General features: G+C 35.4%; 12 protein-coding genes, 1 long non-coding RNA gene and 1 other non-coding gene across 22 annotated transcripts; 10 read left to right on the top strand and 4 right to left on the bottom strand.

Moving 5' to 3' along the window:
- Positions 1-2,964: 2,964 nt before the first annotated feature.
- Positions 2,965-3,950, top strand: LOC113710947 (ATP synthase delta chain, chloroplastic-like). The gene has a single exon (XM_027234033.2). It carries the CDS (start codon positions 3,138-3,140, stop codon positions 3,897-3,899), a length of 762 nt encoding a protein of 253 aa, XP_027089834.1. The 5' UTR covers positions 2,965-3,137; the 3' UTR covers positions 3,900-3,950.
- A 4,785-nt stretch (positions 3,951-8,735) lies between these two features.
- LOC113712144 (uncharacterized) lies at positions 8,736-9,679 on the top strand. The gene is made up of 3 exons (XR_011821755.1): positions 8,736-8,850; positions 8,962-9,020; positions 9,166-9,679. It is a non-coding gene; the product is annotated as an uncharacterized lncRNA (long non-coding RNA).
- Positions 9,680-9,940: 261 nt separating this feature from the next.
- Positions 9,941-10,012, top strand: TRNAW-CCA (transfer RNA tryptophan (anticodon CCA)). Its single transcript has one exon. It is a non-coding gene; the product is annotated as a tRNA-Trp (tRNA).
- Positions 10,013-11,807: 1,795 nt separating this feature from the next.
- Positions 11,808-16,208, top strand: LOC113711116 (phosphopantothenate--cysteine ligase 2-like). 2 transcript variants are annotated; one of them, XM_027234279.2, is made up of 10 exons: positions 11,808-11,998; positions 12,816-12,981; positions 13,091-13,214; positions 13,300-13,344; positions 13,466-13,551; positions 14,060-14,112; positions 14,191-14,250; positions 14,411-14,512; positions 15,204-15,323; positions 15,717-16,208. In XM_027234279.2, the coding sequence occupies exons 2-10, from the start codon at positions 12,837-12,839 to the stop codon at positions 15,954-15,956; spliced, it is 975 nt and encodes a 324-aa protein (XP_027090080.1). In that variant the 5' UTR covers positions 11,808-11,998; positions 12,816-12,836; the 3' UTR covers positions 15,957-16,208. The 2 variants fall into 2 exon arrangements, with proteins under 2 accessions (XP_027090080.1, XP_071922746.1); XM_072066645.1 differs by lacking the exon at positions 11,808-11,998 and having other exon boundaries at positions 12,705-12,981; positions 15,717-16,129.
- Positions 16,209-16,356: 148 nt separating this feature from the next.
- On the bottom strand, positions 16,357-21,312 carry LOC113711117 (uncharacterized). 2 transcript variants are annotated; one of them, XM_027234281.2, is made up of 6 exons: positions 20,801-20,939; positions 20,356-20,389; positions 20,157-20,231; positions 18,996-19,135; positions 17,052-17,189; positions 16,357-16,713 (listed from the first exon to the last, which is right to left on the bottom strand). In XM_027234281.2, the coding sequence occupies exons 2-6, from the start codon at positions 20,384-20,386 to the stop codon at positions 16,504-16,506; spliced, it is 594 nt and encodes a 197-aa protein (XP_027090082.1). In that variant the 5' UTR covers positions 20,387-20,389; positions 20,801-20,939; the 3' UTR covers positions 16,357-16,503. The 2 variants fall into 2 exon arrangements, with proteins under 2 accessions (XP_027090082.1, XP_027090081.1); XM_027234280.2 differs by lacking the exon at positions 20,356-20,389 and having other exon boundaries at positions 20,801-21,312.
- Positions 21,313-22,417: 1,105 nt separating this feature from the next.
- Positions 22,418-27,387, bottom strand: LOC113711115 (transcription factor TGA7). Of its 2 annotated transcripts, none has more exons than XM_027234278.2 (9): positions 27,201-27,387; positions 26,250-26,422; positions 26,099-26,170; positions 25,834-25,893; positions 25,672-25,749; positions 25,527-25,584; positions 24,467-24,738; positions 23,910-24,137; positions 22,418-22,760 (listed from the first exon to the last, which is right to left on the bottom strand). In XM_027234278.2, the coding sequence occupies exons 2-9, from the start codon at positions 26,412-26,414 to the stop codon at positions 22,605-22,607; spliced, it is 1,089 nt and encodes a 362-aa protein (XP_027090079.1). In that variant the 5' UTR covers positions 26,415-26,422; positions 27,201-27,387; the 3' UTR covers positions 22,418-22,604. The 2 variants fall into 2 exon arrangements, with proteins under 2 accessions (XP_027090079.1, XP_027090078.1); XM_027234277.2 differs by having other exon boundaries at positions 26,250-26,432; positions 27,201-27,341.
- A 7,999-nt stretch (positions 27,388-35,386) lies between these two features.
- LOC113712624 (ABSCISIC ACID-INSENSITIVE 5-like protein 3) lies at positions 35,387-37,333 on the top strand. The gene is made up of 3 exons (XM_027236116.2): positions 35,387-36,201; positions 36,307-36,378; positions 37,177-37,333. The coding sequence occupies exons 1-3, from the start codon at positions 35,419-35,421 to the stop codon at positions 37,255-37,257; spliced, it is 936 nt and encodes a 311-aa protein (XP_027091917.2). The 5' UTR covers positions 35,387-35,418; the 3' UTR covers positions 37,258-37,333.
- Positions 37,334-40,979: 3,646 nt separating this feature from the next.
- On the top strand, positions 40,980-43,905 carry LOC140014949 (uncharacterized). 2 transcript variants are annotated; one of them, XM_072066664.1, is made up of 4 exons: positions 40,980-41,296; positions 41,464-41,580; positions 42,079-42,214; positions 43,221-43,905. In XM_072066664.1, exons 3-4 carry the CDS (start codon positions 42,095-42,097, stop codon positions 43,710-43,712), a joined length of 612 nt encoding a protein of 203 aa, XP_071922765.1. In that variant the 5' UTR covers positions 40,980-41,296; positions 41,464-41,580; positions 42,079-42,094; the 3' UTR covers positions 43,713-43,905. The 2 variants fall into 2 exon arrangements, with proteins under 2 accessions (XP_071922765.1, XP_071922764.1); XM_072066663.1 differs by lacking the exon at positions 41,464-41,580 and having other exon boundaries at positions 40,982-41,296.
- A 345-nt stretch (positions 43,906-44,250) lies between these two features.
- Positions 44,251-50,747, bottom strand: LOC113712057 (uncharacterized). Of its 3 annotated transcripts, none has more exons than XM_072066662.1 (13): positions 50,339-50,747; positions 50,141-50,228; positions 49,427-49,526; positions 49,251-49,324; positions 49,058-49,129; positions 48,848-48,925; positions 48,617-48,741; positions 47,927-47,999; positions 46,909-46,970; positions 46,437-46,814; positions 45,900-46,002; positions 45,090-45,370; positions 44,251-44,535 (listed from the first exon to the last, which is right to left on the bottom strand). In XM_072066662.1, the coding sequence occupies exons 1-12, from the start codon at positions 50,440-50,442 to the stop codon at positions 45,170-45,172; spliced, it is 1,458 nt and encodes a 485-aa protein (XP_071922763.1). In that variant the 5' UTR covers positions 50,443-50,747; the 3' UTR covers positions 44,251-44,535; positions 45,090-45,169. The 3 variants fall into 3 exon arrangements, with proteins under 3 accessions (XP_071922763.1, XP_071922762.1, XP_071922761.1); XM_072066661.1 differs by having other exon boundaries at positions 45,100-45,370; positions 46,437-46,817; positions 50,339-50,745; XM_072066660.1 differs by having other exon boundaries at positions 46,437-46,817; positions 50,339-50,744.
- A 2,864-nt stretch (positions 50,748-53,611) lies between these two features.
- On the top strand, positions 53,612-54,611 carry LOC113710891 (putative RING-H2 finger protein ATL12). The gene is made up of 2 exons (XM_027233954.2): positions 53,612-53,750; positions 53,856-54,611. The coding sequence occupies exons 1-2, from the start codon at positions 53,699-53,701 to the stop codon at positions 54,404-54,406; spliced, it is 603 nt and encodes a 200-aa protein (XP_027089755.2). The 5' UTR covers positions 53,612-53,698; the 3' UTR covers positions 54,407-54,611.
- A 2,788-nt stretch (positions 54,612-57,399) lies between these two features.
- Positions 57,400-64,476, bottom strand: LOC113712950 (uncharacterized protein At4g37920-like). The gene is made up of 6 exons (XM_027236605.2): positions 64,194-64,476; positions 62,807-63,195; positions 62,159-62,327; positions 58,789-59,033; positions 58,355-58,542; positions 57,400-58,090 (listed from the first exon to the last, which is right to left on the bottom strand). The coding sequence occupies exons 1-6, from the start codon at positions 64,342-64,344 to the stop codon at positions 57,931-57,933; spliced, it is 1,302 nt and encodes a 433-aa protein (XP_027092406.1). The 5' UTR covers positions 64,345-64,476; the 3' UTR covers positions 57,400-57,930.
- A 10,993-nt stretch (positions 64,477-75,469) lies between these two features.
- On the top strand, positions 75,470-81,150 carry LOC113712652 (uncharacterized). The gene is made up of 7 exons (XM_027236150.2): positions 75,470-75,688; positions 76,576-78,092; positions 79,213-79,268; positions 79,357-79,587; positions 79,689-79,980; positions 80,431-80,627; positions 80,832-81,150. The coding sequence occupies exons 2-7, from the start codon at positions 76,683-76,685 to the stop codon at positions 80,983-80,985; spliced, it is 2,340 nt and encodes a 779-aa protein (XP_027091951.1). The 5' UTR covers positions 75,470-75,688; positions 76,576-76,682; the 3' UTR covers positions 80,986-81,150.
- Positions 81,151-82,029: 879 nt separating this feature from the next.
- On the top strand, positions 82,030-84,904 carry LOC113713051 (tRNA (carboxymethyluridine(34)-5-O)-methyltransferase-like). Of its 3 annotated transcripts, none has more exons than XM_072067442.1 (3): positions 82,030-82,211; positions 82,479-83,617; positions 84,511-84,904. In XM_072067442.1, the coding sequence occupies exons 2-3, from the start codon at positions 82,527-82,529 to the stop codon at positions 84,596-84,598; spliced, it is 1,179 nt and encodes a 392-aa protein (XP_071923543.1). In that variant the 5' UTR covers positions 82,030-82,211; positions 82,479-82,526; the 3' UTR covers positions 84,599-84,904. The 3 variants fall into 3 exon arrangements, with proteins under 3 accessions (XP_071923543.1, XP_027092564.1, XP_027092562.1); XM_027236763.2 differs by having other exon boundaries at positions 82,034-82,211; positions 82,498-83,649; XM_027236761.2 differs by having other exon boundaries at positions 82,036-82,211; positions 82,498-83,617.
- A 144-nt stretch (positions 84,905-85,048) lies between these two features.
- Positions 85,049-88,335, top strand: LOC113711901 (pentatricopeptide repeat-containing protein At4g18520, chloroplastic). The gene has a single exon (XM_027235137.2). The coding sequence runs from the start codon at positions 86,004-86,006 to the stop codon at positions 87,873-87,875; it is 1,872 nt and encodes a 623-aa protein (XP_027090938.1). The 5' UTR covers positions 85,049-86,003; the 3' UTR covers positions 87,876-88,335.
- The last annotated feature ends 32,987 nt before the right edge of the window (positions 88,336-121,322 follow it).

Here is a 121,322-nt window from a genome sequence, read left to right as displayed (position 1 = left end):
AAAAATATTGTAGCATTTTTTTAATATGACGTATGTGAGATAAAAAAGTGATTGAAAAATGTACTAATGATGCATGCAAGTCAAGTCAGTGTGTAAATAAGGTGCAATCTAAACACATTCTGTATTTTTGTTAAATTGAGAAAAAGGAAAAAGAAAAACACACACACACATACACATACAAAAGAAGAAATTGTTAGCCCATTTATTTGCTTTGGTGATGGATTCCAAGTTTCCAACCATGGATTAGGTGCATTTTTTTTTATAAGACTAAAAGAAATCCATAGTGATAAAATGAACCCAAATCAAAACGCAGATACCGTAAAACATGATGAATCGAGAACTTTAATCTTGTGTACTGGACGAAGGTCGCATGGATGTGTTAATGTAGCTCAGCGGCGTAACTGAATTAACTCAATTGATGATCTATTCATGAATTTGATTGGTCAATGTTCGAATTCGAACTCAAAATTGAGCCATACGTACGAGGCTCGGAGGCGAGTTCAATCAAATTCATATGTTGATGTTAGATAATAAAAAAAATGTGAAATGTGTATCACATTCCTTGTTTTAATTATATACTGTATTAATTAATATAACTGAAGCTTGATTGAGTTTAGTTAATCTAGATTCGATCCAATTTTAGTAAGTTAAAACTTGATCTAGCTAAAAGTTATAAAAATTCAATGAGCTCTAGTTCAACTTTTAAGGATTCGACAAATTAGAACTCATACATCTTATTTCAAATCGACTCCAGGTAGTGCACTACTTAAGTTTGAATCAATACAATCGCAATCCTAAAATGTAGATTAGTTGCTTACAATGGGTGAGCAAAAAATTCGATTCGATCCGAAATCCGACTAAAAAACGAATCGAGCCGATCCGAAAATAGGATATCCGATCCGATTTTTCTTAGCGGGACAGATGCGGGTCAAGTACTTTCAAAAACGGATACGGATACGGATCAGCAAAATACGCGGGTACACGACCCGGGGGGTATATTATATAAATATTAAAAAAATAATGGTTCATTATATAATTTTATAATTTTTAATCCTAAGTGTAAGTAAAGTGGTTCACAACCTCATATTTTAATCTCATATGATCCGCCTCTCCCCATCTTGTCTAAAAAAAGTGAATATTCTTAGTGAATCCTGAACCAAATGAATAAAACAAAGAAAATTTTGTGAAACTATATTATAAAAATTGTTCATCCCTTTCATCCTTTTTCATTTTTATTCTACTTCCATTGATCTTTCCTGCAAAATTTTTCATCAATTCAATCAAAAATTTGTGTTTGGAGCTCCAATTTTCTGTTAGCTAGATAATTAGAACATTTGTGCCTTTCATTTATTTATTTATTTTATTGCAATTGTGTCTCTTAAATTTGTCTCCTTTATTTTAGTGCAAGAAATTTATTTTTCTTTTTCATCACCTTTAATGCAACAAGGTCTATTCCAAAGATGTAAGAAAGTTGAGAAAAATTTTTCAAGATTATTTTGGTTATACTTTCTTCAAAAATTATTAGTTCTGTTCAATTCTTTTCCGAACTTGATTCCACAATCAACTCATTTTGAATGCAATCTTGTACCATAATCTCCTTAAGAAAGTTGAAAAAGTTGTCATATACTTATTATCCTTGTGTTTGTTATGTTGTAAAAGGATAAAATGCGTAAGAATGGTGATGTACTCAAAATTTTTATAAAACTTCGTTTTATTCTTGTGTTTGTTATACTAGAAAAAGTTAGAAAAGTTGCCATATACTTATTATCCTTGTGTTTGTTATGTTATAGAAGGATGAAATGCGTGAGAATGGTGATGTACTCAAAATTATCACAAAAATTCGTTTTATCTATTAGATATTATAATTCTAATATGTACTAAATTTATGAAATTGGTTTTGATTATTTGATGAAATGTGTGAGAATGGTGATGTATGGATTTTGATTATAATATCTCTACCAATGTTAATTGGAAAGCATACTTTTTTTTTATTTGAAAACATGTTGATATTAAGTGAAAAATATTTTTTTATTGAAAAATATATTTTTTTAAGGGCGGGTACCCTATGACCCGTCCTTTTTTTTTCGAATACCCGAAAATATTAAGAGGGAATTAGGATCGTAAAATGGCTGATCTGATATTTTAGAGAATCATTTTAGGAGCAGGTACCCGACCCGTGCCCACCCTTAGCTTATATATGTTGAACTACAAAATTCTACTTTGAAGCACAAGTGAAGGATTTCGATTAATTTGAAGCAAAACATGAAGAATTTTCGTAGCATAACAATCAAAACTAGGTCTATTGAAATCAATCTAACCGACAATATGCAGTATATAGCAAAATTATTCACTTTGAATCACAAATTCTTGGCCATGACCGCCAATTCTCAGCCCCTCACCTGCACACACAAACAAAGGCAGTTCGAGACAAACCCAATGTTAAAGTGCCCACTCATCACACACTAATAAAGGGAACTAGGGAGCACATGCCAGAATTTCAAGCAAAAACATCGAGCAAGTAGACAGTGGTACGTTCAGGATAGACCCGACAATAATAATGCTTTGTTAATTAATTATCTTGTAGCTTAGCAACTCGTTTGCGATGTTTTTTCATATCATGGAACAAAGAAACAATAATAATCTCTATATGGAATCTGTTTTAGTAACAATCACTCTAAACTGCTAAAACAAACCTTTGCCTTTCAGCGTCGGACCATCAACTATTCTAGTTTAAACTTTTTTCACATTTGGGCCAATTCTTTTTTTTTTTTTTTTTTTTTTGAATTTGCCTGATCCCCATAGATTTATTTATTTATTTATTTGGAGCTTGGGACAAATTTTGATTTATTTTTTCTTTCTTGAGTTAGGGAATGCAGCACCATATCATATGCGACAGCTCGGACTTGAGGAACACACGTGTCACTCTCTTATCTCCAGTAGATAAGAGGCCTTCCCTCTCCTACCGTCGCCAGATAATCCATCCCTCTCCGACCGTTGATCTCCCCAGCCCCCTCAATCCGTACCGTCCATTCCCATAAAAAATAATCCAAACCCTCTCCCCAAAACACACACTCTCTCTCACAAATCTCACCCACACAAACTCACACTACACTCATAGGACGGGAAATCTGACTGAAATGGCAGCAAGTCTCCAACAAACTCCGATCACCTTCCGGTGCCGTTCACCGCCGTCGACTCAAATCCCTACCGCACCCACCGCCAAGCTCTCCCTTACATCCACCTTCACCACCGGCCTCAAAATCCCCAAACTCACCATAAAACCCCGCCCCTCCTCCAACACCAACCGCAGCCACGGCGCCGCCGGGGCACGAATGGCAGACACTGCAGCCGGAAGCTACGCCACCGCCTTAGCCGAGGTTGCCCAGTCCAACGGGACCCTAGAGCAAACCGCAGCCGACTTGGAGAAGATTGAGCAACTCTTCTCCGACCCGGAGGTCTCTGACTTCTTCGCAAACCCAACCGTCGACGAAGAGAAGAAGCGTAATGTCATCGACGAGATAGTGAAGTCATCGGAACTACAGCCCCACGTGGCGAACTTCCTCAACATCCTCGTGGACATGAAGAGAACGGACATCGTGAACGACATCGTAAAGGAGTTTGAGCTGGTGTATAATTCTCTGACGGATACTGAGATGGCGGTGGTGACGTCAGTGGTGCAATTGGACTCCCAGCATTTGGCCCAAATTGCGAAGGGGGTCCAGAGATTGACTGGGTCCAAGAATGTGAGGATTAAGACTGTAATCGACCCGTCTCTTGTGGCTGGGTTTACGATTAGGTATGGGCTCTCCGGGTCAAAATTGATCGATATGAGTGTGAAGAAGCAACTTGAGGATATTGCTGCTCAGCTTGATCTGGGGGATATTCAATTAGCTGTGTAACTTTTTTTTTTCTTTTCCTTAAAAAAAAGAAAGAAGAATTAGTTGTTTTTAGTTTTGGCTTCACGGATGATTTTTTTGTACTAGTAATATTATTATTATTGTTTTTGGTAAAGACAAGCCATGTAAAGATATAGTCTGAATTTTCTTTGGTAGCATTTGGGTGCGTAAAAGGTGAAATTGTGGTTGAATGGTATATGGGCTTTTAATGGAGGGGTTATCTACGCTAATTTTCTCTAACCTTGAACTCATAGTTTGTAATTAAAGGACCATACAGACATAATCATTGTTGGATCATTTTCAGCAATTGTTCTTTTATCAGTTGAAATTACAAAATTTTAATGACCAGAACTCAAGTTTCTTTGGTTAAAAACACAGGGCACCAATCGGTACACATCCCCAACTTAAGGACGAAATACGCAGGTCCCTCTTGCCAAGGATGGCAGTCATGTTCCAAACAATTATTTCTTATTCTTTTGTTGCTTTTTGTTTAGAAAGTTGAATGGCCGGATTGTGACGGTCCCACCTCCCCCTAAGGCGAATCAGAGGGTTCGGCGGGTCGCCTGCCCAACTCTTGCCAGGACTAACGGTTCGGTATAGAACAAGCTAATACATCTCGAAACTTACCAACACGGGTAAAAAATAAAAATAAAAATAAAATCGAAGTCGGCTATGAATAGTAACCGACCCGTCAGAATCCAACCAAATACCAAGCAAACATTCCCATCTTGAAACTTAGCATTTACAAGCCAAAGTGGCATACAAAAGTATTCAAAAGTGGATACATGTATGGTTTGCCAAATCAAAAGGAAAACAGTTCCCAAAAATACATTTAAGATTTTAATACATGAGTTATACAAAAGATATGTTCAACTAGCTCAATTTGGCAGCCATTTGTCAAATCCAGTCCAAAAGTATTTATTTTCCTGTAAGGAAAACAAAAGGAACAGAAAGGGGTGAGCTTGCGCTCAATGAGGTACCAAACATATAGCAGAAAATCATGGCATTTCACATTTAACAAATCAGATACACATGCCAGATGTAAAGTAAAGCAACTAATGATTCACATAGGAAGGATACAAGTGGCTCTCAGGAGCTAAATTTCCAGCGCAGTACTTGATCCAAACCGGTTGACTCTCCGTCAACGTATATAGAACCAACGCGTCCGTAGACCCACTTCGCACCGAATTCCGTCCATCAAACATCCCTTTACCGGGCCCGCTCACCTCAAATGAATAAAATGGTAATACTCGAGTATACCCGAAATCAAGGGTCTCAATACCCAAAATCTCCGAACAGACTACCGTGGTTCGTTATCTAATCGTCCAGACCCTTGCCGGCCCGACTCGAATAACTTAGCCACAGGACTGAGCTCATAGGTCATAGAAATCCGAACAGATGCAGACACAGATAACAGATTCAAATTTTGCATAGTAAATTGGCATATGAACAGACAAGAGAACGAGTGTGATAAAGTACACTCTCGTCTCAAACAAATAAACAGATTGCAGAGCAGAAATCAAGTTAAACAGCAATGGAAGGGAGTGGTACACTCACCGGCTCAATTTCAAAAGTTTTCATTTCAGATTGGCCTTAATCGCCAAGAAACCCTAAAATAATCAAAGTAAACTAATTGAAGGTTTCATATCCAAAATCGAGTAAACGGAATGCACAAGTGAGGCTCGACTACACGTCGTACGCCTTGCCAACTAAATACTAATGCAAGGGTAGAAAACATGATTTTCTTGGAAACGAAAAGATAACATGAAGACCTAGGCGCAAACAACCCAAAAGCCCTTTGCTCAAATCACAAGTAAATCCAACTAGCCTTCAAGTAAAATTTCGGCAGCATATCCCTTGTTTTTACCTATTTTCCAGCCATTATGGATTCATTATTTCCTCAAATCAGTCCCAATATCTCACACAAAATTCATCTCATTTCCCAAAAGCCGTTCACTAGGCTCAAAGTAGTACAAGTACAAAAGTTAGCTAGGAAATGACCGGAATAAGAGTAAGCCTTAAAACATGTAAACAAGTACAATGAGACTCGATAACGAATCATAAATCAATGCCAAATATGACCCCAATAGGGTTCCATAAATATATACAAACATTAGAGAAAACCAGAAAATTCGGAAATGCAATTAGCTTTGGCCTTGAAAAAACAGTTTTTGACCTCTTTTTGCGGTAATGGCACCAAATGCCCTAGAATTATCGGATGAAGGTATAAGACTCACAATTTCGAAGCTAAAAGACAGGGCTACAACATCACAGAAGGTCACTCAACCCAGTTTTGAGTGCAAACAGGTCAAAAATGCAAGATACCACATCAAAAACGTAAAACAGATTCACCAAAACGCATTCTAGCGGAAACATCATAACTCAGGCTTTACAAGTCCAAATCCAGAAATTCCAAAACCAACTGAAAGCTAAGAAACAGGGCTAAATTTCATCAGAAGACCTCAACAACAAATTCGGAAGCAATTCAGACCAAAACACCCAATTACAGTCGCAAATCTCAATTTAGGGTAAAACCAGAACAACAATAGTAATTTCGACTTATCTCATTCCACACTACTCCGATTGACCTGAAATTTTGTAGGCACCTCTAAAATGTCATTCCCTACAACTTTCATATTTTGAGTTAAGGCCAATTCGGCCTCTATCTATGACCTAAAATTTCGGACAGAATGAAGAACCAAGGAACCCTAATTTTCCAGATTTATTCCAAAACAGAAATTACTTGCAATCTTTCACTTTTTCCATCTTCTAGAATCATTATATACCATTTCCAATCATCATACATAACTACATAATAATAATCATATGAAAACAGAAAAATCCTAATTAAATAGAAAGTGTCATCAATCTCAACCAAAATCATGAAATAACACCAAAGATCATCACTTTAACTCACTTAGGTTACTAATTAAGCATTATTGGAAAGACAAAAGGAGTTCCTTCACTACTCACCTTGATAACCCAAGAAATGGAGCAACCTTGCACTTAAATCTTCCAAATTACTCCAATAAACACCTCACAACCACTCCCTTAAGTGTTTTTATGGAACAAAAACAAGATTAAACGGTTGGGTTAGTGGATTTGAGCAAGAATGAACCAAGAAGTTGAAGAGGTTTTTCTTTCCTTCTTCCTTAAGGTTGGCCGGCCACAAGCTTGGAAAATGAAGCTAATTTTGGTAAGTTTTTGGTTTAATTAGTCAAATGGTAAAACAAAAAAAAAATAGTCAAAAGGTAAACCCAATCTCCAAGTGACACTTGTCACTCCATTTAATGCACCTCTATCACTTTGTCCCCTCTCACATCAATCCAAATAGCAACCTCTACTTATCTCTTAACACCCGATTTATTAAATCCAATATCCAAAACTTAACCTAGTTGGCCGAATTTTTCCGAACTTTTCGCACTAGTGGGTCCCACGTCCGGTATACGCTCTTAATTTCTCAAAACCTATTCAATACTAGAAAAATCATCTAAAAACTATATTTACTCATAAAATTAGATTTTAAAATTTTCCAAATAAAGAAAATGCGGAAAAACGTGCAATTCAAAGAAAATAAATAAAACCTAGACATTAAGAAAATCACGGGTCCTCACACGGATGGCATGTATAATTGTGAGGATAGGCCAACAGCCAGCCATTTGATCTTTTGGTTGTTACCAAAACTCAAGTCTTGATTGGAGATGGAAGGTCAAGAATTCAAATTTTATTTGTTATCAGTCACTATTTATCGCTTGCCATTACTTCCTCCGATGGTGTTTTTTATTCGTTAGGTTTCTTCTAGAATAAAATAGAATAGGTTATACAGATGTTATCATTGGTCTTGTTTGGCAAGCAAGTTTTCGGTCAAGTTTCTCTGCTATAAGTTTTTTAACAATTTTAGCTACAATCATGTCAAAAAATTTTTCAAAATTTTTAAATTGTATATTTTAAAATATTCAAAATTTTTTTTTACAACTTCTACAATAAGTTATAGTAGACAAACATTGAAAAAAACTCATTTGATAAATGGAGCCATTGTTAGAAGAAAAAAAAGTATTCTTGTGAGCACAGTAGGTAGGTAGGTAGGGTCTGTTGGGGTTGCAGGCTTGCTTTTTCACTTGAACAGATAAAACCAATATGTAAGTCTAAAATTTCTTCTCATCCTTTGTCCACCAGTAACTTCATATATTCCCACCTATTAATGGAACTGCAAGGAGATATCCTAACCTACTGTAACGTCGTCAACTTGGTTTCTACCTCTAAAGCTGTAAACAAGAGAATAGCATAGAGACATCACCATCCATCGAGAATGGAAGAGGTGAGAGTAAATAGTAGAAACAAAGTTCATTTAATTTCATGCCTCAGACCTTCACGTTTATGGCAGGCATTCTTCAATTAAGTCTCTTTCCTTCCCTTCGCCACTTCTTTTGTCTATGACTGCAATTAAGTCTATGTCCGGATATAGTGCTTCATGTCTCAAAAGTCCATAATTTCCCTCGCTCGATCATTAATTTCTTCAGAAGCAACCTTTTTTTTGCTTACATGGCCGTACGTGCCAATAGTTCACATTGAATGCGGTTTTTTTGTCTCTGTTTCTGCTGAGGAGGAAATCTGAAGCTACGTATTCCACTATTGGTTTGCTACTTTGATTTATTTATTTCGAGTGAATCAGTCAAAGAAAGCATGTGAATCTTCAGAAGATGGCCATGTATCATGTGATGCACTGTAACAGATGTGCTTCCTACATTAAAAACCCTCCTCAAAAAATTTCATATATAAGGCAAGATTCCTATTCCCATATTACTGCAAATCTTCAGGTTTCTCTTCTGATCCGTTTAGCGTAATTTGACAAAAAAAAAAAAAAAAAGGGAAAGAAAGAAAATGAGGACTTGCCCCTCAGTTGGATTGCGCAGATTGGCACTTGTGACAGTTTGCTTCACGGTTCTTGCCATCAGTAAAGTCCTTTGACCTCAATATCTTTTAACTCATCAAATTTCTCTTTCATGAATAGATGTACAAGTATTGGTTACTTACAATATTGCCGCTTGATCATATATTTCATCAGTTGCATTCCATGGAAAGGGTGCTTACAGGAGCCATTCAAGTCACATTCTCCAAGAAGAGGTTCGTCCCATTTTCTCCCTCCCTCTCAAAACACACTCCTTGTATCTCGAATTTTCTTTTTTCACATACTTCTAATTGATACGATACTCTAGTCTCCACCCCTGGTGACCTTATATGCAACTAGTTAGTATTTGTCAATGTTCAGGTTCAGGATGGAGGAAAGGGTGAACTGGGGATGGAGCTATATCCTACAGGGTCCAGACTGCCAGACTGCTCCCATGCATGCGGACCCTGTTTTCCATGCAAGAGGGTTATGGTGAGCTTCAAATGCTCAAATTCGGAGTCTTGCCCAATTGTATACAGGTGCATGTGTAAAGGGAAATTCTACCATGTTCCCTCCAACTGAGCTAGAGAAAGGCATATACATATATAGGACTATTAGCTAGCTGGCCAAGATTTGAAGGGTTTTTTTTTTTTTTTTTTTCTTCTCTTTTTGTGGGTTGTTCTGCTTTTGCTCTATTCAGATGTTTACTAGGGAGTTGTAATTTCTTTTGGATGGTGCGGACATGATCAATTTGAAGCCAGTTGGACTTGGTTCTATATATATGTATATGTCTTGTGGAAATTGTGACCGGAAGAATTTTTGCTAGCTATTATTGTTCTCTCTTTTGACTTTGTTTATTTAATTTTAGATAACATTATTATTATTATTTTTCTAATGGCTTCTTGATTAATGAAATGACAACTCAGAGAATTCTTTCATGAGTTTGTTGAAATTGCGTGAAAGAATGGATGGGGTTTTAGAGAAATAAGAATGTGACTCTTTCCTTTCTCAGTCTGTTGCTAATTAAAAGTTGTCTGGAAAGCTTGGAACGAACCAGAGCCTGCAACTATCTTTGGAAACATAATAATGTTTGCAAGTACGTGAAGCTAAGGTAATTTATAGTGATATATGAAAGTTTACATAACTTGCACAAAGTGGATCCGTGGCGCAATGGTAGCGCGTCTGACTCCAGATCAGAAGGTTGCGTGTTCGATTCACGTCGGGTTCAAATCCCGCTTTTTGTTTTACTCCTTTTGGGCTGGTCTTTACTTTTCTTTTCTTTTTTCCAAAGGAAAAAAAAAAAAAAAATTAAAGAGAGCATTAGCCTTTTGGTCTGCTCTTAACATAAATGAAATTAAAGTTTAAAAGAATGAAAGCCTTTCTGTTTTTTCTACATGAGAAAATAAGTCAAAATTATAGAAACGTAAAATCTTGCGTTCTTCCTTTTTATTTATTTATTCTCTATTTTAGTTTTAAAATTTTCTGGTGTGCTATTACGGCAATTTATTAAAACCTCGTTGGCTGCTAATTTGCCACCAAATTGGATGGACTAATTCCTTAGATTATATGTGAAAAAACAAAATCAGTGAATTGTGCTTTGACAAAGTTGTTTTCCATATTATACCTACCGTGCTTTAGGGGAACCATTTTTTTTTTTTTTTTTTTTTTTTTTATAAAAAAAAGGGTAAAGGCTGCCGTGATTGCCAATAAATATTAGAAAAGATGGAAAAAAAAAAAAAACAAGTGGAAGGTGTCTATATCAATGAGAGAAGAGGCACTTGATGCTGCACTAAACAATAGCGCATGATGAATAACAATCCAATCACCACACTGATATAGTCGCATGTAAAAGAAGAAGAAGAAATTTAGATTAGTGAAGGAAGAAGAATTAACGTAAACCCGAAACAACTTAAAAGTTTTTGATAAATCAACTTTAGACTAGATTAAAAAGAAACAAAAAAAAAAAAGAAGAAAACTTTCGACTAGGGCCTTGTTTGGCAGTCAAGTTTGTTTGTTATAAGTTTTTTAAAAAACTTTAGCTACAATAACATCAAAAAACTTCTCAAAGTTTTTAAACTATACACTTCAAAATATTCAAAAAAAAAAAAACACATTTCAAAAATTTTTTAAAAAATTTCTACAGTAAGCTATAGTAAAGTTTTAGACAAACATCCAAAAAATTCACTTTTTCCAGTAAATCAACTTCCATAAATATTTATTTTCTCTTTCAATATATATTATGAAAATGTCGTTTGGATTGTAAGTTATTTGGGATTATTTGGAATATTTTTACTGTAGCACTTTTTGTGATGTGATGTATGTGAGATAAAAAGATAATTGGGAAGATAAAAAGGTATATTGGAAATTGTAATGATGATGTAAGCAAATAAAACTGGATAAATAATGCTCAATCCAAACAAACATATTATGATATCGTAAACAACCCAACCCTGATCAAAAGATTGTCTTTTTATCCATTCTTTTTGCCAAAATAAGGTAAATAAACATTTTACCAACATCTGAACAGGGTTTAAGTTTAGCAAAACGAAGCAAAAAATGCGGGAAACACATTTAAAATTCCATATGAGTGAATGCACCAAAAATTTATTCCTAAGTGCTATCAAAATAAATTCCCAAGACTTTTCATGCAGAAATCAACTAATTTGACAATAAAAAAAAATACAAGATCTAGTACAATTTAAATATTCACATTGACGAAAATAAAATTTTTCTTCTTTTCTAAATACAAGACATCTTCCACCTTTTTGTTTCTTCTTTTCTATTTTTTTTAATCTCAAGTACAACAATTTTATATCTTTCTAAATACAGACAATATAATTAATTATGTTAATAATTTTAATTATTTAAACCCTAAACCCTTATTAATGGATAAGACCCAAATCATTATTAATGGATAAGACCCAAATCATTGGCTGCCGCGTTGACTACCTTTGCCGTTTGAAAAAAAAAAAAAAAAAAAAAGGTTCCAATGCCATGTTTCACACTTTCACTAGCACGGTAGCTATAGCATGGAATTAAAACTTTGTCAGACCAACAATTCATCGACTTTTTCTTTTTTCAGCTGTAATATAAGAAATTAGCCAATTGGATGAGATAGAGAACCCCACAGCATCCTTAGTTCTATCCTCGACCAGTCTTCGGAGAAATTGAGGTTTTCTTGGGCCCTGCTGCTGCTGCTGCTGTATCAGACCAGGTGAAGCTCAGCTCCAGTGATATTCTCCTGTATTTTTTTTCTTTTTATCCTGATTTTTCTAATTTTGGAATAAAATTACTTGAATGCGTAAAATCTTTCATTTCGGTTTAGATTTGGTGGCATTTTAGTCTGGAAATCGTGTGGCTGTGATCCATATTAATACTGTGGTTAATGGATGCGGGTTCTTGTTTCTCTCGTCTAGGATCCAGAGTTCAATTCTCAGCCACCCTGATTCTCTAAATTCACTCTTCGTCCTCCCATTCTATTCTCAAAAAGGCGAAAAGTGAAAATAGTGTGGAGTTTTTACTACTGATTTGAGTTTCCATTAGGATAGGCAATTCTTGACTGAATCTTGGGAGATACCTTTTCCTTATCATGGCGAGTCTGTTTATTCTTTATTTTATTTTTTGGAGTCTTGACTGGGACTATATCTAGATATGGTAGTTGCCCGTCTGCACGCTTTAAGCTAGATGGTTTATCTTAACCAACCCCTGTGGATAGTTCGTCGGTTTGTGCCACTGAAAAGGGCAAGCATGGAATCGTGTATCATTGTGCATGACTAGCTGTTGATACTAATGGCTCTTTATCCTGTTGAAGCTGCACAATAACTCCCAAGATGCATAGCTCTTGATTCTTTTACCACAAGGAAGCCATGTAGCAGATGCAATTCTCTCAAGCAAATAACATTAAGAATATGGCTATTTCAACTTGGGTCGTGTCATTCTTTGTTTGTTGACATGTTTAGAGAGTTGATTGTATTTCTGAATCTGATGCATCGGACTTATTTTGGATTGTAAATGCTGGGAACTGTGCATAGAGGTTTTGATAAGTATCTTCTATGGATGCAACACATTCGGAAGTATTACAAGAAACTCCTTCAGTGGAAATCAAGTCCTTCTTTGATTCAGCTCCTCCTTTGAAGGATGCTGATGAAATCAGCAGAAAGTTGAAAGAATTTGTTGAAAGGAATTCTTCAACACCAGGCAAGCATTAGCATTCCAATCGACAATATGCATGCATGGTGTTATTAGGCTACTTTCTCTCTTTGTAGTTAACATGTCTTTGGTCTATTATTTTGATGATAATTTCCAGAGAATGGAAGAGTTACAAGGGTGGTGTGTGTGACATCTGGTGGTACTACAGTTCCTTTGGAGCAACGATGTGTTCGTTACATTGACAACTTTAGCTCTGGACATAGAGGAGCTGCATCCACAGAGTAAATCGCCTGGTTTAATTTACTTGCTTGATTTACACCCAATACAGTGGATATATTGCTGATAAATTGAATGGTGATTATGCAGATACTTTTTGAAGGCTGGTTATTCTGTCATCTTTCTGTATCGTAGGTGTGCTTCAATACCTCCTGTTTTTGTTTTTTGTGTAATTAATCCTGGTTTCTCCTTCACAACAATGTCTATGCTTCTTTTTTGTTTGAAAGTAATGATGATAACTGGATTCTATATGTAGAGGAAGCTGTCAGCCATACTGTTCATCTCTTCCTGATGATCCATTACTTGAATGTTTTGATATTACGGATGATTCTAAAATTCAAGGTTTGTGGTTTCTATGTTTAATTTAAGAGAAATCTACGTAGTTCAGTGCATTTAGTTGAATAAGCATGGTAGGCATAACATCTGGGGATGCTTTAAGATACTTTTCAGTGAATGACCTGCACTACTTACAGTGTGTTAATCATGCATAACTATTCTGATGTAGACTTTTTCTTTTGTACCAGCTACTCTTGTGCTACAGTCATATAATGTCACTAGAGGAGCATCTCATAGATGTAAAAGCATTTAGTCTGTTGCATTGCATGTTATTCACATACTTAAGAAGGAAATGAATCTTACTTTGTCCTTATACATACGAATTTATCTTCTGGGTTTTTTTTTTATTTTTATTTTAAAATGTCTTGGCTGTCTAAGATGTTTGTTGAGTGTATGCCACTGTTTTGCAGTTTCTTTTGTCTTGCAGATCTATTTCCATATTGAATATATGAAACAATTTTTTGGGTTTGTCTAACTTTGGATTTTGATGGATTAATATGCATCTATATGCCAGTGCACCCATCACATGCTGAAGTGGTGAAGAGAGCCATCAGTGAACATCGTGCGGTATGTATAAATGCTATTTCTGACTTATATCATTCATCTATATTCTCTATAATTTAGAGATGCCAATTGAATATGCAGGCAGTAGTGGGAGGCAACTTGTTGAAACTACCTTTCACAACAATTTTTGAGTATCTTCAGGTTAGTATGTAACATCTGGTTTCACATGTAATTAGTAATCCATGAGTATCTTCAGACTTCAGCTGCGAGTTATTCCATGGGATTCCTATAGCTCACATGATGACCAGGGAGGTTACATGTTTTGTCTGGTAAAGCTTATCATTCATCATGTCTTTGGCAGATCTTACAATTGATTGCAGATTCAGTCAGCAAACTTGGACGAAGTGCTATGTTTTATTTTGCTGCTGCAGTGTCTGACTTCTATGTCCCTTGGGAATTACTGGTATTTCCCTCACCATCCCTTGGGTGTGTCTATGCGCATTCACCATTCATCCCCCAATATTTGCAGTTGTCTTCATCCTGATGTCTCAATTGCTTTTGCATGTCCAATAGTATGTAATCTACTGCTAGGTTTAGTGATACAAAATGGTAATCCATGTTAATATTATTATTTTGCCTGTTAAACCTGTCCATAATGTCAATGAGATATTGAAATCCATGCTCTGTTTAATCAAATTCTTGAGTAATAAAAATGCTCAAATATGGGTAATCTAGGCAACAGCATAAGATTTGAGAAAGACAAGTTAGATTTTTCTGAGAACTAATTATATAGGTGATCTTGTTAGATTTAGATGTTTCTTTTATGGTTTATGGGAGTCTATTAGTCTGTTATATCATGCCTGTAAAAAGCATCCTGATTTAGAACATTTTTTAAGTTTTTCCAATGTTCCTTTGTAAATTTTTTGCTTCGCTTGCTCCATTGCTAATACTTCTTCTGTTATCCTTCACTCTTCGCCTGCTACGATTGACTAACACAGTGGGGAGGGAATCAATATTGTTTGGAAAATATATTTCATGTTAATTTGAACCATTTTACCATCATATAAATATTTTATGTTAATTCTTAGTCCTCTCCTAAAACGTGAAGGAGTTTGTTTATCCGGTAAGTTGTTTTTTTCGGTTTCATTTTGCAGACAGAACATAAACTTCAGTCAGCATCTGGTCCTCTAGACATACGACTTGCTCAGGTCCCTAAAATGATTTCAGTGCTGAGGAAAGCTTGGGCACCAATGGCTTTTTGCATATCCTTCAAGGTTGATATTCGGTCCTAGCTTGTCTTTGCTTCTAGCTTATGTTCAACAACACCTATTAGATTATGAAATAAATTACAACATTTGGCACAAAAGTTTTAGGTAACAGGAAAAGGGAACTTGGGAGGAGTTACTGTTCTCTCACAAACGTTCAGCTCTATGAGATAATTTAAAATAATTCTGAACCTCAGTTAATTTGGAAGTGGGATGATCTCTAGAGTTATGCTTTTGTTTCCAGTTAGTATCTCATTTCTACATTATAGATGCACAGATATAAGAGTAAATGTAGTCATGATTCATCTAAAACATGCAATTGTCAAAGATGTTTCAGTACATGGATTTTCTTGTTTTGCTGATATACGAAACCAAATGATGGTGTTTTTTTTTTTTTGACAGCTGGAGACAGATTCAAATATCCTTTTAGCAAAGGCTGCCATGGCTCTCGAAAAGAACAAGGTACATATGGTGGTAGCTAATGAGCTTTCAACCCGTAAAGATGAAGTGATCGTAGTTGCAAAGAGTGGAAATATAGTAGTTCGCAGAGACAAGGCTCAGCCAGGGGCTGAGGTGGAGAGCCCCCTTGTTGAACTTCTGGTGGATAGACATTCAGCTTATATAAAGGAAGCTGGTGTATAGTCTCTGCGCCAACAACAGTTGGTGGCTTAATCCTCCTCGTACTTAGAGAAGCATTTATAAGAGGAGGAGAAGAAGAGAGGGGGGGGGGGGGGGGGGGCTTCATAGTATATTTGGGAGAACATTCATTTGTTGGATAAATCTAGAAAACAATAAAGACAATGGTCGTTGCCTAACTTCTTGCACTAACATTCTACAAGGTCTAATTTTTTTTGCATTCATCAATGATGAATATCAACCCAGCAAGTTGTCAAATGCTTTGACCAGGCATGGCCGGGTAGACAGCATTCGTTTTTTCCATGGAAGTGTATTTTGTCTTTGGCCAGGCATGGCTAGGTAATCCTCCTGAAAATGGAACGATTGCAAGGGATGCAGAGATTGAAACAATCTCAAGGGTGCTGTATTCACTAATCTTCTTTATATCAACCGAAAATCCGTATGTACAATGTCCTTTTCTTTATATACAATACAACAGATTTCTTTGCCTGAAAAGCCCTCTGATAACATTGTATGGTTTTAAGTACCAGAATTCAGACACAAGGATCAACCTTTACAAATCTTCATTCTCATCTTTTTCAAGCTCTAGGCCTTCAGCAGCCAAAAGCCTGCTGATGGCTTTTTTCTTCTCTTCTTCGGCTTTTTTTCGCATTAAATCTCTCTTCTTTAATACCAGTGTATGACGCCTCAGAGTATTATTGAAATTCTCCAAAGATGCCTTCTTCTCTTTAGCGAGTATTTTCCTTTCTTCTTCAGGATCAATCTGGAAATCCCATTCAAAGATACATCCTCAGATAACAATTACAGTCTAAACAAGCATTTAATGAAATTGAGACGAAATGGTAAACAGAAAAAGAAACAAACATAAAGAGAATGACAGTGCCAAGTCAGACAGATTATCCTTTACTCCTCACGTCTAAAAGACATAATGACTGAGCATGTTACCAACAAATTTCATGCAGCTGTCCTGAGCATACTTTAGTGAAGCAGTCATCCATATTTAGCGAGAAACAGAAAAATGGTCTCTCTCTCTCTCTCTCTAAAACCATCGTGTACGCATTCAAGAATTAAAATAGATATACCAGGGGCGATATATCACACCTTTGATCGGGCAAGACGCCGTGCACGGAGATTTAATTCACGGTGCTGCTGTTCAGCCCAGGCTGCAATTGCCATGTCACCCCGCTGATCAAATGCTTTTCGTTTTTTCATGATCCACTCCATCCATGCTTGAGATGCCTAATGCCAAAATGGATCAAGAACATATTCAGATCATGCTATGAAAGCTAGGGGTGAATTCTTATTTTATGATGGAAAAAAAAAAGAATTCTACAACGAGGGCGATTGTTGGAGTTGTTTCTACAGATGAGGGTCTTCGCATTCTGGGAATGCGAGCTCATTGAGCTCGCATTTCACGAATGCGAGCTCCAATGTGAGCTCGCATTCCACGAATGCGAGCTGTGTTTGGAAAAAAAAAAAAAGGCTTGAGACTTGGGGCTACTAACTATCTTGTGAAGCCATTACACACAAAGGAGCTCTCAGAATTGTGGATGCATATGAAGAACAGGTGCATTATTTGTGTTATATGTTATCATACTTAATTGGTATAGAAGCGTTCTTTTCAAGAATATAAGTTTGAAATCTTTCTTTTTTTTTTTGGGTTTTATTTCTTCTTTGCAAGAATCAAGATCCTAAAGGTGTCTAAAATATGCTGCAATATTTGCACTCTGACAGGAGTGAAGTTCTACAGGGATGCTGTTCAAAGATTAAGCAGATCAACATATAATCACAGGATGAAAAACATGCCGAAGTTACTTTTTCACAGCTCTATTACTTGTGAAATAATCGTCATCTTAATTATTGCAACAAATATAAAGATCTATCCACAATAACTTTAACTTATGTAGTAATGATTGTATTGATTACTTCAGCCTCCAGAATACAAAAACTTTCACTGCCATGCGGACTTTGATGTTTTAGTCCTGGTGATGTTTTGGCCTTAGGTTGAATACAACAATCATTTAGGCGTTTCGAGTCAATTTGTAATATAAAGCATTCTGTAAGCAACTTCTGGGCTCAGAAGAGCTCGCATTCCAGAAATGCGAGCTCTACTGAGAGAGCTCGCATTCGTGAAATGCGAAGACCCTCCGACGGATTCTCTCGCCAAAATCACCCCTTTTGTAGAATTTTTTTAAAATTCATCACAAAGTTAGAAATTTCTCTGAAAGCTAGAGGGTGGAGAATTATATATCCCATTTGAAGAATTAAAGCCAAAATGAATACAAGTTATTTGTCCATAAACCAGTACTATTCTCTACATTTTAAACTCCTTTTCAAACCAACTGGTTTTCCCAAATGTGTAGAAAAGCCAAAAGTACCATAAAGAAAACTGAGAGACAATTCCTGTTCAAATAGTTCTATTTTTCTGTGCAAGTGAATCTTTGATTTTCCAATCTCTGTTCAACTTATACCAGTTCATATTTTGCATTTTTGTAAATCTATTAAAATTTATTTTTTCCTGGGAAAGGAGGACTTAGCAACAAGACGATTGTTGACATGCTCCAAACTAGCTAAGTCAGCAAATGGATGTCTTAAGGGAGTACGTAAATCATTTTAGAAATTTGTATCAGATGGCAGATAGAATTGCAAACCTTTTATACAAATATTTTGGCTTTCAAGTATCATTAACATCCAGAAAAAGCTATGTTTAGTTGATATATGCATCATTAGGGCTCTCAATGAAATGTGAATGATGCCACTTCCTAGAGTTCTATCTAGCTTCACAAGGTAAAGTAGAAAATATAACTATAAGATTGGATGTTTATTTATTTTAGGTCTGCCAAAGCCTTCAAGTGTGGTATGCCAAAGGACTAAAAGTGAAGAACGGCTGTATAACTGCACCCACTAGCTCTATGGTTTATGGAAAGCCTACCTATTTCCTCTGTGAGCCATAACATTATAAATTGGATAATTGTGTGTTTAATATTTCCTAACAACAGTATACCTAACCATTCAACCCTGAATTGATAATGAAATAAATTTCACCTTCATTGGATTAACACGATTATCATTGTCATACTGCCTTCGCTTCTCCTGATCTATAAGCAACTCGTATGCAGCCTGAATCTTGATAAATCGAGCTTCAGCTGTTTCCCCTTCCTCAAGAGTCCCTTTACCATCATAAACTGGCATGGATAACACGAAAGGGATTAGTTACATCATTAACAATTATGTCAAAGTTTGAAAGCTTTCGGGAAATTAATTTACTTGTTGCATTCAAAACTTCAGAAAGAAATTAAAGATGCAACATACCTTAAGTAAAAATATCTCTGTCTTTTTTTTAGTGAACAGTTAATAGACTAAGCTTTATACAGACTAAAGTACATTTCATGTCAATACATAACCATGATACATACAACTCTTGAGAAATATTCAATAGGGTTTTGTTCCCACATTCACCAAATTCTTTTTAAATCGCGTAAAGAGAACAGGAATTGAAATCATTCAAGATAAAACCTATGGACAAATAACCAAATACACATTGATTCACACTATATATACACAAAAAGTTAATAGAACAGGATGATTCTATATCCAGAATCTTCCAACAGCAGCTTTTACAATACATATGAGAGCACCCTATACTTCAATGACCCGAGAAACCAAGTATATGGACAAACATGAAACACTTCTTCAGTTATAAATTCAAAATACATGAATCATACCCAGCAACAGCAAGCCTTGAACATTTACATAGCATGCAGGTTATTGTACATACTTTAACATTGACAACTCACAAATCCAAACCCTATGCCATCTAAATAACAGTAGCATTAAGCATAGAATTACCACTAACGGAGAAAGGAACTAATAGCAGGTATGCATAGCAAGAAACACAAACAGGCCAACAGCCAGTTTTCTACTCAAGTGACATCAACACTAAGTTAAACCATAAATTAGAATATAAAAAAAGAACCAATGGAAGTGAAAACAAATTGAAATATATCTATGCAAGAGTAATGACTTATCAACTGAGATGACTATTAAAAAAAAATCAATGGTACTCATACACATCCTTAAATTCGAACATATTGAATGCAAATAATATAGTCATATATATATATATATACATATATATATACATATATATGAAGTAACAGAAAAATTAGATGAGGCACAACAACATTATACAGGTTAGGTACTAACCATCCGGATGATAGAACTTTGCTAAACGTCTGTATGCTACCTTTATTTGCTCCTCATCTGCATCTCTTTCCAACTCTGAGGTAACAGAATCCACTCATCACTTTCAGAATGCTACAAAGACTAAGAAAATGGAAGGGAAAGAAGAAGAACAGAGAGAGGAAAAAAGGGAAAAAAGAAAGAAGAAGAAGAAGAAAGAAACCATCTTCCTCTCTAATCAAACAAATGCCCATTTTCTAGGCATTTGGAAAAACAGAACAAAAGCAAGCTTGATTAGCTACTATATCATATAAGTAACAACTCATATATTACAAAAGATGTATGATTATCAAAATTTTGCGAAATCTCTATCCTAAGCCGTCTCTAGAACACTAAGAGAGTCATAAAGTAGTCCCCCCCTGTTCTAAGAATCCCTCCGAAATATATTTTCTCGATGTCCTAGTATAGAAATTACCCCACATTTCAACCAAAGAAAATAAAAACATTTCTTTGATTTACTTTACTGGATAACAATTCACCTTCATTTCTTTTACCTAACAACCTAAATATAAACAACAATATATTTATCAAGGTTTTTACGACAATTATATATATATATATATATATATATGCAAAAAGGTAAAGCAATATGAATAAGGAAAAATTACCTAGGGTGTCATAGGGAGATTTAGAGTCTGTCCAATTTGAGGAAGCCTTAACCCCCATTCTTCTCTGCTGATTCAATCTCCATCTGGTGGCCCAAGGTTCCATTTTTATGGCAGAATCCAACCCTAACAACGGCGGAGGAGATAAAAATACGGAAACAGAAGATTTCGGTGATAATGATGGAGACCCCAAATTAAAAGGGCTCCCAATTGAAACCCTAACCCTAACCACTGATCGGCAACAAGAGAACACTGCGTACGGCCTACAAATTGCTCTCAAATTACTCATTTTTCCCGTTTCTCTAACAGAAAACTGATGCAGATCACTTGAATTGCTTCAAACAAGGCTCAATTGGCAAATTAGGGCTTCTGAACTCTGCTTTTTCCTTTTTTTTTTCTTCTTTTTTTATTTGATTAAATAGTTTCAGATGGTTGAAGGCGTGAAGGAAGTGAAGAGCTGAAGAATTATTGAAATCTTTGTGAATCTGTGCGGACTTTTTGTTTGTCTCTTTTCTATTTTTTTTGGTGGGAAAATATTTACGTTTTATTTTGTGGATAGTTTGGCTCCAAAATTAGTTGACAGTTGGGAAATATAGTCGTATTACAAGTATACCCACCATTCAATACCACCATTACCAAAATAGAAACAGTGAACTCTTTTTTTTTTTTCTTTCTTTTTCTTTAAAAAGGTTTTGAGACAATTTCCTGAAACGTAGAAGTTGAGTTGAAAACATCTCGATCTAGTAAAACTTCTTGGACTCAAAAAATTCAAAAAATGAAGAGAAGATTGTCTCCTGTAGTGGGGCAAATCTGCACGTGACACGTATCAGCTCGGCAGGTTGTACGCGCTAGGTCGGCGGTGGAGACTTCACAACTCACGGGTACCAGCTCGGCGTGCGGATGCCAGCTCGGCCTCACCTGTTGCTCCCTAAGATGGGCCTATGGGCCGCCGCCTCCGAACTTGTAGGAGCCGCCGCACGAAACCCTAAGAAGACTCCGAATCCTAAGGGACACTGACTCCAACAAGGAAACTACAACCCATTCTGCTCTATATATAGCTAGCGTAAGGACAATACAAGGTACGCAAGCACAAGTATTCTAGACTATTGCCCCGTGTACAAGCTCACTGACTTGATCGTCGGAGATATTTCGGGGACACCAGTCCCGCACTTGATCTTTCTTTGTAGATACGCTAGCTCGGCTTCCTCTCTCAGGTCGATCGCGCCTGCTCAGCTCGGCTCGCCACAGCCCAGCTCGGATCTGGTTTTTGGCAGTCGCATCATCTCCTATTAGACCTTTTCAACCTTTCTGATCTATTGGCCATAATAGTCATGCTAGAGAGCTGGGCTGTTAAAGTACCATAAAATGGCATTCAGCATCATCATCCCTGTTGATGTTCTTAATTGTTTGTTGATAACACAGAGTTAATGAAAACAAGAACGATCCATTTTGGTGGCTACAATTGAACAGATCTTTCCGCAGCAGAGTTGGTTCCATGTTGGTATCTTTCTTCTATGTATGCTGATCTTATAAATGTAGATGCATTCAATTGTTAGTTTCCCTGATAAAGGGTTCTGAAGAAAACTCTGCATTTTGCGTTTAGGATAGTCGAGACAGGAATTGAGCATTCTGAAGATCAAACTGAGGAACTATAGAAATATGATTGTATCATCTTAATACATGTATACACATTCTGAACATATAAGTACGACAAGGTGGCTATAATACAAATAGGTTTACATGGTAGTGTTGCTAAGCAAAATTCTGGTTACATATTCTGCTCGAATATGGTTCCTGTTGTAGATGGCTAGGCTGCTGCATCGTGAGGTCGAGCAGCCCAAAGTGAGCTAAGAGCACGGAGACGTTGGAAATACTCCCCAAAAGCAAGCAATCCCCTTGCTGCCTGGCGAGTTGTTAAGAGGCTAGACATTCGCTGCAGAGTTTGCTGCCGAAGGTGATCTGCCTGTTTAATGACAAGCAAGTCATAAGCAACAATGGTCGAAACTGCTGAGGAGTAAACTGGTATATTCTCTTAACCTATTTTCCACATAATGATATTATTTTCGTTGACAGCAGAATCCACTCCAGTGGATCAATTCTAGACTAGCAATCTGATGTTGAGTCTGTGGCATCAAAGAGAATCATTAAAAGAAAAGAAGTTCACCTAGCAGGAAAAACCTGTGATTTGTAGCTAAAACCACAAGCTAGCTTGATCAAGTGCAGACATTTACTTCTTTGGCCCTAGCTATTTTATACATGCTGGGCATACCTTTCACTAAGTGTGATTGTTGTTTATCAAAAAATATGCATTTATAGAGGACTTGGACTTCCAGTCGAGAAGTCAATAAATCTGGCAATGGACAAAGCTTTTAAGGATACAGCCAAATGACTAATTCAACCTACAATATATGGTGTCAGTTCAATGCAGTTTAGTAATTTTTTTTTTCATCTTTTCTAGTATATGCATTGCAAGGGATTTGCTCCTATCTCCAAATTCTGGACAAAAGTCTAGGAACAAGTATTCTGCTACGAGAAAAAATTAGTCCTCTTCTTGACCAAAAAGTTCCTCTAAGCATTTGTTGCTACAAGAAGAAGTGGTGCTTGAACAAGCGTATACTATTTTTTTTTTTTTTAGTAAAAAACCACATCTGTTCAAACTAAGAAACTTCTGTGACAGGCTATATACTGCCAAGGGACCTTGGACCTATTCTGATACATGAGATTGTGGAAGTGAAAAAATATGAGTTTATCCTGATCTCAGCCATGCCTAATAGATGTACATATCCAGTTTTGCATATTCCACACTTACACATCCACTTGTTTTAGTGAGACGTCAGGAGATGGTTAAAGGCCCAGAACTAATGCTTTGGATAAATAACCTAACTCCTTATTAAGGCATGCTCCCAAGTTCTCTCCCTTTCTTGGTTACCCAAACGAAATCGACAAAAGCAGTTTCTTCTGGATGTTCATTGCATGTCAGACATATGAAACAATGGTGGCAGGTCTTATTTTTGTTACTGAACTGATCTCCCACAAACTAGACCGAATTGGAAGATAAACAGACTGGGAATATTCATAGATTCTTTTGTGGTGTAAACTAAGATCATATTACCTGGTTAACAAAGGTCTCCAGTGCTTCCAAGTCCTCTATAGAAGAAGCCATCTGGGAACCATAATTCCCCACTACCATTGGATCAGCTGCAATGCTTTGAGCCAGATTCTGCTGTAGCTTGTCAATTCCTTGTGAGAGAGCATCCTCAGCTTGCTGACATGAGTGACGCAGATTACAAACATCAACAAGCTGTTGATCAGTCAAGGGTTCCAGTGCTGGCATTAAAATCTGTTACAAACACGAATTCTATCAAGCTGTTTCGCAAGGACTCATAACTTGGAAGTAATTTCATAAAATTAAAATCTTCCCTGTATGTGTGGAAGTAGAATGAGGCTTATGTGTTATGAACAATACGTTATCGCTTGTTAGATATATCCCTAAATTGGAGCTCCTCCAATTTAGAAGACATCTGATAAGATATTGACTTATGCTTCCTTATGTTGTCTGAAGTCTAAGAAATTATATACATAAGCTCTATGTGTGGTAGAAAGACCAACTAATCAGATGATGTTAAAAAGAGATGAAAAATTATGCAGATGGAATGAACCGTGAGTTACATTTACAAGCTCTGATGGACGAAACCCTCCAATCCACTGGAAAAAGCGCTCCACTGAAGTTCTCCAGACACCAGACACCAAGTAAAAGACATCAGCTTTGGCTGCATCTGCTTTCATCCGGAAGAGATCATGATAGTGGTTTAATAAATTGTCTACAACCATTACTAGCTCCAAGTCACTTATTGGAGACTGCAAAAGATTCCTGAGTTCTGAAGTTTTTTTCTGTTGCTCATCTACCCAATGACCATACTCCATCTCAAAAGCAGCAATTCCTAGAAAAATAAAGTAAGAATCTCCAAATCAACCCAAGTTGGATTGAATGCATCTGGACAGCAAGCTAAATACTGTGCTTTGGCAATCTCTCAGAAATCTCTATTAGCAAAAAGTAGGACTAACAGAACACAGACAAAATAAGAAATCCATTTCCTCAAGAAGTGACAAATCATGGGAAGTTTAAATCACGACTCATATGTTTATCTAGTCATAATTGGTATGCATAGAGAAATTAATATGCTTCATCACTTGCTAATACTAAACAACTGAAAAATGATCTCATGTCATGCCTAAAATGATGTCAAACTTCATAAAACTTTCTGCTGTCCAACTTTTCCTCGGGGAAAAAAATTGTAGAGTGTGAATGGTTAATTGATTTAGACTATTAGCTCACATGGCTACTAACTCAGATAAGTTGATCAGAGACTCTGCGAAAGATTCTCAATCACGATAATATCCTTTGCAATCTCAGTGGATTATCTGAGGGAACTCTGTTATCTTCTCTTTCCCTGTTGATTTTCTATACCTGAGAGCTTTATGCAGAATCAACAACCAACAAAAAGCAATGCTAAGCCACAAGCAAGTGAATGAGCCGCTCCATAGATTCTCATGTTACTGGTTGCCTTGATTATCATTTTGTAAGTACATAAAAATCATATTCTGAGTAAAAATTCCAAGATTATGGCTTGCATATGGATTGAAGTAGATAACCAAATGAAGTTTATGAAATTAGAAGAGTGATATGCCTGAGTGATAGGACCAATGACACAAAATTAAATTCATGTACCTGGATTTATACTTCCAGTAAATCCCACATTAGCAACTGCACCTCCAATACAGGCACCCTATATGTCATCCCTTGAAATGTTAGGGAATAGGGAGTAAGTAGAATGACTACTGGTCATTTGTTAAAATGATCATAATATATATACCTGCTGTCTAGCTCTGTCAATTTCCAATTCCAATTGGGCCAATTTCAAACGGCTGGTTTCCAGTTGCCGAACATAAGCCTGTGAAAAGAGTTCAACCATGTTTCAAATGAAGTTCTCCAAATATTGCTCGAGTAGATATCGTATGAGCATGCAGTTGCATACCTTTTTCCTTAAACGGCTTTTACGGGCAGCTTCACGATTCTGTGCGAGACGTCTTAGTACCTGTCAGCAGATATTGATCCTTATTTAGTGACTTCATGATTTGCTTTCTACCATTCCAAGTTGTTTAGCTATACTGCTGCATTGTCATGATTATTCATAAACTAATGTGGATTAAACCAATACATATTGCAGTTTATTGGTCTGCATAGACATCCCTGAATAATGGCACTAGAAAGAAAGGGGGGGAGGTAATCTTTGAAATCACCTTATCGGAAATACTTCTTGTTGCTTGACTCTCTATGGGAGGTATCAATGGTTCCTTGGATGTACATTCAGACTACGGAATTCCAATAGAAGTCAGCCATATAGTAATAGTCTAAATTTGGCAATTTCATTAAGAAGTAATAAGGCTTCACCTTGCTACTTAGACTTGGATCCGCTTTTGTGAATATGGAGACACCTGTGTCTGGTGTCATGTGAGCCCTGAATGTGTCTTCCCACATGCTCATCTGCTGCACGGCATCATATATACCCATCCTTCTCGAGGGAGCAAATTGAGTTGAAGAAGCCATATTCATCATCTAATTAACTACAGAATCCTTTAAGTTACATCAGATAAATTTGGATTAGCTGCAGGAAAAAGTACTTCATCTTACCATACCTAAAGGAATTTCAGATACACGTCGATTAACATATTGCAACACCAGGAATATTTAAGTTCTATCAAGTACACACATTGGAAAATAGTACTTTTTGCTATTCAATTGGCCTAATAACAAATACTAAAGGAGAAGCAATATGTGTGCAGCAAGAACAGAGAAGGTAAAGTAATTCTCATGAGTAAATAGTTCGTTCAAGTCATGTCCAAGTGCTCGAGGAACTGTCAAGTTACTATTTATGAGGGTGCCATGTTCCAAATAAGAAACTCACAATCATCAATTCATTCAGAAAAGGCTTTAAATGCGCTTGATCCACCCTCAATCTGTCACAACAATTCTAATTCCTATGCTCAAATCTCTATGTACCAGCAATTTTAGTCAAGTTTCGAGATAAGACACTAGAAACACAGACCTACAATAAAGACAATCTTAAAGTTAAAACAAAAATTAAATTTATAATTAGTCTATCCCAATAAGCTCAAGTTCTAATGTAGCATTAGAAAGTTTTAGTGATAAAAGCTGTTTCAGCTACGTTTCTGTGTTCAAAAGGTTTACACACACATGAAAAACACACCAGAAAATATGCACAACGCTTATGATACAGGAACTGAATCATACCAAAAGTGAAGGAGAAGTTGAAGCAGATGAAAAGAGCTAAAATAGTCGAAGCAAAAAGATACTGAATATGCCTGAAGAGACCGACTGTACCTTTTCATTACTTCACTGCTCTGAAAATTTTGTAGCGATGAAAGGTGACAATTTGCAAAGAGAGCGGCTACACCATCTGTTATGATGAACCCCCAGAACTGAATTGAAAGTTTGAACCCTTAAAGAATCTTGATAATGGGTACTTATAATGGGGTGCAGAAGATACAACACCATTTATGGCTGTGTTGCAATTATGAGCTGCAGCGTAAGGGGAAACTTAATTCAGTTTGACTCGCTAACATGGTTCAAAGTCGCTGGTCGGGCCGTTTCGCGTCGATCTCAATATATTAGTCGCGGTTTCGGAGAGATGCAAATTTTGAAATGTTTAATATTCTAAAAATTATAAGAAATGTGATAAACAAAATAATTAAAAAATTAGTAAAAATAATAAAAATTTGAGTCAACTCTGGATGATTCGGAGTGATTCGACGTGACTCAGCCGTTTCAACCCTTCACAGTGACGTCTCGACGAGTCAAGTATCTCGAAATCGTACCGTCCCGATATCGTATCGGAAGAGTCCGAGACGGTGACGACTCGCCCGAGTTGTCTCGGACTCGGCCGAGTCTTTGAACCATGCTCGCTAAAGCAAGAGAAGAGACGTCTAAAATACTATCTAAACTGACAAACTGAATTATGATCACAGGCTTTGAAAATGCACAACAACTCTTCCTATCCAACCTTAACTAACATACCCTCAAAGTGTACCACTTTCACTGTTCTAATTTGGCTCAATCGGTAAAAATCGATCAAAAGTCATGTTATCAATGTAAATATTTTATTAATAAGCAGTATGTACGCAATATCATGAGAGACTTATGGTTTCGAAAACACACAATCTAACTGACACCACCTAAAAACCTCCACTATCACGACCATTACAGAGGCTATAATTTATATTAAATTGGGCCATGACACATTTTCACTAAGTTGCTTTAATTGAGACAAATGAAGCTGTTCAATTGGAAACACTTCCTACCTCGTATCCTACCTCGTATCCTACACATTCAAAATGTAATTTCTTGAATGCAAGATTATTAATTGAAGTGAAACTTGATGAATCCCATTGCTCTCGAACAGGTCTTTCTATTTAATTCTAATGGATAGGGATCAGACTTGCGAGTACGAGGCTGGCAGCATCTTGTCACGTGCGATTTGGCTGTGATAGAATGTCCTTTTCATTTTCCTTTTGGGGAAACTTCCAATCTTTACAGGTGCAATGCAACAGCTAATGTTCCAGCCGAATTGGAAGAAATGGCAGGGCTTGTCCTGTCTATCTCGTAAGGCATTATGGTGGCAAGCTCCCAATACTTTAGGCTTTTACCAAGTTTTAGATACATTATTGCGTCCTGCCGGGGGAGTCGTGGGAGAGGTACCAATAATTACTGAATCCCAGGTACAAAATTTTCTTTTTCTGTACTTTTTCTCTGGCTGGAAGCTAGCTAGCCTAGTTGCATGGGCAGTCCAAAAGTACATCTCTCTGGATTCTTATCATAAGTCACTACAATTTAAAGACTCTAGAAACACAATCGAATTTTGCAGTTGAAGACAATTTGGACGTTGCTGATTACATTTGTGATGACTCTTGCTGTACTAGAAGGTCAGGGACATAGGGCCCCCTCCTATCAGCCAGGCCTTTAGAAAAAGAGAAATGCACAAAGCAAGCATCATCTAACCACCAAAAATGAGAAAATAATGAAAATATAATCAGTTCCAATTTTTTTTTTGGTATATTATCGTTTATTTATTCTGGTCACTTTAATGATTTTATTTTTTAAACAAGGATAATCTCGACGCATTCATGAATTTCGTTACAGAAGATCGTTTTCAACATTTTGATACTTTAATCCAAATTATGAAAAAGTTATATATATATATATATATATATATATATATATATAGTTTTTGAAATCACAGAATGTTATATAAAAAATCAGTAAACCAGATAAGAGAGGCAAAGTGTATATCACCCATAAAAGATAGTTATTTGCAAAAGCAAAGGTTTGCGAACGTGTTCTGCATGCAATAGTTGATGTATACTCCGGGCGTCATGAGAGGGCTAAAGATGAGTAGAATGCCACCCTACCCCAGTGAGTGACTACTTTAATGGTGTTGCTTTGTCACAAGATGCAAAAAAGAGAGAAAAAGGTTTTGAATCAGATTAGCATGATACATGGAAGGAGAAAGGGCAAGAAAACAAAGATAAGGGAGAAAAAAAGGTAGCAAAAATATGCCAAGTTGTCACATTCAAAATCATGTACGCCAATTATCAAGGATGCTTTTGTAACATGATCTCCACTGAAAATATTAGCTAGTTCATGCTATTTAGGGGAAACTAATTACTAGTATTTAACTTGAATATCTTGGTGCTAATGGCCCTTCCTCTAACGCCAAGACCAATTATTGTTAAACCCTCCAGATGAGAGGGTTGACGTCCCACGACTCTGATAAGTTATTAATGCTAAGTAATATGGAGTTAATTGGTGAGCACAATGTTAATTTATTTGACAACGTTACATATCTGTTGTCATGGTTTGTGCACACTATATAAATTGTAAAAAGTGCTACATCACATCACAAAAAGTGCTACAGTAAAAATATCTCAAATAATTTACAACCCAAACAGAGCCATTGATACCTATTAGGCGACTTTTAAAAAGGAAAAGCAAAATAATTAAGCTTTTTTTTTTCTTGGTAAGTGTGGAATATCATGTCCATACTCACATTTATTGACCTTTTAGTATTAAGCACCAGCTCAATTTAATTATCCTTTTGCAGAAAGTTGACCCTCGAAACTTAATAAATATCTATTTCACAGGACACATGTTACAGAAAAAGTAATGATTGAAAGTTTATGTTGCGACAACATTAATTGGAGTCTTGAATTCGAAATTTTTCACTTAGAAAGAAAATTTGAAAAAAAAAAAAAAAGAGAGCACCTTAATTGATTCCAGAACCTAAAATATTGAATCCTTGTTGTGTCTGCATGTATTTGCTTGCGTAAAGCTATTGACTTAAAGAACTCCAATGGATGAAGGAAACCCTTGTCCACTATTTACACTTTTTGGCTTTAAAACACCTTTAGGATTGGGGATTACTCATCCTCTTTCCTTTTTATCCTTCATCTACTGGCCTCCCCTTCCCAAAGCCCCATCATTCACGCAACGCAAGTTGAAGCAGCTTTTAATTGTATACTTAAAGATGAAAACCTCAAAAAGCAGGATAATGGGATAAATATTCAATTCAATCTTCTTTTTAGAACAAACATGGGAAAGCGACGTTTTTATTTGAGAAAAATGAGAGAAAGGTACTTTAGTAGGCCAAACAGGGGTGTTTCTTTTATGTATAAATTAGTTAGGTACCTACTTTATACTGCTGCATTCACAGCCTAATCATATTATTGTTTTACACTGATTTGATATTGCAGATAGATTTGTAAGGAAATTTTGGTCTAACTATAGAAGAAATTAGAATGGAGGGTCTGACTGAGAATGAATTTTTGGGAGTTTAATAAGTTCTTCCTGTATTATGTAAATTATATTCTAAAATTATACAGTCATGCATGTACAAGTTAATTTACATGACAAAGAAACGCAGTCCAATAATTTGTAAGACGCTTCACCTGCAATCGACGGGTCATGGTTCGAATCATCAAAGAGATCCTCTTTTTTTTTTTTTTTTTAAAAAAAACAGTTAATTCACATGAACAAGAACTTACAATCCTTGCTGTCACGAGAAAGAGAAAAGGAAGAAGAAAAAACTAGTAGGTGATTTATCTTTTGATGATGGGAACTTCAGTTAAAAAAAAAAACTAGTAGGTGATTATGTCCCAGTGGAGGGAGAGGTGTCAAATGCTGGTGTTTGCATTCCTTTAACGAACAAAGAAAAATCAAGAAAATTGAGATTGATTGGTCAAGTGGCAAATATAGAAATCTCGAGTAGCATGTCACTAGCAAATTATAATGCAAAAAGCTTGGTATTTATATATGGGTCAAGATTCAACAAATAGTTCCAAGCCTCCAAGGCAACTACCGAAGAAGACCGGCCTGGAGCCAAATACAGCAGACCAATATTCTGGGAGAAGGCGAACTGATCATGATAAGTGGAGATAAAAGGACCGACAAATGCTTCATTATTGATTCTAATCTGACTTGATTAGGACAGCAATTTTATCATATTTCATGTTTCTATTCTACGCTTTTAAGGTATTTTCTAACCTGTGTTGCTGCAACACTTGTATGAAGTCGATTGCTCTGAAAATCCAGCTTGAAACTAGCCAAATTAAACAGACATTTTATTTGAATTTTTCATTATTGCAGCAGCCGATCGAGTACTTTATATTACGATATTATTTTGATCTGAAAAAAAAAAGGGTTCTGTGGACTATTGTCTGGCATAACTAACCAAATTAAACTCGAAGTGACCAACATATTAATTGATTGAAGCATTTGCCCGTCAGTGTTTAAATTCTGTGTCTGACAGTTGAGGGTGAAAAGGGATGAAATACATAATTCTTCCAAATAAGTTCACGTTCAAGGATTAACAAATATTACGTGCGTCCGCAAATTTTGGTCAAACTGTGCATTGATCACACCATCACTTTATTCTGGGCTTGTCCTCAATGTCACCGGCAATCCTAACCACTTCTACGGTGATTTTGGCGGTTGGAGAGCACAAATCAACCTGAGCCACTCGACTTGCTTTGCCTAATTCATTGGGTTGGATTGATTCTAAAGTGGGAATTGCACTACCATTATATAGGGTCCCAATTCTCCAAAGCTGAGGATACTATGCTTCACAAGTCATAGCCATCGCCAGCTGAATGTGAATAGATTCTGAATTATGCAACCCCCCATGAAGTCATCAACAAGAACTTTCATGCTTTGCTTCTTTTCATTGATTTTCTTTTTCACACACACCAAAAAGAAAAAAGGGTTAACTCTAGGACAAGTCATTGGCCATGGTGGAACCAGTGAGACACAATTGGCCTCTAATGCTTATGCTTCTTCAATTATTTAAGATATAGCAAGTAAATGAGAACTATGGATATGTTCATCTTGGGAATTGTAGCCATAATTTTTTCTTTCTTTCTTTGTTTTTTTGTTACAGAATTGTTATCACAATCTTTGTGCTTGAGTCATTTGTAAGCTTATGTAACTTATAGGTGAAGATATTATTCTAGAGAAGAGCTTTAGAGGAAAAGAAGAAATAAGAACAAAAAAAAAAAAATTAAAGTGAAGTATCCTCATAAAGGGTACCTTTTCCTCGTCGTAATCAAGAATCCGGTATCTACATAAAGGTTTCATGACGCAACCTAAATTGAAAAATAGTACAAATCAAGGGCTAATTCCAAACTTTATATTTTCTTCTGTTAATTGATTGATTGGGGATAGGATTTATTATGCTACTTGATCTGGAGATTGGCTTTAAAAATTAACTTGGAATCTTATGTAGTGTTGATACAACAATTCATGGCTAAAAGGAAGAATTATGAGTGTAAGATTTAACGCACGAAAATCAATCTTCTATGACTGTTGATTCAGAATTAGATCACAATTATAAGTGCTGCTACGCATTTCAAATATCATTTATCCAATTCTCTACTATTAACACCTAAATAGTTGCACCACTTTTATGAAGCAAACAAACCACATTTACACGGAAAAAAATGGCGAAAGGAATAGGCTATTCTTTTTTCTGAAGTTTCAATTATACAACAAGGAGAGCAGAAAAGTGACGAATGTGCTTTTGCGCAGGGGAACTACTGATGGATCTGTTTAGATGGTGTGTTTTTTAGGAGTTTTTATAAAATTTTACTCTAATTTACTGTAAAATTTTTAGTCGGTCCCATCTCTCCTATATAATGATTATGATCCCAAACCGACAGGTTAATATTTCTGTACTACCGTTTGTTGAACCTGAGGGATGAAGGAGATTAGGTTAGTCGAAAGATAATTATCGATTCAAGAACGTAAGGCACCCCTACTTTTTCAGGGTAAGAAGGGGTAGAGAAAATGCTTTCTTAGAGAAAATGTCTCGAGCCAATGTTCGAGTACCAAGCGCTGCGACGCTGAAATAACCCATGCTATACTCCTAGGAAAAGCTCGAAATGAAGAAAAGTAAAATATGTGATGTAAAAGTATGGAAACCTTTCGAGATAAGTACAATTTTTTTTTTTTAAAAGGAAGTTAGTACAAAGTTAGTAGTCCTAATTCACAAATTTTAAGGAGTCTGGTGTCTAACATTGTACTTCAATTTAAATGACCACAGATTCACCCAATCGAAAACATAGGGCTTCATTTTTGCATTAGAAAGAAAAAAAATGAAAATTGTCTAATTTGTGAATAAAAACTTTTCCAAAAACCTTAAAGAATGGTCTTATGGACATATGGGCTGGTATCATATGGCTGACAGATCAGCCTTACACTTGGTGGCCGAACAGAAGCTGTACAAAACTTCTACTGTGTGCAAACCTCTGAACAAATAGTCAGCCCACACAAACCAACTGATTGTATGTTGCCATGTTGAAATGCCTTTAGCAAACTTCAATCTAATTATAGATTTTTATTTTAGATAATTATTTTTTGTGATATTATATTACCATTTGCTTTTGCGTTCAGATTATGAATTCTTTAATAGCCAAAAAAGTTAATACCTAGAATCAATTAAAGATTGGTTTTTGCTGATCTTGATTGTTTTTAATAATCACAGTTTTGTAAAATCTGAAGTAAACGAGAATGAGGCCGAGTGCTTGGCTTGTTGTACTGTTCAGAGTTTTGACACTGTGAAAAGATTCTTTAAGACTTGTTGGTTTTTGTGTAATTTCCATAATTTGGGTTGGTGGCTACCATCTACCTTGGTTGCCTCCACCAAAATGCCACGTGTAGGTTTGCTTCAAAAAATTCAGGAGGGTGTGTTGTGCACGCATTTGATCCGGTGGTGGTTCACTCCCCTCCGGATTATTCCTGAGCCTCCTTAGGTCCGCCCCCTCCCCTTTAGTGTAGACTAGATTAAGTTATACAACAATTGTCGTCTCCGGAAAAAAAAAAAGTAATTTCCATAATCTGTAGCCAAAATGTCTTGGATGGCAACATTCTTTATTATACTGCCTTGGCTGGAGTTTGGAGGAAAGATACAGTTGAAGGCAGTAATTTTAAAATTTTTTTTTTTGGGTTAATATTGAAATTGCCCCAATATCGTCTCTTGAAATGAGAAAGTAATCATAATTATGCGTGAAATTGGCTCGTTAGGCGGGAAATTCAACAAACCAAGGACGTTAATTTTTTTTTTTTTCTATCGAACTTAATACACTAACTCGAGGAATTAAATTGGCTAGAGCATAACAAAAGATTATCTCGTTGATACCATCATTATACGAATGTTGTTCTTTGCTCTCAGAAGAAGAATGTTAGCTAAAAATCTAAAGTAAAAGTACAAAGAAAAAGGGAAAACAAAACCTATATAGCCCAAGTATACAAACATTTGTATTTTTGCTGTAGTAATTTCTTCACAAAGTAAACTACCTTTACGCGGCGATTATGCTTTTCAAGAACCAAGAAGTGTTTATTGCAAAAATAACTAAAATCATCCCTGGTTTCCCACTCGAATGTGTGGAATTGGTTACACCCCATGCAGCCCACTTATTAGTTTTCACAGAGGATCCCAAGAAAATAAAAAATCAATTGAGGCACAAATTTCTAGTCGATCGGGTCCATGACTCCGTTTTTGATCCCTTATATATCTCAACAGCCACACCGGATTTCCACCCTATATTGCTGGGATATAGAGTTGGAAGTTCTAAATATACACCAAAAGTTATATAAACAGGTTCTCAAATGTCATGCATCTTTTCTTCCTGAACTCAATACTTTTCAATTTTCACTATTCACTTGATCAAGGCACTATCACTAAATGTTATGTCATTTCACAATATAAACTTCCTACTCATTTCTACAAATTTCTTCAGACTAGTACTCTTTCTCGAGTAGATCTGAAATTTGAGTTATATAACCCCCTTTCAGATCATTAGATCACCAGCTGATCGAAAATAAATTGATATTTCACTGCATTGTTTGAGATAATTGTGAAATTTAGAACATAAATTTTGTTGGAGTGTTCATATATATATATATATATATATAGACAGAAGCCATGATGTTACCAAATAAAGTTGATCATGAGGGATTAGCTCCTTTTCCAATATTACTTAGACAAGGCTCTATGTACAACCTCAGTGCGGATGAGGTAAACAGCCAATTTGGAGACATGTCCAAACCTTCGAACACTATGAATTTAGATGAATTAGTCAAGAATGTCATCTCAACTGAAGAGGGTCATGATCATTTGATCCACGACCATTCTTCAGCAGTATCATCATCATCATCGTCATCCTCGTCTTCCTTAGCTTCTGTTGACGCTAAAAAGTTGGACCGTCCATTGAGTAAGAAAACAATAGAAGAAGTTTGGAACGAGATTGTGGATCGAGAATGCGGCGATCTCAACGGCAATATTGATTACTCAGCTAGACGACAACTGACAGTTGGAGAAACGAATTTAGAAGAATTCTTCATTCGGGCAGGTGTCCTCAGCCTGGGAAATCAACAAAGCATTACAAATCCACCACCATTATCAGTATTGGATCCACTGGTGTTAGTGAAGCAACAGTCATCTGATTGGATTAAGTTCGACATGGAGCACGGTCAGGAACAGGAACAGCAGCATCAGGTGATTTTTCCAACGCCAATCCAGGCCCGGATGGATGCTTCATATTTTCCGGTGTCAGATACTGGTTTTGAAAATCATCCTCAGGTTGGGGATGTCTCCTGTGACTTGGAAAAGCAGATGGGACTACCTATGGAGGCAGCATGTTCATCAAATCCTCATTTGGAGACTGAGAGGAAAAGGCGACACTCTGACGAAATGATGGAGAGGAGCTACCAAAGGAGGCAAAGAAGGATGATCAAGAACCGAGAATCTGCTGCAAGGTCAAGGGCAAGGAAACAGGTTCATATATATCAGGGATTTCGTGAATTGTCTTTTTGTAGCATTTTGGATCATATACGATTTCTGAATGCTCTGAAAGTTTTTTTTTTTTTTTGGTGGCTATAGGCATATACAAAACAGTTGGAGCAGAATGTGTTGGAATTAAAGAGAACAAACTTAAGGCTGAAGAAGCGAAAGGTACTAATTGCTATTGTTGGAAACCCTAATTGATTTCATTGTTGATCTTATTCACTCAACTAAGAAAAGATTGTGTTAATTCATCACACACGAAAATCATTGAAGTTCATTGTATGTATATTTGATTGCTTAAATAATTATGATGTCACCCTATGAATCATTTTTTATCCTCAAAACCGGAAAATCATCTACCATGAGTAAACTTGTTTTCTATGTACAACAACTGTGTCTTTTGTTTCCAATGTCAAAACATAGTTACCTTTAACTGAGAGAACTGGTTATGAAGTGAGAATAGACATCCTGACTAGTCGTCCAAGATTCATCCCGCTTACAGGATCAAACTGAAAAAAGGGGTTCCAGAAATGTGTGGCTAGTTCCTTGAATTTCTCAATTTCACACAAAAGCTTCCTGTGACACATAATTCAGGGACGTGATCAGAAGTAGGCAAAACAAATGAAGATGCTCGTGCAAATCGTGTGGCAAATTTCTTGAATAACCTATATATAGAGGTGACGCAGCTAAAAAATTCTAACGGAAAGAAGCAAATTAATTCATGCAAATATTGCACAGACATACCTTTGTGTTCCAATGAGTTAACATATTAGACGCGTCACTTATGCATCATCTATCTCCAAAATGGTTCTTCTTCATTTTCGTTTGCTTCTAAACACGCATTTCCCTGTTGCGAAATGCCTCAATTGCAATATGGGCGGAAGCAAGCCTATAATACATGCATGTTCAACAAGCTTATTGATTATTGGCCTAATTGTTTTGATACCTATTATTACTTGTTCGCAGGAAATGGGAATGGTGTTAGATTCCAATCCTACTTCAGGATCTCGATACCAGCTGCGAAGAACCAGCTCAGCTCCATTTTAGCATCGCTTTGATACAAGAACCTTTCTGTGTTTCGAACTAGATTTGACTTTTATTTTAATAATAATAAGCTGGAGAAGAATTTTGACTGCTTAGTTGTTCTTTTTTTGGTTCGCGGAGATATAATACAAGGGTCGTCTGGTCTCGAGTAATTATCTTCAGAACACAGGACAATCCCTTTAAGCAATGAGGTTCTTACTATTCCGTTGGGTACCTTATTTTACCTGAAACAAGCTTAAAAGACCTTTCATGTTGAGGCTTTGCACGGGTCTAAGCTCCTCTTAAGAAAACCTCAATTATAGTCAAGCATGATCCAAGAATAGCATGCACAACATCGATACATTTATTACCTTTTTTTTGGGGGGGGGGGGGGGGGGGGGGGAAGACTGAGAGCATAGGGCAACCAAATTGTTCAAGTACACGAACTATTTTTGTTTTGCCTTTGGACTTTGGTATAACACACGATAGAGGTTTTCTAAAAAGGATGCAATAATCAGGAGATTTTGTAATTGAAATGAGGTTAATTGGATGGGGGTGCAATGGAAATACGTGATTTCTTCACAGTATCTAGTAGGAAATTAGTTTAGAAATATAGGTGGGAGAATCCGAAGGAGGCAAAGAAGAATATTGATCAAGAATTGAAAATCTGCTGCAAGCTATATATACATGTCGGCAAATTTTTTTTTTCTTTCCTTTTTTAATGTAGAATTTCCGAACACATTTGTTAAAAACAAACAACAGTGCAAATGAAACAATTGCACTTAAAAATAATTGTTAAAAAACAGTGTGTATAATTAATGAAATACGTAGATTGCACACAATATATATGGACAGAATGTAAATTTGAATACTATTTTTTTGAACCTTGCGCATCAAAGGTCATCGTAATCATAACCATATTATTATACTTAATTTGCAAATTTATCAATGTGATAGTAAAATAAATTCCACAAAATTAACGTGACTAATTATTAATGTTAATCCCACTTGAAAAAAAGAAGGTTCAGTATTAGTACCACCGATTTTTTTGTTTTAGTAGAAGAAGATTAAAATTGAAAAAGCAATGGGTAATGGACAATTTGAACGCGGAACCTTTAATTCCAAAAACCTTAACCATAGTCTCTAGACACGTCTTCTTGACATTTTAACCGCAACACTTTCTTTTCTAATGCTACTTAATTTTCTACTGCTATTTATTGCATGAGTCAGCACTTCGCCAATACCTTAGTTAGGATATTTCAGGTCTTTCTCCTTCTAAGCTCAAGTTTTTTGCCCCAAAAAAAAAAACAAACCTCATGTTACATTTTTTTTTTTTTTTTTTGTCAATCGTCATCTCTAGTCTTACTCTATCATAATCTAACTAGAGGAAGATCAAACTGGACCTACAGGGAACCGATGGAGACAGAACTACCATCGGATCATGCAATAAATAGCCATTACTTAGTGCACCCGTCTGAATTTTTTTGAAAAGTCACATAATGTGACACCTTAAAGGCTCGGCGGTGACCACCAGCCTAGTTTTGACAAGAAAAATTCGCTCTAGTTTAAAAAGAAAAAGAAAAAGGTCCTAAATCCTTAATCCTTGAAAATATATATATATATATATATATATATATAGGACAAGGTGTGTAACCATTGACAAGCCACCGGTTGAATGGGTTGGTATAGTTTTGATCAATAGGATTTGGACCCGTAGATTTTTCTCCCTTTGCGTGGTGGACTAATCTTCTGTGAAATATGTCTCGGACTGTAAGCCCAGTGCCACTCAATACCTCATCTAGAAGCCCTGAACCTGATTATATAATGTTATAAAGTCCACTACTTGGAACCCCAGCCCATCCTCCATCCCAAAAAGGAGAAAAAATGGAGCTGTAGATGGGAGAATCAAAATCATTGTGAGATAAATTCTAAAAGTATCAAAACCAAAATTGTACCCCATTAATAAAAGAGTAAGTGTCATTTTTTTTTTATATATTGTTAGTGTGTACATATAGGTTGTACAGGAATTGAACAGGATCTGTTCTATAGGTTGTACGTCCGAGGAGAGGGATGGGTTGGGTGGTACGAGGGAAGGGAGTATAAACAAGAGGTCTCGAGTTCGAATCTTCTTACTTACGTTAGCAGGTTTAGATCATGCCACCTAATATGAATTTAAATTTGAAATTCAAATCATGCGCATATTCCATACATCCATAGTTACTAGTATAAAAAAAAAAAAATCACTACACAATCAGTGCATAAAATATTTTTCTTAATAAAATGATATGAGATTGCGTAGTTCTTGTTGGAAATGAAAAAAATTGTGCGTAAAATATATATGACAGCGGTGTTGGTAATGGAGAACCTTGTCATTAATTATGCTTCATTTGTCAAGTGCATGCTTCTAGTGAAAAAGTTTAACCTTCATCGACCCTAGCGGTGTACTTTAAACTCCAACATCTTCCAAATGAAGCTGTGGCATGGTGTGGAAGAGGCACTAACTATCTCATCCTGATTCCTGAGGGTGGTAGGACCAAAAAAGGAATCATGTTTTGCAGATATTGTGGCTATGGAACAAATGCCCTTCTTCACAAAATTCATGATCATCTTAATTACCTACTCCCCAACCCTTCACAAAAGCCGTTGCCTGCTTTAAATGAACAAAATTATTTGAGAATATGACTACATTGTTTGAGAGAATGTTATGATTTACATCTCACTCCACTGCTAAATGAGACGGTATACCATTCTCACTTCCAAAGTCTAGTTCCATTTTTCGAAGATTTGGAGTTAATTAAGTTGCAACGATGCAAGTCAGGGCAGGCGAGAGAGAATGAATGTGCCAACATGGGTAATTATCTCAGCACAAGTAGCCAAATTACAGTTAAGGATTTCGATATTTTTGAGAAAACGACTTGCTTGCAACTCTGTGGATCCATCACCCAACCTAAAGATATTTAAAAGAAGAAACTCGAACATTGACCAACTGTTTCTAGACACACGACTGATTGTCAATAACCAAGAAAAAGATCGACAACACTTTTCATCTAATTTGCAGTTTCCCCCTCTTTTTTTTTTTTTTTTTCTCACAATTATATCATAACCTAGTAGACTACGAACTATTAATCACCTCAAATGATCCATCCATGACACTAGTTCGACCAACTTAAAGGAGGATTTGTTCAGCGTAAAAATTTTATGAAAAAAAAAAAAGATTCATATATCTTTATAAAATTACATACATGGGTCATGCTACAAAAATGTTACGTACGTGTAAGTGTAACAACCAGAACAAAAAGGGAAACAAGAGAGGAAAAAATTGAATGGATGATGGAGCCATGTTTATTGGATCAAAAAAAAAAAAGTGGGGCGGGGGGGGGGGGGGGGGGGGGGAGGTGGGAGCAGCGAGTATTAGATTCTATTCTCCTTCCTTTCTTCGATTCCAAAAGTCTCTCAACTCTCAACCACTCTCCTAACAACAACACATCTCTTTCTCTCTCTCTCTCTCTCTCTTCTATTTTTATTTTTATTTTTATTTTTTGTCAAAACTCTCTCTCTTCTATTGACTGCCTGAACGTAGCAAAGTGCTTGCTACAATCATCCCATCCATCATAAAGTTCATCAATGATCAATCTGCTCTCATCTCATGTCCTAATACCGCGGTCACGGTCACGGTCAGGGTCACCGTTATCTCTCCGTTCTTGACGTCCCAGTGAGGGAGGGAGGGAGGGAGTCGGCCTGCCCATTCTGCCCCACCCATGACCTCACTTCCCTGCTCCTTAGTCATTCACTGCTGCCCCTACTTAGTTTCTCTCTTTCTTGTATCTAATGACTCTTGGGTCGGCCCTCCCGAGTCCCAAGTCTTTCTCTTCAAACCCTCTGATTAAAGATCATTTCATCCGACGGTCAAAACCCAAACAAAGTCTTCACACTCACTCAACCCTGTCTTGCATTGCAAATTTGCAATTACTCCACAACAACACAACCCTTTTCTGCAGCTTCAGCTAGCTAGGCTTAGATCTTCCCCTGAAGAGAAAATCAATTTTCTCCCTAGATTTTGCAGGTATGTACTCAGCTTCTTTTTCTTTCTCCCCCAGCTCCCTCCTCCTTTCTTTCAAAGCTTTTTCCCAGCCAAAATTCTCTTTTTCATGAACAAGTTTTCTGCCTGCAGCTTATTATTCTCGGGCAAAAAAACTCCTAGCTCTCATTTTTCCTTTCGTTTCTTTCCAGTTAAAAAACTACCCTTTGCAGGGTAAAACAATCCCAAGAAGAAACTAGATTTGGTTGTCGTTAGTTTACTGCTGTACATTGTTCTTCTTCGTACTGCACCTTTCGCCATTATTCAGTGTAATCTTCTCTTTTAGATCTCCATTAGTCCGTCTCCATCATTATCTGAACGCATATATATGAATTTTGTAAATATGTCTTCCCTACTTATGAAGTTGCTGTCTTTCCTATTCATAAATTCTTGTCTCATGCTCAATATTTTTGTCTACGTGAAACTATTCAATTTTATGCTACCTGAAAAAGATTTTTTTTTTTTTTTTAAAAGTTTCTTACTGCTAGCTAGCAGTAACGAGAAATGAAATCTTGTCCTGTTTCAGTAATTAGTAGTGGTACTAAGAGAAAAAAATCTACTACTTTTGGCTCTTTCTTTTCTTTTCTTTTTTTTTTTCCCCTTTTTTGTGGGGAAAAATCTTAACGTGACGGTTTTTTTTTTTTTTTTTTTGGTTGGTTTGTGGTTAGAAATTGTCGGAAGATACTAGGAAAAACGGTTTGTTTTGTCCGAGGGACTCGGAGGAGAGATCTAACGGTGATACGAGGTTTGATGTTTTCTGATGTCAGGTTGCTAGCCGTACAGATGGAGGTGATTGTTAAGAAGCCCTTGCTAACGTGCGCCGAGGGTGCTCTGTCCTCGATTTTCACTACGGCTACTCCTCCTGCTTCTTTGGTCAACGTTCAACTGCTTTCCTTGGCTCGAGTAAGATTTCATCACTCCCCTCTTTCCATTTCTTTCCCTTTTTCATTAATTAATTCTGTCACTTTTTAATTTCAATTTTTTTTTTTACAAAGTCGGTCCATTATCAATTCAATTTTTCACTTTGTCATGATTGGACGGGATTTTCTTCCTCTCTCTCTCTCTCTCTTTTTTTTTTTTTTTAACTTTCATTTATTTTAAAGTGTCTTTCAAGGTTGTTAAGATTTTAATCTTTATCTAGTATTTTTTTTCTTGAATTAATTTTTTATACACTCGTCACGAAGAGTGTAATAAAAATTATGAAAAATTTGAATCTAAAATTTAATTTTTACATATTTATCATGGATCTAGTAAAGGTAAAGATAATATATGCCTTAACCGTATATAAGATTTACTTTTTTTTTTTTTTTCAAGTTTAGTGAATAATGCTAGTATTGCTTATTTTGTCCTTTAGTACTATGCTAATTGCACTATTTTCCTCATACCGGACGTCAAAGGGAACATGAATTTGGCTTTTATACGCCTTTTAGAGTTCCGGGTTAGTTGTTGATGGGTCCCGATCTGAATACTACAATAGTCTGCCACCAATCCCATGCGCCATTATTATTCTGCTATTCCTTAATTCTGGACTGAATTTTAAAACAGAAATGGTGAAACCTCAAAAGCAAATCATTTCAAACTACCGTGCTTTTGAGTTCATATTTTATTCCGGGCGTTGAGCATATATTCGAATATTCTTTTGAAATTATGAGAATTTTTTTTTAACACCTTTTTTTTTCCAAGCATTTTACTTTTCGTACACAGGGGAATAAGGATCTGTGGCTTTATTACATTGGCAACTAGTATGCTTTAGTATGAGTGTTAACTTAAGTGCAGAGTTAATCATTAAGTTGCATGGGTAAAGGAAATTATTGAACAAGTTCTTCTTCACCTCTCACTTCACTTGTTGTTGTTGTTGTTGTACACTTGCTAATGGTACACTTTGTCGTGAACGGCAAGCAAATTACAGGATCTTTTTGGGTGGTTGGCGGCAACTGAAGTGAAGGGTAAAGGAAACTCTGATGACCAGTTGAAAGTGGTGGGTGCAGAGCAAGGGGATGGAGACGAGCAAAACGACGGTGGCAGTGATAATGGGGAAGGTGACTTCCCGGATGGTGAAGAAGAGGTAGCCCCTGAAGATGGAGGCGGTCCTGGAAGCAATCCCAACAGCAGCAATGGCAACGCCAAGAAGGGCCCTGCAGGAGCTGGTGGTGCGGGAGACGAGAATGGGGAGGAAGAAGATGGAGAAGATGGTGACGGACACAATGACCGTGATGACGACGACGATGACGAAAACCAGGATGATGATGATGATGATGACGAGGAGGAGGAGGAGGATGATGATCGTGAGGATGAAGGAGATGAGGAAGAAGTGGCAGAAGAGGACGCAGAAGACGAAGAGGAGCCAGAAGATGAGGAAGAGGAGGAGGCCCTCCAGCCTCCAAAGAAGAGGAAGAAGTAGATGGCTCGAAAATGAAAATGTTACAACTCCCCCTCCCCGTTTGGAGCAGCCCCCCTTCTCTTTTAACCTGATGAAAAACTAGGTCTCTGACCTTCTGATCGTACTGTAGCTGATGAGTATAATTATGAACGTCTTTCATTCGAATGTTTTAGACAACTTCCCAACTTTATAGATTGGCCAATTGAGCAGACAACTGATTTTTGGTTACTTGATTAAAAACATGATTTTCTCCGTCGTTCACCTTCATTCTCACTGAATTTCAGTCATTAGCCATTGATTCATCCTGCATACCAATCTGCTATGATGTCTCTCCTTGTTCGTCTTAACTCTCCTGCCGTTTATTGAGTTTCCAGGTTTAGCATGATTACTTTCGCCGTGCAAGGACAAGAACATGATTGTTTTCCAGGATGTCAGGACGTAACATACCACTGTTTTAATTTTTTAACTGCTTTCAATACTAAAAACCTTACCAAGAACATGGGCTAAGGGGGAAAATTCGACAAGACACTGCTACAGATTTTGCCAAGGGCGCCGTACATCACTAAAATCAGGTCGTCATTGCTCCCTAATGTTGGAAGGGTTCTCGCATGAGTATACCATATAGTAGTAGTAACATAGCAAGACAGTAACTATAACTACCTTTTCCTACATTTTACGACTTAAAACAATTGGGAACCGTCAATATACATAGCTTTAATGCTACGGGCAAGCAGAAATTACCATGTATAGAGTTCCATATACAGAGAGAGTCTATTTACATATGCCAGGCAGACACTTGAGGAGTTATTCTAGTTTTGCCGTCAAGTGCCCTGCAACGCTGAACCTACACACGAAATCAGCACAAAATGAATTGACAAATAGTTCTGAGGAAAAAACAAACGCAAAACACGTTGGAGTACAGACGTCAGAAGTTTGAGTAATAAAACAAAGCAAAGGAACTTGATCTTTTTGACCTTTAATGACAATATAATGCACCAGAAGACCAACCAACAAGAAGAGAAACAGCATTTGGGGCAAATACAGAAATGAGTAATACGTTCTATCTGCCCATTTCACTAGAAGAAAAACTTGCAGCGGTTAATTTGTATAAAAGATTGGAGGAGTAATAATCAAAGACAGTCTATTGGTATTTAAGACAGCAATTTCAGTATAACCAAATTATCAATTATGTTAGAACATTGCTAGCATTGAGTTCAAGACGAACACTGTCAAACAATTTTCTGCACTAGTTCAGACTTCAGGTTGCTTGGCATAAGCAAAGTACTGTTAAGTTCTCTTGTACTGTTTGAAATTTACTCCCAGGAACCAAGTATATTGACCAGCAGTGTTCCAAGTCGTTCATAAATATAAAAGAGAATGTGATGATCTAGAATTGACCTCTTCTTGCCTTCTTTAGAGCTTATGAGGGGCGAGAAAGCTTATAATTGTAGTATTCCACTATCCTCTTGAACAACTAATCATTTCTTTGTGGCATCAATAAACATCGCTCGTGTCCAGTGCTCTACATCTTCAGTTTGTGAAGGTGGAGGAGGATAAGTTGGATGCTCAACAAGATCCCATCCTTCAATGAAGTTTTCATTCTTTCCAATATCAGAAAATTCAGTGGGGAATAGGAAACTGGAAGCAGAACTCGGAACATGGCTGTCAAAAACATTTCTCTGCATGGTGAAAAGATAGAGAAATTCAGGTTACAGGACGAACTCATCATAAAGGTGTCTGCTATTTGTCTGTTTATTAACTATTCTAAGATAAACCCAAAAAAAAATTGTTTCCCAGCTGAAAGCAGCCCACAGGTATCATAGACACTTGATCTGTACATCCTACTCCTACTTTCTTGATAATCAAGAGCGACAGAGCCAATCTTACATTATCTAATTCTAATCTGAGTGTCAAATCACATCCCATTGCTCTTATTTGTTACCACCTCATGATCAGAATATGATTTCATCATATTTTCATCATGGTACTGTGACTGAAGGAACCAAACTAAAGTCAGACGAAAAGTTATATCCGAAACCATCATTGCCTTTCTGCATGAATCAAAAAATAAATTTGATCTTCCAATGAATTCAAGAAAATGTTGATACAGTGCCCGCAAATACTGATAGTACTAAGAAACAAGAAGATACTGATGCTGCAACAATGGAGCCAGACAGAATATGTATAAATTCATTATAAAGTAATTACCTTCATAGGGAAGGCATGTGCACTTTCCACCAAAGTGCTTGATGAAATAGCTGAATCTACCTTCCATACAGACTTGTTCAACTGCTGGGCTTGCTTGGATGACCTAAAAACCACGTCAACATAGATAGTCCAAAAGGACAAAGCAAAGTCTAGTCTGTTAACATATAGGATAAATTTCTGGTGAGCAAAAAACCTCGAGGCATTGCTAGCAACATTAAGTAATTTACCTCATGTATCAATTCTTCACACAATCAAGTAAACCTGGTAAAGACATCTTAATTGGTTTTTGTATTTCCAGGGCATTTCTCAACCTTAGAGGGATGAACTAAATAGCCCACAGGTCATTTAATCCAAGTTGTAAAGCATATAAGTCAACTTCAGCTACTGCAGCTGAGGTTGGTATAGATTTAAGATGGACTGAAATCAAGCAGAGTTTGCCATTTTAGAACTTTCAACTCAAATAGAACATAAAATTGTTGCGCCAAGAATGGTGCAAGTTATTCAAAGTATGGCCAATGGAAGAAAAGAATAAGGTACCTTGAAGAAGCCATTTTCGAGGAAACAAAAGACCGCACTTGCTTGGAAGAAGAAAGGATGGACAACAACCTCGAAAATGCTTCAAACGTAGAAGCCTCGGCAGGAACTTCCAAACACAATGAATTATAGCAGTATGCAGTTGCACATGCCACGCTTTTCTTGAGAAGGGATATTCCTTTCTGCAAATCATTGTGTGTTTCAATAGAATGAGGAGAGGCAGACGAGTAGTTGAGACTGCTACTACGAGAAGAATCCAAATGAGGTTTCCTATCTGATTCCATCGAAGCAACACCAAAGTTACTTGAGCTTCTATCAGACCATGAGGTTTCCCCACTAGTGGAGCAAAAATTTTGGCGAGGAATGAAAAGAGGATATTCGCTGCTGCATTGCATAAACAACAACAACTAATTAGTAGCAAGACTAAGTAATTCACAGTCTAAAAGGGGCCAGTAATCTGAGGCCACCAGAATACCTTCTTGAAGATGGACGAGCGTCCCAATAAGAATCTCGTTGCCATATCCTAGAGCATGAACCCTGATAATAGAAAATAGCAAAAGATGAAGAGAATATTAACTCCTACAGTGACGAGCAAACTCCCCATCTTACTGCAGTTTCACAAACACAACACAGAAACATGTGAATAGGAACACGGACATGGAATCACAACATTAATAAGCTTTTAAACTGTTTAGGCTTTAAAAACCATCATCACAACAATTCTCTTCCTATGTAACTAACAAAGTAGATATCATGAGGAAAAGTCCACCTATACAACACAACTATAGCGATTTCTGATTGTCTAGGAGTCAAAAAGTACCTTCAACAAGAACACTGATCTTCTTCTAACAGAGGGGACAAAAGCAATAGGTGAACTTGTTCATTAATAACCAACTGAGATTCAGTTATCAAGGCCAACTATGACGTATGTAAGTAAGAGAAATGATAATTTATTTTCTTAAATACCATAGCTGAAGGAACATTGAATTCCAACATGTTTAGAGCATGCACAAGGACTTTTGCATGCAATTGCTGAAAACAAGATTCCACATTTCTGTCTTTCTCTGTACATGCATGATATCTGATATTTTGACCTTTCAAAAGCATATCAATAAAAAATCCACTCCAGCAGAAAAGCATGTGTACAAAACATACACAGAAAACTAGACTTTTGCATGCTATAATCTCTATAAATGATTTTCACCAGTTCTATCTTTTCCTGTAGATGCATGAGACTTGACAAATATGGATGTGAAGAGTGTATAACAAAACTTTACCGCTTTATCTAAGTTTATATAGTAAATTCACTATGAGCTGCAAGGTTGATCTAAAATCAGATAATATAGCTACTAAATCCAAACACCAAAGATACCTCTCCTCTAAAAAATCCTTGCAAGTTACTGGTATATACATGGTATAAAATTATACTTAGTAAACATATAAATGCAGCCACAAGTATTAAATTATTAAAAAGAGATGACTAATGAGCATACCGCAAATCCTGAGTTATGAAGTGCAGGGGCACAGACATGATGAACGACAAGATTCAGAAGCTGCACCATGTATCTGATTTCAACAGTTGATTACTATCCAATAGAGAGAGGTAATATATAATATGCAAAACAGAAAATCTTTTGTTTCTCAGATTTTTAGAATAATGATAACTGAGAGAAGATAAACATGATTGGATAATATACATACATGTATATATGTCCTGAAAGTGTCCCTTACATTCTTCAGTGCAGGACTGGAATAAAAATGATCGACTTGGACAAGCTAAAACTATTAAAAATATGGCAGATATTCTCACTTCAAATATGTGATCAAGTGGTCAAAATTACATAACATTGCATCAGATGAAACTTAAAGAAGAGAAAAATGACTAAAATTCAGTAACAACTGACTCAAGACTTCCTTCCTAATTATTATTTTCTTTTTCAAGATTACCTAACACTTTGTTCATGTTCACTTTAACCAAAGAACCCTTGTTTCAGCAGCAACTAATTCTTCTACCAACATTATGTTCATACAGACTGAAAGGAGGAGAGATTTCACCATCTACTCATGAAGAAAAAGGAAATAATGTATTTTGAATGACTGCCACGGGATAAATTATATGATATATACATTAAACTCGCATCATCCAAAGTAGCAAGTATAGATGTATACAGTATAACAATTACCCCAAAGAGGCGGCAAGCTCATCACGTGGAACAGAATGTGGATCAAGTCCTCTCGGTAAGCGTGCATTACAAATGGTGTCATATTGACCAGTGAAACCATCTTTTCTATCACCATCAACATTCAGCTGCACAGCAACAAGAAAATTTAGTCTTATTGAATCTCCCCTGGTCAGAGCATGGCAACAAGGAAAAAAAAAGACAAATAACACTAAAATAACATCTGAATCTGACCCGACGTAATGGGAATAACTTGCATATCTGTTTCACAATGACAGACTGTCTGTGTAGGAGTTCAGAGGTAATTGCCATCTGCAATTGACATATGCTGTAGTATTAAATGAAGTTCACCAAAAGTTCTCAAGATAACGATAAACAATATGTAGAATCATGTCTCCAACTCAAGTTGAAAGCCTGAATGTATAGGGTAGAGAAACATCTTACATGTCCAAGACTCTGTGTGCAAATAAGATTAGGATAGAACTTTTCTAGTTGTTCCACTTGATTCTTTTGCAGCTGCAATGAGATAATCATCAATAGAAATTAAATTATGCAGATCCCAGAATCTCAATTATCACTTTCCATAATGTATATGCATCTGACTGAAAAAACAAATTCCAGAGCTAAAATATGATACCACACTCATGGCCGACTCAAGCAATTCATACTTGGCATCTAAATCATGAGACATCGCCTCGATCATTGACTTTCCTGCACAAACATCTATTAGTCTAGCAGCTGGGGCCAAAAAAAAAAAAAAGATACTAATTAGCCTCGTTTTGCATGTAAAAAGTAACTCAATAAGTTTTCAACCTTGCAAAACTTCTTGTTGTCGAAGATGGAGCTTCTCCTTCATTTTTATAAGTTTCTCTTTTTGAAGCAGCAACCAACTTTTCTGATCATCTGCCTTTCGCTGTAGAGTGCAGGAAGATATATGAAAATCATTCAAAAATGAGTGATGGTATGAATAGGTCAGGTCATCCATCAGAAAGTTCGTATTTTACATCTGCCAAGGCAAAATCGAGAATTGAAATTCACAATTTTAGTTTTTTCTTTTTTGGGTAGGACAAATTTTAGGTGACATTCGAGTATTCCCAATCCCACCACTGCTCAGTCAGCGCATCATGTTCTATGCCATTTTCTTAGTCCATAACATCTTATGAGCACAAGTAACAGCTGTTCTCATTCTCTGCCTCTCTTTCTCTACGCTCTTTCACTATTGTAAATAACCCAATTCCTTCTCCCTCTCTCTCTCTGTTCCCACAGCTAAAGGTTTGAAAACCATGCTCCCTAACAAAATAACATTCTTAATACTTCTTTGCCAATAGATAGAGCTACATATATCCTAAGTTTTCAACATCACACGTAACCATATAAACAAGCGCGATTCCACCAACATTGTCAGCTAAGTTGAGAATCAAAAAGCTCCCATATTTATGTTAGCATATAACTTACAAAAATAACCAAGTGCAAGCCAAGTAAAACACAAGCTAGCAAAGACCAAAAGAATGCTGCAGGCACTCAAACCTTTGCAAGAAGGGCTTCGCTTAATTTTGAATATAAGGCATCCTTCTTGCTCTTCAGAGACTTTAAATTAGTACTGTACTCATTCAATCTGCACATGCAAAAACAGATAACAAGCCATGAAGTCTAATTAAAATTCCAAAAAAAAAAGAAAGAAAGAAAGAAACATTTGGGAACATATTAGTCTCTGAATTGAAATACCTGTAATTGACGCAGACAGGGCAGATTGAGGCAAGATTGGAGCTGTCGCAAATAGCACAGCTAGTATTGGTTCTTCTGGTCATCGGCATCAGCTGAGAATTCATCAGCCAACTGAATATTTATCTAGAATTTGCTCCACACTGAACCCCTAGATTCACAAACGACGCCGTTCCCGATGAATTGCAAAGGGGAAAAAGTTGCAGCTCATCGGAATCAATAATACTGGAAAATAATCAATCTTGTTAATTTGGGAGAAGAAAGAGCTCTGAGGCTAAAAGTAACTTGAGCTGCACGTACACAGTGAATTATACGCGTATACGTACGGAATAGTATACGTAGATGGAATGTAGAATTGCTGGGGGCGGTGGTGTTATAAGAGGCACTGGTTTATGTTTGCCATCAGTAGTGCATTCTTGACCTTTATTAACTACTACTAAAACAAATCTTAATATAAATAATTCAAAGCCCTTTTTTTAATGTGCCGTAATTACAAAATTTTGATGTATAATTATCCATTTAGTTGAAAACAAAAAACAGGCAAAATCGGTGACAAGGTAATATTTCAATGAGTGTAACAAAAAAATATATATATGACAAAAGAATAGAAAACATGTAAATAGGAGCAGTGAAAATTATTTTTTCTCTATATACATATTATAAAAAAAAAATATTATGTTTAAGATTTTTATATTCCTTAAACTTCTTATTTAACTAAATAAGAAACTTTTGTATAAAAGTTGTTTAGAAATGATCACCTTCTTATATATTTGGCCTTAAATTTAGATACAATTTAATAAACTCAATCAAATTACTAGCACTTTTTTTTGTGCAAAATAAGATTATAAAAGTCGAAAATAGGGGATTTGAGATCTCTTGATTAATTTGACTAATATCACTACTAATTAAACTCAAATTACGTACCTTGGGATGATGGGTCAACGGTAACTGCTCATCCACTGGGTCAAGGGTGATTTTAATCTTGGGTTGATGAGGCCCAATATGCAAAGCCCATATATAGAAGCCCAAACATAGTGCATTATCTGATGGCATACCTTCTATTTTTTTTTTTTTAAAAGGGAAACCGGCTTAGTATTTAAGGGAAGTCCATGATTTGTGAGGCGCGCATTAGGTCTACAATTGGACGTAGAAATGGGCACGGTATGAGAGGACGTTTCAGTCCATATCACAAAAGTAGGGTTATTTTGCCATTTGCTCATCTCGCTGGTCTAGTCCAAAGTTTTAAGGGCTCCGGATCTTTTATTGCACTTTCATGTGTTGTATCCCTATTACACTATCAAATCTTGCAATATTATGCGTATCTTTCTTGTGCATTAGGTCTATGTTTTCAGAACCGGACCGGATAGCGATTCGGCCAAGGTCAGGGGTCAATGGGTTCGACCGGGGGTCGATAGGGGTCAAACCGGATGACGTCATAAATAAAAATTATTTAAAAATTAAAATATTATATATATCATATCTAATAATATATTGATATTAATAAATATATATTCATATATATTTGATGTTTCAAATATATTTAACAAGAAAATACAAAGAAATTAGAATAATCAAGTAGCAATTTATATTATTTAATAAATATTAACAAGTTTAGAATTAAAATTATGAATTTAATTGAAAAATAACATCAAATTGTAGGACAATATTTATAAAGTATCAAATATTTGAGGTATACGAATAAGTTTTAACAATTTAGGGGGCCAAAACATAATATTATAAAGTTTGAATTTTTTTTTTAAAAATTACTGTTGAATCGGAAAACCGGTTTTTTTCCGGTCAAACCCGGTCAAACCCGAATTTTGACCGGCTTTGACCGAGTTTTAAAATTTCCGGTTTTCTAAGTTGACTCGGACCGGCTACCTGGCCGGTTCCCGGTTCGACCGGCCGGTCCGGTCCGAGTTTGAAAACAGAGCATTAGGTTAAATTCATACGTACTTGGTGTACCGGTTACATCAACCCAATGAACATATTCACCAAATAGTGCAAGAGTTACGGCATTAAATTAAGTTGTGTAATTGAGATGTAACACCCACCTATGTAATAAAAAACCCATTGTCAAGATTAAAGTCCTGTTTAATAAATCAATTCAACAGTTAAAATTAACGAATTCAGATCTTAACATGTTCAAACTCGTTTAATAACCAAAAATTGAATATTTGAATTAATTGAGTGGCACTGAATTTTTTGGACAAAATTTGTTCCAAAAATAAGTGATGAACTATTCACTTATCACTTAATATGGTATACGTTCAAATGTACCCGATTTAGTACTTAATAATTTAAGAAATTCAGATTTCAGTTTTCAGACATCGATAAGTTCTACCAGAGTCAATCTTCGCTATTTGGTTAATCCCCTCCCTCGGTATGTCCGCACTCACCACAGAGTATTGGCTTGCCAATATTCAAGTTCTCTCCGGTAGTTAAAACCTCCAAAGACCAGACTTAGAGTGGAGCTCATGCAAAATATGTATAATACGTAGTATAAAAAGAGTAATTAATGAGGTTTTGGCATACATTTGGGTTATCTAACCAGCAAAACTGGTCAAACATTATTGACGGATTCAATTCAATTACGTCACTCGCTCACATCTGCCAAGTAAATATGTAATATTATATTTTTCAGCATTATTTCTAGAAATTTACCATTTTGGTTATGAAAGCTTTAGTTATTTGTCTCTAACTCTCTCTCTCTCTCTCTCTGGATAATGGATTTATTGGTAATTATCCTGATTAAATTTTTCTCTAATCTATATAATTGGTCCAACGCCTAATTGCTAACGTTATCAACCAATTAATCAAATATGTACATACATTCTCAAATGGTCTTCCATCTTATACATTAATTACCATCGTTAAGAAATGGTCAAAAGGCCGCTTTTTGCAGTATCATAAGCAAAGACTTAAAATAATTGACCAAATTGTCTTCTCAATTTGGCATAATATGCATATCAAACATTATTATAAATGGATGTTTCTTACGGGGGCCAATTCTGACTTTTAAGGTTGATGAACTTTCAGTAGTACCTAAATTAAGATGGAAATTTTGCAAGGATGAGCTGCAGATGAATGACAAAAGCATCTAGACAGGAAGACATTCTCGAACTCAGGACTGCAAGCTTAAAAAAACACAAGAATATCAGTCTTTGGAGTTACTTGAACTAGATTCCAAGCCGGCCATCTCAGTTGGTCAGTACCCACTTGGAGCAAACTTTTGCACTGATACAGTACAGAACAGTAGAATACCTTCATTTCTGGGAAGCTATAAGAAAGAAAATTCCAAATTTTTTTTGCATGAAAATAATGAGCAACTTGAGTCTAGATGATGAGGAGCAGATATAGATTATGAATCTAGAAGAAACGAGTCAACAGACAATCAACAACTGTCCAAGACCAGGTACGTGATATCCATTAAACTACAAAAAGTGGCCCTCACCAACCTTTCTATATATATATATAGTATTTTCCTGGCCTGCTAATTTGCTCACACGTACAATTACAGATTCCGGAGTGCGGACGACCCTTTGGTCTTTCTTGCAAGAAAAAATGGGTGCTCTGTCTAAATTCTTCTTGTCTCCAATTTACAAAGCCACATCAATTTGCTTCTCTAAAGTTCTTCCTGAAGCTTTGAAGTTCTTGATTTTATCTGCGGTTATTTTATGGAGTTCTTACAGGCGTCAAAGCTCTAGGCACGAGTACATGGCACAGATCGACAAGCAGAGCTGCAAATTTGTATTCAGAAAGAAGTTGAGGCCATCTTTGGAGGCAATGGAATGTTCCATCTGCTTGTGCGAAATTGAAGAAGGTGATGAAGCAAGAGAGCTGCATTGCAATCATGTGTTCCACAAGAATTGCCTGGAGAAATGGTTGCAGCGCTGTCATGCTACTTGCCCGCTTTGCCGGAGCTTGGTGGTGCCTGAGGAAGTTGCCTCCGAGCATAAACGATCACAGGCTGAACATCAGCTGCTGAAGAATAGTGTGGAGGAGGAATTGGCTCTTATGTTGTTGTCTACCATGACCATGAGTGGTTGGAGCTGTCATTCTGGGTTCTAATTGCTCAACAAGATTGGGGTTTCTTCTCTCTTTTCTGGGATTGGCAAGAAGGGCAGTTGAATCAAACACCGCACCAGTTAATGCATTATGAGCAACATATAGTTGGTATAGATGAGATATTCTTTGGTTTGGTAGGAAAGCATTTGTACAAAATGGTGACTCGCAATTGTTTCTAGGATGAATTACCAAAATTATTTTAACCTTATCTTACCTTTTTATGCTGCTGATCATTTTATCATCGGGAGTACACAAAACTGGGCAAGAATCAAATAGGCTCTAGCATATGTGGCCATATACAAATTTAGACTTTAAGCACTTGATCAAATTCTCTCTCTCTTTTTTTTTTTCTTTTAATTATGAAGAAGGAGTTAATGGATTCAAGATCCAAACATTTGACCAGCTGTTAAATTGTTCTAAGACCGTCTTGTCTGTCTCCATCGTGGACTGCATTGCATGTGCAGTGCGAAACGCACGCCGGATGGTTGCTACCAATTATATTCTTCCACCGCCAGCGTACGGGAGTGGTTGGCACGGGAGAAACCTAAACTTTTTTTTTTTTTTTCCCCGGAACGATAAGTGGGAAGAAACCTAACATAGTGAGCCGAAAAATGAATCAAATTACTCGATAGTAAAATCAAATTCAATTTGATAAGAATTTATTCGAATTTGGTTCACGAATTGGTCATATCAATCTTGAACAGCGATTTATATTCAATAACATTTAAAATCGATAAAAAAAAAAAATCGTTCAAACTCGATTTAGTAAATAAACAAGTCAATTTTAAGTAAAATTTCAAACTCGTCAAAATTATCAAACAAATTTAAACATTAGAGTGTTTGACTTAATTAAACTCGTTTACGTCCCTACTTTGAAAGGGTTGAATTATAGTACAACATTTTGCTAAAACATTAAAAGGCCCTTAAGTTCCTAGGCTAGCCAGAAATCATTCTTGCACCTTATGTCAAGGATCTTAGTGACAATTGTACCTATAATTATACATATATTATAGACACTAGTAAAAAAAAAAAATGTATATACTGACGTGCAAAAGCATAAAAAAATTTCTCACCTGTTGAAAATTATACCCAACAATTATTTTACTAGTATTTATATTTGTGGTTTTATGTAACATCTAATATTGCATGGTACAATTGGCATTAACAATTGTAAAGGCCCTTAATCCAATGTAAAGGTTGGCAATTGTCAGATCAAAATCAGGACCAGCTCTACGTTAGTTACTTTCATCGTCGGTTGTTGCCATAATTTTTAGGGTTAATCACATTTTATCCCCTTAAAGAATACCCCATTTCTCAGTTTACCCCCTAACCTTTAATTTTGCTCACTTAACCCCCTTTAGGACAAAATTGCCCTTGCATTATTTTGACTTTTCATTTACCTTATTTTCCTTTCTTTTATTTTTTTTTTCTCTTTCTTCTTTATTTAATTCTTCCTCTTTCCCACAAAAATCTTCACCTTAATGATTGAAATTAAAAAAGATGAATTACAAAGATCTATCTTCTTCTTAAATGATCAAAAAAAATTCAAACCACTTTTCTAAAATACAATTTTTTTAGCCTTTCAATTCTTTTAATTTTGGGTTTTCCTCTTTCCTTTCTAGTTTCTCATTTTATTCTCAAGAAAATATCATAAGATGAAATTGTTTTCCTTTCTTTTATTTCTTTTTCTCTTTCTTCTCTCTATCATCCTTCCCAATAGAAAATTCGATTTCCACAAAAATTTTTGTTTTGAGTTTGTAATCGCATATTTTTGGGCGAAAGTTTAAAAGACATCAAAAACTAATTTTGATTTTCTGTATGATGTCACGTGTCACAAATTTCAATTGATAATTATTAATCAGGTCACAATTTCATCTTAAGATATTTTCTTGGGAATAAAATGAGAAACTAGAAAGGAAAGAGGAAAACCCAAAATTAAAAGAATTGAAAGGCTAAAAAAAATTGTATTTTAGGAAAGTGATTTGAATTTTTTTTAATCATTTAAGGAAAAGATAGATCTCTACAATTCCTCTTTTTTAATTTCAATCATTAAGGTGAAGATTTTTGTGGGAAAAAGGAAGAATTAAATAAAGAAGAAAGAGAAAAAGAAATAAAAGAAAGGAAAATAAGGTAAATGAAAAGTCAAAATAATGCAAGGGCAATTTTGTCCTAAAGGGGGTTAAGTGAACAAAATTAAAGGTTAGGGGGTAAACTGAGAAATGGGGTATTCTTTAAGGGGATAAAATGTTATTAACCCTAATTTTTAATCCCTTTCATAACTCACAGTTTTTTGTATGAGTGTTTCGATAAATGGACTCTGCGAAGACACTTCAAAAGCCGGCAACTTTTTCCACGCTTTTGTACGTGGTTATGCGTGTGGGCTACCAGGGAGGGTGAAGTTACGTGTGAGTTGATAACCTGCACAGATGCATCAGAACCGGACAAACAAGCAAAGGCGAAAACTGCAATCACCTGACCACATTGGAAACATTATTGTACATGTAAAACGTGGAGAGATACAACGTTCCTGGAATTTGGGGAAACAAAAAAAACATTACGAACATGAATAATATGATGATAAAGACACAGCATGAATAATATTATCGATTCATTACTCAATTCGCAGCCAAAGGTTCTGCTCTCTGAGCAAAAGCATTCAACCCTTTCTTTTGCTTGTTCAATATTTTTGTAACAAGTACCAAATTGTTTTGCTCCTCAAGCGTACAAGCAAGCTGTCAATAGAATTCTGAAGTTTTTGGTCTGGTCTTCCACTCTTATCCCCCTAACCGGCAGCTCAATCTTAGTCTTAATTCCCCACTAATTATAGCCGCCAGGGTCTCAGCTCAGCACACCGTCCAAGACCATGGAATTCAATAATGGTTTCTAAGGAATCCAAGAGAGAATCATTTTTCCTTTTTCCCATTGCAAAACACTACTCTTAGAATGCTCCGTACTCCGGACTGGACAAATACATGCAAGAAATTTCTCAGAAGATATGAACGCAAGCCCGTATTATTCTGCTATTAAAGATGGCAGAAAAAAACGTAGGACAGCCAAAGGGAAGGAGCCGTCAACTGTATATTTTGGAGCAAATGATGCCTATGCGATCTATTGACTCTATAAACAACGTTCAAACATGGAAAAATTGGAGCTATTCTACATATAATTTGTATACAACTGCAGAAAGAGCATACGAAGTACCACCTTTCAGACATAATCCTGCTTCTTGCTTTGAAACCCGAAATAGCTGAAGCAAAATGCCATCCTGACTGTATCATGCAAATGAGGTTCATAAGCTGCAGTCAAAAACATGAAGCTATGCCCAACTTCATGGAGAAGTGGTATCATTGACCATCGCGGCCACATTTCTTAAGTTGTGGACGGACCACTGATAGTTGACTAAGCAGGTCGGTAACATAACAAAGGATTGACATCTTGGCTCTCATTCTCATAGATCTCAAAGCTCCTATTAGACATATTGATCCCCATTCAAACCATAGAGACAACTCTTTATAAGCGAGTGATTCTTACAAGAATTTGTCCTGGACTAGCTTCTTCAACTCTTCTAGCTTTTGGATTATTTTTGGGCTCATCAGGTCTCTAGCTTCCCTTATAAGCGTGCCTTCTCTGCTGAAATGATATGCATCTACCACAGTCCTAATCCAGGTGTGGAGCTGCTCTGGTGTCCTGTAAGACAAGTAATAGAAATTTGCATAAGTTACGGAATGACAAAATGAGAAGGAAAAAGAAAACCAGCTAAGGAACTGTACACCCTAATAATCTAGTCATGCATGCAACACCAGCCAAACGAATACCAGAACATATGTGCATATTTTAAAATTTTAAAAAGTAATGAAAGGGCAGTAAATCTGCCATGCCCATTGGCTTTAGTAGTTAACGCATGCTTGCACCTTATATGACCACTTCAAGGGTTAAGCTTATTAGACTCACGTATAAAGGCAGTCAACATCCTTTCCTTCAAGTTCTTCTCCCGGAGTAAAAGCATCTTTTAAAGCACTCATGCGCTCCTCAGGATCTTCAATTGTAAGAAGATACTTCAGTATCCTGATTTCTTTCGGCACAAGCCTCTGAAGATTGCCCCGTGCTGTCATATACAAATGATACAGTACATCTTTCACCTGAAGAAAATTGAGAACTTGAAATCATCAACTAACAGATCTGGCCTACAGCAAGCAACCTGGTAGAAGATAGAAACTAAGGAGAAAAATAAACTTATATTCTTGAAAATTCAGATGCACCAAAAAGTCAAAACAACGTCATAACCAAGCTCTGAGCAATTTAAAAGCACTTTTTTTCCTCTCCAATCAACAGGAAATGGATAAATAAAAAGAGACAGACACCTAAGACAATCAATAGATTCCAACCTCATCTTTTGTCATGGTTGATTCTTTTGCAGCGGACCAAGCTTTTGTGATCATCAGAACCAAAGCAGAATCAAGTTGATTTTTCTCAGCCAAACTATCAATCTTCCTGCAAGCAGCATCTACTGAGGGAGAATTGATTATATCTTGAAATTTCAGCTCTGCAGCATTTAGAGCCTCTATACTTTCTGTAGCAGTATCATAAGTTTGCACAGCAGCCAAGCACATATTCCCAAGCTTAGCCACAGCTAAACATACACCAAAACGGACATGTTATTGAGACAACTATACTATCTAAATAAAACAACTTGTCCGATGGTCTCTGACACCATCACAAGATTTAAATGTGGGGCAAAATATCAATGAGTTTGAACAACCAACAGCAACTTTGGTGCAAAGATCTAGGTAATAGAACATGACTGCTGCAAATGCAGCACCAGTACTTTGGATTTCAGACTGCAAAGTTACTCTTAACCTAAGTTGGAAAAAAGTGAAAACGACTTTAGGCAAGAGTGGCATTTGTTACCACGTTGTCAATGCAAATTGTTGAAGATATGTGATCTAATATTAGAAAAGATATGATTATAGTATCATGTATGTGGCATTTGTTACCACGTTGTCAATGCAAATTGTTGAAGATATGTGATCTAATATTAGGAAAGATATGATTATAGTATCATGTATTAATTAGGTATCATATGATTATAGTATTATGTATTAATTAGGTAGTAGATTGATTTAGATTAGCATGATTTTAGGATCTAAATTAGGTTACACTTGTGTATATATATATGTATATTGTGTAGTCCTAATAAGATGAAAAAAAGTATTTTCTCTCAATTTTTCTTAGTTTTCATGATATCAGAGCCCTACCATCAAGGTTAGAGTCTCTGTCCGCTGCCAGAAAATTCAGTAATCATCATTCGGTTCATCTGGTTCTGTATAGGACACATCTCTGTTCTATTCTTCACTCTTGTTTTAAAGAGTTCAGATCTGTTCTTTTTTTTGTTTTTATTCTATTAATTCTGAACCCATAGCAGAAACGAAATCTGTCGTTATGTCTGATGTGGTTCCTGTGATGTCTAAAATCACAGACCACAAACTCAACAATTCTAACTATCTTGATTGGAGCAAAACGGTTCGTCTTTATCTGCGAAGCATTGATAAAGACAATCATCTGACTGATGATCCTCCAAAAGATGGTTCAAGATAGACATGGCTAAGGGAAGATGCTAGATTGTTCCTTTATTACATCTATTGATTCTATCTCCCTTCCTAAAACTGTTCATGAAGCCCTATCCCATCCCGGATGGCGCAATGCTATGATAAAGGAGATGAATGCTCTAGATGGTAATGATACTTGGAACTTAGTAAATTTACCTGCAGGGAAGAAGGCCATTGGGAGTTAGTGGGTTTTTGCAGTTAAATTCAATCCTGATGGGTCGGTTGCTCAGTTAAAAGCTCGCCTTGTTGCCAAAGGCTATGCTCAAATCTATGGAGAGGATTATTCTGACACTTTTTCCCCTGTTGCCAAGTTAACATCTGTCAGGTTATTCATTTCTATGGCAGCCACTCATAATTGGCCTTTGCATCAACTAGATATCAAGAATGCCTTTCTTCATGGAGACCTCCAAGAGGAAGTTTATATGGAGCAACCACCAGGGTTTGTTGCTCAGGGGGAGTCTGGGAAGGTTTGTCATCTTCGGAAGTCCTTGTATGGACTGAAACAAAGTCCTCGTGCTTGGTTTGAAAAATTTAGTCTAGCAGTTGAAAGGTTTGGGATGCAGAAAAGCAAATCTGATCACTCTGTTTTCTACAAACAGTCTGAAGATGGTATTATTTTGTTGGTAGTATATGTGGATGATATTGTTATCACTGGGAATGATGCTGCAGGTATTTCATCTCTTAAAACTTTTCTCCATAGTCAATTTCAGACAAAGGATTTGGGACTATTAAAGTATTTTTTGGGTATTGAGGTAGCAAAGAGTAGGAAGGGGATATTCCTGTCCCAAAGAAAATATGTTCTTGACTTACTATCTGAAACAGGAAAATTAGGGGCTAAACCAGCTAGTACCCCAATGATCCCTAACTTGCAGCTCACAAAAGAAGGTGAATTGTTAGAAAATCCTGGAGGTATAGAAGATTGGTTGGAAAGTTGAATTATCTTACAGTGACTCGTCCAGATATCGCGTATTCAGTTAGTGTTGTTAGTCAATATATGTCTAATCCTACTGTTACTCATTGGGCAGCTGTAGAACAAATTTTGTGTTATTTAAAAGGAGCTCCTGGACGTGGTATTCTGTATAAAAATCATGGTCATACTAGGATTGAGTGTTTTTCATATGCTGATTGGGCAGGATCCAAGGCAGATCGAAGATCCACAACTGGATTTTGTGTCTTTGTTGGAGGAAACCTGATCTCATGGAAGAGTAAGAAGCAGAATGTTGTCTCGCGATCAAATACAGAGTCAGAATATAGAGCTATGGCACAGTCGACATGTGAAATCATGTGGATAAATCAACTTCTAACTGAAGTAGGTCTCAAAACCTCAATGCCTGCAAAATTGTGGTGTGATAATCAAGCGGCTCTTCATATTGCATCCAATCCCGTATTTCATGAGCGAACAAAACACATCGAAATAGATTGTTATTTTGTTCGTGAGAAAATACAGCAGGGCTTGATTTCTACAGGATTTGTAAGGACTGGAGAATAATTGGGAGATCTCTTTACGAAGGCTCTACATGGAGTTCGAGTAGATTACCTTTGTAACAAGCTGGGCATGAGCAACATCTATGCTCCAGCTTGAGGGGGAGTGTTGAAGATATGTGATCTAATATTAAGAAATATATGATTATAGTATCATGTATTAATTAGGTATCATATGATTATAGTATCATGTATTAATTAGGTAGTAGATTGATTTAGATTAACATGATTTTAGGATCTAAATTAGGTTACACTTGTGTATATATATATGTATATTGTGTAGTCCTAATAAGATGAAGAAAAGTATTTTCTCTCCATTTTTCTTAGTTTTCACAAATATTGAAAGTTTCAGCTTTAGCCACAAGCCTGGTTTCTTCAACAATCATAAGCAAGAACAACACTTATTAGCACTCCATGACCAAGATCAATGCAGCAATACTAATCTCAACAAGGATTAATTTCTAATTTGACAGTTTCGCAAGAATTCACTCAATTTCACTTAATATTCTGATTAAATATATGCTTAGAAGAGGAAGCCAACGTGTTTTTATTCAAAATGAGCACCAACATTACAATGTTCCTTTGAAAATGATTATAACTAATGCCATATGACAGAATAAAGTGGAAGTGAAGGTTCAAGATGGAAATAAAGGGGCATCAATCTAACCATTTTGTTCAGTCGGATTGTCATAATAAGATTCCGCCACAGCATGAAGATGAACGAAGAATTCCTGTGTAAAATCTTTACGACGCTTTGCAACTATTTCACTGATCTCAGATGGTGATTTTCTGATCACTTTGAGTAGTTCCTCATGCCTTTGAACATCTTCATCAACCTAGGCAGCAGAATTCCCCAGTCAATTTCCATACTAGCGAAAACATCATATGCTCCAAAAGCTTTATATAGCATAAGATAGAAAACCATTAACAATAAAAACAGGTCCATGATATCTAAGACCATAAAAATCACCTATCCACTAAATCCTCTCAGTACTTACAGAAGTGTTCCAACCAAAGAGAAGATATGAGCGAAATTCACTCATGCAGAAAGGTCAATCTGAGCAGAAACTAAAACCAGGCTCATGAAAGAGCTTAAACAATATCCTCTGAAAAATTTTGAACTTAAACAGAACCTTCAGAGTAGTTTCATAGAATTCGAGCAGCAAATAAGACTATAAGAGTATCTACATTGTTCCAGAAGCCACTGATCGGAATATCTTCCTACTGGAGACAATCCATTTTGATACACAGAAATCGAATGAAACAAGCATTATGAGCCTTCTATACCAACTTCATGTAAAAGGAAAAGCACTACCTCTTTGAGCTTTCTCGCAAGTCTGAGTAGCTTGTGCTTCATGCCAGGATCATTTTCAGTGTCAGCTCTATCCTGACATCGCTGATAGAAATGAGGTCGGATACTGTCCCATTCTCTGCTAAAAGCTAGTAGCCTTCGCCAGTCAGTTGGAGTGGGCTTGTCAACCATGAAAACTTCAATCAGCTTGTCACAAACTCTGGTCATTTTTTGATCATCCAAACTTTTTGCAGCATCCTTCTTGTCAGTCTCTTCTTCTTTGCTTGTGGTAATCCCATTACTAGCTTTAAGGCCAGAGTGTTTAGCAGTTGTCATATGCTCTTCCACAGAATCATATGGTACTCTAGATGTATTGCCAACAGCGGCTGCATGAAAAAACTCGTGTAGTCTGACTGTACCAAGTGGCAAGTAAGAAACTATTAGCCAAAGGGGGAGGATTCATATTGAAAAACATGGATTCAATGGTCTCTCATCAAAGACAGCCATAAAAATGAACTTTCTAATCAACATGCAACTATTTGACCAGAGCAAAATATTGAAGTCTGCCACCAGGACGAAGATTTGAAATTTCTTGCTATATAAACATAAAGACAGAAATTTGACTTTTTCTTTAAATTTTGAACAATATTTCGTGAGTAAAGTAATCATTTTCGTTTTTTGTGGTGGTTTTTTTTTGTTGTTTGTGGGGGGGGGGGGGGGGGGAGAGCAACTCGGGTTACCTTTAAGTAATCATTTCAAAGCTCAAACTTGATTGTTTTCTAAATGAGTTAAGGAAATAAAAAACCATCACAGCTCATGGTATAGAATAAAGTAACTTGAAAATCTGAATAAGCACATAAAAGCTCCACTAGTAAAGTTCATCAATAAAAAATCATGACAAAAATATCAAATTCGAGATTAGTCCTTGTGATAACAAGAAAATGGTTTTACTGAACATGTCAATGTATAGTTACAAAGCCAGTCATCAAACCCATATCCTAGTCGGGATAACTAACAGTTGACCATGAGGGCCAATTATCACCACATAATCTATTAAAAATTTGCAGAGCGCTAACAAAAATGTAGCATTTCACATTCCAACCAAAACCCAGCTCTCAAAAAATCAAACCACATTTATACCAAAAAAAAATAGAACAGAAGTCCCGACTATTCAAGCTTTAAGCAGTAACATATGCTTATTAAGAGAAATAGAAGATATTTTTAGCTTGACCAAAACAAAATACTATCTACAATGGGGAGAAAAGGGCGGAAAAAGCTAAACTTGCAATAACTAGCACTAAACTATGTCATTCTTTTTTAATTATTTTGGATAATTTGTGGGAGAATCAAAAGAGAGTTAAAGACATAAAAGAAAAGGAAAACTAAAGTTAAAGTTCCGTTTTTTAATTACCCTGGGATTTTGAAGCCAAATATAGTGACTTTGAGAATGAATTTCTGACGGAAAATAAAGATGGGTAGAGGGTTCTTGAAGTGAAAGAGAGTTGTGGCTTCGGGAAGACGATATAAGTTCCCAGAGATGCAGATGTTGATGCCAACTCCATGGCTGAGTGTTATCTCCCACTTCAGGATTTCAGTAGGACTTCGCTTCTTTTTCTTGTATTACTTCTGGGAATTTCTTCTAGTAGCTTTGCTCTTCGGTTTGATGCAGAAGTGGAAACAGGGGATACGACGCTGTTTTGATGATGAGGATGTCGTTTTGCTTCTAGATACTTTTCCTCACAACTCACCCTCGCAACTCCCTTTGAAGGTCTCTTACTTGGGATATGTATAGCCATACAAAACTAGAAGACCTGAAGTGAATTGGATTCACTTAAACCAGAGACCTAATGACCTAAGTAACTTCGACCAGAGAAACTATAGAAATTACTAATGAAACTACTAATCGTTTGACTCAATAAGCTTGAGCAAAGTGATCAATGTGAGTTGGGCAGAATGCGATGTGAGTAAAAATTCCATCGAAAATGACCAATGAAAATCGTCACATATTGTGACAAATTTTTTGATGGAAGGTAGGATTCGAACTCTTGACCTCCCGATCCACCAAACCTAAGAAGGCTTGGGAGTGACCACTGGGCGGCTTGCTTCTAGATACTTGAGTTTCTCTTTTCTTCTTCTTCCTTTTCTTCCTTTTTTTTTTATTTTGTTCCCTTCTTAATTTTTTGTTTGTTATTTTTTTTTTCTGTACAAAACCCTCAGATAAAAATCATTTCGTCTATGGCTTTCCAAGATAGCCAAAAATTTCAATTAGCCCCAAACTGGAAATGTCTCAATTTAGCCCCATAGTTAACTCTTCAAAGAAAGGCTTTCCCCAACTTTAATCCTCGGTGACATTTCAGTTTGCATTGTATTGTGCATGTGCCACCACTTCCAACATTATAATAAGAAATTTAAGAGAAAATGCCAAAGGAGATATGATTTGGATGGTTGATTCTAATTTGATTGATACAGTCAGTTTGGTGGTCACTGCTGGTTAAATTTTATAATCCTACATATACACTCTAAACTAATTCACCTCTTGATCTCGTGAAATTTGTCCTCAAGATAAACAAGCTATTGTAAATCTATTTTAACGTATACAATTACTGGTTATTATTCATTTTGCTTTCAACTTTAACAAGAAGCAAGAACGATTTAAATAGATAACCGAAAGGAATTACAGGCTGTAAATACTATATATGTATAGCTAAAAATAGGATAAAGAAGAGCAATCCGAACTCACGAAGGAGCTTGCTCATTCGCATCTTCATTCTAATTTCATTGACAAAGATTGCGATTGGAAATGAAATGCTGCATGCAGGTAGTTGTTTTTAATTTTAGTTATTTTTCTTAAATTAAGCCTTTTTTGAACTTTAGTAACTATAGGATCATATTTTTCATTTGGTAATAAGTTAGAAAATAGAGTTGGCTTCCTGGATATATGGAACCTGTTTAGAATTTCGTTTTCTTGGTCTACTCAAGGGCTTGATCCCGTGCTTTCCTCTGATCAGCCGTGTGGATTTACTCTCCAAGAAGTTTGCCTCCTACTGTTCGTCTATGTCCACGGCCGTTCTCTTGTTCTATGATGGTTAATTGGTTTGGGAAACAGTCGTCACATCTTCCGCTGCGCTGTTAAACGATCATGGAGATATTTGAAGAAGTTCTAGGCAGGAAAGTCTTTTTCCCATATAGATACTTTGAAATGAACTAAACTCAGAGTCAACAATTTTCTCAAGAATTTGATTATCCCTGCTACTTGATTATTCATGAATGGTTGCTTCTGTGGATCAGCTTTGACATTTAATTCAACTTGCTTGTCAACTGAAAGAAGATGGAGCGGTTAATTATTTTGATTTCAACTTTCAAGATGTCACCTTATGGCATTATCAGTCAACAACACACATTTAAGTTGCACTTTTCAACTGTTCCATAATGTTGATATTAAACTTTCCTTCATTTCCTTTGGATTCAGGAGAGATCAGCTTCAAGAAGTCAACTACTAGTAGTAAGTAGTTGTTGACAAGTTTGTCATCTGATGGGATAGACTTGTAAGGTTGCCAATTGCAAAAGATGGTGTTATGATAGAGCAAGAATTCTGAACAATGATATGTTAATGAGAATTTAAATATTTATTGGCACGCATAATTACAAGGGAAAAATAGTTGTCATGGAATCTGGTTGAGTTCAAATGTTGGATTCTATCTGTGAGTTAAAACAAACAAATGATAAGCATCTTGCGTCTGTTCAAGACGGTGCTATGGATAAGTGAGTTTTTTGGGTATTTGTCTAAAACTTTACTGTAAAAATTGTATGAAAATTTTTTGAATATTTTGAAATGTATAGTTTAAAAACTTTGAAATTTTTTTTGAGATTATTGTAGTTAAAGTTGTTAAAAAACTTATAGCAGACAAATTTGGCCAAAAACTTACTTGCCAAACATGGCCATGTTTTTCGTTCTCTGTGACATAGAACTTCAAGAACCAGCAATTAATTAAACCCAACTCATCCACCTCTCCTACATGTATAATAGGGCTATTTACCTCTAAAATTTTCTGCAGGTATTGAGTTTTAATTGAAATGTGAAGTAAAAACGTGCAAAAGATTTAGGTTGTGTTTGGATTGCATTTTCCGTCATTTTTCATGGAAAAATTACTGTAGCGATTTGATGTATGTGAGGGAAAAAGGTGATAGGGAAATGTGATCACGGAAAACAACGTAATTTTCCGACGGAAAGTTGCAATCCAAGCAAGGCCTTAGTTTTCAGGACTCTACCCGCTTGGAGAAATGGATCCCTCTTAGTGCCCACAAGCAAAGGAAAAGGGACCACGGACAGGTGCAACCGTTATTGGTGGTTTTGTGCATTTTGCACGCCATGTAACTTTGTTTACATACGGTGTAATTTTGTTTACATAACGTGTAATTTCAAAATAAAATTTTGTGAACTCCACATATATTGTGAAAATCGAGATACAATACGTGATTTAGATTATACAATTTTTTATGACCAAATCCTGACCATGAACTGTGCAGGGACATGACCGTCCCTGCCCCTTATCCGGGTTAAAAGAGATAGGTTACTGCCTTTAGACCAAAAGACTGTATTGCTGCACATGATTTAAATTTTATTGTAATTATAAAATTTAAACCTGTGACCTGCACCATATGTAGTATTTCACTCGGTGGCTAACTCTTCAAAGGCACAGTTAGTTTCGGGATGAGCATCCTGATACAGCAAGACTGTAGTCTTGTCAGCTGCCGATTGACTATTTGAGACAAGTATTTAAAGACTCCAGAGTCCAAACCAAGACATCTTTTCAAGACTCGAGTGTGAATTTCTCATGGTATATTATTGGCGTTGCCTATGATAATAAGGGACATACATGCATATATGAACATGTATGTTAATGTGATAAAGACCTCGTATGCATCTTTGTACTTACGTCTGATGATGAGAGGTATGTGTGTATATTTGTAGTCTGTTATAAAAAAATGGTGCAAGAATTTCGTCTATGTTCATTATTGATCAAATTGGTCAGGAGTCCAATAGCTAATTTAGGCCATTTCCTTGATTGATTGATTGATTGATGTGTATATATATATACATATATTTTTTGTCAAAAAAAAAGACCTGATCCCACTTCAAATCCCAACCCTTATTCGAGTTGTTGGGTTATTCCCTGTTTTTGTGACAAGGCTCGATCACTGGGTCTCGGGTGTACTAACTCTTAGTGAGACCAGTTCGGCTGCCTTGGAAGGGCGGTTGATTGATATATATGTGTACCAAAGTTTTATGATTTTCACGTCTGAGATGTTTTATTTCCAAAAAAGTGTGTGTGTGTATATATATATATATAGAGAGAGAGAGAGAGAGAGCGATGGTAGATGCTATAATCCAGAGAGTTGCAAATTACTCTTAGACCCTGTTTAATAATCTAATTTAACATTTAAATTTAATGGATTCAGATTTTAGTATATTCAAATCGGTTGATAACAAAAAATTGAACATCTAAATTAATTAAGTGGCACTGAATTTCCTAGGTAAAACTTGCTCCCAAAATTAAGTGCTAAACTATTTACTTATCATTGAATGTGATATGTACTCAAATGTATTAGATTTAATACTTAACAATTCAATAAGTTAATGGATTCAGAATTCAGATTTCAGACTTCAATTTCATTGCTTATTTTTATGTCTTACCATTTTCCTCTATCTTTATCCCTAAAATATATACAATTTCTACACCCTAATTTGTGGATCCTTTTGTGTATTTCTCTTCCCTAAAAGTTATCGCGTTGGTCACCTAACTCCTATTCAGTTCTTAATTTGGGTTTATATTTGGAAAATCCTGTCCGGTTGTATGACAATTAAACTGACCACAAAGAAAACTTTCTTGTTCTTTTTTTTTTTTAATCGATACAATAATTTTCTATACTACGGGGAAGGGGGAGAACCTGAAAAGATCCAAGAGTAACACGGATAGGACTGAACCACTATCAGACCAGACGAATGCACTATGTATCCGTCTGAATTTTTTAAGTAAAACAACATTTAATTGTGACAAATTGATGGAAAGCAAGATTTGAATCATTGGCTCTCATTCCATTAAGTTTTAAGTTTTAATGCTTCGATGGTAGCCACCGGACGGAAAGCCCAATTACAGGACTATTCTCTTCCACTGATATAGATAGGTCTGGAAACAGTAGTATGTTTTCGGCTTATCCTATTTCAGACATACTGAGCTGTACTAGGGTGGAACTGAGTGAAAGCCTGAAATTCAGAGATTCGTATTGTTAATGCTATGAGATTCTTAAAATTTCTCATGCTCTTATCTCTCACTGTTTATATATTTAATTTACTGGAGAGATCATGTCCTAAATAACATGCACCTTCTCGTATTCAACCATGAAGAAAAAAATACACCACTAAACTAAGCATGCGAAAAATCAATGCCACCTCATGGGCTCCTCCAATACAACACAACCATGGCAACGTTGATGCAGATTAAAATCATATTGGATCCAGAAGCTATCATATTTTTCAGATTTAGAAGCTAAAATCAGTTGAAAACTGGTGGTCTCTAACTAAAGAGCATTACACTTAGTCCAACATATATAAATATATAATCAGCAAGAAGCAGCAGAACCACAATTTTTGGGTCTAGTGCTTTATATGTATCCATTCGACTTGAATATTAAATAATTCCCTGTTCTTGGATTGAGTGCGTGGAATAAATATCTGATTCAGATGTGTATCAATTATTCATTGCTCTGATTTCGTTGTCGGTGGAATCAAAGTAGGACGATCAACCATCCACATAGATAAAAATGAGCAAGAATCGTCCGATCTTCCTTGTCGGTGGAATTAAAAGTTCGACTAAAATCAAGCATGCACGCAATGAATTTGATGTCTGTCTGGTTCTGGTACCGTTTCCATAAGTACTGCTAGGAAATCGATGCATACATATTTCGCAAGTTCGAAGCCCTCTCTAGTGAGTATTCATCATGTACTGGTGAGTAGTGACACTTACGCACCTCACATTTCAAAAGAGAAAAGAAAAAGGGATCAAATGGGGGACATAGGTCCAAACGATCGTCTGGAAAATAGTTCGATCCATTTTGTGCATTTTGCACAAAGATATAACTTGCATTACATACGATGTAATTCAATTTCAATAACGTGTAACTATACAATAAAATTTTTTGAATCCTACACACACGATATATAAAAAAATGTACAAAATACAATCTAAACCTTATATATATATATTTTTTGTCCGATCTTGATCATAAACTTTCTTGCAACCATTCCTGCCCCTCCTCTTAAAGTGGGTGCGTAAAATGCTACTCTCGTGAGAGTGATAGTGACAGAAGTCTTGGCAGCGTCCCCTCTCTGGAGCCGAAACTATTCATTTTTCACATTGTCTTAGCATAAGGCCGATAACTCTGGAAAAGTGACTAATTTCTCTTTGATACATTGAGGATTAAAGAGGAACAGAATACACTTCATAACCCCAGTGCACAATACACTTCATATCCCCCAGTGCATAAATTCCTAAGCAGGTGCTTTTACCATTTATGCTCTAACCCTTGTCTGGGGAATCCTTTGGTACAAAATTCGAATACTGAATCAAATCCTAAACTTGATAGTAGAAAAAAATTCTAAAAGTCTTTCGCTGAACCACTGGAGCAACTCTTGCGTGTGGTTGTTTGTGTTTAATGCATCAACTTCACTAGAAAATCCCATGATGATGCCTGCCATGCAGGTGCAGGGGAGACAAGAAAACAAGAGCTAATTCCTCCTCACTGCTGTTATTTTCTTCCACAATCTGTGATATCTGATATTCTGCAACAATCTCATTAGGTATCACCAAGTGCCTGCAAAGTGGGCATGTAGCTTGCCAGCCCTGAAGCCATTTCTCTATGCAATTTCTGTGAAATCTATGCTTGCATTGTAGAAGCTCTCTGCCCTCTTCTCCTTCCACAAAATCTGATAAGCAGATGGAGCAAATAAGTGGCTCTGTCCTCAATCTTCTCAACTCCTTTGTGTAAACAAACTTGGAGCTTTTCTTGTTGATTGCTGCCATGTACTTGTACTTGGAGCTTGTACGTCTGTACCAGCTCCAGGAAGCACGTATAATCAAGATTGTTAATCTTATGGATTGAGGAAGTATTATGGAGAAGATAATGGCTGCCACTTTGTAAAAATGTGAGCATAGTTTTTCCAAAGCCTTCATTCTTCTACACAACAAGAGGGAGATGATGAGGAAAAAAGAATGGTTCGGGGCACAACTAAAGCAATGAACCAAAATAGAAACTAGTATTTCAGACTAGTTTCTTGAAGTTTCTTTGGTTGGTCAGATTGTAGTTGTTAGTAGTTGTTGTTTGACTTGTGCTCTTCTTCTATAGTGCAGGTGCGTTGGCCGTCTGCGCAGAGATTCGTCCAAATATTGAAAGAGATTCTGGGGCATAAATTTGAGGAATAGTGATTATTATTCTGTTGGATGTGCTAGATTAAGCAAAAATTGGGTCATGGAATCTGATTCAGTTTGATCCTTGTGCAAGTTAAAACAAGAAAAAGAAATGATGCCTTATTTGCACAGGAGTTAGTTGAAACTTGACATTATATTGTTTCCTTCAAAAAAAAAAATTTGACATTTTTGCACTACCACAATTAAAATAGATTTGCTAAATCCAGTAGTTAAGTAGGTTTACATGTCTTGACTTGGAATCTAATTTCACTTTTTCATTTTCAATTGCTTACTTTTGCGTTTTACTTGGGCACTTTACTTCAGCTATTCAACCACTAGCCTTGGAAAACGTTGGAGAAAGTGTTAAAAGGTTAGGTATCAATTCGAAGATTAGTACTATTTAATGATTGGATACCAATGACTACGAATATAGATTTTGTAAAGTTCTTGCCTTCCATCTTTGTATTCTTAGCATTTGTCACATGTTCCTATCATTAACATGGTGAAAGCCCTTCAATACTTCGTACCATTTGTCGTGTTATAATAATCAACTGGTGATGGCTCAGTTACAGCAGAAGTAGCAGAAGCAATCGCAGGTCACGAAGCAGTAGACTTTGGCTAAGATTTCTAACTGTGTCCTTGAGGGTGATGCACCGTCGGTTATTTATTATTTTATATCCTGCAAGATGAGGAAGATGTGCTGCTGCTATCTAAGAACTGTTCCATTAATTTTTCAAAAAAAAAAAAAAAGGAACATTCCATCATGGAGAAAGCTTGAGTACCTCTGATGGAAAGTCAATGTATAAATTGGATTCCTAGGGTGCACGCATAAATTAGCTTTGAGCAAATTATTCGGTTGGCGTTGAGTTTTGATCACTCAACTATTAAAAGTTTAGTTTTAACCATTAAAATGTATAAAATTAAGACTTGAGATCATCCTGTTAGATTTAGTCGTTAAGTTCTCTAATGCGTCTATCGGCGTGATTTTCAAGACAAAAAAAAAAGGATCAATTTGAGAAGTTCAACATGCATCTTCTGGATGACAGAGAGGGGCAACAACCCGTTCCCAAAAACTCCCAACCTCCTTGCCCCAAATTACACTGCCTCAATCGATGGAATCTCCCCGTGGCTCAAAGACCCAGCAAGTGGGTGGCAGAGATTCAAGAGAAGGAAAAAATAAAAAGGCCAAAGAAGACGAGAAGGCTTTCATGTCATATGCAACGGGTGGTGGTGCTGAAATTTGGAGAGGAGAGGAGAGGGAGGTAACCAGAATGAAAGGCAGACTCGAGGGAGGAGATGGCTATGGATGGTCGAAGTTAAGCACAGGTCCTTCGGTTGCTTTGATCAGATATTCCCGATCTGCTATTGAAGCTGTACAGAGTAGTATCGAAAGATAAAAGGGATAATTTCAAAAACCTCAAGAGGTGTACAGGGTTGTTTGTTTGCATTGAAATGAAATCATCAACAGCAGCGTAATTGCAGAGAGGGGCAACAACCCATTCCCAAGAACTCCCAACCTCCATGCCCCAAATTACACTGGCCTCAATCCAAGGATCTTCACTACTCCCCCAGGGGATTAGCAATTTAGGGTTCATTCTAGAAAACCCCCTATGGGGAAATGAAATTTGCTGGCATGACTCTTGGTGGCATTAAGTTTGGTCCTACTACTTCCTCTAATCCAAGTTGGGCTTCTTCCATTTTCTTCTCTCTTGTAGTTTCTCTAGTACTCTACCTTTTTTAGGTTTATACAATAAGAAGAAGAACATGCATATTGAACTTCCTAAATTAACCTTTTCTTTTGTCTTGGAAATTGCGCTGACAGACAGACCGACAAACTTAACGACTAAAGCTAACAGAATGGCCTCGAGTCTTAAGTTTATACATTTTAGTGACCAAAATCAAACTTTTAATAGTTGAGTGACCAAAACTCGACGATTAAAAAAATTTAATGGTCAACCGAATAATTTGCTCATTAGCTTTTCATGCTAAAACGTTTAACCTTATGGATTTCCTATAGAATTCTCCATCGGATTTTGTAAAGTAAGTTGTGCTCGACGATTTTCAACAATCTAATTAATAATAGTCATTTTTTTCATGGGAAAAAAAAACTGGTGATGATTGCAAAGGCTACTAAGTAATAAAAAAAAAAAGGGGCTCACTCGTTCCGACATGCAATTAAGATGTAGAATATTTTGGTTCCTGGGCTGTCCAGATCAATTTGTATTAGCTAAATTTTCTGTTATTGTTGCAACCAGTACGTGTTATTACTACATAATTGGTAAATTAATTAGTAACTATCAAATGTGCTGGTTCCCTTGTCGATAGAATTTAAAATTGGACAATCAAATATATCTATAGGGTACAAGTAAATTATGGACCTTATTTGAATTATCAATTTTTTTAAAAAAAAATTATATTTTTTTGAACACATTTATCAATCATCTTTTTACATTATCTACATCAAAATTCCTACACTGTATTTTTCTACAAAAACTTTATAAAGTAGCAACTCAAACGGGTTCACATTTTTTTTAAATACTTGCAAATTACAGTAACAATCAGAACAGTTTCGGAAATACTAGAGTAGTATCCCATTTCTACTGGTGGAGGATAAACCTGGCCCTGCAAGTCCTCGAGGCTATTTTTTTTTTTTTTTTTTGGGGGATAACTTCGAGCCTTCTATTCAAGATTACTTATAGGCTAATGTCTACCACCTTGATGCGTGTACATTTCTCGAAAGAAAAGAAAAAAAAAAGTGTAAAAATGGTTGATGTAGAAATTTTGTCCGATCTTGACAATTTGTTTGTCAGATTGTAAATCTAGTGTTCACGAATCAAGGGCTAGTGATGACTACAAAACATTGAAAACAACTCCTATAGCCAAAGACCAATGAAGTTGTTACAGATACACAGGATCACGCAAAAGACATTTCGTGTATGAAATGTATTGCCTTCGTTAATCATCCATAGTCTCATAATGAATCGCCGTTGGAATTTGGAAACCTGTTTTAAGTCAAGCACGGGGAATTGGACCTGTATTTTGTGCTTACCTGTCATAGTTACATAAGTCTATAAATGAATTATTTTTTAATTTTTTATAGTGTCAGTGATAGGTTTCGAATTCAGAACTTCTTGTTTTACTCCCTCACTCGTACTAGTTAATTTTATTCCTCTTTCAAATCTAAAGCGAACTCTGAATATTCATGAAGATTGCAAAGTCGTTCTAAAGAGTTAGTGATAATAATGGTTAATTACTCTCTTGTATTGACTGTGATTGAAGCAAAATTTGGTATTTGGAATTGAAAATTCCACAAATTTGTTAGAAGAGATGAATTTGAAGATGGCAAATTAAAACCATAAAAGAAATCAAGAGTAAGTTGAAAAGTAAGGGGAAGCTAATCGAACCCACTCAAATCTTTCGTACCTTTTATTTTTGTTTGCCCTTTTGGAAGTTATTGCATTATTATTTCTCGTCCAGCTGAGTTTGAAAGTCAAATTGACTGGTCCACAGGGAAGGTAACATAGCACTCACAATGTATAGTACTGGCAACTGGCAACATGCAAATCCAAATCGAAAAAGGATATGGGCTCAAACGAAAAGTGTAATAAGTTTGGGACCTCATAAGTTAATTCAATTTGGACTCAACTACGACCAAGCTCAACATCTTCTAAAGTTTGCACTACTTATTGAGTTTGATTATAAGCTTCATGTCTTTCTTGATTTAGTACTTGATAACACATCTCAAAACAATTTCATGAGTGTTCTTGATTTATGTAATAACAAAAATGTTGTAGAAAACGTTATAAAAATATTTTGAAAGTACTTAACAGAAGATGCGACATACGTTTGAATTTGATTAACAAAGAAAGAATAAAAAAACGGGTGAAAATGCCCTTAGATCAATAAGAAAGTGTTAATCAAATTTAAAAAAAACATATAATTTCATTCAAAAATGATTTAAAAATATTAAGAATAAATATATTCTTAAATTGAGTTCGACCACTCGTCTTTTATATCCATTAACATAACATAGTATAGTCATCATTGTGTCACTCTAACCCTTGTTTACCATTTTCCATATCACGCAAGGATCAAAACGAGAAAACACTTAGAAGAGACTTAAAAGAAAATCTTACTAAAAGAACCAAAAAAAAAAAAAAAGATGCAGGGCTTTTTCTGAAATTCTTGACTAAAAGGAAGGGGGTGGATTGCAAAAGATGCCTAGAAGCCAGTTCCCGCTTCTGGCGTGGGTGTGTTCTGTTTTCTCCTCGTCTTCTGTCAAAGAAGACCCCCTAAAACACACTCCAACCAGACAACAACGAATAGGGACAGTTTTCACTTTCGTCAAATTGACATTTATTACCACCCTAATATTTTCTCTCAATTTCTCTCTATTCTCAATCTCCTCTGCTCTCTTTTCAAGCTATCCTTTCTCAGATCTGTAAGTCCCCCCCCCCACTTTCATTTCTCGTCATTCCATAATTCACGGCATGTTGCGTTTTCCTGAATTTATTTCAGTTAAATTTTTATTTCGCATTTTTTTTTGGGTTTAGCATTGCGTTTGATAAGAATATATGACGAAATTTCTGTCATTTCATTTTTTTTTTAGCTAATATGAATTGTTCTGCAAGTATGCTTGGTTTTTATCTTCCTTTTTTTGGGTTGGCAAAGTCTTTAGCATTAGTTGGTGATAGTTTTTTGTCTTATTGTTATGTTTTTTGGGGGTTCAAAATTGCTTAAATTTGATATTCTTAGTTCCTTTCAGCTTCTATATTTTTATTTTGTTTTTTCTCATGATATTGTACATGTTCCTGGGGTATAGCTATGAGTTTCCGTGTTGGATTAGTCTTCTTTGCGGATTTTGTGGCCCTAATTTGAAGGTTTAATCCGTTGTTCTGGCTTGAGACCACAGCCATTATCAACAATTTGCTGTTAAAATTTTGTCAGACTTTCATAAGATTCAAGCCTTCTGTGATTTAGAGTGTTAATCTTAGCTTTTGAAAGCTTGTTTGCTGAGTATTTGTTTAATTTGAACCTTTCACATTCGTTTTGTCAGATTTTCATTTATGTCCACTTTTTTCAGAAGTTTTGAAATAGATGACTGAAATCTCATACTTTTTCTACAGACGAATCACTAGCTCAGTGCTAATAACTTTCAAGTAGGAATGTGATTTATTTGATACTGTTTGTAAGAGTTCCTTTGTTGTTATTACATTGAAATGAACTGTTTGTGGTGCGTGAAAACTGTATTCTGGTTGGTTTAGCCGATGCATTGAAGTAAAATCTTGATAGTACTTATTTTGGTTTGCTTTTGTGATATTTTGACAGGCTGCTTTTTGTTGCTACCTTTGTCTTGCTGGCCAGTGAACCTCTTGATAAGTAAATTGAAAGCATTAGCTTAGCAGGAGTTGGTGGAGTTTATATATAGCTTGGTCATGGAAAAGGAAGAATCAGTTGAGAAAAAGGCAGCTAATTCTTCAAATCCAGGAAAGGAAGGTGATACATCTGATTCTCCTAAAGAACACAATGAAAATGGACTTCATATGGAGCCACATTTAGATACTAACTTGGCATCTCAAGTGCTGGAGGAAAATGCACCTGACACACGAATAGATGAACATGAAAAAGAAAGTCCTACCAAGAAAGATGTCATAGAATCTCCAACTAACAAGAGTGAGAAAGGCCCATCTGACTTAGCGAAAGGTGAAGATGGAAAAGAAATCTCTTCAGAGGACGGGAATGTAGATTCTGTACGTTGTAAAAAGTCAGAGGAGGAAATAGTTGAACTGCAGAAAGAACCACTAGGATTGCGGAATGTTAGTGAAGAAGCCACTGAAGCAGGTAGTCAAAAGACACACAGTAATTTGGGTGAAAAGGAGGCTGGATATTCAGAAGGAACAACCAAGAATCTTGAGGATATTCTTTATGAAGAGGAAGAAGAGCCCGTCTTCGATGGAACTGAGCATCCTGGTATGGACCCGAATAGGAGTTCATCTGGTAGTTCCATGGAGAATGAGTCAGAGACACAAGGATATGCCTGGCCTGAGAAAGCAGTGGCTGTCAAGAACTTTGTGAAGGAGAAAAGTGTAGTTGCTGTCTCCAGGCTTCTGCGTCGCCTTTCTGGGAAAAGTAATGATGGACAGGATGATCCTGATGAGGAACATGAGAATAATACTAGCAACAGAGAAAAAAAGGAGGTTGCAGGTTCTTCAAGAGAAAGTGCAGCCCAAGAGTGTTCTCCAAAAACTGTAGAACGATATGGATGGAATCCCTTGAGCTTAATTGGGATTTCACGTGAGGCTGATGCAGATAATAAGGATGAACAAGTGGGGAATGCAACAGTCATAACAGAACCACTGCCCATGAAAGGACGTATCATATTGTACACAAGGTTAGGATGCCAGGATTGCAAAGAGGCAAGGCAATTTCTTCATAGGAAAAGACTCAGATACGTTGAGATAAACATCGATGTATACCCTGGAAGAAAGTTAGAGCTTGAAAAGATTGCAGGATCATCTGCTGTTCCTAAAATTTTCTTTAATGAAGTACTTGTTGGTGGTTTGAGTGAGCTAAAGAGTTTGGATGAGTCTGGAAAGCTTGAGGAGAAGATTGAATATGTCATATCTGAAGTACCATCATTTGAAGCTCCTCTGCCACCACTTTCCGGTGAAGATGATCTGTCTAGCAGCGGTTCTATCGATGAGCTTGCTCTCATTGCTCGAAAAATGAAAGAAAATATTGTTGTTAAGGATCGATTTTATAAGATGCGCCGCTTCACTAACTGTTTTCTTGGTTTGGAAGCTGTGGATTTTTTGTCAGAAGATCAATACTTGGAAAGGGAGGAGGTAAGTTACTTTTTCATTTTAGCTTTGCCAAGCATATCCACTGGTTGAGCATGCTATAAACTTTGTATTGACTTTGTGGTTTCTTGCACTTAATGCTTTATGATACTATCTTCTGCTGCAAACATTAATCGATTTAATGGTTCCATCATCATTTTAGAGAAAATATTGTGTTCATTTGGATAGTGGATTATTCGCACAAATTTATTTGCTTGCATCATAAATACATTTTTCACCCACGTTTTATCTCACATACATCACATCAAAAAAATGCTACACTATTTTTAAAAAAACTTATCACAAATAATCTACCATCCAAACACACTCATTGTTTCTAAATTTTGGCCTTGTTCTGAAGAGTGCATGGCCTTATTAAGTTCTCAATCCTGGAAACTGTATCATGCTTTTAATGTCTGTCATATGGCTTTGACATAAATCCTTAGGCTTAAGTTTTTCTTATATAGAAAATTTTAGTTCTATTCTTGTTTCTGTTGTTGCAACGTTTTCAATTTCATGCCTATAACTATCAATGGCTTTCTCAATGAGCCAAGCTCAAGTGTTTTGCAGATTAAGTTTTCTACATTAAAATTCTTGTCCACATATCTGCAACACCAAGGCACTGTTTTTCCTTCTTCAAAGATAATGTGATCAGTGGAACTAACATTCTGGAGATTTTATAAATGGTTGGTCAAATAGCCTCCACAGTTGCAAATACACCATACAGGGTAGGAGACAGATGTTCGGAATAAGGCTATTTCATATCTATCACTACTTAGCTCTTGCAATAATTTGAATACAAGCTTTGACTTACTTTTGGATTTTCTTTTTACTTCTCATTAGATTTAACAGCAAGCTTTACTTTTCACCATGTAATTTACTCATTTTTTTGGCTTTAAGTTTTAGCTAGTAAGTGTTAGGTCATAAAAGATTCGGCTGTAATTTTATTGAATTTGCATTTCTAGTTTTCATCTCTTTTTTGTAGATTGTGCGAAAAAAGAAAAAGAAAAAGGGCTGAGGAACTTAGATAAGGATAAAAAAAGGAAGTATAATTGTGTATTTTCTTGCACTTTCCAATTTAAATCTTGTTACCCACTAATTTTCCATTTTCTGGTGCTATAAGTAGGCTGTTGAATTTGGTCGGAAGCTTGCAAGCAAACTCTTCTTTCAGCATGTTCTCGAGTGAGTTATCTAAACTGTTTTGATGTTTTCTGTATTTGAGCTTCCTCCCCATGGCATATTATAGATTTGTTATAATGTGCTTGCCCAGTGAGAACGTGTTTGAAGATGGCAGTCACTTGTACCGTTTCCTTGATGATGACCCCCTTGTATCCCAATGCCAGAATATACCAAGGGGTGTAATTGAAGCCAAGCCAAAGCCCATAATTGAAATTTCATCAAGGTTGCGATTTTTGTTTTATGCTATCTTAGAAGCTTACACTTCAGAAGATCGGAAGCATGTTGATTATAGGAGCATCCATGGGAGTGAGGAATTTGCAAGGTTTGTTGGCACCCTTGGATTTGCTGCATAATTTGAATATTTATCTTCTATTGGCCTGAAGTCAACCTTGGCCTTGACTGCTAAAAGCACACACCTGCTAGGTACTTGAGGATAATTGAGGAGCTTCAAAGAGTGGAATTACATGATATGCCAAGGGAGGAGAAGCTTTCGTTTTTTATTAACCTCTATAATATGATGGCCATTCATGCAATACTGGTGTGGGGTCATCCTTCTGGGCCACTTGAGAGAAGAAAATTGTTTGGAGATTTCAAATATGTCATTGGGGGCTGTACATATTCACTCTCAGCTATCTATAATGGCATTTTAAGGTCCAATCAGAGGCCACCTTATAATCTGACCAAGCCATTTGGAATCAAAGATAAGCGTATTAAGGTAAGTTACTCTCTATTTTTGACATTCTTTTCTATTGTCAAGAACTTACTGTTGAAGATCGTGATCATTAAGGCATTAGCTGTTTGGTCTCTTAACAGGAAGAGACTTTTGTTGTTTGATGGAGCTTTAAGTCAAGCAACAACCATGTCTGTTCCTGAAAATTTCATTCTAAACTAGTTCTTCTGAGTATCAATCTCTGTCCATTTTTTGGAAGTTTGAGTCTAGGCAAATTAGAACTGGTTATATATGGCAAATCGACTTTGCCTAACAAAATTTCTGTAGCTTTAAGACTGAATTTAGGAGATTTAACATGCTAGTCATGCTTGTTAATTGTCCTTTGCATCCTCAACTTATTTTATTTCTTATGAACTCTATGCACATAACTTCATTCCAGTCATGGATTTTATAGACTTGTCAATTTGAGTAATCATTTTTTTTTTCTTTTATCAGATGATTCTGCCTTACCCAGAGCCTCTTGTCCATTTTGCTTTGGTTTATGGTACTCGATCTGGGCCAGCTCTTCGCTGCTATTCACCTGGGGACATTGATAAACAGTTGATGGAAGCTGCCCATAATTTTATAAGGAGTGGAGGACTCATTGTTGACTTAGATGCCAAGACTCTGTATATAAGCAAGATATTTAGATGGTATGTAGTTGTTTTTCTGTTTCAGTACTACAATTTGTTTCTTTTCTTTTTTTTTTTTCTTGCTTTGACCACAACTATCCGAGTACATGCATGATGTAGTGATTAATTGGCTTGTTCAGTTGACTAGTTTAAAAGTTTATCTGGTGCTGCCATGCTTTCTACTTAAGAGTCTAGAATAAAGTTATCTCATATGGCAACATGCAGGTATAGTTCTGATTTTGGGAAGACTGAAGTTGAGGTGCTGAAGCATGGTGCAAACTATTTGGAGCCGGAGCAGTCTCAGACGTTGTTGGAGTTGCTTTCCAGTACTCAACTGAAATTAGTTTACCAGCCGTATGACTGGGGTCTGAACCATTAGTTTATCTTAGCATCAATGCCAATTAAATGTATACTAGTCTAGTACTCTAGTCCTTGTAACTTTGGTTGCTTTGAGTCGCCATTTGTTTTTGACTGGCTCATGGATTTGGTTACTGATACTAGGCCATGAGGAACGCAATATATACATGACTTTCATTTGTGGAAACACCACATACAATAGTTCTGATAAGAGGATCAGGTACCAAAATTAGCTTCCCATTTTCTTATTTCTTCTGCACTTAAAAAAATTCTAATTCCTATTTCTTCTGAGTTGATAACCAATCTCTCGATTTATGTGGGCTTGAAAACTCAAAACGGTATGTTTCTTTTTGGCAAAGACATTAAATTCCTAAGTGATTAAAAATGGTTTGATCGTCCGTCTGTTTCTCCAGAACAAAGTAATGCATATCAGTAGTCTATCTTGAGTGTTTGTTGGCCGGAACTTGCATTAGGAAAAAGGCAAGTTTGAACCTTAGTGTGGATACATACATGTAACCATTCTCATGAGTCATGACGCTGAACGATGAAAATATGAACGTGAAGTTGATAATGATGATCATCATCTAGAAAACTTTCTTGTCCTCTTTCCGGTCTAAAAAAATGTTGCCGTCCTTTGTGCTTTACCAAAGGACGAAAAGAAAGTAAAAAAATAAAAACGGGTGGATGTTTCATGTTTGGGATCACGACATAGAACTTTCGGTAGCCGACATTCTCCATTTGATTAAGAATGTGAATGGAACTATAATAAAAGAAAGGTAAATGCCACCAAAACAAAAGCTTGCAACAGAATAAACTTTGAATCGTGCATATCAAAAAAAAAAAATTTTAAATCCCACTTAAATTATTAGTTTTTAAAATTTGTGTGAAAGAATATTCCATATATATATATGAGATAAAAATAATTAAAAAATATATTTACGATAATAGTAAAAATTTTTTTTTTTTTTTAAAATTACAATTCAAACAAACAGGATAACATCCAATAAGTCCTGAAATATGAGAAGATTAACTCAAATAAATAAAACCAAGAATGTGCTAATTACGCGAGGCAAAATACCAGTAGACACTACTACAGTGTATTTAAATTTCTAAAACCAAAATTTGTAGGCCATTACGCTGGCAACCGGCAAGCAGACAGGACTTAAAACCCTAATCATTCTGATTTTGACTCCTCCACCCTTCCGGTTGAGCTCCCTCTTCTCATTCAACCCACCACTTCTCCTGTAGGTAGGTATCGTTATCATCACTCCATTGCTTTTTTTGTTTCTTTTTTTGTATTATGATCAATTGATCATATTCTCATTGATATTCACGTGTTTTTTTTTTTCCGAATAAATTTGTACGTTTTGATTTGTGTATGCCCGCATATAGCTGTTGGACATCTTGCTTTGATTTGTTTATTTGTAGCTATTGTTCTGTATTTAAATTTTTGAATGAATTAACTTTGTCTGAAATCCATAAATTACCTTAACTTGCATAGTTTGATTGGTATAGAGTTTTGGGATTTCTGCAGATGATTGGTGAGCGTCATGGTACAAATTGATGGTATTGGGCATTGCAAGTGCTAGTAGGTTTTATTTCAAGAGGGGTTTTGGGCATTCTTCTGTCATACGAAGTAGTTTCTGTAGTCTGAGGAGTTCTAGTGATATGAAAGAAGTCTCTAGTGACAAAGGCTCTAGTGGGTCCGCTTTAGCCGGTGGAGATTCTCCTGCTCTACCACCTGTAAAGGTTGGTGCCAGCCTAAGGTCTCCTTCTTCAGTTGTACAATCCACACCAGAAATCGAAAAGAAGTATGTTCATCGTGTTTATGATGCAATTGCTCCCCATTTTAGTTCTACTCGGTTTGCCAAGTGGCCAAAGGTTTCGGCTTTTCTGAATTCTTTGGCTGCTGGATCCCTTGTCTTGGATGCTGGATGTGGAAATGGAAAATACTTGGGGCTTAATCCCAATTGCTATTTTATTGGTTGTGATATAAGTGCACCCCTTATCAAGATTTGTGCGGATAGAGGGCATGAAGTCTTGGTTGCTGATGCTGTCAATCTTCCATATCGGACTGGTTATGGTGATGCAGCAATCTCCATTGCTGTCTTACATCACCTTAGCACAGAAAGGAGAAGGAGAAAAGCCGTAGATGAATTAATCCGTGTTGTGAAGAAGGGTGGATTTGTTTTGATAACAGTTTGGGCTAGGGAGCAAGAGGATGGAGCACTATTAAACAAGTGGACTCCACTTACTCAGAAATATTTGGAGGAGTGGGTAGGGCCAGGTAGTCCTCGTGTTCGAAGCCCTTCTTCCCCTTTAACTCTGGAGAGTATACCGGAAGCTGAGGAAAATGGTTCAAGAGAGCAGTTAAAAGAATTTACGGATAAATATACTGATTTAAGATCACTTCAATTAAGGCATTTGCACATGAATTCTCAGGCTGCAGATCTTTCATTGGCTTCATTAACTAAAAAAGGTTGTGAAGACCAGCAGGAATTTTTTGTTCCATGGCACTTGCCTTATCATCGAGCTGAAGTAAGTGGAGCTTCTGCTAATGCTGTTGCGAGTGGTCTCGCAAAGAAGGATGATAAGAAGGGTGCAGTGGTTTACAACAGATATTACCATGTTTTCAGTGAAGGTGAACTTGAAAAGTAAGCATTTCTGCCTTTACTCCCTGGATCGTGTAAGTACTTTACATGTTTCCTTGTATCCAAGAGCTTTAATGTGTTCCCTGATATCCATGAATACCAGCTGCAAGCTTGATAACTATTGACATTTGTTTATCTTTATTTCTCTTATGTTCAATATGCAGTTGCTTCAAATGGTGCTAACATGGGATGGGTTATTTGCAGAATTTAGTGGGTTTAATGGGTGTACATTCATTATAAATTTTCTGCATTTTCTAAGTCCTTTAGATGATCGACATTTTGGGTGCATTTGTTAGGTTTTGGAAGGATAGTGTGTGTATGTCACAGAGTGCATTCCACAATCATCATTTGGTACTATAAAAATATAAACACTCTGTGGAGAAGTTGACTAACTTTCAGTGCTTCATCCTATTCTGTGTGTCATAATTTCTCTTGCTGTTGGCTCCAATAAGAAGGAAGAAATGTAAATGACGCCTTTCATAAGCAATTCAATGAAGTCCAAACTTTTGAAGTTTCACCATGGTCATCTTGTTTGTGTATCTATGAAGGAACAGTGACTATATGTACATGCCATTGCTGCCTACCTGGAACTCTTTGCCTTTGCCATATTAGTTTTTCATCAATTCTGTCTTTTGGTTACATGATTTTGACTGCTGCCTCTAAATGCTGTTTGTTTTTTATTATCTTTTTGCTATACAAGATGAATGGTACATCCAACCTAAACATACAATGAAGTTTTCCTGAAAACCCATTCCACCATGAAACTTAACTGTCAAATTTTTTTTCCGAAAAATAAAGAAGAATCGTGTTATCTGTGTAGTTTGTCGTGTTTTTTACACCTAGGCAGCATTCTTAATTGATTGTGCCTCTTCTTGTGCCATTTGTTCTTGCTGCAGATTGGTGTCTGGTATAGGCAATGCAGTTGTTGTTGATAGATTTTTTGATAAATCAAATTGGTGCATTATTCTTGAGAAAATATCATGATGAAAAGTCTGCTGGAAGATCAATTTCTGCCAAGAACTTTGTGCAAAAATATTCAGTTTAGATTGGCATGTAAAAGTTTTCGTGTAAAGATGTGTGTGCCCAGTTGAGACGTCGTCCTCAGCCTTGCCAGTGTGAAGACACTACTTACATGGTATGGTTGAGCATGTTCGTCCCATACCCTTTTTCTACATGGGGCTCTTTTGCTCCTAATCTTATTCTTTCTGTACCATCATTGTGTAATGTATATGACTATGCTACATTTCATTACCAATTTTGTGAAAGTATTTTGAACATACTGTTGCTTCACTTTCTGATGACCAGTTTTGTGTCTGTCTGGCTCGGTAGGAAACTGTATTATTGCCACCCCCACCCTTTCTTTTTCTTGCCATTTTTGGAGATTAGTAGTGCATTAGATAATCGGAAGAGGTTGGAGAGCAGAATATCGTTGTCGAGTTTACCTTCATTAAGTCTAATCTTCTTATAAGAAAATTGGATACGTAAAAAATAAAAAGTATTTGAAAATCTATGTTAACTCTCCAATAGGAAGATAATATTCTTAAAATTCTCAGATGTGAGAAAATAACGACTTGCATATTTCTCTTCTTTGCTTGCAAAATTTCTCTCTCTTCTGTTCTGTCCCACCTCCCAAAGGTCAATTTTCTTTCTTGTAGGTAAAATTGAAGTCAAATTGTTGTTGTTTCACCATTTTTAGGTTACAAAATGAGTGAAGAACCCTTTTTTTTTTCTTCTTTTTGCATCATAAACGTATTTTTCAATCATCTTTTCATCTATAAATGATTCTTTTTTCTCAAATGCATTAAATCACCAAAAGTCTTGAGGAATAATTCTACCCAAAAAAAAAAAATTCAAGTGATATTCTATCCAAACACATTTCTTTTAACAATATCCAAATGTCACTTTACATTAGCTAGACATGCCAAATGCTAATTTCCTACCGGGTGAAAGTCCTTAAAAATGAGTTAGATGCAAATTTAAGTGACTCAGACAAGAGTTTGTGTTAAGAGCCTCTGCTCCCAAATTGTAAAGGTGATTATCTAATGATAATAATATCTATTGCTTCTGACAAAAAATCTACTCACGACCAAAAAAATCAAAATATAGCCATTAATTATATAAATCTAAAGCAAAAACTCAAAATGTAGTCATGAATTATAAAAGTATAAAGTTGGTCTGATAATAGTAGTGTAGAGGCTTCTTTGCCTAAGTAGCGGGACTGATAAAATTTGCTTTTTGTTACACAACCGAAATACGTATATGTAAGCGCGCGAGTTGTGAGCCAAAATCCAAGTACTAACCACTTCCGGCTCGCTTCCATTTCTGAGCAAATAGCGAAAAGTTTGCAGCAGAATTTCCAGCGGGAGACTGACAATTTTATTTGCGGGCCATGTTCTCACCAGTATTTCCCTCAGCACAAATTTCTGTCTTTGAGCTTCAATGTCGTACCCTTTTTGGAGCTCATCCAGACCAAGCACCTAAGTACACGAAGCAATTCCAAAGAACACAGAGCCACAAAACCACCCCTCGTTTTACCGGCGAAAACTCGTCTTGTTTATCCGATTACCGCACTTCCTGCACACTCCAGACAGACCCCGAAAGCCCAGATGACTACAACAGCACCACTTGTTTTAACCGTTCGCTAGTTGTTCCTGAGTTCCGTTTGGTTGCCAAGTGGCTTCAATCTTCTCGCAACACCAAAGAAATTAAGAAAATCCACGCATGTATTTTGAAGTGTGTGAACGATTTAGAAGTTTTTTGTTACAATAATTTGATTTCCCAGTATATAAAACATGGTAGGTTGGTTCAAGCTAGGAATGTGTTTGATAAAATGTCGCAGAGAAACGTTGTTTCTTGGACAGCTATGCTTAATGGGTATATAATTTTTGGGCTATTCAGTGATGCTGCGAGGCACTTTATCGAGTTTGCTGAAAATGGGATCCCGTGGAATTCCAAAACTTTTGTCTGTGTGCTGAACTTATGTTGTAAAAGGTTGGACTTTGAACTTGGCAAGCAAGTACATGCTCGTATGCTAAAGGGTTGTTTTAGTGGGTTGATATTGGATAGTGCTGTAGTGTATTTTTATGTGCAGGGTGGTGAACTGGAAAATGCTTTTCGTGTGTTTAACCGGATGAATAAGAGGGATGTCGTCTGTTGGACAACTATTATTACTGCCTGTTCACAGCATGGGAGAGGAGAGGAGGCTTTTCAGATGTTTTCAAGGATGTTAGCTGATGGATTCGAGCCAAATGAATATACAGTATGCAGTGTCTTGGATGCTTGTGGGGAGGAAAAAGGGTTGAAATTGGGGAAGCAATTGCATGGGGCCATTGTTAAGAGACAGTATAGAATGGATATTTTTGTGGGGACTTCACTTGTGGATATGTATGCAAAGTGCGGAGAAATGGAGGATTCAAGGATGGTGTTTGATGGGATGAGGAAGAGGAACACGGTGACATGGACATCTCTTATTGCAGGATATGCTCGTAATGGGCTTGGTGAAGAAGCCATAAGACACTTCAGGGTGATGCAGAGACGGAGGATAGCTGCAAATAACTTGACCATGGTAAGCATTCTTAGGGCATGTGGCTTACTTGGGGCCTTACAAATGGGAAAGGAGGTCCATGCACAAGTCTTCAGGAATCATGTCCAAGGCAATATTTTTATAGGGAGTGCCCTCGTGTGGCTGTACTGTAGATGTGTCAATTATTCAGCTGCATCTAAGGTCCTCCAGCACATGCCCTTAAGAGATGTAGTTTCATGGACTTCCATGATTTCCGGCTGTGCTCGTCTTGGCCATGAGCAGGAAGCTCTTGAGTACTTGAAAGAGATGTTGGGAGAGGGTGTGGATCCCAATTGTTTTACTTATTCATCAGCTCTGAAAGCATGCGCTCAGTTGGAGGATATTAGACAAGGGAAACTGATTCACTCTAGTATAAATAAGACTCCTGCTTCTTCTAATGTATTTGTAGGCAGTGCTTTGATCCATATGTATGCAAAGTGTGGACATCTCGCTGAGGCAATCCGTGTCTTTGATAGCATGCCAGAGCGAAATTTGGTTTCTTGGAAGGCGATGATCATTGCTTATGCCAGAAATGGGCTCTGCAGAGACGCTTTTAAGCTCATGTACCGGATGCAAGCTGAAGGCATTCAGTTGGATGACTACATTTTTGCTACAGTGCTTACGGCCTGTGGAGATGTTGAATGGGATGTGGAATCTGTTTTGAAGCAGGGTTTTGATTCCTCTAGATCCTTCGTTTAAGCAGGAGTTACTTCTCATTAGAGATTTGTGAGACTTTTTTGGTCAACCGCGTATATTGAACGATTAACAATGTGGTTCCTGTCTGTGATGGAACAGAAGTTTGATAAAGCCGATGGCCTGATAATAGAACTTGGGAACCCTGCCTGGATTTGACGCTTGTGGATTATTGGAATCCCTGGTATTACAAGACAACCTTCTCTCTATGGAAAGGATAAACCATGTGAAGGAGATGACATAATCCCCTCTTGTCAAGCGGGCAATAGATTTAATGGAGTTGCTTCTGGAGAAATTTGGTAATGTGGCAAGGACAAAAGGAACTTCAGATGCCACTCTAACTTGTAAGAATGAGCTGTTGTACAGTAATTTTCCTGTATTATTTATGACGTGTCGACCACGAGAGATTACAGAACTATTATAGACTGGGAAATATACCGAGTTATAATTCTTTGAATTTGTCAAAGTATTCAAGGCAAAATCTCTTCTAGTTACCCGTTAGACATAACCGTCTCCTTTCAGTTTTAAGTTTCTCAAGTATGAGGAGGATCCTGTCACCATTTAAAATACCTGTCATTGTTAAGACTCCTTGATTCTGTTCGTTTTGTAATTTAATGTGGTCAACGTATAAGAACCAATTATTCAGATTAAGAAAGTCCCAAATTTAATGCACGAGGATCTGTCATCAGAGGATTTCAGAAATGCTAGATGTACACAAGCTGATTCATGCAAGAATAAGCAGGTTTCCTGTATGGGATCCAGTCAAAATTGGAAAAAATTGAGATAATGTTGGGTAATAACCATCTCAAATAGATTCTTGGCAAGCATATCTTGCTTAAAACTCATCAAGCAAATATTTTGCATCTTCCTATTTGGGGAATGCTGTTTAGCCTAGCATTTTAAATTTCTTTCCCTCTCTATGACCTGGATGCAGAATCTTTGTTAATGCAAGATACTTAGAATAAGACCTACTCAGCTTCAAACAACTCTGGTTCAAGATCTCTCCTTGAAATAAGCTGTGGATCAGCGGTATCAGTATATACAGTCAACAGATGCTTCTTGCTCATGTTGAAAGAGCAACTTTTATTGCTGTATGGTGCATCAGCTGATGCACTTGCAAATGCTCTTCTACAGAAATATGAAAATAAGGACCTAATCTTATGGTATGATTGGTATTAGGTTTGCTGTTGGAATTAGTAAGCATTTTGTCATGATCTACTGAGTCTTGGTGCCAAAAGCACTTGCTGTTGGAAATTGGCAAGCATTTTGGTACTCTCACCAAGGACAGAGCTATTTTCTTTGCACATTCAGAAATGTTGGAGATTTCCTCAACTTTGAATTAGCTATAAGGAAAAGCCATATTTGCCAAACTCCAACTAACGCTTGTCGAAGACAGTACTAACTCAAACTGAATTCTAACTAGGAGCTAACTTCCTTGATGACACAAAAAGTAGAATAACAGAGCAAAACGATGACTTTTCCCCGCCTCTGGTTTCTTGATTTATCTTCATCTTCGTTTGAGGGCCTCCGTATAATCATGTGCAAGGAACTCGAAAGTGGCTAAACTTAAGTCGTATCTGGACTTTGCAAGATGGGCTGATGTGGGATGCCAAACAAAGAGGGGTGAGTCAATTATTCTTGTAGTAAGATTTTTTTACAAATTTTTTTCCTTTTTTTTTTTTCTTGTTTTGAGCAATATCCTGTAATAAGAACGGGTACTAAAATTTTTTGTTACTAAAATTTCTGAAATAAAAAAATATATAGAGAGTTAAATGTTTGGAGATTGCATACATATGTCATGATGGATATGTGAGTAGACGAGTCTTTTTTATTTCTTTTTCTTATATCTTTATCAAAAAAAGAAGTTTTGATCAAGTTACATGGATCTTTACACGTTTTAGTATTACTAGTTGCCCCAAATTTGTGTTACTCTAATGTAATTGATAGTAGGTAGTTTGGTGTTAACGATTTGTGCGAAAAACTTTCGCTAGAAAAACTTGTAATGAGAAACTATAGATTGGTAAAGTGCTCAGAGTATGGGTATGGAGGTACCCGCCCGAAGCTATAGGGCCAAGTACGTTCCTAACGCTTTGCACATATTGTCCCAATACCTGGAACGCGAGCATGAACTTCCAGTTGACATCTCCTAGCCACAAGACAATAGGTAGCTCTTCTATGTGATCCAAGTACGAAAACGCAGCTCTGATGACTATATTGAACCTTTGCTTTCAAAAGAGGATAATTGCAGAACTTGTATTCTTATGAAACACTTCGTCCAAGCTACTACTTTGTATGTCGTCATAGATCAGACCTACTGCTAATCCTTCGCAGCACCATCTTCGAGGATGAACACGATTCTTTTGTTTTAATCAACAACCCATTGTTCTAAAATAGTTAAAAAAGAATTTCCAATACGATCAATCCCTAAATTAAACTTATTGATAACCACTTGAGGATGCGAGAGACTCTAGATTCTTTCCCCAGCCCACGTTTTCTTTTTTCTTTATATCATCCAGCAGCTCCATCTGATCTCACGATTCCAATTAGTTTAATGCAGCAATTTCCGAGATGTTATCTATAACCTTTCTTTTAATCAAGCAACAGACAAACAGTTTTCTGATATACTGATATGATGAACAATCAATGCTTCCTTTTGAGCTCTGAACCAGCAATATGATCGCCTTCTTCTAAGTGAAGAGACATAAAAAAACGTCGAGCATAAAAAAAAAAAAAAAAAAAATTCGCTCGATATCTCACTTAAATTCAAACTTCACAGAAAAACAAGACAGCTTGGCATCTGTTAAGCAAAAACGTATAAATATTGCACAATCTGATCACCAAGACAGCATAGAAATATTTATTTTTACATTAGAGAAGGCCAGATTCTCAATTTTTGTATTTACAAATATGATCACTGTATCTCTTGATTCAGTTAAAGAATCTGATTACTGCAACAAGAAAGAAACTTTTATTTTTACGATCCATGAGGTTAAATATTCATTCTTTCCTCGAATTCCCAGGCCTATCTGGTGGCATATTAAATTCCTAATATCTTCCTGCACTGCATTGAATTTTATTTTTAATCAATCAAAACTGTCTCCTCCTGGCTTACGTACACAACAGACTAATGCGGCTAAATATAATTCAAACAATCAAGTACAAAGTAACTTCTTTATACGATTTTGGAACAAAGTATGGAAAGATATCTATGAAAAACTTTGCACGATTCAGACACCAAAGCACCAATATGCCTGTTGACCTGACATCCATTTTCCAACCAGTCCCACGCTTATCAGAAATTTATACACCCTCTGAGAAACAAGCAAAAACCAGTACTAACTTCAACAAAAAGAATACCATACCCTACTATCAATCACTCCCGTTGATTTCGGAAGCTTTTCTTCAGCGCACTCAAGACACAATTCAACTCCATCAAACAAAACAGGTATATAATATAGACGAATAATTGTTAGAAGCACTACAAAACTCTGCTTTACTCATACTCATAATACATCACACGTTCCAATTGCTCGTATTACTAACACCTGTGCTGCTGCTTGCATGACACACGTAATTGATAAGCTACGTGTAATCTTCTCTTCTCAAAGCACACATCTCTATAATTCCATAATGGAGCCGAGTTCTTCAATCGCGTGCCGAACTATACTACTTCCTAGATAGTAAAGTAGTCCATACTTTGGGCGAAAGGAGGTTTACCTCGGGCCTTTAACACAAGATAAGTTCAAAGTAGCGAAGATTAGGGGAGAGTCCCAAAACCGAGACTGGTTGGGCATTAAGTCTCATAAGATCCAGAGAAAGGATAGAGAGTCCCAAAACCGAGATTGGTTGGGCATTAAGTCTCATAAGATCCAGAGAAAGGATAGAGGCTGTCATTGACAAGAGTGAAACTGAACAAAAAGGCAGTGTTCCATTTCATTACGTTTATAAAGCAAGGAAGGCAATAGCGCTAGCCAGCAAGCAAGGACCTTCGTTCCACGGCATCCGATTCTTTTTTGTAATAAGAAGTTACGTCCCTCCGGCGGAAAGGGAAGGCCTGCCAGGCCGTATGCTCTCCTGTAAGAAAAGCTCAAAACTCACTCAAATCCTGTACGTCTTCGGGCAGGAGTGAAGCTCTTGGAAAGGAATGAAGTAAAAGAGTACTGGCTGTTTTTTTGAAGTTAGTGTTTAGTTAGGAGAGGAAGCGAAAGCTCGCTCGACCAAAGGAAGAGGAAGTGAAGGGGAGTTTGAATACGACTTTCTTTTATAGTGGGAGATGGGGTTATTTAAAGAATTCTGTTCAACAGCCCAAGGGCATAGGTCTGTTCTTAAAACTCCATTCCCTGCGCCAGTACTTACTTCCCAAAAACCTGCCTCTATGCAGACAGCTCATAGCGGCAAACTCACCGGCCACAAGAAAGCCACGCGGACAGCATCGAAGTTCCAAAGCCTTGCAGACAGCTAGGCGCATGGCGGTCTTTTCTTTTGTTGAAGAAAAGAAGCAGTTCTTTCTCTTGTCGCCCACAACAAACTCACCGCCCACAACAAAGCCACGCGGATAGCAGGAAATTTCCAGCAAAGCCAAAGCCATGCAGCCAGCAGCAAAGCCACGCGGACAGCATCGAAGTTCCAAAGCCATGCAGACAGCTAGGCACATGGCGGCCTCTTCTTTTGTTCAAGAAAAGAAGCAGTTCTTTCTCTTGTCGCCCACACCACTGAACGACAAAAGCCATCACCACTGAATGACAAAAGACCCAACTGCTCCTCAAGCTCACACAAATCACGCTATAACCGACCCATTTTCACTGTAGCTAAGCCAACTGACGCTTTTAGTATAGTAAAGATATGGGCTCCGTTTGAATTAGCTGTTTTTGGATTTGTTTTTCAAAAACACCACTGTAGCATTTTGAATCTGAAAAACAAGTCCGTTTGGATTAGTTGTTTTTGGGGTTGTTTTTTAAAAACTATATGAAAAACTTTTACTGTAGATTTTTTTGGATTATTTTTAGAGGTATTTTTGAAACACATTTTTGAGTATTTTTAGAATATTATAATTTTTATATTTTTATATAAATATAGATTTATGCATTTATGATCCATTTATATTTACAAATGTATAGATGTATATTATTATAAATGAATATTATATAAATGTACAAATTATAAATTATAAATTTTATATTTTTATATAAATATGTATTTATAATACATTTATAGATATTTATCAATAAATATATTTATATATTCATATAAAAATATATAAATGTATTATATTATATATAATACATAATATAAATATATTTATAAATGTATAAGTGTATATTATTATAAATGTATAAATTATAAATGAATATTATAAATATATTATAAATTATAAGTGTATATTATTATAAATGTATAAATTATAAATGAATATTATAAATGTATAAATTAATATATTATAAATATATATTAATATTATATAGAAATGTATTTATATAATTAATATAAATGTACATATGTATTGATATTATGTATAAATGTAAAATTAATACTCCCTCCGTCCCACTTTGTTAGTCTTGTTTTCCTTTTTCGTCCGTCCCAAATTATAGTCCACTTTCCCATTAAGAAATGTAGTAATCTTTCAAATTGTCTAAAATGCCCTTATTAAATATCTTGTTATTAATACATTGTTATTAAATACTAACCCACTACATTGAATACATTGAATTTTTCCAATACTAACCCATTAGCTGTAACTGATATTAATTGGCACTCTTCGTGATTAGCATAAGGGTATTTTAGAAAATTATTAATCTAAATTTATGTTTCCAACCAAATTAATTACACTTTCTTAATCTGTGTGAAAAAAAAACCAAGACTAACAAAACGGGACGGAGGGAGTATTATGTATATTAATATAAATGTATAAATGTATTAATATATATAATACATAATATAAATGTATATTTAAATGTATAAGTGTATATTATTAAAAATGTATAAATTATAAATGAATATTATATAAATGTATAAATTAATAAATTATAAATATATATTAATATTATGTAGAAATGTATTAATATAATTAATATAAATGTATACATGTATTAATATTATGTATAAATGTAAAATTAATATTACGTATATTAATATAAATGTATAAATATATTATATTATATATTATACATAATATAAATGTATATTATAAATATACATAAATATTTATATATTATGTATAAATGTATAATATGTTATACGTTATATTAAATATAATTTATATAACATATAATATTTATGTAAATATATTATAAATATATTATAAATATATTATAAATAAAATAAAATATTTATAATATGTATGTATAAATATATAATATTAGAAATGTATAATATATATAATATACATTATTATTAATATAATTTATGTATAATATACATAATTGAAATATACATATTAACATATATTAATATATATTATAAAACAAAATTGAATAAATATATTTATAAATTTATATATAAATAAATGTATTTATATAAATATATAATATTTATTTCAATTGATATAATATATATAATATTATACATAATTGAAATAAATATATTTATATTAATATAATATATATAATATACATAATTGAAATATACATATTAAAATACATAATTGAAATATACATATTAAAATACATAATTAAAATATACAAATTGAAATATACTTATTAAAATATATAAATTAAATATACATAATTGAAATATATTTGGAGTTGTTTTTGATATATTGTTTGGATATGGTGTTTTTGAAGTTGTTTTTGAAATACACATTACTGTAGCATTTGGAATGTGAAAAACAGTTTTTTAAAAACAGGTGCAAAAACACTCAATCCAAACGCAGCCGGATAGACGATTATATGAAATTTTATTTTTAGAGTAACACTAGTTACTATAACATCCCTCAAGTATATTAAGGGGAGTTACTATAGCAGTCCCAATGGCTGTCACGTGGCTTCTCTTCTTTTTGACAAATTTGACAAGTGGCATACGCCTTTTAAGGTAGGTGATTTAATTTCTTTTTTTTTCTTTTTCATTATTTTTTCCCTTATTTTGTCTTTTCTTTTTTACCATGACAAAAACTTACACAAATCCTTATTTTCTCTGACCGCTCCCAAGCTTTACACTTTTCTCCTTTTTTTTTTCTTTTTCTAAATGAGGCGAATTTGCTAACATAATTTTCTTTCTAAACGTTTGCCAATGTATTCCCACTTATACTTTTTACTGGGACATTATATGTTAAATGATGCTTTTAAACTCAGTGAGTTGCAAGTTGAATGAGCCATTTTTTTTTCTAGCGATATTGACACAGTTTGTCATGTTATTATTATATTTTTAAATAAGGACATGTGAAGGTATATGTATTTATTAGAATTAATTTTACAAAAAAAAAATTTCATGCTTTCTTTTTTTAGTTAAATTTTAATGTAGGACTGTCTTATTTTTGGGGCTAATGTTTTGAATTAGCAATGCTAAACAGAAACACTATCATGTTGAATCTATATTTGTCATATATTTAATTCTTGTATTGCTACTATGTTCCTAAATAAAAATGTAATAATATATATTTTAAACAATATTTCAGATGGGCCCAAACTGTGCCTTGCACAGAGTAGTTTCCCCAGTAATTTAATTAGAAGACAAACGGACGATTAGAAAACGTACTTTTATATTGCTATCAAATGAGATGATGATTTATGAGCAGACCAATAACTTCTTCGACACAACACGCGTTAATATTTATTTGTTGAATCAAAGTCGACTGCTCTTTTGCCCTTTGAAGCACAGACAACGGAACAAATTATCATGCCAGCACTTGGCACACTTCCAAATTCCACTCGTAAATCAATGTCACGTCAGTCGTGACTACATGAACAGATAAAACAAAATTGCCCCACACATTTATTGCTTTGCCATCAAGAAAGCCTAGTCAAATTTTTTGAGCTCACAACTCAAATCAAACATCATATTCTATACCACCTTTTGGTCCACCACATCAACTTTTCTTGCGTGTTGTCCAAGCCCGTAAAATTCTATTTATATATACCCCGTTTATGCCAACCCCAACATTTACTCGTACTTGCTGAATAAAACGCAATTTTTGAAAAATTTTCTCTGTTACTGTAACAAGAAGGCCTAGTTTTTGTACTATAAGAACCATCTCGTTACAGAGGAGCCATGGCAACAGCTAGTGCAGCCATTGCTGAAGTTTACATGACGAAAAGGACATATGAAGAGAAGATGAAGAAGATGGAGAAGATGGAAGCAGCTGCTGGTAAAAAAGAAGCTGATCAAGCGAGCACCACCACTGCCCGCAAAAGCAAGGATTCTTCTTCTGGTGGTTTCTTCTCCGGCCGGGTGTTTAAGAAAGTTCACTCAAGTGCTGATGTTCCCTCTTCAGAAACTACTGCCCAATAAATGTTTTCTTGGGACGTCGAGATCATGGAACTCGTAGGTATGGTCAGTCAGCAACTGTGCTTTGGGGACTAAAAATGTCCTGCTTTCTGCTGACAGATTGATGTATGGTGAATCTGATTTGGAATTACTACCAATACTACTAGCACTGTGATGCTTGTCCAAAGCTCGGTGGTAGCATTTTGACTTCTTTCCTCCTCCTCCTCGGATCACACGTTATAATTTCTTCGTACCAAAAAGGGCAAAAGTTTGTAATCTGTTCAGACTTCAGGCTTACAAATTGGGCCAGGGATGTTAATAATATGATGTAATTTTGTACATGATTATGTTTTTGCATTGATTTGGTGTTGCATTTTGTTGCTCTGGGGGTTCTTGAATTCATTGAAATTCCAACATATGTACTACTGCTATACAATAATTTGTGGGGTGGTTGTGCCGGCATAGCTTTCGAGCCTAATTCCAACTCATAGATAGATTCACCTGCATAGCAAATAGGCATACGTAGGATTAGAGGTGGTGTATTTATTTCACTAGACTAGGGATGTATCAAACAAAAAATTTCTTCTTCTTCTTCTTCTTCTTAATTCCTTCTTTCTTTCTTTCATATGTGAAATGGCAGTTCTCTACCTTTGCTTGGCAAATCTCAAAATCTGTGTCAGAAATATGACACCAAATTGGTCCCACTCCATACTCCATTGTAGGAGTTACAGAAAAGCAGCAGCCTTGAGTAGACAGCAACGTACCTAACATTTTCGAGCCTAATTTCCAACTACTGGACAAATTTACGACGATTCATCTTCATCTTACGACCTAATAACTACCAAAAGAGTCACAACTTTGTTTGGTATTTAAGCATTTGCAATCTCTTGGCCGCCACGGGGTGGTGGGGGCTGGGGAAGTGGTTTTGCGTATTGGAATCCGAAGGCATAAAGTAGAGTTGGGAGAGGGAAAGACAGCAATGTTTGATTAAAGGGGCGCGTGCGGAGTGTAACAGTTCTCAAGGACTGGGGTGATGGGAATCAATCCAGTGGCGTCCTGTTCCTCTGTGTCATCATGTCACAAATGGCAACTTGGGCATCCTTAGCTAGCTCAATTAATTTGTAATTAGGGGTTTAAACTAGCCGAATCGAGTAGAGTCGAATTTTGCTTTAATTGAATCGAGCCTCCCATTAATTTTATGAATCTCAAACCCGAGTTTGACCTTGATGAGTTCAAAATGTCAAACTTTAGCTCGAGCTTAAAAAATAAAAAAAAAATAATTGAGGCTCGATTCGTGAACAGTCTTATCTGTAATGGGCCTATACGAGTTGATATAGTTGGTAAGAACGGATCATATTCAGGCTATATATTTGAATTTCATTGTCGATATGAGATCTGTGTTGATTTAAGTGGTAAGAACGAACCATTCTCTCATAAAAAATCTATCGATGTAAGGACGGTATTAGTGGACGATTTGCAAGAACACTTATAAGCGATGTATGGTTTAGAAAATATGCTTGACAGTGACATTAATCAAAATCCAACTCCTCCAAACTTTTTATTTATCGAAAAATATATATACTTTGTAGTAATTGATAGAAGAATTTGATGAGGTTGGCGCTTCTAGGCTTTGTAGGTCTTGCGTCTGTAGCGATAGCACTAGTGACTTGACAAAAATTCCTATCCCCAACGCGTCGCACATAATAAGGGGACGTTTGGTAAAAGGGTATCGGAATGAATTAATGGAATAAACTACATAACTGGTGTTTGGTTCATTGGTATGGGAATTGAAATTTTGGAATGATTTCTAAAAATTTGACATCTCTCTATTCCCTAGTAAAAAGGTGGGTTTTGTCCAAAACCCAAGTGTGATTCCAAAATCTTATAATTACATAATATTTAATATAATTAATATTTATATTATAATATAATTAATATTTATATATATTATATATTATATATTTATATTATAATATATACATATATATAATATATTACAATTATAATATTTTATTATAATATTAGTATATTATATAAATATATATTATAATTATTTAGTTAAATATAATTATATTTATATAATATAAATTTATTAATATTATTTAATAATATATTTATAATATATATGTATATTTATAAATGTATATCATATGTGCATATAATTATAATATATACATGTATATAATATTAATAAATTATGTAATTATAAGTATATTTATTATTTTAAATATAATAATAACTATATCTAATATTAATATGCATTATATTTATATCAAATATTAGTACAATTAATATTTATATATTATATAATTATAATTATATATTTATATTATAACATTTGTATAATTATAATTAATTACATACAATATTTAATTTAATTAGTTACAAACTTATAACAATGATATTATTATATTATATAAATATATATTATAATTATTTAGTTAAATATAATTATATTTATATGATATAAATTTATTAATATTATATAATAATATATCTATAATATAAATATATGTATATTTATAAATGTATATTATATGTGCATATAATTATAATATATACATGTATGTAATATTAATAAGTTATATAATTATAATTATAATTATAATTTTATACATAATAATATATAATAATAACTATATTTAAAATGCAATATATATTATATTTATATAAAATAGTAGTATAATTAATATTTGTATATATTATATAATTATAATTATATATTTATATTATAACAATTATATATTTATATTTAATTATATATAATATTTAATTTAATTAGTTACAAACTTATAATAATATTATTAGTTATATGTATTATATAATGTATATTAATTTATGTAATATAATTAATATTATCAATTATACTAATAATTATACATGTTTACTAATAGAAATTATTAATTAGTTAGATTAAATTTACTAATACATTTATACTAATATATTTAATTAGTGAAAATTTTTTAAATCTCATTTACAAAGAGTCAATAACTATCATTTACGATGTGATTTATAATATATTTATTATATTCTATTCCGAAAGAGTCAACGAGCCAAACATCAACTATAGTAATGGTACACATTTCAGGTACTTAAACCAAACAAATGTATTGGAATGAATGACCGCATTCCAAACTCAAGATATCCGATTCCGAATCTGATTTCGACGTGCGAACCAAACGCCATCTAACTCTTGCATTGTAAGTCACGTAGCGTACAGTGATATATATTCCTGATCTTTGAATCGAAAAGTCAAACAAAAATAAACGAATAAATGAAAAGTTCTTATACTACTACAAGATGGACAAAAGCAGGTATACCCCATCACGCTCCGAGACCGGCCGCAGGTAAACTAATTTGGGTCTATTGCCACAAAGTATACACTTAGGTATTTCAATTTGTTATTCCGTGAAAATTAAAGATCGAATTTTTCGCCTGAGTGTTTAGGTCCAACGACGCAGATTCCGGGGAACCTCATCGGTTTTGAGGAAATTCTGACACAAATTACATAAAATGAACCTCACATCACCCTTGACCCTACGACAGAGTCAGCCTACCAAAAGTCTTTTGTCCAACCCAATAGATATGTGTTGCTTCGGTTGCAAGTAGAAATTGTCAAATTCTTCATTTCGACGACTCCTTCAAACGTCAAAAGTCAAATATTAAACAAATCAGCATTTTCCCCTGGATCGCCTGACATCAACTTATTCCGTTTCACAAAGACCAGGAGAACCATAATGAAGCTTCTCGCTCCCATTCGTGCTACGGCCGTGTGCTGTCCCTTCATCAGAAGAGTACTCCGCTGTTCAATTCTTGGTTCAGAAGAATCAGTCATCTGGATACAAATTATGTAAATTTTTTCTGTTTTGTATATAAAAGTTACTTGTACTTGTGTATTAATCTTTTTGAGCGAACGGAATCATTTTAATGGTTCGTCTAATTTGCCTGTCAAGAAAGGTCCAAATTCGTTGTACGATGATGAAATTCTTCTGACTCCATTCTTTTTCGTCAATCGTTTACTCTGTATAGAACTGTTGTTTGATAATTTGTTTGCTTGATCGAATAGTTTCTTAAACAAATTCTGAAATTCCAAGTTGTGCTACTTCTCATTAAAATAATGTTGGATAATTTTTTTTAAAAAAAACAAGTTGACAATATCACGAGACAAAAGCTGTTAAAACAGATGCAGCGGAACGGAAGAACAAACAAGAACAAATTTGGGGGAAATTAGATTTTATTAGGGTTCGAATATATTTGTACATAATGGATATAAGGTATATATATACAACCAAATAATTAAAACGAACTGGACCATTAGGCCCAAAAAATCGAGATCCCCGAACAGCTCAGCGGAGGGCGAAGATCTGATTCAAGACATTTCAACAAATGCAATGCACGTTCAGCACCCCGTTGGATATTGTCAAGAAACCAAAAAAAAAAACTCTTCGATATTGTCAAAGAAATCTAAGATCAGACTGGTTTACCAGTTCTTTAGCTCACTAGTCTCTATCTATTGAAGTGAGGTCGATAATGCTATTATAGAATGCAAAGGGCAAGTATCCAGATTGAAAAGTAGGAAGCAGAGTTTACTTGCCTAATTATAATTCCGACGATTTTAGTCATTTATGTACGCTTCTAAATCAAAATTGGCATGGATAGAAAGGCCCAAAATCCTTTCATTAATCCCTGTGGTTTTATAATGTCATTACATCCTTTTCTTTTACTTAGGATTGAACATTCACCCTCACCCTAAAGGGCAATATCTATGGTGTAGGATTTGGATAGATTATGCGTTCATCATATCTGTTTGCTCAGTCCAAGAACATAAGAAAAATACTCCATCCGTCCCACTTTGATAATTCTGTTTTTTTTTTCACATAGTTTAAGAAAAAATAGTTAACTTTGTTAGAAAAGTAAATTTAAATTGCTATTTTTCTAAAATACCCTCACATTAAATATGGTACAACTTTATGGAAACTTGAATTGATGGTAAAAAAAAGAATCAACTCTCATTAAATGGGATAGGTTTATAATAACAACTACTTAAATTGAATAAGGGTATTTTAGAAAAATTAAAATACAACTACATTCTTCAATTGGAAAGTGAACTACAATTTGGGACAGATGAAAAAAGAATACAGGATTATCAAAGTGGGACGGAGGAAATATTAGATACTCCCTCCGTCCCGTTTTCTTAGTTTTGGTTTTTTTTTCACACAGATTAAGAAAGTGTAATTAATTTGGTTGGAAACATAAATTTAGATTAATAATTTCCTAAAATACCCTTATGCTAATCAATGTAGTCAATGTATTCAATGTATTGGAAAAGCTCAATGTATTCAATGTAGTGGGTTAGTATTTAATAACAATGTATTAATAACAAGATATTTAATAAGGGTATTTTAGACAATTTGAAAGATTACTATATTTCTTAATGGGAAAGTGGACTACAATTTGGGACGGACAAAAAAGGAAAACAAGACTAACAAAGTGGGACGGAGGGAGTATTCTATATGCACTAATTGATAGCAATTAATGGTAAGTTAAACCTTGTCTAGTGAGTGAACAATAAATTACTGCCATATCCTAAAGTCAGCCTTGATTCAGCGCATCGAATGGCGTAAACTTGGAGTTACTGAACCTCACGCCATTGTTGACCAGATGACGAGGTTATAAACCATAAACCTATTAAGTTCCCACTTCAAGGAAACCTACACTCCGACTCCAGTGGAAACTTCCTTGCCACCTAGGGAAAGGCAGCAAAGCGGTGACATCAAAATTCTTTTCTTCATCTATTAAATCAACGTCAAGGCCACTTTCCATCTTGTAGCAACTAGGAACCCGAAACATCCGACTTTGTTCCTTCGTACGCAGACTTCCCCAAGAAAGGATCTTCTCGAGTCATCCATTGCGTACTCCCCAATCCCCCAAGAATCTATATATATACCCCATTAAGGCCTCTCCCAATTCTCCATTGTCAAAAACCACTTCAATTCCAAAACCCACGTCGTTAAGCCTACAACCTTTTTCTCTCTTCTTGTTTTTCCGGATAAAACCGTTTGTTCAATTGATTGAGGATTAGCCATGTCGAGTTTCAGTGCCCCCCTTGCCGAAGCCTATGTCATGAAGAAGAAGTACGAAGAAAAACTGAAGAGGATGGAGAAGGTTGAAGCCGGTCGTGAGGATCAGAAAGGCCATGAAAAAAGTAGTTGTGCTGCTCAAAAAACCAAGAATTCTTCCCGTGGTTTCGTCTCCAGGATGTTCAAGAAAGTCCACCCGAGTTCTGCAGTCCTCCCTTCGTCAGAATCCGCTGTGCAATCTTGAAATGAGTGGAGCTACTGTTGTATATCACGGGATTTTGGTTCTGCTTCTTTGGCTGCCAAGTCCCTGTACATTTTTAACTTGCATCCCATTCTTTGATCCCCTTTTCTTTTCTTTCTTTTTATTTTTTTTGTCCGATTGATGGTCTATGATTATCTTGATTTGTATGGAGTGCATAACAATTATATGGAATAAATAAATTTCTACTTGATTCTTGTACCTGTTCATATATTTCTTTTAGGAAATTGAAGTTCCAATCTTCCCGTGCTTGCATAGGGTCGCCTAAAGGCTGAAGTTAATGTATTGATTTTCCATAATTAATGGAATAAAGGATATCACAGAATTGAGCAGATATTTTGATCAACTCATCAAACGGGTCAGTCACGCATGACGACATGTTGATTGAGATTGAGAGCAATACTTTATGAGGGTTAAGATGTCCTTAAGATGTCCTCATCGTCCATCAATAAACCCCTTGCTTTGCAGTTCGCGAAAATAGCCAAGAATCTTTTTGAAATGGTTATTTTTAGGAGTTTTTGTAAATAAATATACTTTCACGTAAGATTAAAAAAAATGATTGAAAAATATGTTCACGAAAAATATAAAAATTTTTCTGTAAAAAACCAACAATCGAAACAAGCTAGTTGCACACGTTTTACAAGTTGATTTCCTGCTTTTAGAGTCTATGATATTTGAGTTGTTAATAATCTTGGATAATGTATCCGAGAAGGATTACATTCGAATTTGTCATGAAGCAGAGATTTAAACTGAGGATTTAAGCTGGGGGCGTGTTTTTCCATGGAAGAGCGTGAAATGTAATGCCGCGGAGCCTTGATGGAGGAGATGTCCTTGTTTCAAACCGGGCCACAATTTTGACCGCTAAGTTCACAAGTCCCTAACCCTCCACGCGGCATAAATGTTTCTTTTTTTTTTTCTCATTATTGTTTGGACTGTGATTTTTCATGAAAAATTTTTACATTTTTTTTAAATATTTTTTTATTTCACACACATTAAATCGTTATAATATATTTTTCTATAAAAACTCTTAAAAATAGCAATCCAAATAAGGCTGCGTTTGGAGGAAAAGAGAGAGAAAAACAGTCTCCTAGGCCCTCGAAGGATGCTCCCGTGAAAAATTTTCCGCGTGAGAATTGCATAGTTTCATGGAAGTGGAAGACTCCTGTCAACTGTCAAAGATTTTGCAAACGTTATTTCCTGGAAGGACTGATCTTTCAGCTGTAAAGACTAAAGACTAGATCAAAGTGTTTATTCTTGGATTCTCTTATGCAATAAGAGTTGTCAAAGATGAGTCTGGGCTCTTGTAATATTTTATGTTACAATTGTGTACAATTCCATTTTATATGTTAGCTTTGGAACACTTGTGTAGCCAGACTTGAAACTAAAGTCCAAAACTAGGAAAGAAAAAAAAAAAAAGGAAGTACAGTATTACTAATTGTGTGTTTGGACGGGAGATTATTTGTCCAAATATATTTGCTTACATCACCATTATAATTTTCAATACACATTTTTATCTTCTCAATTACCTTTTTATCTCACATACATCACATTACAAAAAGTGTTACAGTAAAAATATCTGAAATAATTTACAATCCAAACACTTTTTAATCTAAAAAACTTGGATAGAGTATTATTTGAAATATTATTTGGAATAATTACTGTAGCACTTTTTGTGATGTGATGTATGTGAGATATATAAAAAGATAATTGAGAATATAAAAAGGTGAGTTGGGAAATGTGTTTACGATGCAAGCGAAAGATTATTTGAGATATTTGTGCTATCCAAACACTTATTGTGAATCCTTTATAAGTTTTGTAATCTAAAACTAGCAAATTGAAATCACAAGCCTTCAAATTTGTGCTGAATTTGAAGTTTTATTCGTATATCCTGTCGTTGTGTTCCATCACTTCACACACCCAAGTCAAAAGAATACTACTACTGCAACATTTCCACAAGAAAGCATCAAAATTTTTGTCCTACACTCTTGCTTGTCCACCACTCAGCTATTGGTGAGTTGGCTGAAGACTAACAGACAAACCATACAGAAACTTCTGACTGGAGTCAAAAATTTGCGTGACCCCCAAGCTTACAGGAATCTGTATAAATTCCACGCCAAGACTGCTCCGAACCTTCACATCACAGTCCAACCCGAACTAAAGATAGCAGTTGTTTACTACTTGTAATTAGTGAATAAGGGTATACCTTAGAATAACGAGCCAATGTCGATGGGTAGTGGTCTTGATCTATCTGAAGTTTATGTAATGAGAAAGCTGCACAAGGAGAAAATGAAGGGAAGGGAGGATGAAGCTGAGGAAGCAGAAGCCCATTGCAGTTGTTGGAGTCGGAAGAAAGTTTCACATCATAGCAGCACTGGTTGCTTCTCCATGTTGCCGTTCAAGAAGGTCCGTCCAAGCGCAAAAAATCCCTCTTCACATTCTTCGCAGCAATCATCAGGGACTAAAAAGAGCTGATGATCAAATGATTTCTGCTATAAGAGATTACATTATTATTATTACTAGTTTTTTTCTTCTTTTATCCTTCCCACCGCCAACTATTAGGCACAAGATTCAAACTCTGAACCTGATAGTAGGAAAAAGCTAAAGAGCCTCCGCCGACTCCGGTGGTTATTATTACTAGTTACTAAAGTTAAAAACATGTCATGTACTATATCGATTATTACCTAGCTGATTGACTGAACATTGAAAGAAAATACAAAGCTGTAGTTTGTCATCAGCAGGAATATAATTGGAATTTGTATGTATGCAATATATATAATTGGTCTGAATTTTCATTTGGTTTGAATCAGGTTCTAACGGGCTTTTTTACTGACTGAGATGGCTTAAATCAAATTTGAAAAATGTTTGGTAATTACGAATTGTAACTGCTCATAGTAACAGGCATTACAGCACATTAACAAGTCCATCTTTATCCGCAGATGATAGCATAGTATATTGTCTGGTTTCTGTGAAGCAAGAATCAAAAGTGTTCCGAGGTATCCTGTTCTCGTACTATTCAAGTAAGCAATATATTATTTTATCCAAAAATAAAAAAAAAAGGGCAAGCAATATATTACTATTTTCATCAGAAAGATCGAACAAGATTGTTTGCAATCTTTTCCTTATCGCTCTAGTTAAGAGTTTACATGAAAATGGCTTGTTTAATGTATGGACCTCATTCATTAATGCTCAAGAATTATCCATTTCTTTTGGGCTTTTGAAGATTTTTGCATATGCGGAGGACATTATCTCCAAATTAGGTATGAGAACACATGTTGTATAAATTAATCCGAGTGGCCGAATCTTCAAGCCTTGAGGTATAAAAAGGGCGATAACTTCACCTGTTGATTACTAAATCACAGAAAATGGCAGAATTTATCAGCCCACCAGAATCTAGATTCTTGCTACGGAAATCTATAGAACTAGATTCCGTTTCTTGTGGTACTCAGAAAAGCTGATGATACATCATCGTATATGAGTGCTTCCATTTTCTATTAACGAATTTCTTGGTATCTAGAATTAAAGTTCTTTTCATGTTAAAATTAAATATCCAACTCAAATTTAGAACTGACAATAGAAAACAGGATCAGTACTAGATTAGCTTTTTCTTTTCTTTTCTTTTTTTTTTTAAGGGTGAGGGATAAAGAAAAAGTGTGGGAGAAAGTCAAAGTGGGGCGCATACAGAAAGGACAAATGAAATATTTGTTAACAGGTGTAGCAGCGCAGCAGGAGATCAAAGGGACATTAAAATTATTGTAATTTGAGGGCGTCAAAATTCAAGAAAATGTATATTGACAAAAGTTGTCTGCTCAAGAAGATTATTTCTATTCTATAAAATGAAGAAATTTTGAATAAAAGGGAAGTGGTGTAAATACTAATTAAGTTGCAAAGTTTTTCAAACACATATATCAGAGAAGACATTAATTTACAAGAGTTGGTGTACACTGCTTTGATTTAGGTCCCGTAGACTGAGTACTTAATATTTGCTACTAATAGTCGGTATTCAGATATCAATTATGAGGAAGAAAAAGTCATTTACACCCGTCTAGCGGCAATTTGTTGGGTAAATTACATATAATCCCCTACGGTTTTGCATAAATGCTAGATGATCATCTTGAGATTTCAAAATAACCACATAATCCTTCTGTAATTTTATATAAAGTAAAAAATGGACGGAATGCACACAGTAATTAACACATACGTTCTAAAAGTACGTGTGATGAAATCATAATTTTCACTTAACTCCCCTATGATTAGCATAAGTATCTATTTTATTTCTCGTAACTTTTGCATTTATTCACGCAATCTCCTTATAATTTTGTATAATATGGCCAAGTTAGGATTTGATTTAGCATTTAAATAAGACTACTATTGATATTTCAACGAATGACGTTATATAGACTATTTTCTATTAAATTTTCAGTTTACATAAAATCATAGAGAGATAAAGTAAATATTTTGAAACGTTAAGGTGGCTATGTGATAATAGATGAAATCATAAAGAGTTATTAGTAATTTACCCTAATTTAATTGGTGTTTGTTTCAAGACGTGATGATGCTGAAAAATTGAAATGCCTCTACTTTTCCATTTGTCTTTGAGACATTCGAGAACTTGTTCCCACACAACGTTAGAGAAAGCCACCAATAAAATTGCCAACGATATGTATTCAAAACAAATGTTTAAAGTACAACTAATGGTGATGCTGGAGGTCAGGGGATCAACCCCTGCCTCCCACAATTTAGTCACAATATGTGGCTGGTCTTAGTTGACCATTTCCTGCTGGTCTTAGTTGACCATTCCCTGCCCCTTCCCTTAGATTAGGTTAGAGTAGGTTATACAACATCTATTTTTGCCGAAAAAAAAAAAAAACTAAAGTTGTACTCCAACGCTATACGCAGATATATGTACGAGGAAGAGCGTAAATGGAAAACACTGTTGCTTGGACTGAAAAAAAGGCGCATGTTCAGCTTATTTAAGCCATCGACTACAGATAATGGTTTGCCGATGAGACCTTTGTCCCATCAAGGTCAAGGACTCGAGTCCCTTACGGTCCATTTGAATTGGTATTTTTGGGAGTTTTTATAAAAAAAAAAGATATAAATTTGATGCATGTGAGATAAAAATAATTAAAAATATGTTAACAAAAAACATAAAAAACTTTCTACGAAAAATCACAATTCAAACAAGAGATGTCTTCATTTAAGTATAATTGGCAAGCACATTTAATGTTTTGTAAGGAAATTTTTTCTAAAGAAAAGTTTTAACATTATTTATAAATATATTTTTTAATCACCTTTTTATTTCATATATATCAAATCATTACAATATATATATTTTTTATAAAATTTTCAAAAAATAGCAATTCAAATGGGACATTTACAATAGTGGGATTTATATAAATTGATTACAACCAAATCCTTCCCAGGGATAATCTTTTCATTCACTTTTTGTAATTAAATCGGCAACATACCTAAATCCATGTCATACTAATAAGGTACAATCCTTTGACGTAATTGATCTGAAGGAGTTAAGTCTAAGTGCTTCTGACTTAAGCATGCTCAACTTTGTTAAAAAAAAAAAATCTCACCTCCTCTTGACACTAATTAATCGCTTAGTATTATCTGAAGACTATAATCTTTGTTCATGGTATTATCAAAACCTTTGTTTCATGATGTCTACTCAATCTTAGCAGTACTTTTGAGAATTCCAACTAAGAGCACACTCGAATGTTTTCTAAGTTCCACTCATACCAAATGAACAACAAAGTAGTTAAATGGCTTATTATCACTTTACTCCCTTAACGTTCGGTATCACTATCAATTTCTTTTTTAACGTTATCTTTTAGTGACTTTACCTCCAAAATTAACGGTCAAACTTAATGGAGTTTGTTAATTAAAGTAAAAAAACATATTTAACGCTTAAAATTATTATCACTTTATCCCCATAAACTATAGCTTTATTATCAATTTACCCCACAGAGTTATCTTTTAGACAATTTATTCCACCATTAAACCAACTTAGTAAGTTAAAGAAGTTTAGAAGAAAGTACCCTCCTCATTGGATAATAAAAATAATAAAAATTTTAAAGTGGCTCTTCTTCTTTTTTTATTATCAAGAAAAAAAAACAAAGTGTTAATCTCTTTATTCTTGACAATCTTATTAATATTAAAAAAATAGAAAAATGGGGAGGGGAGGAGAGAAAGACATAGAGAGAGAGAAAGATTTCAATTCTCTTTTTTAAAAAAAATACACAAATAAGAAAGAATTAAATACTTTTACTATTTTAAAATTATTTTACTTTTTTATTTACCACCAAATTTCAATCCTAATCTCGACAACTTTAAAGTAATACGATAATGTTGGACTCTTCTTTATTTTCTTTATTTGTAGAATTTAATTTTCTGTCTCTTTCTTTCCTATTTCCTTTTCTTTTCATAGTATTAATAAGTGTGAAAAAGAAATTTGAGAAAACCCTTTTATTTTTATATTTTTGGATCTCTTAAAGTGAAAAAAAAGGAAGAATAATTATTTTTAATTATATATAAAAGGGAAAATATATTTCAAAATTTTTTTACCATACTAGCTAGATTAACGACGGGATAAAATGTCTAGAAAATAATGTTAGGAATTAAAGTGATTATATCACTATAATTTTAAGGGATAAAATGATAATAACAATGTGATAATGCTATAGAATAAAGGGGTATTTTTGTCCAAATTTTCTTAACATGTTGAATTAAATTACTTATAGGGATGAAATGACTAAAAGATAACATTAGAGGATAAATTGATAGCAGTGATATAATTTAAGAAGGTAAAGTGATAATAACCTTAGTTAAATTGTAGTAATATAATCTAGGGTAAATTACATTTTAACCTCTTGTGGTTTAGTATTTTTATACATAATCCTCCTATAGTTTCAAAAACTATATATAACCACCTAATAATTTGGATTAAAGTGTCAAACTAATGGAAATGACTATTCGTAACGAAACTTTTAAAAATATCGAAATTACCCTTATTTAAAAATTAAAATGGTTGAAGTGACCAAAATATATAAACATAATATACATGACGCACTATAATATACATGACGCACTAACCCCGTATGATTTTATGTTTTACCATATAACCCCTTTATAGTTTAATGTTTTGTCATATAACCCCTTATGATTTTCAAAATATACACATAACATTTCCTGTGGTTAATAAATAATTTTTAATTTTACATAAGGGCATTTTTGATATTTTAGGTGACTCCGTTATGGATTGCAAATTTGGTTACTTTAATACTTTAATCCAAACTATGAGAGGGTTAGGTATAACTTTTGAAATCATAGAGAATTATATACAAAAATACTAAACTATGAGGGATAAAGTGTAATTTGCCCTGTACTCTAACAACTCAAACTCCAAATTCAGCTGGGGCCTTGCTCGAGCCCCTTTTTCCTTTTTCTTTTAAATTTAACTTTTCCGCTTTGAAGAAAGTGTGACAAAAAGCAGGGAAACATCAATAAAGCACTAGTATTAGAGCATCCTTTCATTTCATCATCATCTGTGCTAATGGGCACCACGTGGAATCAACATTCAACCTCCTCGAAAGCGAGGACAAATGCTTTAATACGCAGACCGCACTTCTGGCCGGAGCCAGCAATGGCGTGCTCGAATTACAAATTTAACGAATCGAACCTTGAATCGGCTTTTCTGTTTTGTTTTTAATTACATTGGTTGATCACCCTCTTAGTGCAACACTAGACTCTTAATGATTAAATCAGTTGTCAAATTTTACAGCTGTGTTCATTATCTCACCATTGGAATGGAAGTATGGTGCTTTTTGCGGTGATTTGGGAGTGAGGTGCTTTTGGTAAAAAAAAAACACTTTTGAGTGATGTAAATGCTTTTGAAGCATTTAGTGAATATCATTAGATGATTTTAGGAGTAAACTTTTGGTGTTAAAAGCGTTTTTAGCAAAAATTCAAAAAATTTGGTGTTTTTAATATAGTTTTCACATTTGAAAAAAAAAATTAAATATTAAAATTTGTCATTTAATCCTACATTATGAACTCAATAAAGAGATAAATAAATACATTTAATAAAATTTAAATTACATATTAACCCATGCAATGAATACTTATTGAAATATGTATGTAACTAACAGATTTGAAGGTACTTAAACAAACATTTAATAAGCATTTTTATGAAAAAAATTTATTAGGTGAAGTACTTTTCAATAAGTCATTGCAACTTTAAACGGGCTTAATTCATTATCTTTTTTCATAACTATAGTTATTAATGACAATTGAAATTTAAGAAATTTGATCGAATTGATGTGATATTAGAACATTAAGAACCCTCCACTAAAGATTACAGGCATTTAGAAGACAAAATTTTAAGTTGATCAATTTGATATGAACATAAATTCCATTAGAAGAATGATCAGTAGATGAGGGTATTAATAAAGGAATAGGCATTAACTTGACAGCTTTGAGGTCTATGAGATCCATTGTTCAACTCTCAAGCCCTCACATGCTCCCTAGTTCAACTCTCAAAATCAAAACTCTGTGCTTTTCCTTTTTTATAAATTTTAGAGTTTCACCTTGAATTTAAAAAAAATGAAAGAATATTATCTTACCTAATTAAAGATTACTAGAGTTATTTATGGTGCGAAGACATCTGAGTGCCAAATGACCAATATTTAGCTGCAACGCCACCTCAGATTTTGTCACATGATACTTTTTCATTGGGTGCTCGTACCATATTTGATTATTCATGGGATATGGTTTCCACTTGAAAGCCAAAGTGCCCGTCGGTGTCGCCCAAGGCCCCGTTCGTAACAAAAAAGTACGGTTTCTTGACTACAAATAGAGCCATAAAGAAGTTGCAACCCTCGCAACTCCCCACAACAGATATCAAATTCTTTTTCTCTAATTGATTCTTGCTTCGTCCACAAAAGTTGTTCAGAAATCATCACCATGTCCATAGCTACTGGTGGCATGGCAGAGGTATATGCTATGAAACGGCTGCATAAAGAGAAGATCAAAAGAATGCAGGGTGTACGTATTCAGGAAGTAGCTGAGCATAATCATCCTGCAGAAAAGACCATTTCTGGTGGTTGCTTCTCCTTGAGGATGTTCAAGAAGATCCATCCAACGAGTCTGCCCTTATCAGGATCTCCTAACTAGCTTAGCAAATAAGTTCCCGTGGCCGTATACATTGCCCCGTGAAAGACAGCTCTGGTTCCGAGTCCATCAACCTGTTGCCATTATTTTCCTGCTTGCAATTCAAATAGGTTTTTGGTAAGAGTTTTGAGAGTGTCTTAGATTAGTATCTATGTGATCTGTGTGATGTTTGATAGTATTTCATTATGTGCTTGTCCCAAAAGATGTATGGTTACGATGTTGAAGTTTACCTACCTGATTTGTTTAATAATCAATATATCTGGTTAAGTTGCAATTAAATTAAGTTCACTTGGGGTGATCGATCAATTAAATTGGTTTGATAAATCTGTCTCCATGTAGAAAGCAAACTAAGAAGTACACCTTCCATATATCCCAGCTTTACTTCTATTGCTTGCATGTCTTTATATTTCCGCAACTCAAAAAAAATGCATCCAGCCAAAGAGCTGGAAAAGCACATTTTAGTATCATATCAACCATTATCAAATTTACCCCAACTAAATTTGTACTTTTTTTTCGATTTTGTTATTATTTTTTGGTTTCTTTGAGTACAGCCCTTGAAATGTTTTACTTTTGCACATCTACGTTCTGTTGATTATGAAAAGTAAAAGGATAGACTCATTTGAATGAGAAGAAAAATGACAGGATAGCAAAATGAGTCATCCTTTTGCTTGTAAACTTTTTTTGTTGTCTATCTTAATTTTCGTAAAACTAAAAAACCCAAGACAGACTTGAACGCTGTTTCTTGCATGTATAGGACAGCGTTTATGAGAAAGAAAAGTAATCAATTTAGCAAAAATGGAAGGAAAGTGAAAGAAAAACAAGTCGGGACAAAAACTAACGAAACAAAAAATCAGTCAAGAGAAAGGGAAACTCTTTTAAAAACCTCACAAGCAACAATAGAAGAACCAAAAACCAATAAAACAGTAATATATTGCAGAAATAGAACAGCGATGACACTATTCCAATTCTTTAGGCTAGAACCTTAGCTATTGTAACTCCATTTGATCTTGTTGGTCGTCTTCAGCTGCTTGTTCATGCCGGTTTTTTTTTTTTTTTTTTCACTTTATCAATTTCAGCAGAAATATCTAGCTTGTAACTTTGAGTGTTACATATGGCCTTCTGCTCCATCTCGAGTGACGTTTTCCCCTAAAGGTCTATCCCATGTCATTTTGCATCCATTTTAACATTTTTTTCACTTCATCTTTTTTGCCAATCTTCAGGACCTCAAAAAAAAAGTTCTTTTAACTGCTAAAAATACTCCTAATGTGTTTGATAACTAATTTCTCGTAATTTAAAGAGTCCAATTTTTGGTAATTTAAAATCATTTTTTAAAAAAAATACTTGTATCAGAATTGTTTTTTTATAAGTTACTGCAATTTCAAACAGGCCTAAAGTGTGTAAGTTTCCCTTCTTTCAAAAAGAAAAAAGAATTTGCCACAACTTACGTTATGGTCTTGAACATACATCGAGTCACTCTTTTTTTTTTTTTTTTCCTCCTTTCATTTTTTTTTTTGGTTTAAGGAAACTGAGGAAGAAAAAGCAACAATGATTGATTTAAAAATTTCCCTACCAATTGAGTTTCACCTTTTTATATTTCCTTTACCCTAAAAAAAAACCTTTATATACTTCAAAAATAATTTTGGGACCACGGAAGTCAAACAGTGTCGAACAACAAATGAGGCCCAATAATTTCTTTTGCAGTCTCCCCATTGTTTTGCTCCCTCTCTCCCAACAAAAACAACGCAAGCCCTACAACCTTTTTTTTTAACGGATGGAAGGGAGATGGTTTTCTTCCTTTTTCATTTTTTATTTTCATTGTTAAGTACGTTATGCTATGCATTGAAGGATAAGGATAAGCCCACCCATAAAAAAAAAAAAAAAAGAGATAAGCGAAATATCCAGTTCTTTATCATTTCCAGTCATAATTAAGTACTTCACTAATCAAGTGGCTAGTTTTTTAACTAAATCCTTCCATCTAGTGGTTAGTTTTTGGGAAAAAAAGTCTCAATGACCCTTCAACTTTTAACCAAATAAAATTTTAGCCCTTCAACAATTATAAAGAAACTTTTGGCCTCCAATCTATGAATAGTGTAAATTGTTAACCCTTCTGTGAATTTCAGCCGTTATGAGTAACGGAAATGAGGGCATTCTTGTCCATGTAGAAATATTAATCAGTAAACTCAAACTCCTGCTAAAAAATAAAACCATTTTCTCTAATGAAATCTGTAAAATCAAACTTCTCCTCAACTTTAACAATGCTACCCAAATGCAACAAATCCTATGACGCCTATTTAAAGGACAAAATTAAAAAATTAAGAAATTTCAAAGATTCCAAATTTTTACCGCCTAAAAGTCACTCTTTAACACAGATATGTACAAAACTTATAAAACGAACAAATGGGTTTTTTGAATCTTACAAATGCAAATAAAATCAACATATTTACAAGGGAAAATGATCGGTTTCGTCCTTCACATTTCACAAAAATATTCTTTTCATCCCTCACTTTTTAAACGAAGCAATTTCGTCCTTGACATTTAAAAACTGAAGTTCTTATATCCCTGAATCCAAATTTCAATCTGAATCAAACCACCAATCAACCTGATTAGAAATTTTAGAGGTGTAATTGGTAGATCACTTGGTTAATTCAACATGATATTCATGTAAAATTTAATGAACTCAAAAATAAAAAATAAAAAATTATAACATAAAAAAGAACGATTAATCTTTCCTACATTATCATTGTATATACTGACGGTTTTATGTACCGCCATATCATTTCAATTTAAATTTAAACACCAAATTTTATATTTATGATACACATCTAGATTCGCAAACTGATATACTAACGATGTATGAAAAGATTTACCCAAACAAAACTCTACTATTCCAAGACAAAGAATGGCCTTTTATGTTATAATTTATATCTTTTTGGATTAATAAATGTCATGTGAATATGATGAAATTGACCGAGTGATCTATCAATTCTATTTTTAAAATTTATTATTGGGTTATTGAATGGTTTGATTCAGATTGAAAATTAGGTTCAGGGATATAATAGTTTTAATTTTTAAATGTCAGGAACAAATTTGCTTCATTTTAAAAGTGAGGGATGAAAAGAATATTTTTACGAAATGTGAATGATAAAACATGTCATTTTCCCTATTTACAATCATTAATTTTATACCATATGAAACTCTTTAGGGGTGACCCCCTGGAAGGTAAAAGTAATAAGCATTGTAGCTTCAAAGCAAAAGAAAAACAATAGCTGATGGGTCCGATGACATCCATAGTGGGTTTTCCAAATCCAATGATTCTTTAATCTTCTTTCCATTATCTTGATTGGAATTCTTCACTTTCTCAAGAAACCCATCCTTCATCTTTTTCCTTTTCTTAAGAAACCCATCCTTGATAGAAGCATGATACAAAAGATGAGAAAGGAGAAAAGCAAGCATAGAGAAGAAAGCATCAATTGCAAAGATCCATCGCCACCTCCTCTCTCCATTGCTGAATATTTTTTTTTGTCTTATTGCTATCTCTCTCTCTCACTCAATTTCACATGGAGAAAAGTGCATAGAGGAGGAGGTACATAAGGTTTGGTTTCAGATCCACTTAATTGTGTGAAAATATTAAAAAGAGAATGAAAAAATGGGATTTTTGAGGTTTTTTCCTGTGTATATTTGTGAGTTAATGTCCATTTTGATTGAGGTGTCCATTGATACTTTGGATATTCGATTAATATTCCTGAATGGACAAAAATGTCCTCATTTTTGTCACACATAAACGGCCAGAATTCACAGAAGGACCAGCAATTTACATTATTGATAGATCGGGGGCCAAAAGTTTACTTCTAATTATTGAAGGGCTAAAACCTTATGTAGTTAAAAGTTCGTGAGCCATTGGGACTTTTTTCCCTTAGTTTTTAAACCTTTCTTTATCAACTCCACTCACAAAAATTCTTATTTAGGCATATGCTCATTGCCCGCATTACGAAAAGTACCATTTTTAATATGGCAGAAATCACCATATCGAAAATAGATATTAAGTACTAGGGATAATATCAGAACCTCTCATGAGGTATCTCTTAATATTACTTAACATTCTTAAAATTTTAAAGATATCACTTACTTCACTTATCTTTGTTATTGGTGTAACAAAATTTTTAAAAATCCTAAAAATACCATTTGCTCATTTTGCTTAATAAATATACTCCTAAGCCAAATTATTTACTCCCAAAAAAAAAAAAAAACCATCTAAGAAACAATTGTTAGTACTACCATAACATCATAAAATTATAGTCCATAAAAATATAAATTTGAAAAATTTAAAAAAATATTTGCAAAGATGCACACTAGCATCAATTCTCTATTTCCTACTATTTGTCTGAAAGCACATTGACATTCCATGACCACGATGATAGTTAGCAAAAGAAAGGAAAACGTGAAAATCAGATAAAAATCTTTATAGCCTGTTAGACATCTACACCCCAGAAGTGTGTTGAGGGGGGGAAAATTCCAAGTCCTCTCCAATTCGGGGACCCTACTTAAGAGATTTATGTTTCCCACGGCTTCTGCCATTGTTTTTTCAATTGTCTTGTGGGCATTTAATGTGTCTCCCACTTAGTCCAAATAGTTCCCAGATTTCAGAAAAACAAATGCCTCATTCATTTTATTGCAACACAGCCAAGAAACCTATAACACTCTGATCAGTATATATTTCACAATCAAACCTCCAACCTCCCCATTCTTCTATTCTACTAGCACAATTCTTAGCCTTCTTCTTTGCCCTCTAATCCAGCTATCATGTCAACTCCTAGCATTGGTTTTGCAGAGATCGTGGTAATGAAGAAGCTTCAGAAAATGAAGATGACAAAAAAAATGGAAGAGCTGGCAGCCGCTTCTGGATCAGGAAAAGTGGTCCATGCTGATCATCATCATGGCAATCATCAAACTGGGAAGCCCACTTCTGGCAGTTGCTTTTTTGCCATGTTCAAGAAAATCCACCCCTCTGGTGATCATGCAGTCTCTGTTTCGGAGATTCCTAGGACTTGAACTAACGTACTAGCCACTTTTTTTTTTTTTTTTTTTTTATTCCCAGAGGAAATGCTACTAGTAGCATGCAGTTAATGCTAGCATGCCTTCTCTATCCGTAGTGTCCTTTTTCTTTTTGCAAATTTCTTTTCGCATTTTTTGAATATTGGCCCTTGTTAAGTCTTCTCGATCTGCATCTTAAAATTTAGAAAAAGAGCAAAACAAAAAAGATGTAATTACCGTTCGTTGTTTACTGCTGGCTAAGCCCTTTATTGTTTTCTTTTTCTCGTATTCAAATTCCAAGTTAGCAATGCCTAATGTCTTTGAAACCCAAAAGGGTGAAAAAGGGCCTTTTTGATATTCCAAATGCTGTATTCCAAGAAGTTATTGCGAGTGACTAGGAAATTTTCGTTTTTATTTCCATTCAGTGCTCCATTTTCTAGAAATAAAGAATTGTTCTAAAGAAGACTCTGATGCAGAAAATGAACTGATGCAATGCAACGACTGCATAAACTTCACAAACACACACACACATATACACACTCTCTCTCTCTCCAAAAACAAAAGGTATAATTTTAGAAACCTCTCCTGAAATTTATAACAATTTCACTAAATTTCCTTGAAGTTTTAAAAATTATATTTACTTCCCTCGTCCATTTAAAATGACAATAAAAAAACTAGTTTTAACATTTTAATAAAATTTCTTGTTGGGCATGCTTATACAAAAGATAGATTTTATAATTATTTAATCTTTTCATTTTCTCTTCTTATTTCTCCTTTTTATATTTTGGCAGTAAAACCATAGAACTATTAACATTGACCTTAACCTCTATGATTATCAAATGTTGGACTAGTGATATATATATATTTATATTTTCCTTAACAAACTTTGAATGTGACCAATTTTTTTTAATCAAAAGTAACAATAACTCAAAAAGAGAGAACTACCAAATTTAAAAATCCACAAATTCTACAAGAATTATGACGACGCTCTCTTCAGCAACATAAAAGGAATATATATATATATATATCTATAGAAAAGTACCATAATATCGTATCATAATGATAGAATTATTGTTGTTGCTTATCAAACAATAAATGAGCATTAGAAACTTGACACTCTTCTCTTAGATTTGTATTGAACACTTGACATTTTTCCTTTACATTTGTGTTGAATTATTTTTCAATGGTTTGGAATGATCAGTAATTTAAACTTTATAAACTAAGGACATTTTAGGTTTTTCATTTAAAATTTTGACCAAGTTTAAGGCTTTGTTACAAAAATGTCAACCTAAGGGAGGTAAGTATAATTTTTAAAATCTCGAGACAGTTTAGTGAAATTGTCACGAACCTCAGGGAAGTTTCTGAAATTATCCCAAAACAAAGCCTAGTCGACTTTGTGATGTAATGATGACGTCCATATCTTGGCCTGACAAAGCTTTAACCGCAACACCGACAACGATGCAATGACTGGGAGTAGGCACCTACTCTTGTCGTGCTGATGTCTTGGGCTCTTGATGACACGGATCGCACCCAACCTCCACGACATGGATCGCACACTGTATATAGTAGTCCTGACTCCTGACACATTTTTATTGTGGTGGAGCGGCTGTTCAAGTACGCTACGTTCATCTGAAAACAAACAATCCGTGACATTAAGAAACTACTCGGCAATTGCAAGTTTCGGTTAATGACTCAATTGGGATATCATTTGACATTGGATTTATGTAACCAAATGTAAGACATAATTAGGATGAAGTTTGTTTTGATTATTACGTTAGTTTTCTCTATTCATCTTGTTGTTTATCGACAATGATCGTTTTAGTGCATCCTCCACTGTTGGTATAATTTCTAGAATCATGGAATGCATAAACTAATTTATGAAGCGAGAAATTTACTAACTCATTGATATCACAAATAAACTTATTACTAGAAGATGAGAGGGGAGGATTGGATTGAGTGGTAGATTCTAGATTCAAGACCTTCAACTTATTAAAAAAAAAAAATGGAGAACAATCAGCAGTGAAAGATGAAATTCACATATATTCACACATAGTGAAATTTGAGTTTAAAATCTCCGACTCGTGGGGATTTAACTTTGATCGCTAAATCAAAATCTAACAAATTAGTGTATGGTGTTAATTGCAATTGAAACGGACGATTGCAAAGGCCTTGAATCCCTTCGTCTGAACATGCTTCTCCAATAAAAGAGAAATAAACTTAATAAGCTCATAGAGAATTGGCGTGGTATACGCATGGGTTCACAGAATAAGTTGACGCGGGCCTGTAATTGTATGAGCAAACAGAATAGAGTTGATTCTCAGTATCAGGCCTGTGGATTTTGTGTGTGTGTAAAACCTGGCTCTTGAAATTTTTTAAAACTTTCAATCCAGGCTGCCTACTGTCTGAATCACTGGGCTGGACCTGCTGTTGCTGACTCTGCACTCAGATTTCTGTGTTTCCAAGTCTTCAAAAAAATTACTGGAAATAAAATAATGAAGGAGAGATGGATTTTTGCATTGACAGAGAACTACTTTCATGGTTATGTAAAGCAGATCATGTTTTATCTACATAAAAGTTCTGTAATTATTAGTGAACTGACCAATAAATGGTGCTCCTATTTAACCTGAAACAAGAAGATTGCGAAATGACTGAGATGCTTTCACGAAATCATGTAGTAGCAGACAATCTCATCATATGGAATTCCACCACATAGCCCCACTCACGACTGTAATCTCCCTAGAATCCACTCTTTTTCTTTTTGTATGTTAACTTGCCAAAAGAATAATGCTACTGGAGAAATAGGGCAGATGCAAAACCAAATGAACTATTCTAAGCAATGCCAGAATCAAATTTCAAGAGTGAAAATCACTCGAACAACTGTCCACAACCATACCCTAGAAAACTTGAAAAAAAAAAATACTTAAAAATTCAAAAACTCTGTCTCATAGATATTGATGAACATATTTAGTCATCTCACTTTTGGAATAAAATAAAACGAGCCATGTACAACTGGATGAAAAAAGTTCATTGCACAATCTCCCTTAATTTCTTCCATTTTTGAGCTCCTTGTCCTTCTGATCCCCCCATGCAATTAAGTTACCTAATCTTGGGGACACTTTAACTGATGATAATAATTTGTTTTGATTGAAGACGGTAGTATTGCACGTGGTGGGAAACCTTATCATGTGACAAAAGCACTGCCTGGCTGTGGAAATTATAATGGAGCTTTGACCAAGTAACTGCTCCAGCTAACCACCAGCCCACCACCTAGCTTGGTGAAGTGGGAGGTCAAAATACCACATTTAAGTGATTTGTTTCAAAAAATTCAGACGGGTGTATTGTGCACTCGTTTGATTTGGTAGTGGTTCAGTCCCCTTCCGAGTTATTTCTGGACCTCCTTAGATCCGTCCCTCCCCTTAGTGTAGAATAGATTAGGTTATACAACTGTTGTTATTTCCGAAAAAAAAGTAACTGCTCCAGCTTACAGAAAGACAGCCATGTGCATGCATGGAGTCCACGCGATGTAAGAATTGCCAGGGAAGGGAAATTGCTTGTCTTACAAGTAGACCTTGAGCAAGTTCCAGATTTGAAAAACTTCTTGCATTGACGTATTCCCCGTACCTGTATATATACTATCCAAGTAATCACAATTCATCCACTGATATGTAAAGTGAGAAAATGAATGATTCATTGCCAGTCATGTATATTCTTGAATAGTTTTTTAGAACTCGAATAAATTATAAATGTTGAATTCTTTTGCTTCCAACCCAATTTGAGAATGCGTTAAGAAATGATCAAAGAAACAAGTGGTGGTGACCAATTTGAGGGTTTCTTCCTTTGTAGGGTTTTATCCCTCTGGATTCTTCACCCGTTGATTTGTGCCTCTGCCCATTTTGATCAAAACAATCTTAGGTGACAAATCGATCACATTCCCATCCAAAATAAACCATTTTCAGTAGAGCAATAATTAGGTATGTCCACTATACTTTTTGGAGCTTGGATTTTGAGAAAACTGAACTGAGCTCGTAAATAGAATCCTTTAAACTATAATCTCAATCTGTTTTCGAATGGATTAGGAGTAGGTATCTCGAATTCTTTAATTTAGCTTAAGAAGTGTCCACCGCCTGGAAAAGTAATCCAGATTACCGTAACAGCATGATTTACTTGGAAGGCATAACAAAGGGACAATAAATCTTGCAAGAAGTATACGATTGACCACACATTAATCAATCTACTTCAACTACTACAAAGCTGCAGGAATAATCTTAAAGCCATATATATAGAGAGAGAGAGAGAGAGAGAGAGAGAGAGAGACGGAAGGAGGAGAAAATGGAACTTAAAACTCCGGCAACGGGTAAAACAACGGAGAGAAAGGAGAGGGAAACTTAAACTGATGAAGTGTATAATATTTGGTTCTCTACTTCTTGCATAAATTCATCCATCAGAGTAATGCAGTACAATCCGGGTAAGCATTTTGACTAGTCACTA

The sequence above is a fragment of the Coffea arabica genome, chromosome 10e, assembly GCF_036785885.1.
Source record: "Coffea arabica cultivar ET-39 chromosome 10e, Coffea Arabica ET-39 HiFi, whole genome shotgun sequence".
NCBI lineage: Eukaryota > Viridiplantae > Streptophyta > Magnoliopsida > Gentianales > Rubiaceae > Coffea > Coffea arabica.
Note: the sequence above shows the minus strand (reverse complement) of the source record. Positions and strands in the feature narration are given on the sequence as shown.

What these genes read in the sequence shown, in the direction of transcription:
- LOC113710947 (XM_027234033.2), top strand. Translation starts at nt 3,138, where the DNA reads ATGGCAGCAAGTCTCCAACAAACTCCGATCACCTTCCGGTGCCGTTCA.
- LOC113711116 (XM_027234279.2), top strand. Translation starts at nt 12,837, where the DNA reads ATGGATGCAACACATTCGGAAGTATTACAAGAAACTCCTTCAGTGGAA. An exon ending in CAATTTTTGAGTATCTTCAG is followed by an intron (nt 14,251 to 14,410) that starts GTTAGTATGTAA and finishes TGTCTTTGGCAG; the next exon opens with ATCTTACAATTGATTGCAGA. An exon ending in CTTTTTGCATATCCTTCAAG is followed by an intron (nt 15,324 to 15,716) that starts GTTGATATTCGG and finishes TTTTTTTGACAG; the next exon opens with CTGGAGACAGATTCAAATAT.
- LOC113711117 (XM_027234280.2), bottom strand. Translation starts at nt 21,086, where the DNA reads ATGAGTAATTTGAGAGCAATTTGTAGGCCGTACGCAGTGTTCTCTTGT. An exon ending in AAAGTTCTATCATCCGGATG is followed by an intron (nt 19,136 to 20,156) that starts GTTAGTACCTAA and finishes TATCCATGCCAG; the next exon opens with TTTATGATGGTAAAGGGACT. An exon ending in ATCGTGTTAATCCAATGAAG is followed by an intron (nt 17,190 to 18,995) that starts GTGAAATTTATT and finishes TTTTGGCATTAG; the next exon opens with GCATCTCAAGCATGGATGGA.
- LOC113711115 (XM_027234278.2), bottom strand. Translation starts at nt 26,414, where the DNA reads ATGATGAATATGGCTTCTTCAACTCAATTTGCTCCCTCGAGAAGGATG. An exon ending in CAAGAAGTATTTCCGATAAG is followed by an intron (nt 25,894 to 26,098) that starts GTGATTTCAAAG and finishes ATCTGCTGACAG; the next exon opens with GTACTAAGACGTCTCGCACA. An exon ending in TACTGGAAGTATAAATCCAG is followed by an intron (nt 24,739 to 25,526) that starts GTACATGAATTT and finishes TTATTTTTCTAG; the next exon opens with GAATTGCTGCTTTTGAGATG.
- LOC113712624 (XM_027236116.2), top strand. Translation starts at nt 35,419, where the DNA reads ATGTACAACCTCAGTGCGGATGAGGTAAACAGCCAATTTGGAGACATG. An exon ending in GGTCAAGGGCAAGGAAACAG is followed by an intron (nt 36,202 to 36,306) that starts GTTCATATATAT and finishes TGGTGGCTATAG; the next exon opens with GCATATACAAAACAGTTGGA. An exon ending in TAAGGCTGAAGAAGCGAAAG is followed by an intron (nt 36,379 to 37,176) that starts GTACTAATTGCT and finishes ACTTGTTCGCAG; the next exon opens with GAAATGGGAATGGTGTTAGA.
- LOC140014949 (XM_072066664.1), top strand. Translation starts at nt 42,095, where the DNA reads ATGGAGGTGATTGTTAAGAAGCCCTTGCTAACGTGCGCCGAGGGTGCT. An exon ending in AACTGCTTTCCTTGGCTCGA is followed by an intron (nt 42,215 to 43,220) that starts GTAAGATTTCAT and finishes AGCAAATTACAG; the next exon opens with GATCTTTTTGGGTGGTTGGC.
- LOC113712057 (XM_072066661.1), bottom strand. Translation starts at nt 50,442, where the DNA reads ATGAATTCTCAGCTGATGCCGATGACCAGAAGAACCAATACTAGCTGT. An exon ending in ACAACAAGAAGTTTTGCAAG is followed by an intron (nt 49,325 to 49,426) that starts GTTGAAAACTTA and finishes ATGTTTGTGCAG; the next exon opens with GAAAGTCAATGATCGAGGCG. An exon ending in GCACACAGAGTCTTGGACAT is followed by an intron (nt 48,926 to 49,057) that starts GTAAGATGTTTC and finishes TGTCAATTGCAG; the next exon opens with ATGGCAATTACCTCTGAACT.
- LOC113710891 (XM_027233954.2), top strand. Translation starts at nt 53,699, where the DNA reads ATGAATCTAGAAGAAACGAGTCAACAGACAATCAACAACTGTCCAAGA. An exon ending in CAACAACTGTCCAAGACCAG is followed by an intron (nt 53,751 to 53,855) that starts GTACGTGATATC and finishes GTACAATTACAG; the next exon opens with ATTCCGGAGTGCGGACGACC.
- LOC113712950 (XM_027236605.2), bottom strand. Translation starts at nt 64,344, where the DNA reads ATGGAGTTGGCATCAACATCTGCATCTCTGGGAACTTATATCGTCTTC. An exon ending in TTTGGCTTCAAAATCCCAGG is followed by an intron (nt 63,196 to 64,193) that starts GTAATTAAAAAA and finishes CACTTGGTACAG; the next exon opens with TCAGACTACACGAGTTTTTT. An exon ending in CAACCATGACAAAAGATGAG is followed by an intron (nt 58,543 to 58,788) that starts GTTGGAATCTAT and finishes AATTTTCTTCAG; the next exon opens with GTGAAAGATGTACTGTATCA.
- LOC113712652 (XM_027236150.2), top strand. Translation starts at nt 76,683, where the DNA reads ATGGAAAAGGAAGAATCAGTTGAGAAAAAGGCAGCTAATTCTTCAAAT. An exon ending in GGGAGTGAGGAATTTGCAAG is followed by an intron (nt 79,588 to 79,688) that starts GTTTGTTGGCAC and finishes CACACCTGCTAG; the next exon opens with GTACTTGAGGATAATTGAGG. An exon ending in TCAAAGATAAGCGTATTAAG is followed by an intron (nt 79,981 to 80,430) that starts GTAAGTTACTCT and finishes TTCTTTTATCAG; the next exon opens with ATGATTCTGCCTTACCCAGA.
- LOC113713051 (XM_072067442.1), top strand. Translation starts at nt 82,527, where the DNA reads ATGGTATTGGGCATTGCAAGTGCTAGTAGGTTTTATTTCAAGAGGGGT. An exon ending in AGTGAAGGTGAACTTGAAAA is followed by an intron (nt 83,618 to 84,510) that starts GTAAGCATTTCT and finishes TTCTTGCTGCAG; the next exon opens with ATTGGTGTCTGGTATAGGCA.
- LOC113711901 (XM_027235137.2), top strand. Translation starts at nt 86,004, where the DNA reads ATGTTCTCACCAGTATTTCCCTCAGCACAAATTTCTGTCTTTGAGCTT.